This window comes from Calypte anna, chromosome 4A, assembly GCF_003957555.1.
Source record: "Calypte anna isolate BGI_N300 chromosome 4A, bCalAnn1_v1.p, whole genome shotgun sequence".
In the NCBI taxonomy this organism is placed as follows: Eukaryota; Metazoa; Chordata; class Aves; order Apodiformes; family Trochilidae; genus Calypte; species Calypte anna.
This window is the reverse complement of record NC_044248.1, coordinates 3,522,783-3,666,961: the sequence shown is the minus strand read 5'-3', so window position 1 is coordinate 3,666,961 and position 144,179 is coordinate 3,522,783. Positions and strand designations below refer to the sequence as shown.

General features: G+C 42.0%; 1 protein-coding gene across 1 annotated transcript; it reads right to left on the bottom strand.

Moving 5' to 3' along the window:
• Window positions 1–33,995: 33,995 nt before the first annotated feature.
• Window positions 33,996–120,059, bottom strand: JAKMIP1 (janus kinase and microtubule interacting protein 1). The gene is made up of 22 exons (XM_030449674.1): window positions 119,826–120,059; window positions 116,539–116,808; window positions 109,752–110,246; window positions 93,323–93,532; window positions 92,545–92,664; window positions 89,398–89,544; window positions 88,236–88,376; window positions 85,101–85,160; window positions 79,497–79,625; window positions 78,272–78,400; window positions 77,015–77,098; window positions 70,319–70,381; window positions 68,303–68,401; window positions 65,233–65,334; window positions 60,078–60,131; window positions 59,081–59,146; window positions 58,165–58,233; window positions 55,447–55,524; window positions 52,814–53,017; window positions 39,327–39,392; window positions 36,285–36,329; window positions 33,996–34,028 (listed from the first exon to the last, which is right to left on the bottom strand). Exons 2-22 carry the CDS (start codon window positions 116,665–116,667, stop codon window positions 33,996–33,998), a joined length of 2,523 nt encoding a protein of 840 aa, XP_030305534.1. The 5' UTR covers window positions 116,668–116,808; window positions 119,826–120,059.
• Window positions 120,060–144,179: the final 24,120 nt, after the last annotated feature.

The window sequence follows — 144,179 nt, the reverse complement described above, 5'->3', positions numbered from 1 at the left end:
CCCCAAACCATTCTCAAAGAATGGGGAAAAAACACTGCAATTAAGATTGTTGCTTTTCCCTAAAAGAAAACCAATGATGAAACCAGTATTTATTACTCTTTTTAAAACTAACACTCAACTGTGCATCTCTGGAACAAACATTTAAATATCTGTATGATCTATAAAATGACCACAAAGAATAATAGATTTCACTAAGCTAAAAATGAGGAGAAATCTACTGACCTGGTAATTTTTCCCATGGTTTTGTCTTAGTTCTTGATGCAAGGGGAGGATCCTCTCTGGACTTGTTAATTTGTTTGGAGTGATGCAAGAACTGCAGGTGCCATCCACTTCTTGCAGAGAGTTTGCTGGTATGAACCCAGTCATCCCATGCCCTCTGACATCTCTGTCCTGATCCCCTGGCTGGCCACTGGCCTCTGAAATCTCTGGGGAAGGAGACACCACCTGAAAGAGAAAATATCATTTTTAGGACATGGAAACTGTTTATTTTGCATTAATGGAAGCCACCTCGATGAATTCGTTACAATAAATACTGAAAGAAATGAGATGTAAACGAAGCACACTCTGCAAAATAAGAAAAACAAAAAGATAATGTAGCAATAATTTTAAATATGAAGCGTTCCTGTATCTGTCTAAAAAGGAATCTTGCATTCATCAAGTCTTCTTTAAACAAAATAAAAATTCTAAGTCTTAATTACAGCCAAAATGCTAAGGAAACTTGGAAAAAAAAATAGAAAAAAATGCTAATCTTCAAAATGGCATAATGTTAGGTCTCCTATTGAAGAGCCACAATATTTCTAGCATGATTCCTTCACACACATATTCTCTCACTCCAAAATACATAATAAATTAAGCTGAATTTACTTCCACAGTGTAACAGTTCAACTGCATGGACTTGAAAGCAGACCCTCCTACCCTGAATAAAAACCACATTAACTCAGCTGGCCTTATTTCACCTGCAAATCAACTTTAAGCCCACAACAAACATCATCCTTCTTGAACAGAAGTAAAATTGAGAGAGAAATGGCAGTTGCTTAATTATTCACCTTTTCATAAGCTACAAGCACGTCCCTGAATATAAATGACTACCCCAGGCCAGCAGCATTTTATCATCCAAATACAAGTTTATAAAAGTAATGTTATGGATTTTTATTGCAATTGCATAGAAAAACAAGTTCAAGATCATTTATGACACTTTCACCCTTTGGGTTTTTAAAAATTGTTAGTTATTTGTTTCCAAAATCAATATATCTGATTGCAAGTTACCACTTCATTGTCATTAATCCTTTTGCAAAAGCTCCAGGAATGAAAATAATAGAAACATGGAGCTCAGGAATCACTGATTTATTAAATACAGTTAACAAAACACAATTTGGTTAAAATAATATATTGGTTTTTCTCTGCACATCTTAAATGAGCACTAGCTACATCTCTTGTGCCCATTAAAAAACAGCAAAACCAAAGGACCCTGAAATGTCAGAGTGGTGTAGGATTGCTCTGATGACCCCCAAAAAAGGACATTTCTGGGCAATTCTATGGTGGGATGAAGAAGAACACACAGTGCCAAGAACAGAAGTCTTTGCATGATGGGGCTTGGAGCAACCTGGGCTGGTGGGAGGTGTCCCTGCCCATGCAGGGGGTAGGGACTGGATGAGCTTTGAGGTCCCTTCCAACCCAAACCATTCCTTGATAGAATCCAACCCAAGGCTGGGTTGGAAGGGACCTCAGAGATCATCAAGTCCAACCCTTGATCCACTCCCGCTGCAGTTCCCAGCCCATGGCACTCAGTGCCACATCCAGGCTCTTTGGAAATATCTCCAGACATGGAGAATCCACTACTTCCCTGGGCAGCCCATTCCAATGCCTGATCACCCTCTCCAGAAAGAAATTCTTTCTCATCTCCAACCTAAACCTCCCCTGGCACAACTTGAGACCCTGCCCTCTTGTCTTGCTGAGAGTTGCCTGGGAAAAGAGCCCAACCCCCCCCTGGCTCCAACCTCCTTTCAGGGAGTTGGAGAGAGTGATGAGGTCTCCCCTGAGCCTCCTCTTCTCCAGCCTCAACACCCCCAGCTCCCTCAGCCCTTCCTCACAGGAATTCTGCTGGATCCCTTCACAGCCTCCTTGCTCTTCTCTGGACCTGCTCCAGCACCTCAGTCTCCTTCCTGAGCTTCCTGAGGGGCCCAGAACTGGACACAGGACTCAAGCTGTGGCCTCCCCAGGGCTGAGCACAGGGGCAGAATCCCTTCCCTGGACCTGCTGGCCACGCTCTTCCTGAAGCCAGCCAGGATGCCATTGGCCTTCTTGGCCACCTGGGCACACTGCTGGCTCCTCTTCAGCTTCCTGGCAATCCAGACTCCCAGGTCCCTTTCAGCCACTCTGTGCCCAGCCTGGAGCTCCCCATGGGGTTGTTGTGGCCAAAGTGCAGGACCCGGCACTTGGCTGTGTTGAACCTCATCCCGTTGGGATCAGCCCAACTCTCCAGTCTGAGGATCACCAGGTCCCATAGCCCTGGAGGTGACACTGAATCCCAGCTGCTGATGTGCCCAAACCTGAAGAAGGTGACCACTCTCTCATCTGCTTGCAAAGTGAGCCTCCAAACTCCTGGGCCCCCTCAAGTATGTGTCTTAGAATTTTAAAGTCAACCAACACACCAATATTCAGCTTGTTGGGTGAAGAGGGTGGGGGGATTCCTGTCTGGCTTCAGGGTGCTGCAGGACAGATCTTTCCTCAAGACATGAGAGGATGGGAGCAGTGAACACAAGCAATCATTACCACCTTTCAAGCCATTTCACCTCCTATTCCACCATGAGAAGAGGGAACCAGTGATGCTGACTTCTGGACACTGGTCCCATTAAAAATAGGAAATGGAAGCTGGTTTGGCAGCTCAGCCACCCTCCAGGAGCAGCTCTGGTCGTTTACTTCAGTCTGAACAACAGAGCAGGGAAGAAGATGGTGACATCCAGGAGGTGAAGAACCCCTCATAATTGATTTGGGGCACATAATTAAGATTGTTGCTCTTCCCTAAAAGAATTATTTCCTCTGCACTGAGTAGAGGGAATTCCTGACACCAACATACACCATCTGCTTGGGTGGAGTGGCTCTGATACCTAATAATATCCTAGCATCCCAGGCATGGGATGTGGGAAAGTGAAATGGGATGTCCCAAGTGAAAGTGAAAATGGGATGTCCCAGGCATGGGATGTTGTGTAGTGTGAAAGCTCAAGTTCCCTTGCCAAAGAGGAGAAGTCAAAAAAAGCTCCAGAAGTCCTTGGGTTTCTCAGCAAGGTTGTGGGTGAAGTATCTCCTCTGAACTCACCAAAAGTGCTGCCTGACTGGAGAGCCCTGGAGGGGGTCAGAAAGGGCAGCCCTGAAATGTTCTGAGCGCATGAAGAGATTGGATCTAAAATTATTTTATGAGAATTTCCTCACTGCAGGAAGCACAGTTAGAGCCAAGCCTGGTGATAGATGAGAGTTAGCAGGAGAAGAATCAGCTCTGAAGCTCAGTGACCCATCCAAAGGCAAATAAACCACTGTCCTCCTAGGCAGGAGAGCTGTAAAGCTACCAGCAAAGAAAAAACCCCAAAACCAAAACCAAACCACAAAATCAAAACCAAATCACTCTGTCAAAGACTAAGATCACGTTTTCTATAGCAGAGAAAAATCCTGTTTTTTGTCTCAAAGCAAGACATGGATTTCTTCCATCAGTTAATTATTCCCCTTTATTTATTTTTTATTCACAACCATAGTTCTGTTTTGCTTTGATATTTTTTGCTTTCCCCCAAAGTTTTCACATATTATCCCTAGGAGGGAAGAAATTGTGATATTCCACCAAACCTGAAGAAGGGGAAACTTGCATACTGCCAGGATCCAAAAAGCACTAAAAAAACCCTCTAAGCTTCATCAGAAAAAAGAATAAAACGTTTTAACTCATCTGGATACTTTTCACTGCAGGTTTTGTTTTCATCTAAATTCTAAAATACATGAAAAAATAAATGAAAATGAGGTTTTAAAGTTTTTGTTTTCATCATGGCTGTTACTCCATCTGTACTGACTGTTCTAGACAAACCCACAGTGTTGTTCATGAATTAGAGCAAAAACCACTGATAAAATATCATTACTATGTATGCAGTCAGGCAACAGATCTACATCTTCATCAATCAAACTCTATTTTACATGAAAATGACACCAATCTCCTCAGGCACCACTAATTCTTGAGCCAGCCCTTTCCATAATTACTGAGCAGCTTTAGCAGGGATTTCACTGGAAAAGCCAGGATGCCCTGAACTCTTTTTGGGTTTTTTTTATACCCTTCAGTATTTTTAATCTTTCTGAAGGTGAAAAATAACCTTTTTTTCAGCAATGACTTCTATCCTTTAAAAAAAAACCACAACTAAACTAAATAACAACTACCAACTCCTCTCTTCTGTTCTCTTGGAATCCCAATGGTTCTCCTGATCCCCTTCAAAACCAGTAGATCCCAGTTTCTCCAGATACCTGACATGGGCAGGATACCTCCTTCTACGTGTCTTTGTCTCTCCAATAATTGCTAAAAGAAAGGCCATGGATGTGCTCAGCTGGAATACAGACATTAAGTGGGAAATATCTCTCAGTGTCAGAAAAGCTGCTGATCTCACCAGCTGCACACAGATCACTCTAAGGAGAGCATCACAGAATGTTAGTGCAGGCCTGTTTCCTTCAGACAGGAGTCACAGGGAAATAGTAGTGATTTTTTTTAAAAAGAAGTTAATAGAAATAGGGAAAAGGAAAAAAGGAAAAGAAAGAAAAGAAAAAGAAAAAGAGAAAGAGAAAGAGAGAAGAGAAAGAGAAGAGAAAGAGAAAGAGAAAGAAGAAGAGAAAGAGAAAGAGAAAGAGAAAGAGAAAGAGAAAGAGAAAGAGAAAGAGAAAGAGAAAGAGAAAGGAGGAAAAGGAGGAAAAGAAAAAAGGAACAGGAAAAGAAAAAGGAAAAGGAAAAAGGAAAAGGAAAGAAGTTAAAAGAAAAAGGAAAAGGAGAAAAGGAAAAGGAAAAGGAAAAGGAAAGGAAAGGAAAAGGAAAGGAAAGGAGAAAAGGAAAGAAAAGGAAAAGGAAAAGGAAAAGGAAAAGGAAAAGGAAAAGGAAAAGGAAAAGGAAAAGGAAAAGGAAAAGGAAAAGGAAAGGAAAAGGAAAAGGAAAAGGAAAAGGAAGAAAAGGAAAAGGAAAAGGAAAAGGAAAAGGAAAGGAAAAGGAAAGGAAAGGAAAGGAGAAGGAAAGAAAGGAGAAGGAAAAGGAGAAGGAAAAGGAGAAGGAAAAGGAGAAGGAAAAGGAGAAGGAAAAGGAGAAGGAAAAGGAGAAGGAAAAGGAGAAGGAAAAGGAGAAGGAAAGGAGAAGGAAAAGGAGAAGGAAAAGGAGAAGGAAAAGGAAGAAGGAAAAGGAGAAGGAAAAGGAGAAGGAAAAGGAGAAGGAAAAGGAGAAGGAGAGGAAAAGGAAAAGGAGAAGGAAAAGGAGAAGGAGAAGGAGAAGGAGAAGGAGAAGGAGAAGGAAAAGAAAAAGAAAAGAAAAAGAAAAAGAAAAAGAAAAAGAAAAAGAAAAAGAAAAGAAAAGAAAAAGAAAAAGAAAAAGAAAAAGAAAAAGAAAAAAGAAAAAGAAAAAGAAAAAGAAAAAGAAAAAGAAAAAGAAAAGAAAAAGAAAAAGAGAAAGAAAAAGAAAAGGAAAAGAAAAAGAAAAAGGAAAAGGAAAAGGAAAAGGGAAAAGAAAAGAAAAAGAAAAGACCAAACCTAAACAACAAAAGGCTTCTTGTACCAAAAAGTATCTTAGGAAAAAACCCTCGACATCAAAGGATTAAGGTATCATTTTTTGCACATTTATTCCATAGTCTGTAAAACAACTAATTCACCACACCAGACACATTCTTTGCCTGGGGCTTAACCATCCATGAGTTTTAAGATGACTCAATAAAAAGCAGAACCATTTACCCCTACACTTCTTGCACAAAAACCCACTCAGCCTGAGAAAAGGGGGCAAATGGCCACGGTGCTTTCAGACCCTCTGTGGAAAGGTTTTATAAAATGTAGCATCAAGTCAAAGCCTTCCAGCAAGGAGAAATTAAAGCAAAGGAATAAAGCAGCATTATCCATTTCAGACAGAGGCTGTTGACACAAAACCAGGTCAGGATGTCACAGGTTTTTGAGGGAAAGGATTGGACATACTCCTGGTTTCCCCACACACAACCCAAAAGGGAAGAAAAGGCCCCAAAATACTGCAGAGCTGGGATGAGCTGATGTGCAGGGTAATCAAAGCTCTCTTGCTCCTCTGTGTGGTTCTCTAATGGAACCAAAGCAGCATGGACACAGCCTCATGTTCCAGCACATCAAAATCTGTTCCTCCAACTGCAAGGAGACACCAAAATTAAAAAAAAAAAAAAATAGCAGAACCTCCTCTTTCAGATCTATTATTAGTTATCTGAAACACCTTCTCTTGCTTCCCACTGTTATCTACCCAAGTAAAGCAAACCCCAGGCTCAGTTCCTTGTTAGCTGGTTAGTAAAGACTGGTTAGCCAGGTCCTTGTTGCCAGGAGGACCAGTGGAATCCTGGGCTGTATAAAGCAGAATGTGGCCAGTAGGTTGAGAGAGGTCATCTCCTCCTTTACTCTGCCCTGATGGGGCCACAGCTGGAATACTGTACCCAGTTCTGGGCTCCCCAGTTCAAGAGAGACAGGGAGCTACTGGAGAGAGTCCAAGAGAGGGCAACAAAGATGACTGGGGAGTTGGAGCATCTCTCTGGTGAGGAAAGGCTGAGGGAGCTGGAGAAGAGAGGGCTGAGGGGAGACCTTGTTCATGTCTACAAGGATCTAAAGGGTGGGTGCAAGAAGATGGAGCCAAACTCTTCTCAGTAATTCCCAGGGGCAGCAGGCACATAGGAAGCTCCATCTTAACATAAGAAAAGACTTTTTTATTCTGAGGGTGCACAGACTGCCCAGGGAGGCTGTGGGATCCCCTTCTCTGGAGGTATTCAAACCCCACCTGGATGAAGTCCTGTGTGATGTGTTCTAGGGGATCCTCCTTTAGTGGGAGAAACAACTGGAGAGTCCAAGAGAGGGTAACAAAGATGACTGGGGAACTGGAGCATCTCTTTGGTGAGGAAAGGCTGAGGCTGAGGGAGCTGGGACTCTTTAGGATGGAGAAGAGAGGGCTGAGGGGAGACCTTGTTCATGTCTACAAGGATCTAAAGGGTGGGTGCAAGAAGATGGAGCCAAACTCTTCTCAGTAGTTCCCAGGGACAGGACAAGGGGCAGCAGGCACATGGGAATCTCCATCTTAACATAAGAAAAAACTTTTTTACTTTCCTGCTTTAGTGGGAGTGTTGGACTTGGATGATGTCTAGTGGTCCTTTTCCACTGGGATGATTCTGTGATCACAGGTGTCTGCCACCAGCTGAGGAATGCCATCCTCTCTACCTTCCCACTGGGAAAGGCAGAGAAAAAAACACTGTTCATAACCTCCATGATTAATTTTGGGTGATGCTCTCAGGCACAGGGTGTGATTCTGGGGGTGCCCTGTACAGGGACAGGAGTTGGACTTGATGATCCCAATGAGTCCCTTCCAACTCAGCATGTTCTCTAATTACATGATTTTTATGATTCTAATTCAGTACAGGAAGTTTAAAACCAAAGGGATGCATCACATGAATATGAAATGGTCTCTCTCCTTTGTGACTGGAAGTATTAAATTAGGAGTTTAATTAGGAGTTTCACTTAATTAGGAGAAAACACTGGGATGTTTTCTCACTGAAATATTTTCCATTGGATAATTGATCCATAGTAACTTAAACTCTTCATGGCAACATCCAGACTTTCCTTGGCAAGAAAGTTTTCCCCTGTCTCCCATGGAATTACTTATCAGAGACCAGAATGATCCAAAGCTCAGTGGTTCTGTTCTCTGCAGGATCCAAACCAACCAGGCTGGAATCCCAGGGTGCCTGAGCTGGACCTCTGGCCACTCCAGTGTTGCTTATTATGGGAAAGGGTTTGTGCTCCACTTAGCATGAATAGTCAAACATCTATTGAAGCAGGGACCTGAATGTGGGGCTCCTACACTGCAAATGTACTCTCTGGCCACCAGAATATAGATTCAGCCTCATTCTCTCCTCTTGGAGCTGCTCAGTTTTGCTGTAATTGGAGATTCAGGGAGACAAGGTGAACGTGCACAGTATTTTGATATATTGGGAAGCTTTGCCCTAATAATGCTCATTTATCACAGCCATTTCTAAGAAAATCTGTGAAGGCACTGAAGGATTATCTCCCCTCTGACAGATGAGGGACTGAAGACTGTCACAGAGAAGATTGATCCTCAGGAAGATCCAGACTTGCCATATTCCAAGGAGATGCCAGATTCCTGAACCATCCTCCAACCACATCACCTCCTACACTGCAGAGCTGCTCACTTCAGGATGCTGGCAGGTGAAGAGATGAAGGCAGGTAAAACCCATAGGAAAACTCAAAGCTTATAAAACCTTGACTAATCAAGCATAGGCAGTAGGGGAAAAATTAAAAAATTATATTTATGAAACAGCAAACTCTCTTGTTTATTTTCCTAATTACTACAGTGCTGTTTTCACTGAAGATTCAATCTGTATTTTCATTAATACTGAACTAAATTATGTCTTACCACTGAGTGGCATCTTGCACCACCTAATAACACCAGAAGAAAACAGCTTCTTCAGAGTGACACAGGTTGATACCCTGTGTGTAAAAATGTACAAAAACCAGACAAGTAATCCTATAGATTTACTACTGTATGCCCACTGTAAGCAGCTCTATTTCTCCTGATGAAAAAGAATTGTCAATGTCATAAAAAATAAATTATTTTTATTATTTTTATTATTATTTTAAATTATTTTTATTATTATTTTTATAAATTATTTTTATGAACTTTTTATTTTTTTTACTTCAGCAACACAATGTACTTTAAACCATGCTCCATGTCCTGCTGGGCCAGGCTGCCACTTGCCCAAGGTTTTACAAATGTCAAAGGAAACACATTTTTTTTTTATCCCTTTCCAACCAGCAAGACCCTGCTTGATTATACTGGCTGCAAATATTACCAAATATTGTTTGGTTGTTTTCACAGTCTTGTCTTAAAATAGTGAGAGAGGAAATGAAAGGGGAAAAAAAATATCTTGCTTCAAGATCATTGGAGGGAATTCCTGTTTTTTCAGGTTGTCAGACTCAGATTATGCCCTTAATTATGTCCTAAAGAATGTTTTCAGCTAGGTGCTACCCCAAAACTACCAAGTTTACTGCCAGCATCCAAGCTGGTGATGATAATGCTGAACTGCACCAGGTGTAAGGCAAAGGGGATCCCAGTTGAACCAGTTTCCTCTTGCCAGTGAAACACAACTAACTCCCTGGTGGGTGTGAGTGTCCACTGAGCTGACTTAAATCTTCAGAGATTCATTCTATTGAATCATTCATTCATTCTTTTTTTTTATTATTATTTTTTTTCCTGACTGTAATAAAGCATTTTGCTTGAAGTAAATTCAGAAGAGACTTAGCTAAAAGCAAAAGTACAAGACAGAAAATCACCTTTATCCTGACCCAAACCAGGACAATTTCAAGCCAAATGGCATCATGTGCTGCATTATCCACCTGGTTAGATGTTTCTGTCAAAGTACCAGGTAAGAGCTTCTTGCTTTGAGTGCTGACATAGTTGATGATAAGCTGCAGAAGAGTTAGTTGCATTTTGACCCAACCAGCAGTAAAGTCCACTGACTGCACAGAATCATAGGGTTTTTAGGGATTGGAAGGGACCAACCCCCCTGCCAAAGCAAGATCACTTGGGGCAGCCACAAAAGAACCCATCCTGGTGGGTTTTGAAGAAGACACCTCTGCTAAAGTCTGTGCCCTTTTCCTCGGTTGTAATATTTATCTTAATTTGATAAATATCAATATTTATATCACCTGAAGCAATATGTATATGAAGTGCTGAGGTACATAACTATCCAGTGAGTCTCATTAAGCACTTTAAAAATATATAACCCCTGACAATACAAGAGTGGAAATGGGAGAATAGGAGGAAGTCCAACCACTTACCTCTCGACCACACACTGATGTAAAAGCAGCTGTGTACTCTGCCAGGGTCATGTCATTCACCAACTTTTTCACCTCTTCATCCAATGCAGGATGAATAAATCCATGGTTGTGGAATTCAGCCTGCATCCTGGTAATGAAGCTGTTCCTTTCCTGACACTTTTGGGTGAGGCAAGCCAGCTTAGCCTATGAGACATGAACACAGACACTCATTTCACTCCCCCTTGAGACCACAATGTTATATTTTGTGTCTGATGTGTAATTTCACATATTTTGACCTAAAGCTACAGATTGCACCCCCACGTTTCTAGGCCATAGGTGCCTAGAAAGCATGACTTTAGGTCCTGCATCAGCTGGCAGGCAAACACAGTACCTTCAGAGGAGCTAGCATCAACTTCTCTTCACACTGCCTCTTCTGAAGTTCTTTTTCCTGAAAGGTTGAAAACCACTCTGCATTAATTATTCTAAAAGTCATTTCAATAAAAGGTTCAAGAGAAGGTTTTTTGCTGTTTGCTTTAGACCTGACTTCCAAAGACAGGTGCTTTAGGATGCCCAAAGGTGACCTTATAGAACCCTTCCACTATCTGAAGGGGCTACAGGAAAACTGGGGGAGGGCTTTTTGCATGAGTGTGTAGAGAGAGGACAAGGGGAAATGGTCTCAGACTTGAAGAGTTTAAAATTATTATGCATAGGTGGGGGCTCTCAGCAGAAGAACTATGCTAACTGGTGACAATAAACCCCACACAATATAAAGAGATTGTGATAAAGACACTCTTAATGGGTAACTCCAGCAGCTGGGTCAAAAAACTTTAAAAACCCCAAACTCTATCAAAATTCTGTTTTGCTCTTTGTGTTTTCTAATCTGATAAAGTGCAACAAGAGAGTGGGGAATGTTAAAAAAAAAAGCCAAGGAAGATGCTTTGTAAAGAAATTCAGCACCATTTTGCTTGCATTAAACTATGGGGATTATAGACTGCAATGAAAGCTGCCACCATTCTCTGCTCTCATCTTTCCACCTCCCTGACCATCTAAGGCAGTTGACATCTTTTATTATGTTTTTTATTTATTATGTTTATTATCAGACATTAATCTGAAATCAGAAGAAACATATTCTTCTATGTCTGCCAACCACTTCATTTATCCTCAGCCTCATTCCCAGGAATTGGGGATAGAAGATTATTTGGGTTCCCTCCTTTGAGAAGAAAGAAGTGGAATCTAAAGTCTAAGCTCACTTTTGGCCATCTACTTAGGCACAGAAAAAACCACCTTGCATGTACCTTTACAGCTAGCTGAGCCTGAAGGAGTTCCACTTCATTCTGCAAGTCATGAAAGTGATTTTGGAAGGCAGCTTGGTCCCTGAGCTGGGCTTTCAAGGTCAGCACTTGCTGCTGTAATCTCTTCTTGGCTATTTTAATCTCTTGCATTTCCTGGCCATCTTGCACTGGGAACACAGGCTGGGGAAGAAACACAAAGATTTTCACATTAGATGTATTAAAAAGTTAAGGTGTTCTTGACTGAGCAAGATCAGGAGACAGACCTATCCTGTGCACCAGATTAAAAGCTGGGTATAAAACACAGGACTTCAACGCTTCATAACCATATTAGCACTAATATGTTCCACTAATCTTAAAATAAAATCATAGAATCCTAGAATTGGCTGGGTTGGAAGGGACCTCAGAGATCATCAAGTCCAACCCTTGATCCACTCCCGCTGCAGTTCCCAGCCCATGGCACTCAGTGCCACATCCAGGCTCTTTGGAAAGATCTCCAGACACGGAGAATCCACTACTTCCCTGGGCAGCCCATTCCAATGCCTGATCACCCTCTCCAGAAAGAAATTCTTTCTCATCTCCAACCTAAACCTCCCCTGGCACAACTTGAGACCCTGCCCTCTTGTCTTGCTGAGAGTTGCCTGGGAAAAGAGCCCAACCCCCCCCTGGCTCCAACCTCCTTTCAGGGAGTTGCAGAGAGTGATGAGGTCTCCCCTGAGCCTCCTCTTCTCCAGCCTCAACACCCCCAGCTCCCTCAGCCCTTCCTCACAGCAATTCTGCTGGATCCCTTCACAGCCTCCTTGCTCTTCTCTGGACCTGCTCCAGCACCTCAAGCTCCTGCCTGAGCTGAGGGGCCCAGAACTGGACACAGGACTCAAGCTGTGGCCTCACCAGCGCTGAGCACAGGGGCAGAATCCCTTCCCTGGACCTGCTGGCCACGCTGTTCCTGAGCCAGCCCAGGATGCCATTGGCCTTCTTGGCCACCTGGGCACACTGCTGGCTCCTCTTCAGCTTCCTGGCAATCCAGACTCCCAGGTCCCTTTCTGCCACTCTGTGCCCAGCCTGGAGCTCCCCATGGGGTTGTTGTGGCCAAAGTGCAGGACCCGGCACTTGGCCGTGTTGAATATTTAGGAACAAATTGTAAATCCCCTGTGAAAGCAGCTGCAGGATTGGAATTCATCAACTTCTGGGTAAATATTGTATTAGAATTATTCTGTATCTGAGAAATCCAGGGCACAGACAGGTTAAGTGACCAACCTGTGGTCACCCCATGAGTAAGGACAGAGTTCCAAAGTCCCCATCTCTTACTCCAGCTGCTATGTACTACTCCCCTTGATTTTCCATCTTTTTTTAATCTAGAGTGAAAATTCCACTCTCCCATTTTTGTTTTGGAAGATTAATAACAAAAAATAATCAGATTTTAATTGAAAAATAAAAAGGTATTTTAAAAGAAAACACTTATGACATTAAAATACAGTAATAGTGGTACTGAACCAGTGAAAAACAGAGCTTCAAAATGTAACATTTCCTCCCCCACAGTCCAATTTATTTATTTTTTTTCCATTTCATGCACTCAGATGGAAAGGATTAGTGAAAGCTTTAGATTGATGGTCAGCATCATAAGGTCAGCTCCTGGACGTGGTATTATCAGATTAAACATGCAGCCCAAGAGTAAGGAAAATCTGAGGCTGAGCAAAGCCTTGTGAAAAACATTTGTGCCCTTGTGAATTTATCTGAAAAAATATCAAGTGGATCCACACACCTGCTCAAGATAATATGGTATATAAGCAAGTCTGAAAAGATTAAACATTCCAGTGATGAAGCTAAAAATTCCAGTCAGACACAGGATGTGCTGCAGCAAGACCATCTAACCTCCCAAAAACCAAACCATGCAGGAAGATGGTTTAATTTTCATGGTTATTAACTTTGATAGAAGCAAAAAAAAAGAGTTTATATTCAGCAACACAGATAAAACCAGAAATATGACATTTTCATACTACTTCTCCCCTTGCTGCACAGCATCCAAGCCAATCAGGCTCTGTACCCAATTTTTTGGCTCCCTCTTGTGTTAAAAGAACAATAACAACTGTTAGACACACAAAGATTGCTCAGATCAGGGTTGAAATGATAAAAGCCTGAGGATGAGTCGGAAACATGGTGTTTACCTCATTTCAGTTTCTTCTTTCCCCCACAAAACTATGTTGGATACACTCCCTATCTGAGGATGCTTCATGGAAAAAAGAGGTGGGAAAATAATAATGATTTAAAAAAACATGCTTAAAGGTTAAAGATGGAGAAAATTTCTGTTCCCTTGTGGCTGTTGCTGACCTGATAAAAGTTTTCTGTAATTTCAAAGCACAAGTGAGGCTCCCAAGGTTCATTTGGGAGCTGTGTCAGGTGCCCCAGACAACAGTATCCATGGGTTGTGTAGTCAAGCTGCAGAAGGGTCAAGGATCCAGCAGCTGGGAGAGGGGAATATCCAAAGAACAGCTAAACCCAAAACTTAGCATTTAACACACTGAATTCTTTGGAAAACCTGGCAAGATCTCTGATGTTTGAAGTTGTGCCTAAATATTAAAAAAATATATATATATAAAAAATGTTGTTCCTTTTCTTTTGGGCTCGTCTGAAAACTCAATGAAAAAATGAGAGGGAAATGGGGCTTTTTGGCTACAGGATCTGACAGGATCCAGCACTTCAGTTTGGAAGCCTGGCACTTTATTTACTCTCTGCATTTCAGCCAAAATTCTGGTATTCATTTTCAAAGCTGTGAATAGCACCCTGCTCCCTCCCCTCCTCACCCACATCTACTACAGCCCCACAGTTCAGAAAGGCACAGAAAATGTCCTTAAATATTCTGATGTTAAATGGTCTTTTCTCTGCTAGCATAGAAACACCACTGAAACCAAGAGTCCTCCACCCTATCTTTATATTTTCCAAAGCCATATTTATCTATCTATCCATCAATCCATCTCTCTATCTCATCATTCAAACTAAATTTGCCAATACTCCTACAAATGTGTTTTCCCAGCTGATAAAAGCTGCATATTTCTTCTCCACATTTTACCTGCCAAGGAGGACAGAAAAAACTTCAAGTCTAGCTGAAAAGTTGCTTTACAAAAGCTGCTTCCAGGAGATTATTCAATAATTAAAATTCTATCCATTAAAACTCTTGATTTTTGGGGGGGAAAGCATAAAAACTTTCTCTAGCACAGAGCCACCTGAAATTTCAAATCTATTTCCAGCAAGTCTAAGAGATGTTTCTGCAGACAAAACAATCCCTCCAAAGGTTGCTTTGCTCAATACCATTAATTTGCAGGGTTGTTTTCCAGGCATTTTGTCCCCAGCTTCTTGTTTTAGATGGTTGAATTCTGTCAGAACCTGTGTCAAACGAGTTTGGGTTTCTTCATATCTTGTTTCAGCAAAGCCAAGTTCTGTGTACCATTTCTGAGCCTAAGAGGGAGAATAAAAAACCAAAATCAGTGAATCCAAACAGTCCAGCACTGGTTCCATTTCTCAATACCACTTCAAAATATAAAAATAACACTTCACACAGCACCTGCAGGACGGACAGGGGATCAGACCCAGCCAGCATGGGTTTAGGAAGGGCAGGTCCTGCCTGACCAACCTGATCTCCTTTTATGATCAGGTGACCCGACTGGTGGATGAGGGGAAGGCTGTGGATGTGGTCTACCTAGACTTCAGCAAGGCCTTCGACACCGTCTCCCACAGCATCCTCCTGAAGAAGCTGTCAGCCCACAGCTTGGACAGGAGCACCCTGTGCTGGGTTAGGAACTGGCTGGAGGGCCGGGCCCAGAGAGTGGTGCTGAACAGGGCTGCATCAAAATGGCGGCCGGTCACTAGTGGTGTCCCCCAGGGATCAGTGTTGGGCCCAGTTCTGTTCAATATCTTCATTGATGATTTAGATGAGGGGATTGAGTCCATCATCAGCAAGTTTGCTGATGACACCAAGCTGGGGAGAAGTGTTGATCAGCTGGAAGGCAGGAGGGCTCTGCAGAGGGACCTGGACAGACTGGAGAGTTGGGCTGATCCCAACGGGATGAGGTTCAACACGGCCAAGTGCTGGGTCCTGCACTTTGGCCACAACAACCCCATGGGGAGCTCCAGGCTGGGCACAGAGTGGTTGCAGAAAGGGAGCTGGGAGTCTGGATTGCCAGGAAGCTGAACAGGAGCCAGCAGTGTGCCCAGGTGGCCAAGAAGGCCAATGGCATCCTGGGCTGGCTCAGGAACAGCGTGGCCAGCAGGTCCAGGGAAGGGATTCTGCCCCTGTGCTCAGCCCTGGGGAGGCCACAGCTTGAGTCCTGTGTCCAGTTCTGGGCCCCTCAGGAAGTTCAGGAAGGAGCTTGAGGTGCTGGAGCAGGTCCAGAGAAGAGCAAGGAGGCTGTGAAGGGATCCAGCAGAATTCCTGTGAGGAGAGGCTGAGGGAGCTGGGGGTGTTGAGGCTGGAGAAGAGGAGGCTCAGGGGAGACCTCATCACTCTCTGCAAATCCCTGAAAGGAGGTTGGAGCCAGGGGGGGGTTGGGCTCTTTTCCCAGGCAACTCTCAGCAAGACAAGAGGGCGGGGTCTCAAGTTGTGCCAGGGGAAGTTCAGATTGGATATTAGAAAGAATTTTTTCACGGAAAGGGTGATCAGACATTGGAAGGGGCTGCCTGGGGAGATGGTGGAGTCTTCATCCCTGGAGACATTTAAAAAGCAACTCGATATGGCACTCAGTGCCATAGTCTAGTGACTGTGGCGGTAGTTGATCAAGGGTTGGACTTGATGATCTCTGAGGTCCCTTCCAACCCAGCCAATTCTATGATTCTATGAAAATCATAGACTTGAGTCTGAGCTCCACATCACAGGTTTTAAGTTGTAAATTGATTAAAATAAATGGGATTACAGAATGAACTATAATGTTATTATCAGACTCTTAAAATTAAGTCCTGTAGAAACTTATCTCACTGGAGTTATGCAGAAAAAATAGATTCATTTTTAAATTGATTTCTAAAATGGAAGATACTTTGAGTATTCTCAATACAGCTAAAATAATAATAATGATGATGATAATTTTAAAAATCAAATTGAAAGTAAGATTTTATTACATAGGGGAGATAAAACAATCCTCCTGAGAAGAAGGAAAAACCCCTCACCTCTGTATTTCTTCCAGGATGCATTTTCTCAGCTTTTACACAACAACTGTAGTCTTGAAAACAAAAGAAAAAACAAGTACCAAACAAAAAAAACCCAAAACCCCACTCAGTAATCAGCTGCTTGCCTGACAAGCAACCTCCTTCCCTCAGACACAAGATCATTGCTTATTTCTTCTGAAAGCAAAGTCTTCACATTCTTTTAAGGCAACTGAGGGAGGTATAACACACAACTTCCTTGTGACACACCAAAGATAAGAAGGATGCAAGTTAATAAGTTAAAATTTCCAAGTTAAAGGATCCAAGTTAAAAATTCAGTAAAAATCAAATTCTCTCTTCATGTTCACATTACAAGGCCAGGAATGTTACCTCACCATCCATCACTTCCATTAAGAACAATTTATTCACTGACAGGGTTGTCAGGCACTGGAACAGGGCAGTGATGGAGTCACCATCCCTGAAGGGATTTAAGAGTTGTCCAGACCCAGTACTTGGGGATATGGCTCAGCTAAAGCCTTGTCACTGTTGGAAGATTTCTGGCTGGAGAGCAGCCAGGCAAAAAGGGAGCTGGGAGTCTGGATTGCCAGGAAGCTGAACAGGAGCCAGCAGTGTGCCCAGGTGGCCAAGAAGGCCAATGGCATCCTGGGCTGGCTCAGGAACAGCGTGGCCAGCAGGTCCAGGGAAGGGATTCTGCCCCTGTGCTCAGCCCTGGGGAGGCCACAGCTTGAGTCCTGTGTCCAGTTCTGGGCCCCTCAGCTCAGGAAGGAGATTGAGGTGCTGGAGCAGGTGCAGAGAAGAGCAAGGAGGCTGTGAAGGGATCCAGCACAAGTCCTGTGAGGAAGGGCTGAGGGAGCTGGGGGTGTTGAGGCTGGAGAAGAGGAGGCTCAGGGGAGACCTCATCACTCTCTCCAACTCCCTGAAAGGAGGTTGGAGCCGGGGGGGGTTGGGCTCTTTTCCCAGGCAACTCTCAGCAAGACAAGAGGGCAGGGTCTCAAGTTGTGCCAGGGGAGGTTTAGGTTGGAGATGAGAAAGAATTTCATTCTGGAGAGGGTGATCAGGCATTGGAATGGGCTGCCCAGGGAAGTAGTGGATTCTCCGTGTCTGGAGATCTTTCCAAAGAGCCTGGATGTGGCACTGAGTGCCATGGGCTGGGAACTGCAGCGGGAGTGGATCAAGGGTTGGACTTGATGATCTCTGAGGTCCCTTCCAACCCAGCCAATTCTAGGATTCTATGATTATGGTTGGACTCAATGATCTTGAAGGTTTTTTCCAACCATTGTGATTCTGTGATCACTCATCCAAATCCACCCCTTCCTTCTAAGACCTGAAATCAGGTCTCAGAAAGTTGCTGTTGAAGGAAAACCTTTTCTACACCCCCTGTGGATCCTCCTACTGCTCTTTGATGTGCTCAGCACACTTCTTACTGCTGGTGGCAGGGCCCTGAGTGATGCCTGCATTGCAGGAAACAGCCCCATAAATCCCCCCTTGCCACAGAAGTTCTGCTTGGAGGAGCACTGAGAGGAGATGGATCAATTTAAAAAAAAACAAATCCAGGAATGGGAAAGCTGCATTTTGGAAAGGCACAGCACTGCGAGCGTCCTCAGTTCATATGGAACTGCAGATTTACTTTGCAGAGGCAAAAAGAGCTCTTCTCACAGGTGCTGGTGGATTTCATGTTGATTACAGAGGTGCCAAGCTCTGCACCATCATGGGAGAGTAGAAAATCACCTCAAGGGGGGCAGATGTCACATTATTTTGCCTCTCATTCCAAAACTACTTTGTATTCAGGTTTCCTTTCATCATTAAGTGCTTCCACTGCTTTTACTCCTTCTTCCTAGTGAGGGGGAAGAAGCAGAGAGGCCAAAGTTGGTGACAAACCACAAGTTTATTCTTTGTGCCTTTACTGAACACTCATCAGAGAGTGCTGGAGGGATGCACCTTCATTTAAGTCCTTGGCAACCCCAAGTGACTGTGCAAGAAGTCAGCACTTCACTGAAAGATCAGAGAGGTGCATTTTGTTCTGCAGGGTTTTTTTTAGATAGTTTTTTTGAGATTACTAGATTTTTTTTTTTTTTTGGTGTGTGTTCTTAGATCCAGGTTTTATGTTCTGCAGATCAGAGATCTGTCAAAGTTTTGTCAAATCCTGGCAGAAAATTGAACAGCCACATAAGGAAACCAGAAAGAAAACAAATCATTTGCTCCTCAGAATGACATCCAAGAAGGAGGTTACCTCTTTTTTGGATTTCTCCAATTCCTTTTGCTGTTTTTCCAGTTCCTCTTTTGCCTTTTCAAGCTGCTCTTTCATCATGCTATAGCTTTCAAATGTCTTGCCCTAAATAAAGAACAGGAAGATGTGACTCCTCTTACCAACACAAAATGGCACTCATGTTTTTAAAGACCAATATATGGTTTCTTTCTGTCTGTAATACTAAGAACTTTTCCATAAAATCAAGAAGCCAGAGATAAATCATTTCCTGTCAAAGCAATATTCTGCTTTTACAACAACATAGTTATCTCCATGGAAATTCCCTGTGCTACAGGATGAGTGGCTACCAAGGGAAAACATGGACAAGAAGTCCACTAACAGTGAAGATCCTGTCTTTGGGCATGTTTCATAAAAATCAAAACAGTAGACAAAAAGCTCCCTAGCAGTTAATAAGTGAAAATGTGCCTATTTTTCACTACAACATCACTGTTTCACAACCCTGAATATTTCACCATTGTAACAGAAGGTTTTGGAAATTAATTTGCTCTACCAGAAGCTTTTCTCTTGCAAGAAGAAAAATAATTTAAAAAAAAAGCTTGAACAAGCTTTAAAATCTTATTTTTGACTTTGTAGCTTGCTGTATCATGTTAAATATGATACAACAGCCAATACAATAATCAGAAAAAACCCCTAATGTTTTGCCTTCTATTTCAAATTTAACTTTAGCACCTCAGACATCCAGCACGTGGGATATCCAGAACATTTTATATATTAAAAAATGTATTTAGCTGTGTTCTCCAAATGGCATTTATAGCTCCCCCTTTCTTTAGAAGATCCTACTTGATAATATCCCTCATGAGTGTGATTTACCTCTTTTCCAGGGAAATAGTTTGAGGTGTCTATAAGCAGGGCTCCTTCTTCAGTCTGAGCTGCTCTAGACACTGCTTCAACTTTCTTTGGCTTAAGAGCACATTGTTGACTTTCTTCTTTTTGTTTTCCTGTCTTTTCTTTCGTTCCCAAACCTTTATTTTTTCTCAGCTCTTCATAGGTGAAACCCAAAGAAGTCACAAACTCCTTCAGTTTGCTGTTTTCTAAAATAAAGTTGATATTTGCTTTCTGAAGCTCATCAAGCTGCTCTGAAGTCTCTCTCTTGATTTTGTCCATTTCTCTTTTCAGTACATCTCTTTCCTCCTGTAAATCAGAGATAGTTTGGTAACAGCTGGTTTTGCACTCTTGAAGTTCTGCAATTAAAGTCCTGTGTTTGTCTTTTTCACAGGTTACCTCTGCCAAACATCCCAACAAAGTTTCTTTTTCCCCTTCCAGAAGAGCTATTCTCTGTAAATTTTCCTCTCTCTCTTGTATTAATTCATGATATTTTGCTACAGAGTTCTCCTTGTCTTGTAATAATTTAGCAATTTCTGTGGAGCATCTGCTTCTTTCTTCTTTCAGGTCAGAAAGCAGCTGGAGACACCTCATTTTCCTTCCATCCAGAGATGAAACACTCCTGGGAAGTTTTTTTGATGCAATTGTCACGGAGCCTTTTTCAGAATTTCTATTTTTCTCTTCAACACACGAGAGCTTCTCAGAGAAGGTTTCAACAAAACATGTCCCTGGCTTCACTGGCTTTTCTTCTGCTAAGTTAGTGTAACAGCCACCAGCAATTTCTTTCTCATTAACTAAGTTTTGGAAGGAAGCTTCATCGACCTCTAAAATATACTGAAAATAAGCACCCATCTCCTCTTCCAGGGCACACATCACCTCAGTGCATCTCTCATTCTCCCGTTGTAATACACAGATTTTTTCAGAGTAATTTTCATTCTCTTGCATCAGCAGAGCTATCCTCTCAGAGCACACAGCCACCACTTTTTCCAGTGCTTTTATTGTCCCATTCCATTCCTTACCAGCTGCCAGGGCTGACAGATGACAGAAACACTCATAAAAACTGCTCCCTGGCAAGATTTTGCTTAAAAACACAGCTCCCTCCTGCCTAGGAGACAGTAAACTTACTGGACACCTCTCTCCCTTTGAGTACAAAAAATTCTGGGAGTGTGAACATTGCATGTTTTTAGCAGCTCTTTTTTGACATGATAAAGTCTTCTCTTTTGGTTCATATAGTTTCAAGGTTTGGTCTTTCTCCCTTTTCAGGCTCATAGTGCTGGAAGGGTCGGTTTGCTGAGTGGGTTTCTGATGTGGCTCTCCTTCCCCCTCCGCTTTGATTATGATTTCTCCAGTTTTTACCCCATTCCCATGAGAGATGCAGATTTCTGAGAGGTTCCCTTGTTCCTCCATTAGTCCAGGGCTCCCTTCAAAATGCTTCTTTAAGATTTTAAAACCAACAGATAACTTTCTGTCATCCTGTGAGCCACCTGGGTTGTCTCTGGCTTCAATTCCTTGCTTCCCAGGATGGCTCAATTCAGTTTTAAATAAAACTTCACAACTTCCCTCAGCAGCACAGCTCACCTCTTGTGGTTGGGCTTTCTCATCCTCTATTTCTTCTATTTTAGCCCTTCTCATTAAGTTTTTTTGGGGATACTTCCCATTATCCATTACTTTATCCAGACATTTATTTTCACTGGTGCTTTTGGCCCGAATTTGCTTCTTCTCACAATGTTTTTCCACGTTGTGTTTTTCTAGGGATGATGTGAAAATTCCATTCAGAGTGCAAGGAGTATTTCTATGAAGATGTGGAGAAGCTCTGTCAACAAATCCTCCCTCTGCACCAAGACAGAAGCCACCAGAGCAAAGATCAAGATTTCCCTCACAGAAATCCAAGCTCCTCACTCCCCCCATGGTGGGGACAGATGATGGGTGGTAGTTTGCAGGTTCTACCAAGGTCAGGTGGAGCTTCTTCCTCATCAAAGCTTCAACCACAGAAAGAGGGAACCTCTTTGCTGGTAATTCTAGAGCTTTTTCCTTCAAGAGACAGAAGTTTTCTTCACCTTTGGTTTCCTTTTCATTAGTTAACTTCTCAGAGCAAGGGGGAAGAGGTCTGGCTGCACCATAACTTGGGGTACACCTGAACAAAGAGGAATTATCCTCTGGAATACCTGTTCTCTTTGTTCCAAGGGTGACCTAAGTAAGAGCAAAAAAGAAATGTTTCACACTGAAAACCATAAGGTAAGATACATCATTTTGTGTTGTTAATATAATTTATTTTTCACTTCAGCCATAAAATACTTGAAATCATGGGAAACATTTCCATATCCAGAGTTTTCAAATTATGTAAAAATTCCTAATGAGAGTAATGATTTGAATAAGGTAAAAATAAGTTAGTAATTCTCCCAGAACACATCTATTTTCATCTTGAATAACATCCTTATTAACTGCAGTTCAACTTTTACATCAGTCTTTAAATACACCAACTCTTCATTTTATCTCAAAAATCACAGATTTTTGCACAGAAACGTAGTAAGAAAAATGATAACTTGTCTTCTCACCTCCTCAACCTCAGCTAGACCAGTAACTCCTGCAAAGGAACTGGAATTGTGCTCCAAACCCAGTAGAGCTTCTTCTGGTAGCTCCTCCATCTGCTTTTGCTCTTCACAGCTCCAGCCTGGTGGTTCTGTTATGGTAAAGCACTTTGAACATAAACCCCAAAACTCCCTTCTACATCTCACTACTGATGCAGAATCTTCACAAGAAAACATAAATATTAAGCTCTAAAACTTTGGGGTCTCCCTCCAAGTTCTCAAAGCATTAAAAAAATTGGAAGATAGATCTCAGCCCAGCATGGAGATGAAAGTCCATGGGTTAATCATTCAGGTTAAAACCCTTCAGTTGAGGTCTGCAGCTGAATAAGCTGAAATTTGCTTTTCTGCTGCATTCCTCCTCTCTGCAGCTTCTTGAAAGTTCTAGGATTTCCTGAGAAAGCTCCTATCCAAATGCTAGAACCATGCTGGCAAATAGTTATTGCTTCAAACTTCCTAAAATACACTTTCCAGAATAGATTTTTTTAGATGGTTTTATCCCTCCCGAGTCATGCACACCATGGGAATGAATTAATTTTCCCTTTTACTGTAAAGTAAAAAAATTGCAGCTTGTTTACATACCAGGCTCCTGAGCAGGCAGCAGCACAAGAGGTGTTTGGGTAGCTCTGCTTCTGAGGGAACCCAAGGCTGCTCCCCATTTCAGATCATCCTGGGTTAAATCTTCATTCTTAATGGGAAAAGGATGAGAAAAGGAAAAAAAAAAAATTAAAATATCCAGGGTTTGTGATATTTAAAGAAGGCACATAAAGGTTCTCTGCAATTTTACATTCAAAAGCCCCACTATTTCATTATAATTGCTGTTATTTCACATAATTTTCTCAGTCCCACGTTTTGTAGGCCATGTTGTGGTTTTAAACTTCTCCCTAAACTTCTCCCTAAACTTCTCCTTCATATTTGACAAAGCATTAAGAAGAAAATCTGAGTAATAAGCACATAATATGGCAGACCACAGATGGAACACAATCAGAAACTAAATTATACACTCATGAACAAAGAGAAAAGAAAATCCAATCAAGTAGAGACTGAGACTAATAGTTCACTGCTCATCTACTAAGACAGCTTTTCCTGGGTTGGAAGAACTCAAAGTGGAATAATAATTCCAAATAAAGGGTTTTTTTCCATTGATAATGTAAGTTTTGTATTCTGTTCTTCACTTGTATCTTAATCCCCCGATTAAATATGGAAATTGTGACAAGTTCTGGTGCAGAGCAAATCCACAGCAGCTGAAATCTGACAGGCACCGTGGTCCTTTTTAGTTAGCAGAAGACTCAGGTTTGATTTTCCCAACAAAACACATAATTGAGGTGGTAGCCAAAACAGCTACAGTGTGGAAATCACACCAACAATATTCCTTTTATCTTCTTGCACTACTCTGCATCAAATATTTCCATGGAAAACCAATTTGGCTTTTTGGGGCTGAGCTACAGCACTGAAATGACCTGAGGATGGGAAAGACAAGGACTGCAAAGTCTTCAGTCTTGCAGAGAGGCAGAAAAACCACTTGATTTTCCACAGGGTCACAAGTGAGAATAATTTTGATTTCAGCCCAAGTCAGGTACCCCATTAATGTGTTCTACTGAGAGATCTCAGCTGAGGGGCATGACTGAAGGGGAAACCACACCACTTCCAAGGATTCTTCCTTCATTTTCTCACTCATGGGGAATTCCTTGAAACACACTCATCCCTTCCCCTATAGATCTCCCTTTATTTCTTCCCATTTTTATTGATATATGGGTTCTGCCACAAGAAAGGTACACAGACTTCTGTAAAAGGTACAATTCTTGGATAGCAGGAACATTACACTGAGAAATCAAGAGCTCAGCTGGGCTGTCAAAGCTGTAGGAAGGTGCCTGGGTTGGTGTTTCATACTTTTCCTTCACCAACACCAGAGATTTATGTGGCTACAACCTCTCTGGGAGAGGCAATTCACCTCTGCAGTACCAGAACAAACCATCTAATGGGATCTTGTATTATTGCATTAAGATGCAATAAAGATTGAGGCTAGTTCTGAAGAGTAACTGATGTGCTTGGTGTTTGCTAAGGAACATCTCCTGGATTCCATAGGATTCTGCCTTCACAATCTCCTTTTTTCCTGGCTGTGAAATAGGCACATGATCCCATTCACTCTCTCACAGAATAATGACACACAAGCAGCTTTCCCAAAAAGGAACAGCATGAAAATCTTTTCTGCTGTAGTGCACAACCATTTCTCATTTGCAAAGCTGTTGGTGGAGTGGGATGAGCTCAAATAGGATTTTTCTTGTAAGTATTTTAGGTTGATGTGATGGTTTGGTTGGGATATAGCTAATTTTCTGCATAGTAACTATGGGGCTAGTTTGGATTTGTGCTGGAAAGAGTGTTGATCACCCAGGGATGGTTTTCTTGCAGCTGAGCAGGGCTCACACAGCCTCAAGACCTTCCCTGCTCTTCCTCACCCCACCAGTGACCAGGCTGGGGGTGCACAAGGAGTTGGGAGGGGACACAGCTGACTCCAGCTGACCAAGGGGATATTCCACACCTGAGGATGTGCTCAGCATTATGGATCTGGGGGAAGAAGGAAGGGAAGGACATTAAGAGTGATGGAACCTTGCTGTCCTGGAGATGGATGGACATCTGGAAAGCAGTGCATGAATTCCTTGTTTTGCTTTGCTTGTGTGCACGGCTTTGCTTCACCTATTTACCTGTGCCTTTTTTTTTTTCAATCCATGAGTTCTGATACAATCATAGCATGTTTTGGGTTGGAAGGGACCTTAAAACTTATCCAGTTTCAACCCTTCACGTGGGCAGGGACACCTCCCACCAGCCCAGGTTGCTCCAAGCCCCATCCAACCTGGACTTGGACACTGCCAGGGATGGGGCAGCCACAGCTTCCTTGGGCAACCTGGGCCAGGGGCTCAGCACCCTCATAGGAAAGAATTTTTTCCTCATGTCTGACCTAAATCTCCCCTCTTCCAGCTTAAAACCATTTTCCCTTGTCCTCTCACTCCACACCCATGTCAAAAAGCCCTCCCCCAGCTTTCCTGTAGCCCCTTCAGATATTGGAAGGTTGCTCTAAGGTCACCTCAGAGCCTCTTCTCCAGGTTGAACATCCCCAAATTCCTCAGCCTGGCTTCTAATTCTCTCCCCCATCCCACCAGGGGGGGACTGAGCTTTGTGGGGCTTCACTGGCAGCTGGGGTTAAACCATGACTCCTGAACACTACAAGATCAAGGTAATGAGATTAGGAAATTCTATTTTAACACAGGCTGGTAAATCACAGGAGGAAGGGAAAAAGCTCTCTTCAGTTTCACAGTACAACACCAGATGTCTCCCTCCTCCATTGACATTTCTTCCCTGCTACCTCAAGCAACTTTCCCCTAGAAAAATCCAAGTGAATCAGCAGCAGAAAAAAAAAGGAGAAGGAAAAGACAACCAGGGGGAGCAGGAGGCAGAAGATTTGATGCTGCTGATGCTGTATACAGAGTGCAAGGAGGGCAACTTTCTGAAATCAGCTTAACACAAATTATGACCTGTGTAATGATACCAAAGAGTGGGTCACTGAGCCTCAGTAACCTCCTAGGACAACACAGCTGTAAACTAAAACCTGAAATGGTTAGAAAACTCTGTGAAGAGGAAAAAATTACCTTTTATTAGAATGCAGCATAGCATTCAAGAAATTCAGCCCTGTTTCTTGAAGACTTTTTGAGATTAGTCTCAGACAACTGGTGAGTTGATCCATCTTGCTTTCATCCCTTCAAACAACTCAACATATCCTTTCTCCTTTTCTCAATTTTTCTCACACCAACAATAAATCCTCCACTACTTCTTCCCTGGCTCTGAAAGCCCTCACTCCTCCCAACTTCAGCTGTGCAGTACCCTCAGAGTGCACTTGGTTGTATTGTCCACAACCCTGTGCAAGTCTCTTGAGAAATCACCTAAAATCTTTTCAAACCTTATCCTTATAGCTTTTATAGATAAAAGACTCTCTCTACTTTCTCCCAGTTCTAGAAGTACTCACAGGCTGATTGTCCTCCTATACTAAGGGGGTTTTGTTCATGCCCATGACCTCTCAATTAACTGCAGTTAAAATCAGGGGAGTTCTTGGGACACCAGGTCACCATCTGAATGGAATAGCTGAGTGTTGAGGCTTAGCTGATTCCACTTTATTTTTTTTTAACAAATCCTCAAAACAAAACTACCCTCCAGATCAGTGCCTAAAGAATAAAGTTTCTTTGAGCCACCCCGGAGAAAAGAATTGTTCTTTGTCAGCAAAATGAACTGGCAGAAGCTGAATGCCATCTTGCAGCATATGCAGAGTGAAGAGCTTGAAGCAAACAAGTCCTGTTTATTCCCTGGATTCAGGGCATATCACAATGCCATGGAGCTGTATGGCACTAGCTCAGCTCCCAACCAGCCATGAACACTGGATCCATCATCCCCTGTATCCCATTATCCTGAAAATCTCCCAGACAGGATTTTTCTTCTTCAGCATTTGGGCAGAAATCATGTGTGAAAACTCACCCAGCTGTATGTGTATTCCTACACTCCATGAGATAAGAGTCCTCAGAAGTTCTTCTGGGCTCTACTTCTAGTGCCAGCTGAGACCTTTGGCCTTGGGCACATCACTTAAAAACTGAAGGAAACAAGATTTGCAAAATGCCTTCACCATGCACCAGCTGAAAGCTCCAATGCAATGGAGCTCCAAGTGCTGATCCCAGAGAACTGGACCCTGGGAAGCATCAATGCATCAAGAGAAAGAAAGGGAGCCAACACAAGAAGGAAAACCTCTCATATTTACATGTAAATTACACATCTAATGACAAATGTAACCCAGGGTGCTGCCAAGATAACAGCTATTGATAAAAAGCCTTATTTTTATTTACCAGGTCAACACTGTTGCTTCCATTCTCCAGTCTTGTCAGCTGGGAGTCCTTTGCTTTCTTCTTTTTCAGCCTCACCCTACTTTGATCTTTTAAACTTCTGTTCTCATCCAAAAGCTCTTCCACTTTTTCCTGTAGTCTGAGTTCAGATAATTGCAGATTATAAACACGATGGCAAGATTTTTCCAGTTTTTTCCTGAGAAAGTCTTCAGTGTCCTGGGAGCACTGGAGTTCAGCCAGCAGGCCTGCCTGTTCTCTTCTGGTGTCCTCCTCTTTTTCCCTGAAGGATTTCAGGTTTTGCTGAAACATCTCAAGGTGGCTTTTCAGATCAAGCTCCACATTTTCAAGGCAAGTTTGCAATTCCATTGCTTCCATGCCAGATTGTTGATAGCTCTGAGTCCCTCTGAATGATGATTTCAGCTTCTCTTGGAGATCCTGCACCATCCCCTCTCCTAGCTCAGAGGTCAGAAGAGCAATATGGGCATTAAGATCTAGGACTTGCTTTTCCAGCCTTGATATCTCACTCTGAAGGTAACATTCCCTTCCTCTCAGCACTGCTGTCTGCTGCCTCTGCCTTTGCTTGTAGTGCTCAAAATACTCTGTCTGCCTTTTTATTTCATCTTCTTTCACTTTCAGCTGCTTCTGAAGCCACTGTAGTTTTTCCTTTTGCTTCTTCTCTGACTTTTCCTGGGTCTCAACCTGTAATTTCAACGAGTGTTACTGTTAACATCTTGATACTAAATCTCTCCTTACAATTAAATCTCCTTATTTATTTTTTTTTCCTGAAATCTTCACTGATTATGTCTTTGTTTTCTGAAAACTCAGGAATGGCTTCAGTAGAAACTTTTCAAAGCCAGTAAAATCCTCCACTCTTTCTGTTTTCATGGATCCAGCCAAGGAGCTGTGCAAACTAGGGAAAAACACCCATTGTGGGTGTTACTAGCCAAAAACTGGACTTCTGATGCAAAACACTTACAAGGAGCCTCAGGACTCAAGAGAGAGAGAGAGACTGAAGGAGAACTGAAGACTTTCCCCCAGGGGACTAAAAAGTGGGGCAAAAAAGACCCAAAAAGTCCTGATCCCATTGGTTATAGAATAAAAGAAAGGCCCAGATGATTTAATGCTTACAGAGGACACTGGAGAGGACCTGGCTGATAAATTATTGCTACAAAGAGAAGCTAAAGTAGGTCAGCTGAAACAATATCCCCCTCACCAAGCTCATCAGCTCCTCCTGGATGTCTCTCAGCTTCCCCTTCACACGCACATTTGCATTTTCAACCTGCTGCAACTTCACATCCAGCTGAGCAATTGTCACCTGAAGGCTTTCATCTGACAGCTCCAGCTCCTTCATCCTGGGACAGGGAGATCTTTCCTTAGTAAATTCAGCACACTTCCAGCTGGATCAGTCAGCAGCAAAGTAGCAATTTATCTTTGTTTTTTTCTCCCAGTAATCCAATAGCAACAAATTGTTGATCACTAATATTAATGTTTCTTGGAGACTCTTTGAACTGTTCAAGGCAATGTCTGAGTTCATTCTCTCTCTGCTGGCTTAAAATAAAAGCCATGAGCAAACACATTTACAAGATCAATACTCACTGAAGCTTGGTACAGGACCTGAAGTGACAGCTTCCATAAAGACAACCACATTTTGATCATCACTATCTCTATCTGATCATAGGATTTGGTTAGGTTCACAGTTAAAAAAATTAAATTTTATGATGCTGGAAACTTGCTTCCCATCCAAATTGACAGGTTGAGGCTGTCATTTTAATGCCATAATCTGCCTGGATAAAAGAAGGCTGTTGGGATCTCAAATACAATTCTCAACTATTTTCCCTCCCTGAAATCTTTGTTAAAATAGACCTATTCCTATCCTAGAATCCTAGAATTGGCTGGGTTGGAAGGGACCTCAGAGATCATCAAGTCCAACCCTTGATCCACTCCTGCTGCAGTTCCCAGCCCATGGCACTCAGTGCCACATCCAGGCTCTTTGGAAAGATCTCCAGACACGGAGAATCCACTACTTCCCTGGGCAGCCCATTCCAATGCCTGATCACCCTCTCCAGAAAGAAGTGCTTTCTCATCTCCAACCTAAACCTCCCCTGGCACAACTTGAGACCCTGCCCTCTTGTCTTGCTGAGAGAAAGCTATGAAAGCTTCCTTTTCAAAAAAGACTCATTATTAATATGATTTTGACAAAAATCCTGTTATTAAAAGATCCCTGGCCAAATCCCTTGATGAATCCAAGCAATGAAGAAATGATACAAGTAGTTATTATGAATGCCATTTATATTCTCTATCCTTTTACCTGTTTGGCTATCAAAACCTTGATATTACTGTTCCAGTCAGCTACATAATTACTGCTTAAAGCTACTATAATGACTGGCACTAACATACTAAACCAGATGAAGCTTTCTGAAACAAGGAAATGTTTTTTATTATTATTTTTGCAACACAAAAAAATTCCAAATTAAAGCTTAACTTGAAAAGGATACACTTTACAAGCTGAATATACAGCTTTTAAATATTTAAGAAAGAAACATCCTGAGAAAGCTGCCTGCTTATTTGCAACAAGATTTTAGACCACGCTGATTTAAATAAATCTATATCTGACATATTTAATAAATTTAAATCTGATTTAAATAATAAAACCAAAAACAGAGAATGCTGCATTCTTGTTCTGACAGCTACACAAAACACTTATCAGGCAGCAAAAAACCCCATGAAATCTTTCTTTTTTCTCATCTTGCATGGAGCATTTGACAGCAAGTACATGGAGCAAAGGGAAGAGCACGTGCAATAAATCACATTAATTTTGACCCTTTTATTTCCCTATAAGACCCTTTTATTTACCTGTTTCTCAGGACAGAATCTGACTCCATGTAGTCCTCTACAAGACCTTTCACTTTTTCCTTTGACTTTTCCAGCTCTTTTATTCTGAGGCTCAAATTCTCTTCTCCTCCACTGTTAACTTGTCCATCAGGTGTGCTGGCATCTTCTAATCCCTGGAAAACCCAGAAAGTATCAATTTTAACATTGAAATTCAGGATATTGACTCCTTCATTATCAAGCACTTTAACAGAGTAATGAAATCCTTGTTCCCTCCCAGATGAAGGATTCATGATGGGGAAAATCCCAGGACGTTCTCAAGGTACCAACAGCCCAAGGCTGCAGTAAGAGAGTTGAAGCCTCTGATGATCAGATGAACTCTGCTTCTCCATTCTCAACACATTTATTATTTAGGAGAGTCTCATTTCACTAGCTGCAAAGTAATTCAGCATCTGTTTCAGGTCACAACATGAGATCCCTTTGGTTTAGTAGTTAGATCACGGTGTTGCTCAAAGGTTGGACTGGATGATCATGGAGGTCTCTTCTAACCTAAATATTCTGTGATGCCCAGAAAAGAGTCAGATGGACTAATTAAAGGAATTAGGCATCAAAGATGTGAAAAGAGGATAATTTTCTACAAAACAGAGGAGTTTGTGAAATAGATTTATCACCTAAAAAGTTACACTCGTTATGGATAAATATATAAAATTTTTATTGGTCCACAAAAGATTTTAAAAATATATTTTCCTATTCTAAAGGCAATCTGTGACCATTTCAGAGTAATATTCAGTATATTTAACTGGTATTCTGGAATTCTGCATTCAGTATTTTATTTTAAAAGTCTGCTTCACCTCTGGCAGGTTACAAATCCATGCCTAAAAGGAATTTTTAAGCTTGAGCTGGGGAAAGGAGGCTAAGTTTGGTTCTTTGCCTCTTTAACAATAAGTCTAAAATGTCCTGAGCCAGGACTTCACCTTCATTTACAGAAACTCTTCAGTAAGTATAGTCCTGTAACTGGCATATTGGAGACTCCTTTGCTTTTGCTACATTTGTACTGAACTGGAATTGGATCTGTCATTGGGATTCAACCACTGAGTTCAGATCTACTTTCCAGGAAATAATGCAATTTATTTTTTTTTTTTTTTTCAGTAAAGAAATGCTGAACTCACAGAGCAAAGAAGAAAAAAGTAAGATTGAATTTTGACACTGGAGAGCAGAAAAGAGCCCAAAATAGTGCAAAAAGAATAAACAAAACAGTTCAACACTTATCCTTCCATTTTTTGATGTGTGCTCCTCATGGATAATGGTGAATTACATAAAATTTTATCATTTTTTGTCCCTGTAACCCTCCTTGCCCTCACCTCAGCCACAGGAGGACACAGAGCTGCAAAGATTCATCCCCTTGATAAGCCATGATACTTAACAGCTCCAAGTGTGGAATAAAAACTAAAATACAAATCCACGTAGACAACAAAGTTCAAACCTCTCTGTGACCTCTTCTAGCCCTGGCAAGCCCAGTTTCTTCTTGGATTCCTGAGTCCCATAAACCTGATCACAGCTGCTATAACTGACAGCAAAAATGAAAAAGTTGTTGTTTCTTTCTTTGCTTTGGTGATTTCAAAGCTGTGTCACAGCAAGTGAAATTCAGGCCCAGCAGCTTGGATGGGCTGAACCCAGTCAGTCACCACATGGTGCCTGCTGCCAGCTCCAGAATAAATACCAATATACAACAGATTGTAGGACTGGAATGAGGTACTCCAATGTTTCCCAAAATGAGACATCCTGCTAGCTCAGCAGCAGGAATTTCATGGGAATTATGGAATGGCTTAGGTTGGAAAAGACCTCAGAGATCATCTCCAACCTCCCTGCCAGGACGCCTCTCATCTAGACAAGGCTGCTCAAAACCTCACCCAGCCTGGCCTTGAACACTTGAAATGTCCTTCAGATCAGACAGTTTCTTCAAGAAAATTGCCCTGTGTGAATTAGAATGTAAGAAACTACATAAAACAAGAAGAAAATGGCACTGCTCATACCTTTTCTGCCACCAGAGCACCTCCTGTCCCCGCGGCGCGCTCGCCGTTGCAGCCCCGGGCTCTGAACATCCCCTCTTTGTGCTTCAAGTTTCATTTCCAGAGCAGTGATGGCCAAAACTATGTCAGAATGTTTCTGTGCCAAGTGAATCATTCTTTAGGATTTCTGTTTCTTCATCAGCACCTGGTTGGGTTACCTCAAGCTGTCCATCTCCAGTCACAGCCCTTCTCTTCAGAGTAATTCCAAAACTCTTCCTTCTGCAGAGGAGTCCTCGTTTCTCCAAGTTCTCTCACCAGGCCACTAAAAAATTAAAATAAAACCTGAGGGAAAAAAATCTCTTATTTGAAAATATGTTCTCTAAATGCTTGTTCCTTTTGAGGCACACATTGTGAGCAACATGTTCTTTTGGGGATCAAGTGTCCAAACTTCCAGATGATCCTCATTCCCAATCCCAGCTGTGTTTTTCACCAGGAAATGGTTATTCAGACTCTCACACAAGCCACAATTTGCTGAATCTGGCTGAATTATTCCTCTGGAGTGCCTTGGTTCCCTCAGCAGATAAATGATCTCGTCTGGTGGTTCTCTGTGAAGAGCACATCTCTGATCTTAAAAAAACCTGACTTTTTTGAGGATGATTTCTGAATCTTCAGCAGTGAGATATTCAGTTGCTATGACAAATCTTTTCCTCAGCTTTTTTTGTGCTGCCTTGATTCTTCTTCTTCTTACATGATACTTCTTTTCAGTCATAATTTCCACCTTCTCTGGAATCACTGTCACCATCTTACTCCACTCCATGCTCACCTTAAAGTCCCAAGTGTCCCTGGGAGCAGCCTTGCCTCTCTGCAGCTTTCTGCTTGGCCTTTTCCACACAAAGATGATTTCCAAGAAAATGTGAGAGAGGAGCAAGTTTCCTTTTAATATTGTGCTCTTGATATTCTCAGCTTGCCTCAAGCTTTCATATCTAATTAAAACCATCTCTTTTTTCATATTGTCCTTCTAGCTAAGAAGCAACCATTCCTTTTCCCTCTTGGAAAGAAAAGCCTAAGGTTTTTGAATTTTCTAACCATTCTCCACCTTAAGTAACTCTTCTCAAAATGCCTTTTTTGCAGTTTGTGCTTTGCCCAGATTTTTTTCTTGCAGTTTAGGTGGCCTCAGCTGTGTTTTTCTCCTTCTGCTTCTTGAGGTTCTGCCATTTTTGCTCCCTGGTTATCAATGGTGAATAATACCAAGATCCTTCTATTTCACCTGGGAGAATACTGTGATTTCAAATAATTTATTTCCAGCTATTTTTCTGCTTATCAGATTCACCTACATGCCCATCTTTCTTCTTGAAGAGAGCACATCATGGATTATTCCCTTTTTTCCCACCTCTCAGGCCACCTCAGGATCTTCCATCCTCCCAGTGCTATCTTTACAAGTTGTTGCCTTCTCAAGAAATATTAAAAAAAAAAATAATTTCTCCCACACACTTCTTACCCACTTCAAAGTTAAAGTTCAATCCAACATCTTGCCTTGCTCCAAAACTTTCTCTTCTCCACCCATGGATTTCCAGTTTAGGAATTTAATATGAATTTTACCACGCTGAGGTTGTAAAATCTCTCTCTTTCCAACTTCAGGTTTGTTTTTTTTTATTCTTTTTTTTCCCCTGTCAGCTATTCAGTATAGAGAACTTATTGTCAAACACTTAGCTGTTTTTATATAGCTATTTAAAAAGAGATTCTGTTTCCTGGGTGAAATGCAAACCACGTTGGTTGAAAGCATGCAGGAGGGAGACAGAGATCTCAGTACTGTAAGAAAACCATTTGGCAGATCACAGTTCACAGAGCAGCCAGTAATTGCACTTGTATTTTTTCCAGTGTTTAATTGGTGTGACAGTGAAAATTCTGTTCAGGCTTTTTTCAGTGTTTCTGATGTGCTGGTCCTTATTGGATTATGAAATCGTTCCAGCTTGAAGCTCTACCTTTACAAAAAAAAATCTCTAATTTAAATTCAAATAGTTTGCAGCTTCAAGTGTTATGCAAAAAAAAAAAAAATATTAAATTAAATGCACCAATTTAAAGCTGCTCAATAAAGATTTTCTATATTTTTGCACGTGGACTCAGCTGTTCACTCCATAGGTTCTTTTAACAGCCTGCATACAAAACAAAAACAGAAACCAAAAAGAAGAAAATAAGAAAAAAGGCTGCTGAGCTTTAGGTAGACAACAAGAAGTTAGAAATAAGTGGTGGCATCCAGCCATAAATCCACAGGTGCTGCAATCTCTACATGTTTAAAGCTGGCTTCAACATCACAAGAACCAAGATGCCCATCAGTGAACCACCTGCGTTACCTTGATCTAATGACCAACATTCAGGACATTCCCAATTCTGTAGCTAAGTCTCTTAAAACAGGCTTTGATATTTTAAGAGCCAAATCTGCCTCTGATTATTAATCAGACATTAATTCCCCTCTGGCAAGATGAGTTCAAGGGACTTGCCCTCCATACAAACCCTGCAACATCACGTGCACTCCTTGAAATAGCAGCCATATGGCTACTCAGACATTGTCCCCATCTTGTCCCCTCAAAATACTTGTCACCAACCTGGAATTGCTGGTAACAGCAGGGTGTAGCAGCACTACTTATTTTCTGGAGACTAATTATACATTTAATTTTTTAATTTTCATTTTAAATGGCACCCATGATGCTGTGAGTTACACTGGAAACTTGCAGAGCATGTCTAAGCCTTGAACTTAAAAGGTATAATAAAAGATAATTTAACTAACAGTAGCTTAAAATACTTGAAATTGTGTTTTTAAAAGGCTGGTGCTCTCACTAACAAAATGCTTATAAATTGTCCCCCAAAGTTGGCCAGCACATATTCCACAATATTCAAAACCAAACACGTTAATCCAGATTTTAGCACCTCTAACAAGGACTGGAGTGAATAAAATGAATGAGACTCCAAGGGCAATCAGTTGGGTGACTTCCTTCTATGTTACTCTTTTAAATTGACATTAAACAAAATAGCACCTGTCCTCTCAGAGAACAGGAAATTCCAGAGAAGAGAAAACTCAACTCAACCACAGCAAGGTGAATAGTGTACCACAAGACCTCCCCTTCCTTCAAAGACATCACTGAAAGCTTAATTTTGGACAAAATAACGGGCATTCCTGAAGGTCCTAACAGTCCTCAAAATGCTGTAGAAATATTGCTTAATTTCAAGGATTTTTTAAACTCCAAAGGAAGCCTCTCCACTTGTAACAACCCAATAACACCCTGGGATTACATTCCACTCATGTGCATCCACCAGTATTTTATTGCAAAATATACAACACATGCAGTGATGCTCCTAAAGAAAGACCAAAGTTCCCAAGAGTATCAACAGCAAGGTGATAGCTGACTCTACTGAAAAAAAAAATAATAATAATAATAAAAAAAACCCATGGTAATATAGATCTGATTTTTCAAAAGTACTTGTGATCTGTGCAGAAGTATTTAACTTAATTAAATAACTCAAGCTTAATGGAAGGCAATCAGAATAAATTTGGTGAGTACCATCACTGTGCTTCTCCATCATGCTCTACTTGATGGCAGATTGAAAGGGGTTGATTAAGCTCTGCTACTAAAAGGAGATTCCTTGAGCATTATTCACAACAGATTGCAAGGACAAACAAAACAGAACAGCTATAAAAGTAAAAACATTTTAGAGTTGCTGTTAAAAAAAAAAGCAAAAACCAAAAAGCCACACACACAAAAAATCATAAAATAAATATATAATAATATATATTTAAAATAAAAAACAAAACATAAACCAAAACCAAACCAACAGCAGCAAAAAAGGCTGGGTAAATATTCAGTAATTTAAAAACACAGCTTAGTCCTCTAACAAACAGACTGTGGAGTTCCCATCCTTACTAAAGGCAGGGTGACCTTTCCATTGGTCCAGGGAAGAGGGCTAGGACTGATTATCTAAAATATTCTATCTCCTCCTTGTGTGAAAAAGGAGCTCCTGTGGCTTCAAGAAGCTTGAGAAAGTAAAATTAATTTTTTTTTTTTTTTTTTTTGCATGGGTGGTGGTGCTTATGGGGCTTTTTAGAAGGATCCTCCAGTAATACCTGACCTCTAATTCAAAATGCACCTGCTCTGCAGAACTGAAAAGCACCCACTGCAGCCTGTGTCTTAGAATGCAAAATAATTTCTTGTTGAAAACCCACTGATCTTCTGCAGATGTCCAGGAAGATAACTGAAGGCATCCAAGCTGGTTTCTATTCAGGACTCTTCCTCTCTACACAAGCAGAATCTCTATAACCTTCCCCAGGGTGTCAGGGTTGTACAAAGACAGTTCTCACAACACAGTAAAATCTAAAGGTTAGAAGTGGACTAAAAAGAAAGAGAAAGAATACCAACCACACATCTTGGCTCAGGTGTCTCATCAAGGCCACAGAATGAATGCTAGTGAAAAAAACAAAAAAAGGAACAAAAACTATAACATAAGATCAAAAGAAAATGAGGAGAAAAGAAAAGAAAAAAGATATAAGATATGGAATATGAGATCCAGTGACATTATATTACAGCAGTTAGGGTTACAGCAGAATTAACTGACAGACACAGTATGCCCATCTTATTCTAGACAGGGGTAACAGGGTTCAAAATCAAGTATTTGAGAGCAGCTTTACAAGAGGTGACACTGGTGGAGTCTGGGACTTCAGAAACACCAGGCTTGGCTTTGGAAAAGAACTAAGCAAGTACTTACACCCAAAAGCTTTCCTGAACCAAGGTTTCTCAAGCCAAGGGCACAAACTGAATGCAGCTTCAGTGGGAGTGGGATGTGAGGAATGATGTGTTTAAACAGCACTTGTTCCTCATGGATCAAAAGTGGGATTTTACATTATTCTTCTGTATGGTCTTCAGAAGCAGGATGGTTGGCTGAAGAATTCATAGGGCAAAAATACTGCCAGCCTTCTGATTTGACAGAGTTTTACTTAAAAATTCAACACTGAATCCATTCCTAAAGGGAACTATAAAGCCAGACTCATCCCATAGTAACTATAAATGGTGTGATGAGGCTCAACCAGAAACTCTGCTCTTCCTTCAGAAACCTACACCTTCTCTCTCCACGAGCAATTATTGTGTGGAAGTGTCAGTCTGCATTCACTGCCACATTAAACCTCCAGAAGAACACTGAAATTCAAGCACAGGTTTTCCAGGGAGGTTGTGGCTGCCCCATCCCTGGCAGTGTCCAAGTCCAGGTTGGATGGGGCTTGGAGCAACCTGGGCTGGTGGGAGGTGTCCCTGCCCATGCAGGGGGTTGGGACTGGATGAGTTTTGAGGTCTCTTCCAACCCAAATCATTCCGTGATTCTCTGACCACACCTTTGTCCCTGAGGCAGCCAAATTCAGAATGGGAATTAACCCCAAGGGGGAAAAAAAAAAAAAGGAATTCAAACGTAATAGAGTTAGCAGGAAACCTTCCCCCCATCCGGGACTGGAAGGATAACAGAAAACAGCAAAGCTTTTTTTGAGGTCTGCTGCTAATGTAAGATTAGGGCAAAGAGAACCTTAATCATTTTAACTCATTACAGGCTTTCTGCTAAGCTTCTGATTAAGCTTTTTCCCATCCATTGCACTGATGAAGCAGCCCAGATAATACCAACTTCTGTCTGCAGAATTAGCAGCCTGTCTAATCCAATACCTAAGAGCAGAGCAGGAGAGGCAGCAGCAGCACCTGGAGATGTTGATGCTTTAGAACAAACATCAAAATTAGGGGATGTAGAGATACCACCCTTTTCCTCAAGATTTCTCTTCCTTGAGGACTCAACTCTAGCACCTTAGACACCCCTGGCTGTCAGGCAGGGAGAGCTTCAGGTAGAGAACTTTGCTTTCTTCTTTGCAGAACAGGGCAAAGGCAGCAATCTACCATCTTGCCTTGCTCCAAAACTTTCTCTTCTCCACCCATGGGTTTCCAGGTTAGGAATTTAATATGAATTTTACCATGCTGAGGTTGTAAAATCTCTATCTTTCCAACTTCAGGGGGGTTTTATTTTTTTTTTCCCCTGTCAGCTATCCAGTAAGTGTCAAACACTTAGCTTTTTTTTATATAGATATTAAAAAAGAGATTCTGTTTCCTGGGTGAAATGCAGGAGCCATTTAAGGGGTGGACACTGCCCATCTCTCTCTCCTAGTGGCAAAAGGGACCACTGCCTCCCCAAAGGATGCTGTCAGCTCAGCCCCAGACAGAGAGCAATGGGGGCTGATGGAAAAAGTGGCAATTAGCCACAGCAGCAAAGAGCCCAGCTCCTCACAGCTCTTCCCCTGGCTCTTCTACAAGCCCAGCTAGACATCCTGGCTCAAAAAGTGCAGGAAAAGTACTGCAGAGGGGAGACAACTTTTGTGGGAGGTTGTTAGGGAATTGGAATAGCTGCTAGAAGGGCACTATTTGCAGAGGATGACCCAGGGAGGGCTGTCACAGCCTGGGAAGAGATGAAGGGACACTGAGATGAGTGAATGAGGAGGAAGAAACCTTGCCACATCCAGTGTGCTGCTCCCCAAGGACTCTTTTAGTTCTGCAAACCCCACTGACCTCTTCCAGCTCCCATTCAGAGTCCTCCCAAAGCTTTCCTTTGGCTCTTTTACCCAATTCTGATCCCAAAAGAAAGAACCCCAGAGATGGAAAACCCCACTGCCATCTCCATCCAGTGCAGCAGCAGGTTTCTGGAGGATCAGACAGCAAATCAACTTGAGAAGATGTGGCTCATCTTGGGACCCAGGCAGTGGTTTAGCAAAACAGAACTAAAAGAACTTGGGGAAAGCCCAGTTGTCAGCACATGCCCCAAATCCACAAAATCTGGGAACTACTTAAACTCACATTTAAGTAGTCAAGGGACTTTGATTTCTAAGGTCATGGCACCTTCTGTCACCTCCTGCCTGGGATCACAGGGACACCAAAACATTCCCTGCCTTAAGCCTCAAACTAAGCTGCTTCAAACCAGGAGAAAATTTGGGTCCAGGATATTGTTTCAGAACCTCTTTGTATCTCAAAGCAAGAAAATTTTTTTTTCTCTCTCTTTTTTTTTTAGTTTCAGGTGCTCCTAATTAATTCTTTTTAATTTCCAGCATTTCCAAGTTTTCCAAAGCTGAGTCTGTCAGAGATAAATCTTAATTTTGCTTCTTAATTTAACCCCAGTAACCACTCCCCCTCCTAGTCCAGTGTCTTTCCAGACCTCTTGTTTCCTTTCCATACCTTATGGGAAAACCAGGTAATTTTCAGCAGGCTCAGGTTGGAACTTGATTTCATGCATTAAGGACTTGAACTCAAATTATAAGTTTTTTGTATTAAAATAGATTTTATATTAGGTCAAGTGCTATTAACATCAATGTAACAAGGAAAAATAAATCATTCTGGGGGAAAAAAAAAAAAAAATCCATTGGGATCACCCAGGCACTTATTTACCTTTTCCTCAATTTCTTTGAGTTGCCTCTTTTGAAGTTCTATTTTATCTTCTAGCTCTCGAATACGCTGCAACAAACAAACAACAAGTAAAATATAAATTATAATCTCTGACTTGAAAAGCACAGCAACCAGAGACTTGAGAAATGTATTTAAAATGAAGAGGAAAAAATATCCATTATTAATGCAACACTTCCTTTAGGGTTATATTAGGCATGTTCATGGCAGGATTGCTCCACATTTCCATGAAAACGTGGTGTTTTAAACAAGCTGCACACTCAGAACCTCATGTTTATTACCAGGAAGTCTGATCACAATCCTCAGTAATCAGAATTTTAACCCATACACACAGACAACTCCAATGAGCACCACAACTCTTAGAAGTCCAACTGAATTATTTTCTCTGCAGCTGCCAGGAGCTTTTCTGCTCACCTAGAGAGTCAGCAGGCAATACTAATACATTGAATTAAACTCTGCTTTCCTTTTCTATAAAACAGAACTAATGTTTTGAGGATATTCACACCATACCAGAACAGCAGAGCACACAAACTGTCAGTTCAGTTTCAGTTTTCTGTTCCATCTTTTACTTTCTATAAATTATGCTACCTTTGGATTTTTGGAGGGTTTGTTTTGCTTTAGTTTTTTCATTTTCTACCTTAAGCAGATGCATTTTATTGCACTTTTAGTGAACTGTACCTGTTACAAAGTTCATTATAATTTAATTTATTTTTTTTTGTTACCTACTCACAGCCACTGGGCATCAAGGAGCAGCTTTACACCATCAGCTTTTGCCAGGATTAACTACCTGACCTCTGCCTGGACTACAATAGCCAAGGTTAATAAGAGTTAACATTAAAAGAGAAATTATAGTCTATTTATGATGTAGTATTTATAGTCTATTTATGATGTAAATAGGCAAATAAAACAAGTGTAGCTGCTCCCAAATTCTTTTATTTCTCCCAAACTGCTTTGAAAATTAACACCAAGACTGCAGACAGGTCAGAAGCACCAACTTGTTTTAAAAGACAAGATTTTGCTTTAGTGATGGTTTTAAATACCATGCAGCCAGAATCAGTCAATCCAACCCCTCAGTGATTTCCTCTGATAATATAAAAGCAGAAACCAGATTATCCCTCGTGTGACACCAGTGCAAGGAAGCTTTGCTGACAGTAACAAATGCCCCAAGCACTTTGCCTCTATTTCCTTTCAACTGATTTATCCTTCATCTCCTCCCTGCTCCAGGCAAGTCCATCTCCCATCCAATCATCTCCATCTCCTGCAGGTACCAGGAATATTGCAATCCCTAGGAAAAAGCCAGGAGATGAGAAGCAGGGAGATGTCATCACCTCCAAGACCTCTGGTCCATACCTGGGAGTCCTGGTTTGCTCTGTGATAAAATTAGGTGAGATAAGTGGAGAGAAGTAATATTTTTCAATACCATTTTCAGGATAAATCATGGGAGATATTTTTTTTTTCAGTACCCACTGAGAACTTGTCTCCAGAAAAAAAAAAAAAAAAGATGAAAGATTAAAGAGATTAAAAGCCCCCAAACATCTGGTGGTTTTCTCACCTCAGGGTTTACAGCAAGTGTACTCTTATAGAAGAACATGTTAATTGGGAGAAGATGTTGTTTTTAGATTTGGGAATTCTGTTAATTAAGTAAAAATTGAGATGTTATTATCCCCTTATGGATTTTTCATCCTTTCCAAGGATTACAGCAATTCAGCTCTTCTCTCCAGCTACTCAGAATTGTTCTCAGTAAAAAAAAAAAAAAAAAGCTGAGGTTTCTGATTTCCAATTCTCATCTTTAAGGGTTAAACTTTGTGAGAGAAAAGAGAATAGTAGAGATGAAGAAATATACCCTCTCCTAAAAAGCAGTTTAAATACAAGACAACCTAACAAATGCAAGGGAATACACATGCAATTGGATCTAAAAAAAAAAATAATCTTCAGAACAACTGTATTTCTGTCAATAAGACAAAAAGGGGGGGGACAGAGTCCATAGGGCAGATATTTACATGTCTACAACAGATGTATAGGCAAACCTGAGGATAACAACTTGAAAATAAGGGACTAATGTTTAAATAACTCATTTTCCCCTTCAAGTGAGGGAATGGCAGCAGATTTATGCTGCAAATGAGATTTTGTGAGTGAGCTTTTGCAAACCAACTTCTTCCCTACAGAACTTCAGAGGTCAGACCTTGACAGATGAGAATTTGTTCTACAACACACCCAGGGGTTGCAGTTTTCCACCAGGTATCAAAGGTTGTTGGTGTTTACTTCTAGCTTGTATTGTAGGGAGGATTATCCAGGGGGATGAAGTGGGTGTAGCTATTCCCATCAATATCCTCACAAGGTGAACACTGGAAAGCTAACCAGCCTAGCTCAGCTATTTATATATCCTGAAAAACCTGATGGAACTCATTTCTTACCATTTAACTGCAGAGATGGCCTTAAAAAGATATATAAAAATACATAAATATATAAAAATTATGTAAAACATATATAAACTTATGTAAAATATATAGATATTTATGCAGAAGAGGGTTAGGTACAGTAGTTAACACATAAAAATATTTTTTCTCATGGTGCCCATCTGCACTTACAGCATTATCTTGATCACACAAAAATAACAGTTTCCAATATTCAACTTAAAGAAAAAAACCAAAATAGAGAAGCTACATGGAAGAATTCTAGCTTTAAGACAAGCAAATATCTTCTAGAGGCAGCAAGAGATGTTCCTCGGCCAAAGGTTTTATTAAACTACCAAGAAGGCAATCACACCTAAATTACACACACTAATTAAGACTGAAGGCAGGACTGCTTGAGATTCAGTAGAAGTATTTACACCTTCATCTACTGTTCCTTTTACTTGCAAGAATTAGCAATCAAGAAGGTGGGGCCTCACTCTGAGGTTTTTCAACCCTTGATTAGATGCTCTTAATTAATTTGTTTGTGTTGGTGCAAAAGCATAACTGGGACAACAAATCCAGCAAATCTGGTTTATTGTTACCAAGAAATTCTGCCTACTTTCATGCCTTGGGGCATAAATTGATGATCAGTAAGGCTAAAAGGTTCATCTAAAGATAATTTCAACCAGCAGAATGCTTATGATCCCTTTTAAACCCCTGGCTTTGGTCATAGGGGGGTTAGGGACACAGCACATGGGTGCCCCTTTTGGGGAGGGACAGGATTCACAAGAATTCTGTCGAATTCTGGGGCCAAAAAAGGAGCAAAACCAGCACAGTGGGACTGCCAGAAAGGGAAGAGTGCACACATCAGGGATGGGGGGTCTGAACATCATCCAACTCAATCACATCCCAGACCAACCTGCTGAAAAAATGAGCACTGATTTGTCACTGGTTTGATGATGAGAGCCAATAAAACCTCACAGAACTTTTGGATGATGATCTGTGAGTATTCCCTGTTAGTACCTTCACCCACCCGTGGAGATCCCCTGGAAGGGGAGTTTTGGAAGGAGGATTGGCCAACTTTTGGTATGGCAGGCATCTAGTTGATGAATCTAGTTGGGCAACTAAGCTGGTGAAGGGACTTAAGCACAGATCCTATGAGGAGAGGCTGAGGGAGCTGGGGGTGTTGAGGCTGGAGAAGAGGAGGCTCAGGGGAGACCTCATCACTCTCTGCAACTCCCTGAAAGGAGGTTGGAGCCAGGGGGGGGTTGGGCTCTTTTCCCAGGCAACTCTCAGCAAGACAAGAGGGCAGGGTCTCAAGTTGTGCCAGGGGAGGTTTAGGTTGGACATTAGAAAGAATTTCTTTCTGGAGAGGGTGATCAGGCATTGGAATGGGCTGCCCAGGGAAGTAGTGGATTCTCCGTGTCTGGAGATATTTCAAAAGAGCCTGGATGTGGCACTGAGTGCCATGGGCTGGGAACTGCAGCGGGAGTGGATCAAGGGTTGGACTTGATGATCTCTGAGGTCCCTTCCAACCCAGCCAGTTCTAGGATTCTATGAAATCATCCTCCCATGACCAGGCATGAAGTTTGCTGCCACTTCTGAGCAGCTGCTTGCAAGCAGGCAGAAAGCAGCAGGGGCTGAGCAGCAGATGGCTCTGCTGGCCAAGGGATGCCTGGAACAGCAACTTCAGCTCCTTCAGGAATGAGGCTGAGCTCTGAAATCCATCTGCATTTCCAGGCAGCTACAAAGATGCAGAAGATGTCCAACATATGCCTCACTTATGACTTAACTGCAATTTGAACAGAGTTTTCAGATCCATTAACAATTTTTTCCTTGAGTTATTTATACATTCCATGTCCAAAAGCAAATGGCACAGCCAGAACCCTGATGGACAGCCTGAAAATGTGGGCAATTTGGTTGAGAGCATTCAGAAGGTTCAGGCAGCTAAAGAATTCCCAAGAACAAGGCTGAAGGTCTGTGAAAGCCCCAAGCATGCACTGAGCAGAGCTGGAAAAGGGAAGGTCACCACCAGCTGTTGCCAATTCTATGGATGCTGTTTCACTTCCAGCAGGGATCATTACCTGCCCCTCCTCTTCAAACCAATGCTCCCAAACACTGAGGGCTGTCAAATTGCCCCAAAGTGAGAAAAGAACTATTTTTCTCACCAGAAGCAACTTGCTTATTTGCAGAAGATTCCTCCTGACTGCTCAAAACTCTCATTTCCTTTAACCTCACACTGGGAAGGTTGTCTTTCTGGGGAAGACTTTTACCTGAAGTGCAATTACCCACATCCATAATTATTTTCACTTAGATAAACTCAGATGGCAAGTGCCTTTAGTGTGTACCTTCCAGGGAAACTAAGGCAGTCAGTTCTTCCTTTCAGAGGTAAGAGGGCTGAAACACCAAGATGGGACTATCCAATGTTAGCACTTCCAGAGGTTCTGACCTTCCTCCAGAAGGGAAGTCTCCAAATTTGCAGGAAGGTTGCTCTATAGGTGGTACCTGAGCTGGCCTAGGCAGGACCAATTCCAGTGTCTCTTCACCTCCAGCACAGCTTTCCTGATAGCTGGGTAATTTCCCTGGAGATCATGGTTGTTTTCCAAAGCTCAGTAAAAGATGCACATTCATAGAATCAAAGAATGGTTTGGGTTGGAAGGGACCTTAAAGCTCATCCAGTTCCAACCCCCCTGCCATGAGCAGGGACACCTCCCACCAGGTCAGGTTGCCCCAACCAACATCTTGGATGGCTTCAGATCCTCAAGGAGGTTTGCTGAATGGGCAAGATGCTACCAGGAAGGGAATTTTTGTGGCAAATATCTGCCAGAAAATGTTGACCTCATCATCCTTCACCTAGGTGTCCAGGTGCAGAACTGATGTTCATGTTTTCTGGAGAAATGCCCTAGGAAAGAGCCCATCTGAACAAACTGTGGTACTGACCTGCATCATCAAGATGAGTTCAGATGGCTGCCAAATACTCTCCTTACCATGCTACTACAGTCATAAAAACACATGAAATTACTAATCAAGGTGTTTAGGAATCATCTTAAATAGTGCCTGTGCCACACTCTTATTGGATTTACATTCCCCAGCAAATCCAAGAAAACAATTTGATAATTTTAGCACACAGAAGACAAAGAAGGATTTGCTAAGCTGCTTAGAGCCTCCGCTCTGAAATGTTGGGAAGGCTCAGGTTGATGTATATTTAGAGGTCAGGCACCAGGGATGGACCATTTCAGATGTGAAGCCTGTTTTGAACCTTTGAAGCCAGCCTATGGTCGAGAACACATCTCCTTCTGCAGCCAAATTTAGCAAGGGAAATACTTTATCAGCCTTAAAAGGGGAAGAATCAATCTTGTTTCTTCATGATATTACTGTAAGCAGCTTCTCGACACTATTAAACCCCAGGTATGTAAGAGCTTTCCTAATGTGAAGAGCAGACCTAAGTTACACTCAGGAATCTAAAGATGAATCCGACCTGACTTGCCTTCAGCTATTCCTCAAATCACTCAGCTGATGGATAAAGTTCTTAATGAAAATACATTCTTAATTTGAATGCATTTTAAGAGCTGTTGAAACGACTCTTGTGTGGCTGCAACACAAATGATGCCTCTTTTTCCCATATTCCTAGAATGGGATTTTGCACAATGGTCCTAAGGCAAGAGGCAAGCACAGTGTAACAGAATGAGCTTAGGCTATTTCTGTTGCCACCTTCTTTTGCTTTATGAATGAAAATTTAATATAAATTTCAGCCAGTTGAAGCTGAGAGATCATTTTGGGTACTCTTGTACCTCTTCTGAGTCTCACCAAGGTCTTTCAGCAGGTAAAAATTTCATTCCTTTCTCTGTGTTGCAGCCTCAACCACAATAATCCAATTAATAGTTACTGAAGTAGGAGAATTGTTAGAATTGTTCTTCTTAATCTTTATTCTGCATTTGTGGTTTCTTTGTCTTAAGGAGAATGAACCTTTCAGCAGCTGCACTGATGCACGATTTAGGATGAAAACAAATTTATTCAATCACATTGGTGGTTTGGGCAGTTTTATAAATTCATTTTTTTAATAAATTCAATTTATATAAATTCAATTTTATAAATTCATTTTGCTTAAAACAATTGTTAGCTGTTAAAAACTGATAATGAATGGCTGTGGTCAGAAGGTATGGCTTAATATTTACTTAATATTTATAATGAATACAAATATTATAATTTGTAATTAATATTTATATTAATATATACTTATTTTTTAAAAAATTTAGGGCATTTGAATTTATGCTATAATAAAAGTGCATCACACAATGATATCTAGCAAGAACATCAACAGCTCTCTTTTCATTAGGGAAAAACAGCATAATCAGCATCTTAAAACTGATTCCTGGTTCTTTGACAGCTTAGACTCAGTAGCTGGGGGGGGTGGGGAATAAAAACAAAACTGCAAAAGACACAAAAAAGATGAGATTTGGGTTATTTTACATTCAGATATCTAAATACTCAATTTCCATGGAAGTGAGGATTATGATCTACCTATGAACTGTGCAGAAGAAAACACATTAAACCAAAATTATATCTTATCTGCCATCCATGTCATTTGTGGGAAACTGTGATATTGTCATTCCAGAAGCACTGATGCCTTGAAATACTCAGAATTCACTCCTGCATGACAAATCAATACCAGAGGCCAACTCTGATTAACCCTGACATGATGTGCTTGATGAATATAAATTGCAGTTAAACAGCTATGATAGCAGATGCCTTTAAGTGCAATTAATTGATATAAAAAAATACATTTCCAACAGTAATCTGTTCTGAACAGCAAAGCACAGAAGATTTCTGATCTGCAAGCATTAATAATTGCAAAAAAAAAAAAAATAATCACTGTGTCAAGGAGGACAAATTTAAGACAAAACCTCCTCGTGCCTGTCAATGAGGACATTGGGCATGGCATCCTATCCCATGGCATCCTGCATCCCCAAGAACCTTCCCAGTCAAACATGAAACCTAAATAATTCTCTTTGAGTAAAAAATAGATGGTCTGTAACAGATTCCATGGCAAAGAGGAGCAGGATAGCTGCTGGATTTCTCCAGGTTTTACCTGAACATCTGTAGTACATCAAGTGGCAAGTTTCAGGTTCCTTCTTCGACTTGGCAATTCATGGATTAACAAATTGATTTTTTTTTTTTTTTTTAATTAAGGTTTTTGGAGGAAAAAGCAATTAAAATATATTTCAAATGGCTGAGCTAATAGGATCTTACAGAGACATTCTGCAAACCAAGTGCTCTGCAGTGTGAAGAGTTCTACCTACAAGAGAGCAGGGAGAACTCTTGGAGGAATGGCATCCCCTGGGGCTTCCTCTGATCTATTAGAAGTAAGAAGAAATTAGTTTGGTGTTTCCTGATGTCAACCCATGTTTATTTTTTGACATTTCAGGATGGAAAAAAAGGACATCAGTGCCTCTGGCTTTGTCCATGAAAAAAGTGCCTGAGAGAGCAGATTTGAAGTGAATCCTTCCCTGACACATAAAGGTCAGTTTTGAGTTATCCCTCTTCTGTCTTAAAGGTTCATCCTGTGCCTTCCTGTAAATGTGCAAATAAAGCAGGAATTTCTGCTTTTATCACCAATGAATAATCCAACCTGGTCATAGAAGTCAAAGCTATAGAAGAAAACATAGATAATATATTTCCAGCTGTATTCCAATTATTTAGGGCTGGAATTCAGATGCCTTCAGCATCCCAGAGTACTCAGATCTAGAATTGAATTGTTCTGTTTTATTACACAAAACTGAGCTCTACCTAAGAATATACTAACTCAAGTTGGAATAAACAATCCCCACCTTAGTAGCATACTAGAATGCAATCAAAGGGAAAAAAAGAAATAAAAAAGGTTTCACACTTTTGATGGCACAATGACCTCACATAACTTTTCTATTTCTTTTTTCTTACAATTTTATTTAAAGATAAGACTGCTCTGTGTGATTACTTGATTAAATTAATGAAATCTCTCACATCCTTTGTGATTCGCAGCCAAAAATGTTGAATGTGTGTCAATCTGCTCTTCTTTGAGGATCTTCTAGCTATTCTTTGAATTTAAGATAAATGAAATGAAATCAGAATAAATGCTATTTCCAGTATGAATCTTCTTCATGGTTCAACACTGCCAACAATGCAATTTGAATTAATTTATCCAAATTTCCAGCCTGGTTCTGATCACTTTCCACAGTTTCTTACTCCAGAAGCAGCTACAGTCAAAGCAAGATGAATATATTTCAAGTTAGATCTCCTGTGGTTTATACAAGGCATAATTTCACCTTAAGGTGTTTATTAATTTCAGCAGATACCACAAGGTATTTTTAAGGTGTTCTAACCCTGTGGAATTTTTGTGTTGGTTTTTGGGGGGTCAGTTTTGCTTGGGGGATATGAATTTGCTTTAAAAAAATAACTCCAGGGACACATTGTATTGCTCCTCATGGGATTATGGGATTTAACCCTTTCTCATGGGATTCCATACACGGGTTTTAACCCTTCCTCATGGGATTCCATCCTCCTGGCTTCCCTCTGCTCAGGAGTTTCCAAAGAGAGAATCCTTATCTTGGCTTCCCTCTGCTCAGAGGTTTCCAAAGAGAGAATCCTTATCTTGGCTTCCCTCTGCTCAGAGGTTTCCAAAGAGCTTGCTGGTTCCTCATGGGTTTCTGGTTCCTCATGGGATTACGGGATTTAACCCTTCCTCATGGGATTCCATACACGGGTTTTAACCCTTCCTCATGGGATTCCATCCTCCTGGCTTCCCTCTGCTCAGGGGTTTCCAAAGAGAGAAACCTTATCTTGGCTTCCCTCTGCTCAGGGGTTTCCAAAGAGAGAATCCTTATCTTGGCTTCCCTCTGCTCAGGGGTTTCCAATCCAAAGAGCTTGCTGGTCATACCTTTCAGGGAGAGTGTTAGCCCAGGCACTTTTTCAAATCAGGGAGAATGTTCCTGTTGCCAGCTCCTCACACTGCTGCTTCTTTAGACGTCTGTATGTTGCCCACATTCTCCACCCAATGTAGCAGGAAGAGCCTTTCTTGCTCCTGAGGCTCGATGAGCTGCTGGCCTCTGCATTGCCTCACACCAGAGTGAGCTTCTCTCTGTGGGTGTGTGTCCCACCTTTATTGGCCCCCTGGTAATAGGGGGCCTGCCCTAACCAGGCACAGGTGGACTCACACCCACTCTTTGGCAACTTGAGGCACCTGGTTGTCTTGTTTTTTCTGAGGGATGGTTTTTAGACCTACATCAACACCTTTCTTTTTTTTTTTTTTTAATTTTTTTCTTCTCTCTAGGAATAGCCTGGCACCTTTTACAGACATACACCAAAAATATTAAATTCCCCTCATTTAAGAGAACCTGCTGGTAGTGATCTGATTTTCCAAAATGCCCCAGACTCATGCCCCTGTGCTTGCTGGAGCACAAATGTTGCTTTTAAATGAATTCCTGCTCAGAATAAACCAGCCACTGATTTATGAAAGCTTTTAGAAATGATGTAGCACAGTGAGACATTTTTTGATGGCAACATAAGCAGGAACTGGAGTTGAACCACACGTAGCCCGTGGCAAGAAGCAAATATCACAAGCTGCTCACGACAGATTTTTAATTAACAGGGTTTGCCTCCTCCAGATAGAGAGGATGATGTAAATCCCAGCACCTTCTCTGACTTAAAGGGGAAAATTGTCCATGTGCTTCAGCTGAGGATGCATCCCCCAGACCTGCAGGTTCCTCTCTGGGTTTAATAAGAGCATTGAATGCTGGATGAGCAGCTCTAATCACACAGCCTGCCTCTAATTTGGCTCCAGAGAGGCTTCCTTACTGCACAATGGATATAGATGAATGCTTCCATTTATACACTAATGAACAATAATGATGTGGAGCTATACATGCCAAGAGGAACAGACCCACCAATGTAAAGCAGGGCCTGGCATCCTGAAATGTGTTTATTTCCCTGGAACCAAGTCAATACCCAGTGGCTAAGAACTAAAGCTTTATGTTGGACAAAGAAGTCCACATAAAGCAGCACAGGCTCACGTTTGGGAACCAGCTTATCCAGCCTCTTCTGCACGTCCCTGCTCTTTTCAGACAGCACAATCCCAAGGAAGAACTTGTAGTTGGCTCTGTAAAACCAACATATCCCACCAGCTAAATCATCAGTGCCCGTGTTGGAAGCAGTTTCCCTCTAATGAAATCCTGCAGACCCACCTGCAGCACATCTCACGTGGCTTTGCCACTTCTGCAGGGTGGTCAAGGAGCATTTAGATGGAAAAGGAAAGATCTCCTTCCCAATTATCACACCTTCCCTGGATGTCTGACACAGACAACTCAGAAGGTTGTAGCCAGCCTGCCAGAAGAAGCAGAGTTGTTCTTTTGAAGCCCTTATATCAGGCAGAGCAGGAGGTAATAGAAGCAAAGAAACAGGCCTTCTGGAAGTGCTCAAAATTCCAGATTTTCAGAGAATTGTGAGTCTTTAATACATGGTTTTTATTTCTGGGCAAGTTGGAGAGTGTTGGCAAGAACATTCTGTAGAAAGTTGCCCTCTCTGTAAGCTCCACTTCCCCATCTGCCCAGGTATGTCCAGATCAAGCCTGCAGTTTTGCCAGAACAAAGACTAATAGATGCTTGCTAATGACACAATGAGAGCAAGAGAAAAGATGAATTAAAAGAGCTTCTAGGGATGTACCATACACAGAGCTCCATCCATGCTCTTAGGATTCTGCCAACACAGCGATTCTTGTAGCATTTCAGCTCCTGTCATCTGCTAGTGTGCACGAATGGAATCCTAGCCCTGTGACACTAAAAATCCATGCTAGAGGTTTTTTTGTTTGTTTGCTTTTATGTTGTGGACATTTCCATACAACTACCAGGTTATCAGTGCTGACCCGTGGTCCCCTAAGGACCTGCAAAAACAACCTTTAAGAAGAAAGCAACTGGGAAGAAGAAACTGAGGGAAAGGACAGCAAATGCAACACTACAGGGGTTGAAAAATAGATGATTAAGATAAAATTCTTAGGCAGCAGAAATCAGTTTAAGGTTGTCCTGCAGAGCTGCCACATCAGCATGTCTAGTGAGATAAGCACAACATGAAACTCCAATGACACAGGACCTGGAGACAGATACCAAACATCCCTGGTTAAAGTAGCTCTGGTATTTTTGTTTGGAGCAGGAGTGAACTGCTACACTCATCATATTTAACTTTATTTCATGGAGCAAGCTGTCAATACTTGACCTGAACTCCAACAGAAGATGTGCTCCAGATGTGCACCTAAACCAAACAATCTGCGGGACCAAATGGAACACAGTCCAAAGCAACCCCTGACATGCACACAGTATGGATTTGGAGTCCTCAGGAAGAACTGTTTCACTCTACAGAGCTACTTCTATCTTTCCTTCTCATTTTCCAATATTATACAAGCCTAATTTAGAAGCTCTTCTCAAGTGTCCCCCCCAAAATACACTCTAAAAAGGGTCACAAAAAGGTCATAGCCAATAGTCCTTCAAACAGGTTCAAGCTACATGCATGGTGGAAGCAAAGGACCAAATTATATGGATATAAAAACCTGGTATTGGGTACTACTTAGGTGTAAAGGCACCAGTCAACTCCCAGTATCATTCATCTTTGTTAAATGTCATTGAGAAATAATATTTATCCAGCTGAAACTGCAGCAGTATTCTGAATAAAATGCCAAGAGGAATGCTAGGAAAATGCACTAAGAGACTGACAAAAAAAATCCCCAAAACAGTCTCACTAATTTTGAGCTGCACAAATAACATTAAGCTAATAAAGGTTCCACCTTTATTTACCAAACTGTGTATTTTTACTCTGCTCTCTCTTTCTGACACTTCCAGTGCCAGCTAATGCCTACCTTCTCCAGCTTTCTCTCCACCATCTGACACACACTAAAAAAAATAATCAAGAGTTGTTCCTTGATTTGCTTGATCTTGATGTTACCTGTTCCAAACCAAGGAAATGCAGAGAAGGAGGAAAAGAAAGGAAACTGAGGGGAAATCAAAGCTCAGCTCTAACACCGGCACCAGAAGCATTTCTCATGTCAGGAGATGAACATGACAGTGTGGGGTTACTACATTACTCTAGTTATCTTCATCTACAAAGCCAATCTGAACAGGGAGAGAGCCTTGAAGTGAACTAAAAGCAGTTCTTGCTCCACAACCAGCATCTGAGATAGCAGCAGCATCCTGAGGACATCTGCAAACAGATTTTGACAATATGGGATTCCAGGCTTGCACAGAAAATACTGAGAGCAAGTGGAGGGCAGTCCTCAAGTTCTAAGACACATGGCTGCATCTTCCTGAAGTTACTATGAAGAGGAATCAAAATCCTTAGGAGTAATTATTCCTGCTGGAATAATTAACACCCTGAGACATGTAGCTCTCTTCTTTCTCCTAACACTTTGCACAGAAAAACTTTGCAATCCCATCAAATAATTTTTCAGTAAATAATCACCACACTTGCCAGGAGCCTGCCTGAATTCAAGTTGGGAGTTATTTATCCTTCAGAAAGTGGCTCAGACCGACAAGGATTTCCTAAACTCATTCAAAACATGAAGGCTTGCAAACGGCCTCTTAGAAGACTTCTTATTAAATAAACCTAAGAAGCAAATTTTAATAGGTTTCTGAAGTGGTGAAAAGAAATAAAAGGGATGCAAAATTAAAAAAACCTTATTGCTCTAACTAGTGCTTTTGCTGTTCCTCTTCTACACGAGCATGACACTCATAGACCCTTCCATTCCGGCTTGTTCTAAGGAAAACCTTAAACTTGCCACAAGCTCCCTATGGAGTCAGCAGGTGGAAGGCTGTGTGGCTGGACACACACGAAGCAGATGGGTGAAGCAGGACCTCGTGACCCACTTTGGAGGAGACAGTGACCCATTTTGGACGTGTCCCATGCCCAGCACCCCCAGGTCCCACCACCTCTCATCTCCTCCAGACGGGAGCAAACACACAGAACCGACACCCAGGGTGAACTCCACGAGGTGAAGGTGGCAACCACGGGGGGGTGAAGCCGACGAGGTAGATGGGGAGGAGGAGAAAGGGACCCGAGGTTTACCTGCTGGGCTTGCTGCAGCAGCTCCATGCGTTCGTGCAAGATCTGGCTGTCAAACTCCCTGCTCTGCCTCAGGATCTGCCTCCGCACCTTCTCCACCGCCGCTCTCAAATCCTCCCGCTGGGCCTCGGTCAGCGACTCGCTCGCCCTCCTCCCCGGGTCCTGCTGCAAGGCGTTGTAGAGAGTGGCTTCCAGCTCCTGGATTTTCTAAGGTGACCCAAATGACACGGACAGACAGACAGACAGACACGCAGACAAGGCTGCTGTTTGAATCCGGCAAGCGACCGACCCCACCGGCAGCGAGCGGGGCCTTGGGTGGGAGGGAAGGACAGACACAGACAGACAGAAAGCGGCAGCCGTGAGCAGTGAGGGAGCCATTCCACACAGAGTGCCCGGCACTGACTGACCTCGACCTTCCCTTCCTGCTTACACAGTCACGGAATCCTTTGGGTTGGAAAGGACCTCTGGGACCACCAAGTCCAACCCTTGATCCACTGTCCCCGTGGTTACCAGCCCATGGCACTGTGTGCCACATTCAGTCTCTTCTTAAAACCCTCCAGGGATGGAGAATCCATCCCCTCCCTGGGCAGCCCATTCCAATGCCTCATCACCCTCTCTGTAAGGAATTTCTTCCTAATATCCAACCTAAACCTCCCCTGGCAGAGCTGAAGTCCATGGCCCCAACCTCCTTTCAGGGAGTTGGAGAGAGTGATGAGGTCTCCCCTGAGCCTCCTCTTCTCCAGCCTCAACACCCCCAGCTCCCTCAGCCCTTCCTCACAGGACTTGTGCTGGATCCCTTCACAGCCTCCTTGCTCTTCTCTGGACCTGTTCCACCACCTCAATCTCCTTCCTGAACTCAGGGAAATACTTATACACACTGTCAAAAAAGAAGTGACAAAAGTGCCTCTGATGCTTCTGACTTTGAAGATTATCACTCAAAGTTCTCTCTGGCCTCTGTACCCCCAGCAATGCAACGTGTGCCAGCTCCTCCCCTTGCGTTATCACCAGCCCAGGGCATTAACAGCTCTGCTGGAGTTTACAGGTGGTTTTCATTTTTATTTCCTTGATTCTTCCTTGTCTACAGAAGCTTAGGAATCCAACATTTAAAAACTTCTCTCCCCACCAAGAAACCTTTGATTCCAAGCCTTTTACACACATCCCGCCTCCCTTCTCACATCCAACTCGCTCGCGGTTGGCCCCTCCTGAACTGAGGGGCCCAGAACTGGACGCAGCACTCAAGATGTGGCCTCACCAGAGCTGAGTACAGGGGAAGAATCACTGAGTAAATTCTTTAGTAAATTATTTGTTTCTTCTTTCCAAGGAAGATTCGGGCGCTGGGCCTGTGCTCAATGTGAAACCAAAGCCCCGAAACTCCGACGCCGAACATTGCGGGATGGACGCCAAGAGATTCCCTGCAGCTGAACTGTGAAGCTGTCCTAGCAGATGAAAATCCCCTATGGAGAGCTGTGAACACCAGGAATCCCACACTGCCTCCATCTCTCTGGCCCTCATGTCCCTCAAACCCGTTGCTCAAGCCCAACGCCGCCGCTTTAGCCCCAAAGCCACATGGAAAGGAACACTCGCACGTTTGCAGTCACTAAACCTTTGCCAACCTTGTGCTGTCTGCCAGATTCCCAACCAGATCCTCACCCACTGACCCAAAACTGCAGTACCAGAACCAGAACTTTGCACTCCTACTGAGAGCTGTGCTCCCCAGCGTAAGGAAAGAAAGGAATCATGGCTGCGTTTCCCCAGAGAGGGGTTAATATGGTCCTGTCCAAAACCAGCATCCAAATGGACCATATTTGGGTCAAGAGCATCCAACAACAGCCCTTTAGCCTTTCTAACACCTTTAGGGGATAGGTAATTCCATCCATATTTGATGCACAGCTGTGAAAAGAGAGGTTTGCTGAAGGTCACAGTGTCAGAAACACAACCCGCTCACTTTCACCTCTGCTACCTGCTCTGAGTTCTACACCTTGGCTTCTTTGCCAAAACCATTTTCCCCTTAAAATATATTTACAATATAAAAATAATTCTTTGGATTTGTTTTTCATGGTATTTTGATGCCCTGAAGTCACAGTATTCACAAAGTTGAGTGTGAAGTATTACCAATTCCTAAAAATCTCCTAATTACTGCTGAGCGATTCCTGATTTTCTGCTTAGCCTGAGAGGAGGCAAGGTTGCAGCTTCCCTTTTGAAAGAAGTGATGTTGGATAGGACAGCAAGGGAAATAATTGTATAGGAAGAACAGGGATTTCTAGCTTGGGTTGGGATGGCAGCAGTAATATTTACAAACACCTTGGAGACAGCAAAATTGGAAAGTTTCTAAAGCCATTTCTGAGATAGTTTAACAGTGATAGTTTTGTGCACACACAGACCAGCTCTTCTCATTCCAGATGTACTAATGTGTACACATTTTGGAATAAAAAATAGAATGCAAAAACATTACAATTCTAAATACTTTAATCCATTTCCTAAGTCTCCATTGAAGTAGTTTCTTATTTCCTAGTCTGGCAGAAACCCAAATCAATTACCAGAGAATTCTACTTAGAAAGAAAATAAAATTAAAAACCAACCCTGCATTTTATCAAATTTGTTCAAACATGAAAATTTAATGACTGATTTGTTCCTACCATGTATGCCTGGTCCAGAGCTTGCTTCCTGTAGTCCAATTCTTCTTCTAAATAACCCTTCTGTTTACTGAACAGGTCCTGAGCAATAACAAAAACAAGAGAGTGTTTGTTCTTTACCCTGATAAATGAAGAATCATAAATGTCATCATTTTTATGTGAGCTTTCCACTTGAAAGCAAATAAAATCTACAGCCAGGGACCGCATTCATCCTGAGGATATTTGGAATATCAAACTTACAGTATCAGCTCTTAAAATATGTCTCATATCTACAAGTTGTACCTATGAACTACACACACCCTTGTAAAATGTCCCTCCACAGCTTTCTTGTGGGCTCCTTCAGGAAAGCAGGAGAGGTGAAGTGACTTTAGCTGAAGAAGTTTTCATTTTCAACAGACCTAGGATTTACAGGAACTTTTTGCTTTGAGTTTTATTATGCAACTCACTGACTTTCACAGTTCCATAGAGCTATTCCTAAAAAATAATACCAGGCTGGGATTTTAGTGGCACTCAGTATGATGTGGCAAGAAAGCTGGGGACCTCTGAATGGTTTTCTGAGCAGGCAAGCAAGATTGGTGACAGTGCTCTTGCAAAACATGCCCTTAGACTGTTTTAGGATGATAGGAGGTAGAACATGAAATAGTTAGAAAGAGGAGAAGTTCTTTAATTTATTATGTTGATAGAGAAATAAGAATTATGGAAAAAAAATTATTTCACTCAAAATAGAATAGAAGATGCAATACTACTGTGTAACACATATTAAAGGACAGTCCTGGTCCTAAAGTACCTACAAATGACTTGTCACCAGACTGTAGGGAGAGTCAGAGCTGCTAAAAGGTCCTAGAATCACAATGTCCCTTTTGCTTCTGTAAAAGTTGGCCAAAATAAAATAAAATAAAATAAAATAAAATAGCAAGAGGGAAAGAAACAAGAATAGGATCTCAAATTCGTACTGTGGGTTCCCAGAACAACTGACCCAGTGCTCAGCCCTTCCAGAAGTGTCACACTAGAATATTATTCCTACAGTTATTTCAGAATTAAGTCAGTTGTTGGCAGTGCAGGCTCTCAATATGCTAAACAATAGGTACAGGGTTAGCCAGAGTAAGATTTAAAACATCAGAGAAAAAAAAAAATAAAAGGGAATAAACCAAGTTAGAAAGCAACTATTGTTGCCCAGTTCTTTTTAGAAAAGAATCCAGACTTTCCGGGTGCTTCCACTCTCCCAAAGCTTTGCATTTTCCCTAAGAATGAAAAATCAAGATATACCCAAAGTGGAAAAGATCACATTTATGTTAAAGTACAACCAGGCTGCACTCAACAGACAACACAATCTGAACACTTCTTTTTTTCTTGTGCCTCAAGTATGCACTTTTTCAGTGGCTCTGGGCCAACAGCTTAATCTCCCTGTCTCAGTTTTCCATTCTTTAAGGTGAATTTAATGCTGATTATTTATCTACCTGTAAAACACGTGGCCAGGATTAACCAGTGTTTGTAAAGCCATGTGGACAAACACACAGCATGTAAAAATAAAACCAAACAACTCCTACTGTCCAACATCACCAAAATATGAGGACAGAAAAGCACTGAGATTGCTGTACAAGGCAGAACTTCTTTTGAGAAAACTTTGTCTTAAAGCATGGAGACCTTGGGGCAAGAAAAGTCCTCTGGAGTAAGAGGTTTTTACAACTTCTCCAGCAGCTGAATACCAGAGAGCAAAGGAATATCCTTGACAATTCTAACATGACCCCAAGATTATAAAGTCCAGACTAACTAATACACAGAGCAAGCAGAAAGACAATTTGGTTGGTTGATCCAATCTATAAAGTTATCCCTTCATATCCCTTCAATTTCTCCATATTTTTCTATTTTTTTGTCTCTACAGCTTTGATAGTTTCCACCCCAAAAAATGCAAGCAATGAACTGTTCTAGAAACCTCTTGCCTATTTCACCATAGAATCATAGAATCATAGAATAGGCTGGGTTGGAAGGGACCTCAGAGATCATCAAGTCCAACTCTTGATCAACTACCGCCACAGTCACTAGACCATGGCACTGAGTGCCATATCGAGTCGCTTTTTAAATGTCTCCAGGGACAAAGAGTCCACCACCTCCCCAGGCAGCCCGTTCCAATGTCTGATCACCCTTTCTGTGAAAAAATTCTTTCTAATATCCAATCTGAACTTCCCCTGGCACAACTTGAGACCCTGCCCTCTTGTCTTGGGTCTGGGAAAAGAGCCCAACCCCCCCCTGGCTCCAACCTCCTTTCAGGGAGTTGGAGAGAGTGATGAGGTCTCCCCTGAGCCTCCTCTTCTCCAGCCTCAACACCCCCAGCTCCCTCAGCCTCTCCTCATAGGATCTGTGCTCGAGTCCCTTCACCAGCCTGGTTGCCCTCCTTTGGACCTGTTCGAGGACCTCAATCTCCTTCTTGAACTGAGGGGCCCAGAACTGAACACAGTACTCAAGGTGTGGCCTTACCAGTGCTGAGTACAGGGGCAGAATCACCTCCTTGGACCTGCTGGCCATGCTGTTCCTGATCCAGGCCAGGATGCCATTGGCCTTCTTGGCCACCTGGGCACACTGCTGGCTCCTGTTCAGCTTCCTAATGAAGCCCTCTCTGCTAAGCAGAGACAGAGAGCAAACCAGCCTGTGCCAAACTTCAGACACCTTCCCCTGGGCTGAGTTTTAGCTCAATTAATTGTATTTTTAGTTATTGCTCCTTACCTTTTCATTCTCAAGGTCTAACATCTTCTGTGTCAGTGCAGCTTCTGTCCCCTCTATCTGCTTTAACCACTGCATGAACACAGCAGTGGGAAGAGGAAAAAAATATAAAATTAAAATTAAAAAAAAACCCAAACAAACCAGCAGAGCTTTTGCAAAATTTTCACCCAATATTTTGCGAGTTTGTTGCAAACACTCCCAGGCTTCTGCCTTCCACCTTTTAATTCTGAAGTTACAGATGAATGGGGCAAAATAGGGGACTGCAAGATCCTCCTAAAAACTAACAAGTTGAGGCTGTTTTCCTTCAAAAAATTCAAAGGCTTTGCCCCCTTTATGGTTCAAGATCCAAAATAAATGAGTGAAGAATGCAAAATGAACCTGATTTATCCCACTTTATCAACCCAATGCTTCTTGGCCTCATCTGCAAACCCACCACATGACTTCAGGACATCAGTCCTGCTTTTTTCCAGATGGCAATTTAAACCTAAGACAAGGTGGCAAACTCAGTCTTTTATTTTTCCCAGTTTCCTGCACCTCCAAAAATCTATGGAGGAGCAGAGAACACTCAGAGCTTTTTCAGTCATACAAAATTGGGCCCAAGTTGGACCCTGGTGCTCTGATTCCCAGAGGACACTGTTCCCAGGGCACTTCTGATCATGAAGATGCTTTTGTTCAGTGGCTGTTTAGTTGTTCAATATTTTGTATTTCCCAACCCTCTTTTTTTTATTTTTAAATTGAGTTTATTTTCTAAATTGCACCTCAAGACACCACAATCCCACCCAAGTCAGGTAAGGAGGAACACATGGCTCCAATCCAGACAATTTTAACCTAAAACCAATGCTTCCCTGGCAAAGCCAGGTGGTGCCTTAACAGGTTATAGTCGGATTTTAGGCAGACAAACATCTGAGCTGAATTCTACCTTTTCACAGAGGGAAAGCACAGTCACAGCTTGGATTATTGCAACCTGTTCTTCATTTCTCAGATTCTAAAATACAGAAAAAAAAAAAATGCATTTTTAAATTGGGTTGGAAATCCATCCTACAAACAAGCTGCAAGCTTTAACTCACTTTAAAGAATAATCCAGCTATAAAATTTTGCATTTTATAAACATGCCCAGAAAGAAGCCCATGATGGGAAGTGCTGAGAGCCCAGCAAAGGGTACTCCACTATCTCAGTACCTCATTTCCACAACACTTCTGCAGCAGTTCATTATTCAGTGGTTTCTGGTAAGGAATTTTGGAATTTTTTCTAGCCAGGAAAGTGTTGGTTCACTGGACTCTAAAGTTCAGTGAATCTCCTCCTCCAGCACTTCAGAGCAAGATTTCCCACTAAGGAAAACAATGCAATGATCAAATACCAGAGAAACCTCCACAGAACTTTCCAATACACCAATTAAATCTGGAGCTTAAAACCCAGTGTTATAAACAACCCAAACTATTAAAGCTACCTTTAAAGTGGAGCCAGCTCCATGGAGTTTTGTGCTCCAGCTGCAAGACCAAGATTTTATCTATATTTGACAAGGGAAGAAAGGGACCCACTTATCCTTGCCCTTCTCCCAGCAAACCCACTCCTGGCAGAGCCATCCTTCCCACTTGCAGGTGCTACCAGTGCTATCCAAGAGACAGAGTAATAACTTGGTCTGGCTTTGCTTTTCTGATTTTCCTCCCTTAGTTTATTTTTTATCTTTTTCCTCTGCCTTCCTTCCCTGTCATTCTCCCCAGATCAATTCCCATCTTGAGAAAGAGCATTTTTCACTAGCATTAGTTGAAAGATCTGCTTTTGAGTTTCTATAAAAACATAAGCATATAAAAATCACTCTCTGCATTTTCTTGAAATTTTATTTTCTTCAGTGGGGGCAAAAAGCACCTTTAAAATAACAATAAAACTAAAGGTATATTTGAAATTAAAAATGTTACCCCGTTATCTCCAAGAATATCTAGCTTCTTCATGAGTTCAGATATATTCACATCCTGAAAGAGATGTAATTTTTTTATATGAGCATGTGAAGGAAGTTTTGATATGCCACATTTTATGTCCCCTTTAATCACCTCTGCATGCAGAAAGACTTGAAATACAAATAAGGGAGATGTAAAGTTTTGCATCACAATCACAGAACTGCCACTTGCAAAGACAAAACCAAATGTCACTCCTGGTAACACTCAGCAACCTGGATGTCCCTGTTTGAGGGCAGAATATTCCTGTATGATTCCCATTTCCCACCCTGCTGATGCACGAAGGCTAAAGATCAAAACTGATGAACAGGCTTAAATTAAAGGTTCTTTTTTAATTTATTTTTATTCCTGTTTACTGGAGTGGAGCATCAGCCCCATCAAGCTACAGAGGTGACAGAGAGAATGCACAAAGTGCAAAGATTTGTTGGGGGGTTTAATTTTTTTGTTGAACAAGAGTGGAGGTCCAAGCCAGGCTGAGAGGGGAATGAGAGAATACACCCAATGGGCTCACCAAGCTCCTCCAAACACAATTCATAGAATCATAGAATCATAGAATCCTTGGGGTTGGAAGGGACCTCGAAAGATCATCTAGTCCAACCCCCCCTGCCAGAGCAGGGCCACCTAGAGCACTTCGCATAGGAACGTGTCCAGGCGGGTTTTGAATGTCTCCAGTGAAGGAGACTCCACGACCCCCCTGGGCAGCCTGTTCCAGGGCTCTGTCACCCTTACAGGAAAAAAATTCCCTCGAATATTCAACTTGAACCTCCTGTGCTCCAATTTACACCCATTACCCCTTGTCCTATCACTGGTCACCACTGAGAAAAGCCTAACTCCATCTCCCTGACACTCACCCCTTACATATTTGACAACATTGATGAGGTCACCCCTCAGTCTCCTTTTCTCCAAACTAAAGAGACCCAGCTCCCTCAGCCTTTCCTCATAAGGGAGATGTTCCACTCCCTTCATCATCTTAGTAGCTCTGCGCTGGACTCTTTCAAGCACTTCCCTGTCCTTCTTGAACTGAGGGGCCCAGAACTGGACACAATACTCCAGGTGCGGCCTCACCAATGCAGAATAGAGGGGGAGGAGAACCTCTCTTGACCTACTAACCACACCCTTTCTAATGCACCCCAGGATGCCATTGGCCTTCTTGGCCACAAGGGCACATTGCTGGCTCATGGTCATCCTCTTGTCTACCAGGACCCCCAGGTCTCTTTCACCTACACTGCTCTCCAGCAGGTCAGCCCCCAACCTATACTGGGACATCGTGCTGTTCTTCCCCAAATGCAAAACTCTACACTTCCCCTTGTTGAATTTCATCATGTTTCTCCCTGCCCAACTCTCCAGCCTGTCTAAGTCTCTCTGAATGGCAGCACAGCCTTCTGGTGTGTCAGCCACTCCTCCCAGCTTAGTGTCATCAGCAAACTTGCTGAGGGTACATTCTATACCCTCATCCAAGTCGTTGATGAAGATATTGAACAACACCGGTCCCAGTACCGACCCCTGAGGGACTCCACTAGTCACACACCTCCAACCAGATTCTGCCCCATTGACTACAACTCTCTGACTCCTTCCTTTCAACCAGTTCCTGATCCACCTCACTACCTGATCACCAAACCCATACTTGATCAACGTATCTACAAGGATGCTGTGAGAGACGGTGTCAAATGCTTTACTGAAATCAAGATAAACCCACAAAGTCTGTGTTTTTCCAAGTGCCAGGGACCATTCCCAGGCACCAGAATTCTTTGCTGCTTTCCAAAGTTTTTGGACATGCTCACAGAAGTGTTTCACCTCTGCTCATCACAGTCTCCTGAACTATCCTAAGGATGGTCCCTGGGATCATCCCCATCCATTGTGTGCATCCAGCTGTACTTTTTGAAGGTGTAAGAACATGGGGAAAAAGTTGGGGTTAGTCCATAATGCTGGATGCACCTGCAGAAAGCAAGACAGCCTTGTGAAATACTGGGCCCCCCAAATTCTCCTCCTATTCAGCACCTGTTAGAAGAGGCCAACATTTCACAGGGCTGTGTCCTGGCTCCTTGCAGTGGTTTCCTTACAGTAAATAGCACCAGGGTTTGTGTCTTGTGAAACTGTTTATCAACCTTTATATTTTTTTTAATCTATGCCTGCAGGTGACATAACTACACCAGGGTATTTTTGCTTGTGATTCTATACCAACCAGCTCCCAGTGAGGAAGGCTTAATAAGAAATTAAAGAGTTCCTAAAGACCTTCCTCTGAACTCAAAGATTTCCTTTGAACTTGTCCTGGTTTGGGCCAGGATAAAGGTGATTTTCTGTCTTGTACTTTTGCTTTTAGCTAAGTCTCTTGTAAGTAGCTGCACTTGCTGAAATGAACAGCAAGTTTCTCAGACAGTGTGTGCTTCTAGGACTGATAACACTTGATGTTTAGAGTTACTGCTAGAGACTGGTGTGCAGAGCCAAGGACACTGCTCAGATCTGAGGAAAACTTTTACCCTCCAGAAGGATAAAGAGGTCCCACCTGCAGCCTCCTTTGGGGAGGAACAGACAAGACAGATGCCAGAACTGACCAAACAGAGGATTCCATCCCATACACCTCATACTCAGGATAAATTTGAGGCATCACAAGGGCCAAGCCAGATTTCCTGCTTCCAGTTTCCAGCTGCCTGCCCTTCCTGCCTTTCCTGCTTCCCTTCCTTCACCCAGCATCCTGGATGGATTCCATCCCTTCCTCTGCCTGTGCTCCTGATCCATCCCAGCCCATATCTGTGTGTTCCTGCCTCCAGCTCCCGACTGCTGCCGACTCCAGGATTCCAGCCTGGACTTTCCCAGGGCTGCCCTGCAGCCTCGGTGGTGACATGAGAGTTATTGGGGGACAGGGGGGAGGAATGTGGTTTCCATTTTCCTGTAGATTTGTATATATTTAGTAATTTTACCTATTTATCATTCCTGTTTCATTAAAGTTGTGGTTTAGTTTCCAACCCATCAGTCTCTCTCCCTTATTCTCTCTCCTTTCTCTATCAAGGAGGGGAGAGAGATTAATAGAGAGCCTCTGGTACTCAGTTTAATTGCCAGGCCAGTGTTAAACCTTGACAGACCTGAAGTCAGATATGAGAGAAAATCTACAAAGTTAGATACTGGTTCTAAAAAACTAACTTGTTGTGTTCAACTTGGTCAGTCCTGATTAAGTCCTTTCCTTCTTCCATGATGAAGCATATAAGAAGATTTATAAATCAGATTTTGCATCATTCTGGAATCTAATTTGCTACTGATAGCCAACGATTTTGAAAGACACTGAAAACATACAAAAAGTCAACACTTTTCAGGATGCCCCTAGCAGGTGACTGCCCCTGCTTCCAGGTAACTGAACTGAAAAGGAGGTTGAAAAAAACCCAAACCCTCTGTTTAGGAATGCAATGAAGAGAGTGGAAAAATACACATTCTAGATCCTGGGAAACTGGACCTGCTACAGCCAAGGTGGAAATTGGAATAACTGAGAAGATGAAAAGCAGGTCTGGCATTCCTGTGCCTGGTGTGCTTTGGGAAATGACTCCCCAACCAAGTAATAATCAGGTTTTAGGTATCTTTTTCTTTTAGACTATCTTCAGCTGCAATAAGCAGCAACAATTACACTTTATTTACACTTTATTTACACTTTATTAAGGCTCTGAGTGGAAAATTCTTTTGTAAGAGGACTTGTAAACACAATTACAAACCAAGTGTAAATTGCTAGCAGGTGCCATGGAGTTTAACACAGAAATATTCCACTCTATTGACGTGCAGAAAAGTTGTGCAACTTTACTAAATTGGGTGTAAAATAAGAAGGAAAAGTCTTATTTCTGACCTCAGCTGAAAACATTTAATATTCAGAACAAAGTACTGCAGAAAGCCTGCCAACAAATCACATCAGCATCCACATTCTTCTCAGCAATGCTTTTACAGCAGTACCTTAGACTAAATGTAAATTATTTTGATTGACCAGCCTTCATTTTCACTGAGGAGCTTCTGACAGACTAGCAGATCATATTCTTAGATGGTTTTTCCATCTTTTCTTATTTTTTTTTTCAGATTTCCTTCCCTACAGCAAGATGGCAAACCATTTGTTTGGGAAAAAAAACCATTTGTTTGCAAAAAAAGTTCCTGGCCATCCAACTTCATAGAATCATAGAATCATAGAATCCTTGGGGTTGGAAGGGACCTCGAAAGATCATCTAGTCCAACCCCCCCTGCCAGAGCAGGGCCACCTAGAGTACATCACATAGGAACGTGTCCAGACGGGTTTTGAATGTCTCCAGTGAAGGAGACTCCACGACCCCCCTGGGCAGCCTGTTCCAGGGCTCTGTCACCCTTACAGGAAAAAAATTCCCTCGAATATTCAACTTGAACCTCCTGTGCTCCAATTTACACCCATTACCCCTTGTCCTATCACTGGTCACCACTGAGAAGAGCCTAACTCCATCTCCCTGACACTCACCCCTTACATATTTGACAACATTGATGAGGTCACCCCTCAGTCTCCTTTTCTCCAAACTAAAGAGACCCAGCTCCCTCAGCCTTTCCTCATAAGGGAGATGTTCCACTCCCTTAATCATCTTAGTAGCTCTGCGCTGGACTCTTTCAAGCACTTCCCTGTCCTTCTTGAACTGAGGGGCCCAGAACTGGACACAATACTCCAGGTGCGGCCTCACCAATGCAGAATAGAGGGGGAGGAGAACCTCTCTTGACCTACTAACCACACCCTTTCTAATGCACCCCAGGATGCCATTGGCCTTCTTGGCCACAAGGGCACATTGCTGGCTCATGGTCATCCTCTTGTCTACCAGGACCCCCAGGTCTCTTTCACCTACACTGCTCTCCAGCAGGTCAGCCCCCAACCTATACTGGGACATTGTGTTGTTCTTCCCCAAATGCAAAACTCTACACTTCCCCTTGTTGAATTTCATCATGTTTCTCCCTGCCCAACTCTCCAGCCTGTCTAAGTCTCTCTGAATGGCAGCACAGCCCTCTGGTGTGTCAGCCACTCCTCCCAGCTTAGTGTCATCAGCAAACTTGCTGAGGGTACATTCTATACCCTCATCCAAGTCGTTGATGAAGATATTGAACAACACCGGAACTTTTACTAATGCTCTACATATACCTTGATTCCTTCCTGCTGGCAGAAGAGTTGAAGGGCACTTCCAGTGTTTTCAGGGAAGGTGGTTATGTGAAGATTAAATGCTGGTGACCTTCGTTCTCTCTCCTGAGGAAAGATTTTATTTAAAAACAACACATGTGATTACATTTAAACATTTACTTCCCACCCTTATCCAACAGACTCGTATATTAAAAGGCAGATTCCTATTCACATTCCAAATACTTGGCATTTCCTCATACTTTGACCACTCTTGAAGGATCTGGGCTTTAGCTAAGCACAAAAATGGCATTAATTTGTCCCTGGTGGCACACACAGAGCTTCTGAAAAGTTTGCCAGCAGGAATCCCTGCCCACAGACCAAATCACTAACTAGAACTTGGACAAACAACCATTTTTTTTGTGTTGGTTCTCACCTTATTTAACTATTGCTTTCCTTCATGGAACAGAGAAAAAAATAGGAAGAAGAAACTGGAGGAAAAATAAATTAAAACTCCAACATGAAATAGTGTAATTGGATTTTCTTAATAAAATTAAAGCTTTGTACCTGCTCCCTGGTTATTCTACACTTCCTGCTGGAGCACATAAAATCCCCTGGCCTGCTCCCTGCACAAGCCAGGATGTCAGGATGTGTTGGAAGGCCACACTCCTCCTTGCTTGTGATGTTCTTCATGCCAAAACTAGAAATTGGAACCTCCCATTTAGTTAAACTGGAGTTTTTCTAACACCTAACCAGCCCAGCCACTTGACTCACCCTCATTTCTACAAAATACCAACCTACTTTATCTTCAGGAGGCTGAAATACAGTATAATATAAATACTTTTTAACAATAAAGAGGTGATTTTACTGAAATTAAATACTGATATCCTTGTGAAAAGTGTGAAAGGCTCTGGGCAACCAAAGCACTGCATCCTACTCTGCAATTATCCTGATTATATGGCCATGAGAAAAAGAGAGAAAAATCAGATTTCCTCTCCATATTACAAGAAGAGGCACAGGCAAGAGGAGCTTTGGTTTCTGACAGGTAATGAAAGATAAAACAGAGCTACTGCTAATATTTTTGTTCCTGTGACCATCCATATATTGCCCAGTTTCCTAAATCACCAGAGGAGCTTTAGGTGATCCAGCAATGAGTCTGAATCTGGGCACTTCCCCAAGTTACCAAGCATGGCAACTCTTGCTCACTGCCTAGTGTAAAAATTATTTGAAACTAAAATCTCTGTACTCTACACATTTCCTCCTCTCATAGGCTCTATTTTAAATAAATTTTGCCTTCACTGTCTGATTATGAAATGCCCTTAAATGACCTAACTGTTGTAATCCAAACCCAGAAGTTTAATACTTGTATAAATTCAGTTACACCTTAGATTTTTTTCAAAAATATATTGCTGCATTAAACTCACCTGAATTTGCTTGCACTGAATGATAGACAAATTTCTGTTTTCTCCTAGAGCCTAATTATCATCTGAAACAACCCAACTGCTCTCAAAAGAAGACTGTCATCCTACCAGAAGTACTTATGGTTTCACTACACCATTCATCCTGGCAGAGGTGTTTGTGACTACACTTGCCTACTAAGAAATCCTTTCAAAAATATTGCCATTCTTACTCTCCAAAACTAATTCTTAAAGATTTGGCACATGACAAAACTTCACACATCACACAACTATTTTTCATTTGATTCTTCCATGAGAAAAAGATGTTTGTGAAGGATATATTGATTTTTTTCTTCACTTTATAAAACTTGATTGCTTTACTTCTAAGAACACTTAGACTTAGGAAGCAGTTTCTTGTGTAACCTGCCAATTCTAATACTCAATTGTCCAGTATTTCATTTTACAGTTGCTTAATAAAATACAAAGATATATATTAGAAAGCATTTTCCTCTCCATGCACATCTACTGAAATTTCTAATAACCTAAAGTCCTGGGCTACGACATCAAAACAAGTGGTTGATAAAGTAAAGGATTAATTAAAAAAAAAACAAAACATCAAGGAAATGATCAAGACAAAAAAGCAGAAGATCCAGAGAAGAGGAAGCCATGACATTGTCATCTTTCTCAGAGAAGTTACACATGCCAAGATTTTGGTGAAACGTGCTTGGTGATTAATGTGATGGAGGACTGACAATGCCACCTGGAGAGTTTGTTCCAGAGGGTGTTAAGAACACTGATGATCTTGGAGATTGGATCAGGAAACACAACTGTGTGCTAAAACACACACACCAGCAGTTCAGTGGTACCAAAAGACTCAGCCCCATCTGCAAGGTGGTGAGAACCATTGCTGTCTGCTGTCATCACAGGTGAGGTCTTCAAACTCTTATTTATTCTTATAAATTAATTCTTATAATTTTACTGGTGTTGAGCTCATTTATGCAAAGCAGAGAATGTGTTTGCCAACAGCCACATAATGCTTTCAGGTAGAGAAGTTGTATTTTAACTTGGACATTCTCAGAGTTTTGGGTTTTTTTCCATTGACTGATGCCAATTATTTCCAGTCCAGGAGCATTTTTTACCATGAGAAAACAGATTTCAGGTAAGAGAAATTTGTTCAAAGCTGCTTGTAAAATGTGTTATTTGAAGATGAATGCTGTCAATCTCAAATCAATGTGATTAAAAGCAATTAGAGATGTGGATGTGATGGAGGTGTCAGATCTTTAGTCAGATCACTGCATGCAAGATGTGAGAAGCTGTGTTAATTTAATGCCAACCAAGGCTGTAGTATGCAATCCCAAGTGAATTTACATGCAGGAAAGGAGCAGTTATGGAAATGAAAACAAATAAAAAAAAGGCAAAATATTGCAAAACAAAATATTTTATTAGATGAAAACCAAACTATATGCAATATATATTAGTTATATTACATCTTTATAAACATTAGTGAGCACTCTCTCCCAGACACATTAAGGCAGTGGCATCAATTTCATTATCCCAAGATACAACATTTAAAAAATAGATACCTAAGTGATTTCCCTTAAACATGCACCAGACATCAGTAATCTTTACAGGAATTTCAGCTTGGGTTCAAACATTATTTCTGCTCCATTTGAGAGTTTGCAACAGAGAGAATCTCTTACTTCAAGCTCTAGCACTCTGAATTCTAACAGCTCATTCTGGTCTTTTGCATCTTGCACCTCATTCTTCAACTGATGCTCCTCTTGTTCCATCCTGTAAATCTAGGAGAAAAACACAAACACCATAACACCTTGTAAGCAATGCAGAAGAAACTCTGGAGAGTTATGAGCCAAAGGTTTAGAAAAAACTAATTATTTCAGTGTCTTGAAGATCAGGAAGGAACAGGGCAGCAGAAAGTGCTTGTGAGAACTGCCAGCAAAAAACAGTCCCAGAAAATGGTCCTGGAAGTAGTAAGGAAATTATCTTATATCTTAATGAGTTAAGAAATACAAGCTTACTGCTAAAATCAAGTGGATTATAGTAGATGACATGAAGAGTTGGGCAGACCGTTCCATTGCCTTTGCAGATCAAGACTCTTTACAGCGTTTGAAAGAATCGTGGAGAAGTTGTGATGCTTTCCTTTTAATTTTCCAGATTTGGGCCTTGGGGAGCTAACACTGACCAAACAGAAACTAAAATCTGACTATTCATTATGCCAAGAGCTTTGCTCTGCCATTGGGCTCAGCTGCATGATCTTTTTATTTGTATGGCATTAAACAGAAGTGTAACATCTGGCATAATGTCCTGCGATGCTTTGAGTACCCATTTGGCTCTGACTAAATTAAATCCAGCTGTAGCTACTTCTAGTCATGAATTATTCCTTGGTTATCTTATTTCTATTATATTAATGTTGAGCTAGTTATTAAAAATAACCTTTTTTTTTTACTTTCTCAGTACTGGCTAACTTTCCCACTAGGATCAGTGAAGCAGAAGGATGCTCAGCTCTGAGTACCAATATTTGGTACTTTCTGAGTTACAACATTTATAAGTTCATCAGTATTACCTGATGTGTAGAAAACTGGGAAAAAAATGGAAGGCTGAAAGGACCAGGCAGTTTTAGTAGTGATCAGGATAACAACAGTCTGTGGGTAGCTGACAAAATTCAAGATTTTCCATCAGACTCAGTATTTTAGGTTGTATTTTGTTGGACATGAGAACCATGAGAAGCTTGGCTTCTGCTCTAGGCTACAAAGCTTTTAATCCCTTTCCTTATAATAAGCAAAGAGCTGCTTCCATTCCCCAAAAGTACATATTGGGGCTTTAATCAAGAGACTTTTGCCCAAGTTTCTGTATCTGAAGAGAAATAAAGTAAGCCAGTTTCTCTGAGTACTCTCTGAGTTACAACATTTATAAGTCCATCAGTATTACCTAATGTGTGGAAAACTGGGAAAAAATGGAAGGCTGAAAGGATGAGGCAGTTTTAGTAGTGATCAGGATAACAACAGTCTGTGGGTAGCTGACAAAATTCAAGATTTTCCATCAGACTCAGTATTTTAGGTTGTATTTTGTTGGACATGAGAACCATCAGCCAGCTTGGCTTCTGCTCTAGGCTACAAAGCTTTTAATCCCTTTCCTTATAATAAGCAAAGAGCTGCTTCCATTCCCCAAAAGTACATATTGGGGCTTTAAGCAAGAGACTTTTGTCCAAGTTTCTGTATCTGAAGAGAAATAAAGTAAGCCAGTTTCTCTGAGTACTCTCTGAGTTACAACATTTATAAGTCCATCAGTATTACCTAATGTGTGGAAAACTGGGAAAAAAATGGAAGGCTGAAAGGACCAGGCAGTTTTAGTAGTGATCAGGATAACAACAGTCTGTGGGTAGCTGACAAAATTCAAGATTTTCCATCAGACTCAGTATTTTAGGTTGTATTTTGTTGGACATGAGAACCATGAGAAGCTTGGCTTCTGCTCTAGGCTACAAAGCTTTTAATCCCTTTCCTTATAATAAGCAAAGAGCTGCTTCCATACCCAAAAGTACATATTGGGACTTTAATCAGGAGACTTTTGCCCAAGTTTCTGTTTCTGAAGAGAAATAAAGTAAGCCAGTTTCATGCTGATGGTTCAGTGCTTCATCCATTCATTTCCTTGCATCATTCCTTTCATGGTAAAACACAACAACTGTGAAAATATTCACCCACCTTCTCTAGCAACTCCTGATTTGTTCTGATTAACAGCTGCTTTTCTTCTACCCATTTTGAATCCTATGAGGAAGAAGAAGATTAAATTATTAAAATTATATATATATTTTTTAAAGACAAATGGATAACAATAATTCAAAGATTTCACACATCACTGGACATGCAAGCATAAAAATGGTGACACACCAGAAAATAAAGCTTTCATAAGTACTTGAAGGATAAATAGCATTTTAAGCTACAGAGAAAACTGAAGATCCTTTTTTCCTGAAGCTGAATTTCCTGTTTCCTACTGCATTTCAGCTACACACCCACTCTAAAATCTATTCCATATGCAGTTTGTGGTGAACACAGTTATATATTTTATTATTTTAAAACCATTTACTCACTCAGCTTAACCCAAAACTGTTTCTATTGCAAAGATTTGGGAACTTTCTTGCAAAATCATCCCATTTGCAGTATTATAATGTCAATCTCAGTGGGGGAAAGGGAAGAAAAAGACTAAAAATGTAAGAATCAGGCTAGTGCTGCCTTTGGTAAGGGACTCCAGGCTGTGACAGGGAGGTGACAGAACCCACTCTGTGCTGCTTTTGAGAACCCAACTTCCATTTGATCACCTGTTCCAAGGCTGAACTTTGATTTTAGCTTTTTCCCTGGTTCAAAAGGCTTCACCAAAACTCCTTTTCCAGACCCAAAAACCTCACTGCCAGCCATAGCTGGACATTCAGATTTAATAGATCAGAACAGCTGAATTTGCTCTGTTCTCCCTTTCTAGATGGAAAATCCCTCTCCTATTACTCTACAAAGTTTAATAAACCAATATCTAGTATTTAATATGCCTGTTTAACTCCAGATCCACTTGGTTTCTAGCTAAAAAGGACAAGTTACTTAAAATCTAAATGTCTTTACTAAGTTATTAAGGCTCCATCTTTCTTTGCCAGGTATTTGCACACTGCAGCACCATGATACTTCCATGGAACCTGGATGTCACAGCCCATGAAAGAGTTCAAAACATCACCAAAAACTACTGAAAACAAGATTTAAAATATATATATTATATTCAGGTTACTTATTTTGCCTACTGTACACTACACTTACACATTTTACTGTTCTTCTTTTCCCTCTCCTGTCTCAAATTGGGCATTTTCACTTCCATGCTTTTCAGGGTTATGATGTTAGAAATATCATTCAAAAATAACAACAAAAAAAAATAAGGCATGACACCTGTCAATATCTTCTGAAACAAACAGAAGAAATGCTGAAGATAAAAATCCAATGTCCAGTTTAATGTTAAACCAGCATTTTACCAAGGAATGAACAAGGAGCTGCTCTCCTGGACTTGGGGCAGAAATCCCAACACATGTTCTACAGCTACATCAGACCTGGAAGTTCACATATTCCAGTTCACAAAAGGATTAATTAGCCCTATTAATAATTAACTTGTGTCTTCCTTGATGAAATTAATTCACCTTGACTCTCTGAAGAAATCTGAACTTCAGTGGGATTCAGTGGGACAAGAGAGAGATGAAATTCAAATAAATCCATCTGACACATCACACATTTCAGTATTTTGAGGTTTATTATACAGCACTAAAAGAATTTCTTCCCTGAATATAAAGTTTCTTATGCATGCACCTCAATGTACCCTGTAGAAATGTATTATTAATTTTTTTTTTCCCCCATCTAGAGCAATTCTGACAGATTGAGCTCATGGGATTAACCATAATTTAAAATCACATATGAATTGTTACAAGCCAAGCTTCAAATCACTTTTTATCAATAAGGTTTTCATCTCCTACTCTGGATTTGACTTCTGGAAAATTGTGAAGGTTTTTGCTGATTCTGTTTCCTAAAACTGCAAGGGCTAAAAAATCCCTGGGATAACACACAGCTCTTTTCATTGATTGTGTCCCTTTCAAAATCACTTTAGGCACCAAAAAGAAAAATAAAATTCACATGTATTATTAAATCATCACGACTACCATCACCAAATAGCAAATAAAAGAAATTCAAAAATCAGATAGTGCACCAAGAAGTCAGTTTAGCATCACAAGCATTTATTTTGTTGATTGGAAACACTCCTGGGACACGAGAACTGAGTAGGTGCTGCCACTTCCAGGAAAGTTAAGCCTCAGTGTACCACCAACCCACTAGAGAAAATCCTAGAATCATAGAATTGGCTGGGTTGGAAGGGACCTCAGAGATCATCAAGTCCAACCCTTGATCCACTCCCGCTGCAGTTCCCAGCCCATGGCACTCAGTGCCACATCCAGGCTCTTTGGAAATATCTCCAGACACGGAGAATCCACTACTTCCCTGGGCAGCCCATTCCAATGCCTGATCACCCTCTCCAGAAAGAAATTCTTTCTCATCTCCAACCTAAACCTCCCCTGGCACAACTTGAGACCCTGCCCTCTTGTCTTGCTGAGAGTTGCCTGGGAAAAGAGCCCAACCCCCCCCTGGCTCCAACCTCCTTTCAGGGAGTTGGAGAGAGTGATGAGGTCTCCCCTGAGCCTCCTCTTCTCCAGCCTCAACACCCCCAGCTCCCTCAGCCCTTCCTCACAGCAATTCTGCTGGATCCCTTCACAGCCTCCTTGCTCTTCTCTGGACCTGCTCCAGCACCTCAAGCTCCTTCCTGAGCTGAGGGGCCCAGAACTGGACACAGGACTCAAGCTGTGGCCTCCCCAGGGCTGAGCACAGGGGCAGAATCCCTTCCCTGGACCTGCTGGCCACGCTCTTCCTGAGCCAGCCCAGGATGCCATTGGCCTTCTTGGCCACCTGGGCACACTGCTGGCTCCTGTTCAGCTTCCTGGCAATCCAGACTCCCAGCTCCCTTTCTGCCACTCTGTGCCCAGCCTGGAGCTCCCCATGGGGTTGTTGTGGCCAAAGTGCAGGACCCGGCACTTGGCCGTGTTGAACCTCATCCCGTTGGGATCAGCCCAACTCTCCAGTCTGTCCAGGTCCCTCTGCAGAGCCCTCCTGCCTTCCAGCTGATATCACACTGCTCCCTCTCACAACCCTGTTGGCAATCTCAGGATTTTACTAAGGGAGATAAAGGTTGACAATTTGGTGATGAATCCCAAAAACTAGCAACCAATCCAATTCTAGTAACTCGTTTTAGCAAATTAATTTTAGTAACTAATCAAATTTCCAGGCAAATGTTTCTGACACACCAATTCAGGAAGCAAAACCACGGAAGAAATTTCTTACATGGGTACCCAGGTACATTTATCCTCTTTGCAAACACAGGACTTGCATTTTACACTCTAATTAATTCTAAATCTAATTAATATTTTCAACTACACAGCAATTTACTCACACCACCTTTATTAGTGACACATTAAAATGTCAGCAGTAGATCCTCAAGAGTTCTCAAGTTTCATCTTATTCTTCCAAAAGCTCAATTAGTCAATTTTTTTTGATAAATAACATATTCTCTTGTTTTAGTAAGATTTTACTTACTAATAATTTACTAAGGAAATTTGCTAGAAACAATTTTTATCCCCAATTTTGAACATGGTCCCAAAACCTCTGTATTCATACAGAAAACTTACAGAATTTTTTTCCTAGAGAGGTTAAACCATAAATAAAACAGTAGCATTAACTTGGCCTCATTCCTAGGTTCTTTTTATTCAATGCTAGCAGACCAGCAGTCTCTGAAATGTATACCTAGAGATGGTTGTACCTTATTTTAATACCCTACACTACCTGCAGTTTTTTAATTATTCTTGGAAAAAATAAAGTGTAAAATAACATCCTTTCCCCCCCCCCAGTTTTCTCAGTGTGTTCTAACAGTTAAGTGACTGGACAGATTTTAAATGCACTTCTGTAACTCCTGACTTCATTCCTCTACCTGAACAATGTGTGAAAGTCTTTTTTTTTTATTTTATTTTTCCATGCTACACAACAAAAATATTCCCTGGTGCATACATAGAACATTTTTTCTTTAATTAGAATTAGTAAATATATTAGAATTAGTAAATATAAACCAAATGGGAAACAGGAGAAAGGCCTTCAAATGCCAATGGGAAGAGAATTGACAAAGCATGACCATGCAGTTATTTCTCTATTTTGCTTTAGTGCATCATGTGTTGGGAAATCAATCTTTCATGGCTTTTTGTTTAGCCTATATTATTTATTTTTTTTAAAGTAACCAATTGAGCTGCATCAGGCACACCAGCAAGCAATGAAGATGGCAATGGCCCCACTGTGGAACTGGGGTACCATGTGTGAGAGTGACTTTTTTTTTTCATCTTTCCATGCTACACAACAAAAATATTCCCTGTTGGATACATAGAACATTTTTTCTTTAATTAGAATTAGTAAATATATTAGAATTAGTAAATATAAACCAAATGGGAAACAGGAGAAAGGCCTTCAAATGCCAATGGGAAGAGAATTGACAAAGCATGACCATGCAGTTATTTCTCTATTTTGCTTTAGTGCTGGGAAATCAATCTTTCTTGGCATTTTTTTTAGCCTATATTATATATTTTTTTTAAGTAACCAATTGAGCTGCATCAGGCACACCAGCAAGCAATGAAGATGGCAATGGCCCCACTGTGGAACTGGGGTACCATGTGTGAGAGTGACTTTTTTTTTTCATTTTTCTATGCTACACAACAAATATGTTCCCTGGTGCATATATAGAACCTTTTTTCTTTAATTAGAATTTATAGTAAATATAACTCAAATGGGAAACAGGAGAAAGGCCTTCAAATGCCAATGGGAAGAGAGTTTACAATGCATGACCATGCAGTTATTTCTCTATTTTGCTTTAGTGCATCATGTGTTGGGAAATCAATCTTATGTGGCTTTTTTTTTAGCCTATATTATATATTTTTTTTAAGTAACCAATTGAGCTGCATCAGGCACACCAGCAAGCAATGAAGATGGCAATGGCCCCACTGTGGAACTGGGGTACCATGTGTGAGAGTGACTTTTTTTTTTCATTTTTCTATGCTACACAACAAATATGTTCCCTGGTGCATATATAGAACCTTTTTTCTTTAATTAGAATTTATAGTAAATATAACTCAAATGGGAAACAGGAGAAAGGCCTTCAAATGCCAATGGGAAGAGAGTTTACAATGCATGACCATGCAGTTATTTCTCTATTTTGCTTTAGTGCATCATGTGTTGGGAAATCAATCTTATGTGGCTTTTTTTTAGCCTATATTATATATTTTTTTTAAGTAACCAATTGAGCTGCATCAGGCACACCAGCAAGCAATGAAGATGGCAATGGCCCCACTGTGGAACTGGGGTACCATGTGTGAGAGTGACTTTTCTTTCTCTAATTTTTCCATGCTACACAACAAATATGTTCCCTGGTGCATACATAGAACATTTTTTCTTTAATTAGAATTAGTAAATATATTAGAATTAGTAAATATAAACCAAATGGGAAACAGGAGAAAGGCCTTCAAATGACAATGGGAAGAGAATTGACAAAGCATGACCATGCAGTTATTTCTCTGTTTTGCTTTAGTGTTGGGAAATCAATCTTTCTTGGCATTTTTTTTAGCCTATATTATATATTTTTTTTAATTAACCAATTAAGCTGCATCAGGCACACCAGCAAGCAATGAAGATGGCAATGGCCCCACTGTGGAACTGGGGTACCATGTGTGAGAGTGACTTTTTTTTTTCATTTTTCTATGCTACACAACAAAAATATTCCCTGGTGCATATATAGAACCTTTTTTCTTTAATTAGAATTTATAGTAAATATAACTCAAATGGGAAACAGGAAAAAGGCCTTCAAATGCCAATGGGAAGAGAGCTTACAAAGCATGACCATGCAGTTATTTCTCTATTTTGCTTTAGTGCATCATGTGTTGGGAAATCAATCTTATGTGGCTTTTTTTTTAGCCTATATTATATATTTTTTTTAAGTAACCAATTGAGCTGCATCAGGCACACCAGGAAGCAATGAAGATGGCAATGGCCCCACTGTGGAACTGGGGTACCATGTGTGAGAGTGACTTTTCTTTTTCTAATTTTTCCATGCTACACAACAAATATGTTCCCTGGTGCATACATAGAACATTTTTTCTTTAATTAGAATTAGTAAATATATTAGAATTAGTAAATATAACCCAAATGGGAAACAGGAGAAAGGCCTTCAAATGACAATGGGAAGAGAATTTAAAGTGCATGACCATGCAGTTATTTCTCTGTTTTGCTTTAGTGTTGGGAAATCAATCTTATGTGGCATTTTTTTAGCCTATATTATATATTTTTTTTAAGTAACCAATTGAGCTGCATCAGGCACACCAGCAAGCAATGAAGATGGCAATGGCCCCACTGTGGAACTGGGGTACCATGTGTGGAAGTGACTTTTTTTTCATTTTTCTATGCTACACAACAAAAAGATTCCCTGGTGCATACATAGAACATTTTATCTTTAATTAGAATTTATAGTAAATATAACCCAAATGGGAAAGAGGAGAAAGGCCTTCAAATGCCAATGGGAAGAGAATTTAAAGTGCATGACCATGCAGTTATTTCTCTATTTTGCTCTAGTGTTGGGAAATCAATCTTTCATGGCTTTTTTTTTAGCCTATATTATATATATTTTTTTAAGTAACCAATTGAGCTGCATCAGGCACACCAGCAAGCAATGAAGATGGCAATGGCCCCACTGCATGCCAGGGAGAAAATGATGTGGCAGAGGACATTAAGAGAGCCTTTTACCTGTCCCTTCTCCATCAGAGCTTTCTCCAGGTCCTCAATTTTTGCCTGACACCTGAGAAGATCAGCTTGAAGTTGTTCTCGATTCTGGGGAAAGGGAAAAAAAAAACCAAAACTATCAGAAAAAGAGTCCTCAGGAACCTCTTGCAATGGTCATGACCCTTGAAGCTAATGCAGGGTGCACCCAGAAGGACATAAGAGGTCAACCCCCCCAGCAGTCACTTATCTACAGGTTTAAGATGTGTTTGAAACTGCAGAATAAAGGATATGAGGTGAAAATGGGGAAGCTTCCAGCACTATGGCTGGTGCCCATCTGGATGTTAAATTTTAGACATGCTCCTGGCTCCAAGGAGTTGGGAATAGAAGGAGTTTTGCCTCTAGTTTACTCAGCTTTATTTTTTTTTTTTGACACCACTGCTGCTCAGTGAATAGAGCTGGGGACTTAGAGCTCACCAGGTTCAGGATGAAGTGACATCTCTGCTGCCCCAGTTTGGAAAAGAAGCAAGCAAGATGTGGGCATGACTTCTGGTGACCTCATCTCTGCACTAAATGCTTCAGCACAGTGGAAAATAAATGAAAACAAAATACCTGCTTTCTAATACCTACATGGCAGGCATTGCTGGGATGATAAAAGCCAATTTCTTAAAAAGAGAGGAAACAATCACACATGCTGACCTACAGGAACAGTCAGCAATGTGCTTTTTAGTGGAAGAATACACTCAAACTGAGAGTTAAATTATTTAAAATAATATTATTTGATCTATTCCTACACTACGTTGACTTGAAAAACTTTCTTTGTCAAACCTGGGTCAGACTTTTAATAAATTTGCATGAAAAAAAAATACCTAAGTAGTTGTAACAACTTATTTTCCAATTCATTTGAAATCCATCATGTCCCTATCCAAAATGCAGGTTCAGTTTGGATAGAATTCTCCACAAAACTCTTTTACTCCCCAAATCTTTGGTATATAATTCATGCATAAAGCCTAATTTCTTGGTTCTGATTGCACCAGACAAATCTGTTATCACTTTACTAATCCTAGAATCATAGAATTGGCTGGGTTGGAAGGGACCTCAGAGATCATCGAGTCCAACCCTTTTACCACCATTGCGGTTGCTAGACCATGGCACTGAGTGCCTCCACTCCTCAAAACCCCCATGCTTTGCATTTCACTGCAAAGACATCTCCTGCTAGTCCATTTGTTTTCAGCTTTTTCAGTGATTTCAGAGTCAAAAGAAATTTGAGTTAAAAAAAATTACCCTTGCTTCTCTCTCTGCATCCAGGGTGCCACCAACTTGTTCCTGAAGCAGTGCATAAGCTCTTTGCAAAGCTTGGTACTCTCTTGTGAGCTGGCAGAACCTTAGTTCAGCTTCTTCTTTAGTTGTGCTCTTGATGAAAAGGAGGAAAAAAAAAGTGATTTTGTGTAAATAAAGATGATTATGGGTTTGTTTTTACAGACAGACTCACAAACACATCGACTCGTACCAAGCATCAAAGTTTAAAAGTTTAAAATACTAAAATCAGTGGAAATGGGAGGAAACTGGACATGGAAATGAGCAGAAATGGGGAGACACCAAAAAGGGGAAGAGTTCTGTGCACTGATTCCTTCTGCAACCCCAGAGCCACAGGGGCTTCAAAGGGGTTCATCCCATTTCTCATGCAAGTCCACTAACTAACTAACTATATAATTATATAACTAACTAGAGTTATACTTCAAAAGCCAGAAGATGTTGGGGTTTTATTACATTTATTTTAACCTGAAGCCCTTTTAATGTCTTCATTTTCTTTGAATTCTGTGCAACTGACACCAAGGCCTTTCCTATACTGCTGAAGGCAAGAAATGTCCTTCCCTTTCATTACTTTTTTGCTCCAAGGAACTCAAGCTCCAAGGAGAAGAGATTACAGTATTACTAGATATTAAATGGAGAAAGAAAAAAAAAAAGAAGCTTCTTGTGACTCAGGCACAAGTTGGTGAAGAGGAAATAGATGAAAAAGAGCATCCTCTAATTCATCCTTTGTCCTCAGCCCTGCAATCTCATAAACTGCTGCACAGTTTATCATGGAGCTGAGATAAAACATGTCAGGGGTATTTACTACCTATGATCATTTAAGCCTCAAGGAGTAGACAAAGTACAGGAAAAAAAACCCTGGTTGGATGAAAGCAGTCAAATAAATAAGGTTGAAAGGCAAACTATTGTAACTCTTGACTTCTGGCAAAGCAACGTGCCTGTTCTTTGCTTTTGAGTAGTAAGAAATGGTTTGAGAAAAACAATTTTCTCAGCCCCCCATCTGCCAAGGGGCAAGCAGAATATTATCTTATTAATTCTACTGAAATGACAGTGTATGGGTTAATGGATTTGAAACACAACAAAGCAAATCTCTGCCAAACCTTTCATAGTTCCTGGGGCAGAAGAGCTGAAAAAAACCCATTTATTCTGTATGTTAATTTTTATACAACTCGAGAACAAATCAGCTCCTACTTACATCTTCCAAATCTTCTTCTGGTGTTGCTGGTGTCCTGTCTGTTTTATCTGTGTTATATGAAGTTACAGATGATGTTTCTGAATCAAGAGACTCTTCATCAAATCCAAAAAATGTCTCCACAACATGCCTCTGCAAAGTTAGGTTTCCTTAGTTACTAGCAAATCCTTTGGAAAATCCCAACGAGCCAGGAAGCAGCAGCCAAGGGCTTCCCTGACCATTAGTTCAGTGTTTAGGAAGAAGAAAGGTTCCTATAGAAAACCTTTTTCTTTGATTAAATGAACCACTTTTCCACCTTTTTATAAGACCCTCTAGGAACTGAACTGCACATTTCCAATATAAGAAATAAAAGTTTCAGAGCTAATTACTAAAATCATACAGATCTGGCAAGATTCACAGCAGATGAATGCAAGAGCTGTTCAGAAGAAAGGAACTCAGTGCAACACAGCATCTAAGATGTGTAAGCAAAAGAAATACATTCCCTGCAGAACATGGAAAAAATATCATCATTCCCACTATTAAAAAGATTAAAAAGAGGCCAAATTATCACCTCTATTTTGCAAAACATGACTTAAAAGTATAAAATGTTGCTGTCCTGGTTTGGGCCAGGATAAAGGTGATTTTCTGTCTTGTACTTTTGCTTTTAGCTAAGTTTCTCAGACAGTGTGTGCTTCTAGGACTGATAACACTTGATGTTTAGAGTTACTGCTAGAGCCTGGTGTGCAGAGCCAAGGACACTGCTCAGCTCTGAGGAAAACATTTTACCATCCAGGAGGACAAAGAGGTCCCACCTCAGCCCTCCTTTGGGGAGGAACAGACAAGATAGATGCCAGAATTGACCAGAGGATTCCATCCCATACACCTCATACTCAGGATAAATTTGAGGCATCACAAGGGCCGAGCCAGATCTTTTCCGGATCTTTTCCTGTTTTCCTGCTTCCCTTCCTTCACCCGGCATCCTGGAAGGATTCCATCCCTTCCTCTGCTTGTGCTCCTGATCCATCCCAGCCCATATCTGTGTGTTCCTGCCTCCAGCTCCCAACTGCTGCCGACTCCAGGATTCCAGCCTGGACTTTCCCAGGGCTGCCCTGCAGCCTCGGTGGTGACGTGAGAGTTATTGGGGAAAAGGGGGGAGGAATGTGGTTTCCATTTTCCTGTATATTTGCATATATTTAGTAATTTCTCCTATTTATCATTACTGTTTCATTAAAGTTGTGTAGTTTAGTTTCCAACCCATCAGTCTCTCTCCCTTATTCTCTCTCCTTTCTCTATCAAGGAGAGAGAGAGATTAATAGAGAGCGTCTGTTATTCGGTTTAATTGCCGGGCCAGTGTTAAACCCTGACAGTTGCTTTTCATTTATTTTTTTCAATACCAGCATTCTTAATTTTCTCAAGGTTTGCTCTAATACAATAACTTTTCCAAAAAAAAAACAAACCCAACCCTATGCTTAGGGACAACCATCCAGCACTTCAAGAAAAGCTGAAAGCCAAGAACTGTCAAATCCTATTCAGACTCCCTACAGTATTTGGATTTATGAACAAAAGGCATAATTATTTTTAATTTTTTAAAATTTTATTTTAAATCTCAATTTTTTATTTTTTTTATTTTATTTTAAATCCTAGAATCATAGAATGGTTTGGGTTGGAAGGGACCTTAAAGCTCATCCAGTCCCAACCCCCTGCATGGGCAGGGACACCTCCCACCAGCTCAGGTTGCTCCAAGCCCCATCCAACCTGGACTTGGACACTGCCAGAGGACTGAGCAGCCACAACTTCTCTGGGAAAAATGTTCCAGTGTCTCATCACCTTCCCAGGGAAGAATTTAGCCTTAATTTCTAACTTAAATCTCCCCTCTTCCTTAAATCTTCCCCTTTAAAGCTGTTTCCTCTCCTCACTCTAAGCCCTTGTAAAAAGTCTGTGATGTCCTCAGTCCTTCCTCAGATGCTTTTTGAAAGAATTCCTTACAATCCATGTTATTATGAATAAATACAAGGAAAATTAGATGGCTGAATTTTTTTTATACTTATTGAATAACTGAGAAGATACTGACCATCAGTTGCTTATTTCAGAAACACTGTGGTAAATTGTCCTGAAATTAATTACTCCTTTCTGTTCATTTATCATCTTGTGGAGGAGTTAATTTCCACAGAAAGAGAGATAAGCTCTTTGACCATAAAGTTATCCACAGCAAAGCCAGAACAAAACAGAAAAAGGGGAAAAAAAGGCCCTGGATTCATACAAAGTTTGTTGATCACTGTCATAAGTAATTAGGAATAAATAGAACACAAAGTCCCAGGGAGATTCCATGGGGTTTTGTAGCTATACATTATTTTCAGTCCAGCTTCAAACTTTTCTTAATAATGGGAACACTCTCAATTAACTTAAGGATGCATTTAGATTCATTTGTGTATTAACCACTAAATCTTAACTTTAAAACTGATTAAACAATCCTGTAAACTGATGAAAGAATCTGACTGAAATTCTGATTTCCACTGATCACTGCCATGCCTCTAGCAGGACTTACATCAATGTTTTCAAATAGTTTAAAAGTAAAATCATTCCTAATGCCTTCAGAACTCAAGTATTAACAATTCTACTCAAGCCTGGTGGTTAGTAAGCACCAAATTTAGAATATTATCAATCAATAGTGACACAGAGACCCTATTATATGCAAATTTCAGTATGCCCTCATGTTTTAATGGCTTGGATTAAATATATCAATGTATAAATAATCTGATTTTGCTGTTGCTAAAGCATTCTCCACATTTAGAGCTCTCATTTTCAAGCCCTTGATGATGAAAATGATTCCAGATGAATTTCCTGGCAATGCAATCAGCTGAGCTAATCAGTCACTTCTTACCTTCCTGCTTATATGTCACTTCTTGGCAGCCAGAAAAATACAGGCACACCAAAGCACAGAGGCAGATAAAGAAAGAAAAATATAAAACAAGGAAAATGAACATTGGAGCAGTGTGCAGGCTTTCTGCTCTCACAAAAGCAGCTTAGTTATTTCAAGAAACAAATCCACAGGGTCCTGCAGCTTCCCAACACACTGGGCAACTTCTTCTCAAATGCAGGATGCCATCAAGTAAAGAATGACTGTAACTCCACTCTGTGTGTCAAAAGAAAGAAAAAATACTCTTTGCTGGGTAATTTCACTGTGGAAACTGAAGGGGGAAAAAAAAATAAAAAGAAAAAAATACTTGAAAAAAGGATGCTGTGATCAGCAACAGATTCACCTCTGGTAAAGCTTCTTCCTAAGAAATCAACAGTTTAGGCACCTTCACTTCAGAGAAAATGAGCTGACAGAGCCTGAGGACAGAGCCTTTGCACTCCTGAAGATCTCACAGAGGTTGTAAAGCCCCAATGCACCTCCAGCTCCTTTCCCAGGGCACCCCAAACCCCACAGGAGTTCTCAGGACTCTGATGCCCTGGGTAATGAAAGGATGCTCAGAGCAAAGCTATGCTAGCAACAGTAACCCAGTAACTCCACTCTGTGTGTCAAAAGAAAAGAAAAAATACTCTTTGCTGGGTAATTTCACTGTGGAAACTGAAGGGGAAAAAATAAAAAAAAAAACAATACTTGAAAAAAGGATGCTGTGATCAGCAACAGATTCACCTCTGGTACAGCTTCTTCCTAAGAAATCAACAGCTCAGGCACCTTTACATCAGAGAAAATGAGCTGACAGAGCCTGAGGACAGAGCCTTTGCACTCCTGAAGATCCCACAGAGGTTGTAAAGCCCCAATGCACCTCCAGCTCCTTTCCCAGGGCACCCCAAACCCATTGCCAGCCCTGTTCTCAGGACTCCGATGCCCTGGGTAATTAAAATGATGCTCAGGGCAAAGCTATGCTAGCAACAGTAACCCAGTAACTCCACTCTGTGTGTCGAAAGAAAAGAAAAAATACTCTTTTTTGGGTAATTTCACAACTGAAGGGGGGAAAAAAAAGAAAAAATACTTGAAAAAAAGGATGCTGTGAACAGCAGAAGGTTCACCCCTGGTGTATCTTTTCCTAAGAAATCAAATGGCACACATCCATCAGCTCAGGCACCTTCACTTCAGAGAAAATGAGCTGACAGAGCCTGAGGACAGAGCCTTTGCACTACTGAAGATCTCACAGAGGTTGTAAAGCCCCACTGCACCTCCAGCTCCTTTCCCAGGGCACCCCAAACCCATTGCCAGCCTTGTTCTAAGGACTGCTATGCCCTGGGTAATGGAAAGGATGCTCAGGACAAAGCTATGCTAGCAACAGTAACCCAGGGCACCTACAGAGCTCCAGAAGTAACACAGAGATCTCAAGGCAAAAAAAAATAAATAAAATTCCCTTGGTATTTTCAACAGCTTCTCAGCTGAACTGATGCTCTTAGAGCCAAATCAGAGAGAGAAGAGGCTTCAAAAATTACATCATTAGGTACATAAATATATTTCACTTGATATCCTGTTTCTAAATTAGCTCTTAACACCCAAACTTTCAGCTATAGCAGAAGAAAGAACAGCTCAAGGTTACTGTGTATATATTTGGTACCTAACAGCCTCCCATTTGTATGCAGGATTTGTTGGTGCTTCTCAATTTTTCTTCCTTCTCCTATAGAAGACAAATCATTTGGAGCATAACAAAGAAATGAGCAAGGAGAGAGATTTCTGAGCAGGGGCATCACAGAACTCAGAGCAGTAACAAAGCACCACCTGGAGGTCACTGGGAATACACTCAGCAGAACACACGGCCTACAACAACCCATTTCTGCAAGAATGCTCCTCAAACTACCCAAGAGATTTTTTATGATCATTATAATCATCAATTTGAGATGATTACACCCAGCTTTCCAGTCTTCACTTCCATTTTTTCCCTACTTAGCCCACTTCCCTCCCCTTCAAACACTCCTGGGTGCTGCTGTTTGAAAAACATTATTCAACAAAAATTAATTACTCGTGTTACAATCAACACTAAAGGTCCACTCAGGTTTCTGCAATCTAAATTCTTCTCTTGGCATCCTAAAACAAAGCAGTTACTACAGAAAAATATTTATAATCTTATTATTTAAGAACTATCACTTCAATAGCATCCCTAGCATCAGTTGGAGTTTTCAGTTGGGATTAAGCAGTAACTTGGTGCAAGTGTTTTAGAGAGTGGATTTTCTTTAAAAGGACTGAGCATTGGTCCAGCTTTTTCCTAAGAAATCAAATGGCACACATCCATTACCTCAGGCACCTTCACTTCAGAGAAAATGAGCTGACAGAACCTGAGGACAGAGCCTTTGCACTCCTGAAGATCCCACAGAGGTTGTAAAGCCCCACTGCACCTCCAGCTCCTTTCCCAGGGGACAGGAATGGCAGTCAGTCCAAATTACATCATTTGGACCTCAAGCCACCTGAATAGGCTAAAAGTTTAATTATAGTGCTTATTTAAAACAGAACCCAAAGCCCCCACACTTGTGCAGAGTGTAAAACTTGCAGCTCTTGAATTATCCTAAGAAAACCTTAAGTACTCTGTAGGAAAACCAGGAGAACTCCATAAAATTTTACCAAGTGGAGCTGTAATTTCAGGCAATACTGGTGACACTGTTGACAACAACCAAAATGTATGGAAAAATCAAAAGTGTGCTCACCTTTGGAGGCTTCAGACTTTTCCTCCTCTGTTTTTTAGACCGTAATAACCGTTCCCTTTCCTGGAAGAAAAGAAGAATACTTTGGTATGGGTTTCTTTTATAGATATGTATCTGTATGCAACTAGCACAAAGAAATATCACTCAGCTTTTCTTAAAGCCTATATTAAAATTAACTCAAAGATAAGGCCTTTATATTTCTGAATAATGCCATCTTGGTCTAACATCCCTCTGCACTGCAGCTTTAGTCCTGTAGCCAACAAACTTTCAGCCATTCATTTTACACCCTTGATGAGAAGCTGGCAAGAAAAGGGTTTGTGAAACACTGGGCACAGATTTCTGACAGTTCTTTTGACCCTTTTAAAAGCTCACTATGGAAACAGAATTCCAAGTTCTCACACTCCAATGTTTAACCATCCTGAAGAAGCAGGTTGGTAGCCAAAAAAATGAGTCCAGGCTTAGTAGTTAGAAGTCATTTTATCAGGCATAAATTCTGATATTCTGCAGTGTTACACATGATGTGGCCCTGCAGGAAAAATTCTCAAATCCAAAAGCATTCCTTTCACTTTATCAGCTTTGTCACTGCCTTTTCTCTCCTGTGACCTTGGTCATAATTAAATATACCACAATATGAGAACTGGGAAAATGCATGATTTAGGAAAATTAAAGCCCAAAAATACTGCCTTGAATTCTAAAGGATAAGACAAGAAAGAGCAGGCATAATACAGGAGAGGACCAGCAAAAAAAAACAACACATAAAGCAGGTGATCTGCCTCCTCCTTGCCTGTTTTTTCTGATTCTTTCCTTCTCTCTGCATCACTGTTAGCAACACCTCTCTTTTAAAAGAATGAAAGCAGCTCCTGATGCTTCTTCATCAGTTATTGCTCACTGCATGGTATTATTTTCAGTTATTTGCTTCATATTCTGTTCTGAAACTGGACACAGAGGAAGCTCCCAATGGAAATGGCAATTAAAAAAAAAATCATCTTTGTCAGGACTTCATTCCAGGAACAGTTTTGGAAAATAAGAAATAATTCAGAAAATCACAATAAATGATATAGCACCTTTAACACATGGGGTATTTTTCCAGAATAAGGAAAAAATGATGATTGCTGAGGTACAAAGGAGCAGGGATTTCAACCTGCAGGATAATTCTCTAGGAAGCTCAAGCTGAAAACTCAAAGTTGAATTTTAGTGTTGAAGAATCATCCTCCCTCCTCAGGCACCCACTGAAGGAATGGTCCCTACTTAAACCTGGCTCTCCTGCATCTGAAGCAGGTACCCAAACATTTAGAGAACCTGGCCAGTCTTCTCACCCTTTTCTTTCCTCTTATTTCAGTGAAGAATGAAAAATCACTGAAAATCCCCTATTTCTTCCAATTTCTATTCTTCTTTGTAAGATAATTTACTGTCTTGATGATCCACCAACCTACCAGAGCCATAATCCCAATCACAAAACACCCTTTGCTGAACTACCAGCATCTGGACAGCTTTCCCTATAAAAACTGGCCAGAAAACCACTGCTGTAGAACTGAAATTTATATGGTTTTAACAGCATGAAAGACACCCTGAAAACAACACCTCTGATCTACTCAGACAACCCTATTGCCTGCCATCCTTTCTCTGTATCACACTGGGCTCAGCTGCAGGTAAGCTGATTTTTCCATTAATCAGGTATGTGACATGGGGTTTATTCTTGAGAATTATGAACCATTTTTATCCTGTAAAGGTGTGGTTTGAGCCAGAAAAGGGAGCTGTAAAACACAAGGGAAGTGCAGAGATCCACTGCATCCAAACAGGAGGTGAAGCATCACTTTGTTTGGACTGCCAACCAAAGCAGTACCCTGGTTCACAATTTCACTTATTTCTGACAGTGACAAAGTATCTGGAATTAGGAGACAGAGCAAAAATGAAGCCATATTTTTCAATATTTATTTTACTTTCACACTAAACACAAGTAAATATTAATTGACCAAAGTCTGGATACAATGAATTTCCTCCGATTACTCATTGAGACAGTAAAAAAAGAGAATCCTTTTACACCCACTTTATACTGAAAGAAGAGGTTTTATTAAATTCTGAGTATATGGCAGATATCACATCACAGTCTCTGCCTATTTGGAAGGTGAAGCATCACTGCTCTGTGAATCAGCCCCTACCTCCCAGTGTCTGAGTAACATCCTGCTGCTTGTGACACTGGAGAATGCATCCAGACCTCAATTTTTAGCACTGATTCCAAGGGAAAACCTAGGTCAAAATCTCAGAAGAACTGCCTAGAATACAGACAATGTTCCAGGCAGAGTGATAAAATGTTGTTTCATCTTTTGGGTTCTTTTTTTTATTTCAATGTTGATTCCAACTGTTTAATTTTTATTTGGACAGAATGAACTTAGATTTGTTTTATCACTTCACAGCAGTCAGCAGGGCCATTTGAGATGCTCTGGGACACTCTGCCTGAGTTCCACCTCCTGCTCCAGAAGGCCAGAGGACTCAGAGATAATAAAACATTTGACAGTACCAGAAGAGGGCATCACATGTTGCACTAAATAGCTCCAGGCAGCTCCAAGACAACTCAGAAACATCCTGATCAGTCGGTGCAAATATCTATGAGCATCAGAAGGGGTCTTCTATGCTGCTACCTTTGTTGGGATGATGCATGGATATTTCTCTCCATTTGTTCTAAAGACAGCCAGTGTGTTGCCAGCTGAGTTAGAGATGCTTAGTTAGGTGGAAGGAATGTCAGCCTCCACATTCCTTTTGCTTTAGAAGAACTTTAAGCTCAAGAGAGGGGTTTGATTTGCACCGGGGTCTCTATCCAACACCTTTCAGCCATTCAATTTTGAAAAAAAAAATGTCCTTTCCTCCAAGTTCCTCAGCTGCTGACAGCCAATTTTACAAGCACCAGGGATGCACCAATCCACTTTTTAAATCCATAAGAGGCAAATGTTTTAAAATCCAGAGATCCACACACATTCTGCAGCAATTTGTTGGCGACCCGAGAAATCCCAAGAACCCTTGGATGCCAAAGAACTATTCCTGTACCACTACAACAACTGGAGTTAAAACACTGCTCTGAAATGGCTACAATGCCTACAGACGTGTGTGCATGCAGGTGTTTACACCAGTCAGAAGCATTACCACTGTCAGATCATCAATAACATGCTGCTGCTCCTTGACTTGCAGTCGAAGGAATTCAATTTCTTGCTCCTCCCGTGTGCTGCTGAGATCATTCAAGGACGTGTGCCTCTTCAGGGCTGGTTGGGCAGATAACTTCTCTTTCTACAGAAAAATTAAAATAAAAAAAAAACCCAAAACTGTAAAACATAAAGAGCATTTTAAAGTGTCTTCCCAGAACGGAAGGAAAATTCTCATGAAGAAGTAGTAATCAAGAATTCACTGGACTCATCAGTCCAATATAAATAAGGTTTCTATGAAGTCATAATCAAGAATTCACTGGACTCATCACTCCAATATAAACAAGGCTTCTATGAAGTCATAATCAAGAACTCATTGAACTCATCAGTCCAATATAAATAAGGTATCTATGAAGTCATAATCAAGAATTCATTGGACTCATCAGTCCAATATAAATAAAGCTTCTATGAAGTCATAAACAAGAACTCATTGAACTCATCAGTCCAATATAAATAAGGTATCTATGAAGTCATAATCAAGAATTCATTGGACTCATCAGTCCTATATAACTAAGGCTTCTATGAAGTCATAATCAAGAATTCATTGGACTCATCAGTCCAATATAAACAAGGCTTCTATGAAGTCATAATCAAGAACTCATTGGACTCATCAGTCCAATATAAATAAGGCTTCTATGAAGTCATAAACAAGAACTCATTGAACTCATCAGTCCAATATAAATAAGGTTTCTATGAAGTCATAATCAAGAATTCATTGGACTCATCAGTCCAATATAAATAAGGCTTCTATGAAGTAGTAATCAAGAACTCACTGGACTCATCAGTCCAATACAAGGCTTCCTTCAACATGAAAAATATTACACATTGACATTCTGTATGCCTCAGGGTTAATATCCCATGGAAAATATCTTAGACCAAAAAAAAACCCAAAAAACAACCCCTAGTCTGGGACAAAAACCAGCATGAATTGACACACACAAAGCAGATGCCACTCTGAATTGAGAGTATGAACATTCACTTCTTGCACTGGCTGAATTAAAAGCTCCTGAAATGTCTGAATTGGAGTGAAAGCCTCATAAGCACTTCTACCTCACAAGCAATTGTGTGCAATGAGTTCTAACACGATGCCAGAGATGATTACTTACCAATTCTACATTTTCCCTTGATAGATTTTTTATTTTCTCTTCCATCCTCTGAATACTTTGTAACATGTCATCATTTTTTTTGCTCATCCTCCTGTTTTTTTCTACCAAAGGCTTCAGCTGACTTTCTGTCTCCCGAGAACGTTTCAGCTGCAAAGGTAAAGGAACAAAGTTACCTGGGCTTTACTTTATACCTGTAGGAGGAAGAAACCCTTGAGTTTTCCCTTGCATTTTTCCTTCATTCAGAAAATTTAATTCATCAGATACAGACTACTCCTGAACTAAGAACTACAGGAGTGTCCTGGTTTGGGCCAGGATAAAGGTGATTTTCTGTTTTGTACTTTTACTTTTAGCTAAGTCTCTTGTAAGTAGCTGCACTTGCTGAAATGAACAGCAAGTTTCTCAGACAGTGTGTGCTTCTAGGACTGATAACACTTGATGTTTAGAGTTACTGCTAGAGCCTGGTGTGCAGAGCCAAGGACACTGCTCAGCTCTGAGGAAAACTTTTACCCTCCAGAAGGATAAAGAGGTCCCACCTGCAGCCTCCTTTGGGGAGGAACAGACAAGAGAGATGCCAGAATTGACCAAACAGAGGATTCCATCCCATACACCTCATACTCAGGATAAATTTGAGGCATCACGAGGGCCGAGCCAGATCTCTTCCGGATTTCCAGATTTCCAGACTTCGGGATTTCCTGATTTCCTGCTTCCCTTCCTTCACCTGGCATCCTGGGAGGATTCCATCCCTTCCTCTGCTTGTGCTCCTGATCCATCCCAGCCCATATCTGTGTGTTCCTGCCTCCAGCTCCCAACTGCTGCCGACTCCAGGATTCCAGCCTGGACTTTCCCAGGGCTGCCCTGCAGCCTCGGTGGTGATGTGAGAGTTATTGGGGGAGAGGGGGGAGGAATGTGGTTTCCATTTTCCTGTATATTTGTATAGATTTAGTAATTTCTCCTATTTATCATTACTGTTTCATTAAAGTTGTGTAGTTTAGTTTCCAACCCATCAGTCTCTCTCCCTTATTCTCTCTCCTTTCATTATCAAGGAGGAGAGAGACATTAATAGAGAGCCTCTGGTACTCGGTTTAATTGCTGGGCCAGTGTTAAACCCTGACAAGGAGTCCAAAGAAACAGGAAATAGCATTTCTGCACACTCTAAATAAAGAAAAAAAAAATTGGCCACTGGGTTTTTTCTCTAGGGGATACACTTGTGATGAACTAAAATTCTTGATAAACCAACCTGGTTGTGTCTTGTGAGCATCTGGGTCTCAGTAGGAGTAAACTCCTTCTACTTTGAAACCCCTGTGCCCATTGTGTAATGAGAGCAAGGAGAAAGTCAGCCAGAGGGCACAGACTCAATCTCAGCATTCTGCTGACATTTTCAAGCTGCTCAGTTGTGTTCCTGTAGCTTTATGATGTTAGATGATTATGTGAAACAAATTACTGCCCTTCCTTGGATTGGGGATATTCAGTATTTCACTCTTTTAACTTCATTAATCCTTGATTTGTTTGTTAAAAAAAAAAAAAAAAAGGAAAACCATATTTTTTTCAACCCACTGAGTTTTAACAGGAAATGAGAAAAATATAATCTTCCTACTGCTGAGATAATTTCACTGATTATGTGGTTTGCTGTTGCATTCTCAAGAGCAAATTGTTTTTCAAAGTGCTTATTCATACAAGTTTACAGATAATATTACATAAACCCACTCAGTAATCTCATCATATAAACCAGTATCATCATCATCACATAAACCCAGTATCTCATCATATGCCAAAACTTTCCCCATATCTTTTCCAAGATTGATTTCTTATGCCTCTAGGTCAAGCATCAGGAAGAGCACTGGACTGAGTCATCCATGTCCTCCATCCAGAGGAACACTGAAGGACAGATGCTGCAGCACTTCAGCATCCTTCAAGGATGTTTTGAATGACTGATGTCCACAGAAAATATTAGTTCTGGATTATCTTGTCTTGATGTAATGTAATCTTGAAAAAAGGCAAGATGCTCTGAAGAGTAAATAGCAGAGAAAAACAACTGTAGCAGTAAAAGCAGGGGAAAAAAACAAGAAATCAGGCAAAATAGGAAAACCAGTGAACCCAAGAAACTTAAATTGCTAATGAGAAATCATTTTTTTTCTTATAAAAGGCCAGTTTAGACTATAGAGCTCTTTTTAAGAGGAAAAGTCTAAAGAAAAAGACATAATGAAGTCCTCAGCTCATCATTTAGTCCAGCATTGTTCAATTGACTTCACTAACCCAGATTCAGCCAAGATGTTGGGCAAGAAAATTTCAAACCATAGCTCTTCTGATAATGACTGAGATGCCACAACTAAATTAAGTCCTTTTATCATAAAACAAAGCCTTCATATTGCAACCTGAAGAGCATGAAGCATGCAACCTCAAGCCTGGAAAAGCAAGGAGGAAGATGCCAATGCTTCACCCACCTACAGGACCAGCAATACAACAGCAATAACATCCCCAGAAAAACTGTTTTACAGTTGTGAGGGAAAAAGGGCCATCTGATTAGAATGGAAAATCTTTTCCTCTGGCAGCAGAGGGCATTGTGAGAGGATGTGTGTAAGAAATTCCTGTTATTAAAATTGCAGTCAATGGGAGTTCTCCCCTTCATCTCCATGCAAGCAATGAAGCAGGAGAAAATTCATTCTTAAAATTCTGCTCCTATCTTTTCTTTTGTAAGTTACTTTCACTCTCCAAGGATAATTTCACCTACTTAAGAGATTTCCCTTGAGAAGTGGCAGCGTTTTCATTTCCAACAGGAGAAAGCTGCTTTAACTCCTAGCTAGCATAAGGATGCAACAAAACCAACATCGTGTTTCAAAAAGATTAATGCAGTAATTAAAAGTTCATAGATTATGTATATCTTACACTACAAATTACATAGTGCCACGGGTAAGAGACCAGCCAGCTTGATTAGAATAATGCCAAAATAAATTTACCAAGTTTTATAGTCTGTCTTTTATGGTCACAAATAAATTCCCACAGAAATCTCTGTTATATTCAGATACAATTGACCGAGGCCAACCAGGACTGGTTTGTAAATTATTTATAACGCTGACTCTGCATCAATAAATCTTTTACCAAAAGAGATGCCCTCCCAGTCACCATCTGTGTTACTACTAATTAATTTACCAGTTCATTTCTTTCATCTGCTAGGAGAGTGTTTCTGTCTTCCAGCTTCCTTATCACAGCATTCAGCTCACCGATTTTTAGCTGAAATCTCCGCACATCTCGTTCATCCAAATGCTGCTCCTTGACATCAAAAATACAGAGATATATAAAATTATCTTTTAAAAAATATAGTTTACTAGACATAAATTTAATACCTCAGTTTAGGAAGTGGGTTGTGGCAATTTAAAACAGACTCTGCACTGTCTGGGAAACTTATTTAACTGAAACACTGCAGATCCTTGGGAGATGCTACATTGCAAGAAAGGTGTCTACTTGGGAAAGGTCTGTAAAAGTTTGACACCTTTAAAAACAAAAAGCTAGATGAATAATAGTTCACCTACTAGTGGTTAATTCTCACCAAGTTTCTCCTCTAAAAGTGAAAAAAATGTGCATAGGACACAGTATACAATCACAGGGTACACTTTTTGAGAAGCGTGGTATCTCTTTGCAGCTGGGTGAAATAATTCCTGAAGTTATGAAATAAATAACTAAGAAAATAATGGGTTTTACAGCTGAAGTTCAACAATGGGAATCCAAAAAGTTCCATATCTACAGATTTGCCAACATTTTGAAACCCAAGAGTGTTGCTAAAGCACTAGTGGAACAGCACAGTCCCGTGCACGGCCATTTACTGGGAATTACTCCTTCCAGGAGTAGAAAATAACCCCAAAATCAATGTGAGCACCCAGGCAGCAATTAACCTGTGTTGCAAACCTGAAGAAAAGGTTAATTTTCTTACCGGGCTCCCCATGAGCTCAGAGATATCCCCCAAGCCTGCAGGAAGCTCCCTCTTGGGACTGCTGTGGTAGCGTTCTGCCTCCTTCACTTGGACAAGTTGTTCATCCAAAGCTTCTTTCTGAAGGAGCAGTTTCTGTGTGTGGCCTGCCTGGACACCAAGGTCTTTCTCCAGAGCTAGAATCACTCTGTCTTTGCCTTTTATCTCATCCATCTGGAAAGAAAGCAAGCAAGAAGGAAGTTTCTGTAGCATCTCCATGTGGTCCTTGCATCCATATCCACAAACTTCCCAAACCCCCAGATCTGTTTCTCTCAGGATCACACCAGCAGCTAAACTGTGGTTGCCAAAAAGAAGATAAATCTCCTCTGAAGCCTGTTCTGTTCCCCTTAAGAAAGTTTCAGCTTTCACTTGGACCATGGGTTTGCTCAATGCAGTCTCAACTCAAAAATAGATACAAACCCAGACTGAAAGGGAACACGTAGCCACTGACATCAGCCACTTCCATCTGAGGATCCACACCTCTGGAAGCCAAAAAAACCCTCCCTTCAGACAAGAAACACAGGGCAAGTACAAGAGAGGACAACACACCCTTTAAAACTCCCCCAAGTTTTGTTTCAAAGCTTGAGCCAACGTGTTGGCCCCATGTTCTCTCTTTATTAGTGGAAAAAAAACCCAAAACCAAACGTGGTGAATCTCTTCACAGACATTTAAGATTTAGCAGCATATAAATGTGCACACATTAAAACTTCAGGCCTCCAGCATACCTATAATTTTATGTGCCCTTGCTACAGGATTCAAAAGAAAAAGTGATCTTTGTGCAAAAGGAAAGCAAAGACACCCAGAGCATTTGGATGAAGGGCAGGGAGAAACAGTTCTTGAGCAGAATCTCTGGTTACTGAGCTCTGTTGTTCATTCATCTCCACACCAAATAAAGCAAACTGCTAGCAGGGATCTACTGCAGCTCTCAGAGGATTTATCCCTCACAGCATCAGTGTTAAATTCACTTCGGTACTATTTCCCAGTCCTAAAGGAAGTGACAAGCTGCATTAGTTGCTATAGAAACAGATTTCTTAAGAAGAATCTTAAAACCATTAAAAATATGTTTATTAGAACTACACTGTGTCTCCTTTAGTTTGCTCAATGGCTTTCTTGGCCAACAGAAACCCAGGGAATTTTAGAAATAAGAGTACTAGAGTCTTCTTTGAAAAAATAAAACCAAATAATGAGCTTGTGAAATTATAAATTTGTTGCTTATTATAGCCCTACATCCCTACAACTGCTTTGTGTTGTGACATCAAGAAAAATTAATAAAGAAAAAAAGTTATAAGCAATTTGTAGTTAAGTCTGAGTGCAGGATTAACACAATGCAGTTGGCTGGAGGAAAGGGATACTGTGTCCAGTTCTGGGCCCCTCAGTTTAGGAAGGATATCAAGGTCCTGGAGCAGGTCCAAAGGAGGGCAACCAGGCTGGTGAAGGGACACGAGCACAGACCCTTGAGGGAGCTGGGGGTGTTGAGGCTGGAGAAGAGGAGGCTCAGGGGAGACCTCATCACTCTCTCCAACTCCCTGAAAGGAGGTTGGAGCCAGGGGGGGGTTGGGCTCTTTTCCCAGGCAACTCTCAGCAAGACAAGAGGGCAGGGTCTCAAGTTGTGCCAGGGGAGGTTTAGGTTGGAGATGAGAAAGGATTTCTTTCTGGAGAGGGTGATCAGGCATTGGAATGGGCTGCCCAGGGAAGGAGTGGATTCTCCATGTCTGGAGATCTTTCAAAAGAGCCTGGATGTGGCACTGAGTGCCATGGGCTGGGAACTGCAGCGGGAGTGGATCAAGGGTTGGACTTGATGATCTCTGAGGTCCCTTCCAACCCAGCCAGTTCTAGGATTCTATGATTCAATCAGATTACCTGATCAGCTACAATTTACTTCTTCCAGGTTTCTGCCTTTCACAGCCTCCAAAGCCCATGAAATTAGTTGGTGTACAGGACCCTGAGTCAAGTCATGTCCTGCTTAAAGCCAAAAAGGTGAGATTTAAAGTGAATAAGCTGATCTGCTCCTAAATTCCAAGTGGAACTGATGGAGATTGGTTCTCCTGGAGATTTCTTTTCTGATTTGGAAAGCTCACTTGGTTTCAATTTCTCACCAAGAACATAGGTTCTTGATGCATAATAACTTGCAGTATTTTAATTCAGGTTTCTGAGGCTTTCAAGCATGCAAAAAGAACTTGCAGGGAAAGAATGCAGGTTTTATTAGTGGAAGAATTTGCAAGAGGCAGGAGTTCAGAGGGACTGTGCAGTGAGCAGCAATGATAAAAATTAAGCAGCTGCCTCATTCACTGAATGCTCTCTGGCAGGGAGACTGATCTGGCAGGGACCCCTTGGAAGGAAAAAATGTGGTGTAACTCAATCCTCTGGGCAAAGTGTCACTTTGAGTCACACAGGTGGTCACCCTGAGCATCCAGCTAACAGAGAGAAATTTGTCCATTTAACAAAGAAGCACCAAGGTTCCAGAGGCACTTGCAGGAGGTTTCATCCCCTTCATACTCCCACAATTTAAAGGGTGAAAGTTCCAACATAGATTGGAATTAAAAAAAAAAGGGTAATTTCCATAGGGATTACCACTTGCAGAACAGATTGTTTGAAACAGATGTGACCAGTGAAATCCTGCCCATGCCATCAGCCTTCACACCCCCTTCCATGGGGCAAAGCACACAAGGAGAAAGAAATGCCCTTAAAAAGCATGGATCTGGGACAAGGGCTTCTGAAAAACCTTCAGAAAAAAAGCAGGAAGAAACAGCATGCTTCAGTCAAATAGAAAAACCTGCAATAATCATTCCAAACAGTAAAACAGCAATGGCTGCACATGGTTTTTTTTTTATTTTGGGCTTATTTTGGTAAGTTACAGGTAGGCAGCAGAGAATCCCTTACCCATGTGCTCATCTGCACACACCCAAATACACAGATGACTGCAGTAGCTCTTTTTTTTTTTATAAGCAGAAGCTTGCTGAAATAATTTCTAAGCAACCAACATTATAAACTGATAAAGAAAACAGAACTGCAGCAGTCATGCTTCTACCTTAAGCTCTGTTTCAGTAGTTTGGGGTAAAACACAATTCTTTCCTCTTTTCCTTAATTTCTCCAATGTGACTGCACTGACCCAATGTCCCAGTGGTGTTCTATTTATCCCAATCCCTGACCCAAAGATTCCCCATCTTTCTTTGGACTTGTATCCTTAAAGAGCAAACTTCTCCATCTTCCCTGTCTGCTTTTTTAGCAGAGAGTAAAAATTACTCCAGGGAAGGGAAAAACACCCCAGAAAGTATTTTACAGGGCTGCCACATCCCTCACATGGGAGAGAAGGCAGGGAGGCAAAGAAAGAAAAGGTGCAAGTGTAGGGAAAGGAGCTGACAGCTCCCAAAAAACTTCATCTTATATATTGTCAAAGCTCACAGAAATGTCCATGCCAGTTCTGTACCCCTGGAGTTTCTTTTCTCAAACTTGGTTACACAAAAAAAAGAAAAAAAATTCAAAAAAAGGTTGGCAGTAGAAAGGAAACCAGCTTTATGTAACTAGAATTACACTCTGGTTCAGTGAGGAGCATCTTCCATTAGGGAAATGAAAATCAAACTGGATTAATCTGGTGTTTTCATACACTTACAGAATTGGTACAGTTGGAAAAGACCTTTAAGAGCATCAAGTCATCAACCCAGAAAAACCCCAGCATGCCCACTGAAGCCTGTCCTGAAGGGCCTCATTTACATGGGTTGGTGCCTCCACCACCTCCCTGTGCCTGGCTGCTTTCTCAAATAAAGAATTTCTTCCTAATATCTTCTGATCAGATACTTGTTGTGGAAGCAACACTGCCAGAGCCAAGTTTATTTAGGAACCCACACTGTCAAAAAGAAAAGTAACCTTTTAAATATTTTTTCCCCAACTATTTTATTTAATTTAATAAAAAAAAATCAAGCTTTCAGGTTCAGAAGCCCTTCAGCACTTAAAAACTTGTATGCTTAAAAGCTTAAGTCTTCCACCTATGTAAGTTTGCTCTTCCCATAAATAGTTTTTTCTCTTTATATATAAAATTATCTATAAAATGTGTGCATGTGTTTATACACAGTGTGCACACACATCTATAAACACATATATTCACACTACACACCCACATGCTGATATATTCTTCCAGTTGCCATTTATGACTACTGCAAACAAGCAGAACACCACTGGCTTTTATGATATTAAGTGAAATTACAATTAGTGATCCCCTCAAGTTTAAAGGTTTAATCCCATCTATTACTACAATATCCATTCAGACAGCACTCAGAATTTATTACTTTGAAATCCACAGCATTCCTGTCTTTTTTTCATGCTTTTTAATGCCTGTTTTACATCACTAAGGAGCCACCCCCAAACTCCTCATCACTTATATGAGCAGTTGCCATCATTAGTTCTGTTCTCTCCCTGGTGCAATTTGATTAAACCTAAAGACTCTTTTTTCTTATCAGCCTCAAGAACCACACACATGGGTAAACATCTACTTGAATTCTTGTATCATGCCTTACTCATTCTAACATTCTGACCTCAAATGCATTCCTGCTTGCTCATATCCAATGGGAATGCTGCTGTTTGGGGTTGTTTGGGGTTTTTTCCCCACAAAACTCTAATGTCTGGAGTCTCTAAACTGTTTTTCTTGTTACAATAAACACCACCACCAATTGGTGTTTTACAATAAACACCAATCACTCTCCCTGGTAAAGATGTTCCCTGGACACCACTCAGTTTGGAGCAACCTGGGCTGGTGGGAGGTGTCCCTGTCCATGCAGAGGGTTGGGACTGGATGAGCTTTAAGGTCCCTTCCAACCCAACCCATTCTGATTTTAAATCCCTCATCTCATGTTAGGGTGGTAAGTTCTGTCCCCTAATTTTCCTTTTTTTTTATCCTTTAATTTTCTGCCATGCATTTTCCTGTTTTCTCCCATGCCACATTCCCTACGTGGAGGGACACTCCACAAATACCCATTTAGTTCCCTGTCTGAGCCTGCTCAAAGCCTTCTTGTGTCTCTCCTCTTTCCACGACACCTCTAAAACCCAAAAAGAAATCACGAAAAACCTGCCAGTGCTTCAGAGAAATCCCAGTGCTCAGATCACAATCTGCTGTCTGATCAAATAGGATTCCTGAACAAAAAACCCTGAGAATTTAAGACATGGGAAGCACATCATAAAAGTGCAAGGTGGATCATCTCTCAGCTGATAATTCATGACTGGACTCTGAACAAATAAAATCTCTTCCCACTGTCCTCCTCAAGCCTCCAGGATCCAGGGAATAATGCTCCAGGATCTGCCATGCCAGATGCCTATAAGAGGTTTCATAGAATCATAGAATTAGTCAGGTTGGAAGGGACCTCAGAGATCATCTAGTCCAACCCTTGACCCACCGGAGCAGTTGCTAGACCATGGCACTGAGTGCCACATCCAGTCTTTTTTTAAATGTCTCCAGGGACGGAGAATCTACCACCTCACCGGGCAGTCCATTCCATAGCCTGATCACCCTCTCTGTGAAGAAATTCTTTCTAATATCTAACCTAAACCTCCCCTGGCACAACTTAAGACTGTGTCCTCTTGTCTTGTTGAAGGTCGTCTGTGAAAAGAGTCCAGTTCCCACCTCGCTACAGCCTCCTTTCAGGTAGTTGTAGACAGCAATGAGGTCTCCCCTGAGCCTCCTCTTCTTCAGGCTGAACACCCCCAGCTCTCTCAGCCTCTCCTCGTAGGGCCTGTGCTCGAGTCCCTTCACCAGCCTGGTTGCCTCCTTTGGACCTGTTCCAGGACCTCTACATCCTTCTTAAACTGAGGGGCCCAGAACTGGACACAGGACTCAAGCTGTGGCCTCCCCAGGGCTGAGCACAGGGGCAGAATCCCTTCCCTGGACCTGCTGGCCACGCTCTTCCTGAGCCAGCCCAGGATGCCATTGGCCTTCTTGGCCACCTGGGCACACTGCTGGCTCCTGTTCAGCTTCCTGGCAATCCAGACTCCCAGCTCCCTTTCTGCCACTCTGTGCCCAGCCTGGAGCTCCCCATGGGGTTGTTGTGGCCAAAGTGCAGGACCCGGCACTTGGCTGTGTTGAACCTCATCCCGTTGGGATCAGCCCAACTCTCCAGTCTGTCCAGGTCCCTCTGCAGAGCCCTCCTGCCTTCCAGCTGATCCACACTTCCTCCCAGCTTGGTGTCATCTGTGAATTTGCTGATGATGGACTCAATCCCTTCGTCTAAGTCGTCGATAAAGATATTAAACAGCACTGGGCCCAACACTGATCCCTGGGGGACACCACTAGTGACCGGCCGCCATTTTGATGCAGCCCCGTTCAGCACCACTCTCTGGGCCCGGCCCTCCAGCCAGTTCCTAACCCAGCACAGGGTCTACCAACAGTCCTGGCTCACTGGGGACATCCCAGATGATTGGAAGTTGGCGAATGTCACGCCAATCCACAAAAAGGGCCGGAAGGAGGACCCGGGAAACTACAGGCCCGTCAGCCTGACCTCAGTGCCTGGCAGGGTTATGGAGCAGATCATCCTCAGTGCAATCACACAGCACCTGCAGGATGGGCAAGGGATTAGACCCAGCCAGCACGGGGTTAGGAAGGGCAGGTCCTGTCTGACCAACCTGATCTCCTTTTATGATCAGGTGACCTGTGGGACAAGAACGGGTGGAAACTGAGCACTGACTGCAGTAATTACCACTAATTTTCTATATTCTTTATATTTCACTTCATTTGAGCCCCCTCACCACCACACAAAAGGGACAGACCAACTTTCTTCCAACAGATTTAACACCCTGAGAGCCCAATCCATGCTCTGGGTTCACAGCTATCATGATAAATCCAATATATTGTGGAAATCCCTCCCAAGTGGCTGCTCTGGTTTTGAATGTATCCTGTTTGAATCAGATTTGGGGACTTTTTGCAGCTATAGAATACAACAGGGTCAGAGGAACTATCTACATTTCACATGGATTTGGAAGCATTGTAGAACAGCCATGTTTTTCCCTATGGAATTAAGCACAAAAAGGGAGACAGTGGAGCCAATGTGACGTTAGGACACAGCTTCAATAACCTGCTTTAAGAAGAAAAATAGCAGAAATATCCTTTGAAAGAGGATTTTAAAGAAAATAAGCTGATCCACAAGCAGCCATGGCAGGCAATTATTGAGAAATCACCTTGGAGAACATAACTTTGGAGTTCTTGCTTAAAATGACAGCTTCCTAAAGTATCAGTTCTGAATTAATGGGGTTTGTGGTGTCAGATGTTAGGTGCTGAATACAGCAATTACTGACATTAGATGAATGAAGAGCTGATATTTAAAGCCTCTGTCAAAATGACACAGTTCCCTAAGCACAGGTATCTGCCTGCCTCCTAACAGCTAAGAAAAGGAGCAAAAATAAGTGTTTGAATAATATTTCTCAAGCATGAAAGAGAACCAAGCCAGCTACTGGAAAAAAAAAAACAAACCAAAAAAACCCTGCCAATTATCCCAGACTTCAATAGCTGCAGTGAAAGAAAAGTCAGAGACCTTTGGGGGAACTTTAGCCTCTTACAAAGCTGAAAGAGAAATCCCCAGGGAATTAAACACCAGCTCCAGCAAGGCACTGAGATTCTCAGTTTTCAAAGTGGAAAAAAGCAGCTGCTGCATTGCCAAGTGCAAGACCTTCCTCTTCACCCATCCTTCCCAAAGTTATCTCCTGGCCAACTGCAGAACAAAATTCTGTGGTGCTTTTCCCCCAGAAATAAATTAATTCATCTTTAAATCAAATGCTTGACCCTGGAAAGAGGAATATCTTCAGAGGATTGCTGGTTACAAAAAGGAGATGCTGCTCAAATAAACAGCTCAAGATAGAACTAAATGGAACTGACAGATCTTTACATCTATTATCAAGTGACACCAAGACCTAACAACAAAATCCCCAGCTGAGAGCCCACCTGGAGGGAGGAATTAAAATCTTCCTGAGCTGTACACAGCACTCTTTACACCAGACATGATGTCCCATTTATATAAATGTCTGCTGCTTATTTAGGAACCTTAGGGAAAGAGGAAGAAAACATTCCAGCCTTCCAGTCAAGGAGAAAGGGTCAGAAACACAGGTAGATAGGAGTTAATTTTAATTTCAGGCATCGTTTTCCTAAGCCAAGAGGCAGTATTTTCTTCCAATGGTTTTTCCCCACAGATTTTAAGTGTGCAAATCTCACAGATAAGGCATGTATTAAATTATAGAAGGATCACCATATGGGGAAGAAAATCTCACAAGTTACTGACTGGTTTCTGACATCTTTCTCAAAAGCACTTCACAGTACTACAGCTGAACTCTTATTCTTGGATCTCTGTTACCTATTACAAGTGTTCACAAGTGTTACAAGAGCTCTAGGAGTAGTCAAAAGGTCAAAATACAGAAGAAACTAAATAATCCAGACTTAGAGACTTTTGTCCAGGTGCCAAATCCCACAGAACTTCTGCAGGTTTTTAATAGCACTCTCTATTTTGTAAAGAGATGTGCAAATGGCCTGGCTACTATAACACTTGGGAAAAAAAAAAAAAGGAATAACCATAAAATGCTGAGCTGCAACCAACTTTTAACTAGATCTGCTTGATTCAGGCCCAAGCAAGCTGCCCTGGCATCTCCAGAGGATGGGAAATAAAATATTATTTGCAGTTGTAAAATGCTGGGAGGTGGTGGCAGGGTCTTTGCAGGAGATCCAAGCTCAGCCTTGGAATGCAGCTGAAACACTGCAAGTGACTCAGAACTTCTGCAGGTTTTTAATAGCACTCTACTTTGTAAAGAGATGTGCAAATGGCCTGGCTACTGTAAAACTTGAAAAAAAAAAAAAAAAAAAGGAATAACCCTAAAATGCTGAGCTTGCACTGCAACCAACTTTTAACTAGATCTGCTTGATTCAGGCATAGCAAGCTGCCCTGGCATCTCCAGAGGATGGGAAATAAAATATTCTTTGCAGTTGTAAAATACTGGGAGGTGGTGGCAGGGTCTTTGCAGGAGATCCAAGCTCAGCCTTGGAATGCAGCTGAAAGACTGCAAATCCCACAGAACTTCTGCAGGTTTTTAATAGCACTCTGCATTTTGTAAAGAGATGTGCAAATGGCCTGGATACTGTAAAACTTGAAAAAAAAAAAAAAAAAGGAATAACCCCAAAATGCTGAGCTTGCACTGCAACCAACTTTTAACTAGATCTGCTTGATTCAGGCCCAAGCAAGCTGCCCTGGCATCTCCAGAGGATGGAAAATAAAATATTCTTTGCAGTTGTAAAATGGTGGGAGGTGGTGGCAGGGTCTTTGCAGGAGATCAGCTCAGCCTTGGAATGCAGCTGAAACACTGCAAGTCACTCAGAACTGCTGCAGGTTTTTAATAGCACTCTACTTTGTAAAGAGATGTGCAAATGGCCTGGCTACTATAACACTTGAGAAAGAAAAAATAAGAATAACCCCAAAATGCTGAGCTTGCACTGCAACCAACTTTTGACAAGATCTGCTTGATTCAGGCCCAAGCAAGCTGCCCTGGCATCTCCAGAGGATGGAAAATAAAATATTATTTGCAGTTGTAAAATGCTGGGAGGTGGTGGCAGGGTCTTTGCAGGAGATCCAAGCTCAGCCTTGGAATGCAGCTGAAACACGTGTGTCAGACAGATGGCAAAATCCAGAGCAGCAGCTACAAACCTGATAGCAGCAGCTGCCTGGGAGATCCAGGCTAAGGAGCAGCCTACAGCAGGACTGACACACTTGGATGATTCCAAACTCAAGCTTTCCAGGCTCAAAATTGAAGGTTTTGCTCAGGATACAAAATGCCACTGCAAGGGGGAAGAGAACCATGGCCCATCCTTCTTTGCTTAGCTCAGAGGGACCTGGAGTGGCCTCACCAGCAGCCAAATGTCCTCTCTGCCACCAGGATTTTCAGAGGCAAAAAGATCCCTGCATCACCCCAACTGCTGAGTGGAACCTGAAATACAAATTTTCCTGCCTTAAAATGGCAAAATCAGCAGAGTTTTCACACAATGCCACTGTTCTGACTCAACTATTCTGAAAATATTACCTGGAAAAAACAAAAGAAAACCCTGTTATTCCTTTTTTTACATTATTATCCAAGTTGTTTCTTTACTTTCAAAACCCCCACCTTGTTACTAACTACTTTTATATCCAGTCTTAGCTGCCAGAACATTATATTGATGCATATATACAGCAAGAATAAATTCTCTTTAAAAGACAAGGGGGGAAAACCCTTTCCACAAGCATTCTTTAAATTAATAAAAACACCTATGACTGCTCCATCAAATCAATCACAGGAACTTGACAAATTCAGTGTAACTTGATGCCACCCAGAGAAATATATCCTGTAGTTTTTTGCCAAATAGCTCTTTTACTTCCCCTTTATTAGGCACTGGGATCACCCCCTGCAATCTTAGAATCATAGAATCATAGAATTAGCCGGGTTGGAAGGGACCTCAGAGATCATCGAGTCCAACCCTTGACCCACCGGAGCAGTTGCTAGACCATGGCACTGAGTGCCACATCCAGTCTTTTTTTAAATGTCTCCAGGGACGGAGAATCTACCACCTCACCGGGCAGTCCATTCCATAGCCTGATCACCCTCTCCGTGAAGAAATTCTTTCTAATATCTAACCTAAACCTCCCCTGGCACAACTTAAGACTGTGTCCTCTTGTCTTGTTGAAGGTCATCTGTGAAAAGAGTCCAGTTCCCACCTCGCTACAGCCTCCTTTCAGGGAGTTGTAGACAGCAATGAGGTCTCCCCTGAGCCTCCTCTTCTTCAGGCTGAACACCCCCAGCTCTCTCAGCCCTTCCTCACAGGAATTCTGCTGGATCCCTTCACCAGCCTGGTTGCCCTCCTTTGGACCTGTTCCAGGACCTCTACATCCTTCTTAAACTGAGGGGCCCAGAACTGGACACAGGACTCAAGCTGTGGCCTCCCCAGGGCTGAGCACAGGGGCAGAATCCCTTCCCTGGACCTGCTGGCCACGCTCTTCCTGAGCCAGGCCAGGATGCCATTGGCCTTCTTGGCCACCTGGGCACACTGCTGGCTCCTGTTCAGCTTCCTGGCAATCCAGACTCCCAGGTCCCTTTCTGCCACTCTGTGCCCAGCCTGGAGCTCCCCATGGGGTTGTTGTGGCCAAAGTGCAGGACCCGGCACTTGGCCGTGTTGAACCTCATCCCGTTGGGATCAGCCCAACTCTCCAGTCTGTCCAGGTCCCTCTGCAGAGCCCTCCTGCCTTCCAGCTGATCCACACTCCCCCCCAGCTTGGTGTCATCTGAGAATTGAAACCTCTTTTTGCATTGAGGTTTTTTTTGTCAATTTAAAACTGTGAAGACAATTTCAAAATTGAGTAATGATATTTTTGAAAGACTGAGGTTAGTACAATACAAGCCTGGCACACAGTGTCAGTGTCTCCACATATTCACAGCAAAAGGATTTGGCTTTACTCCTTTCTCACTATTTTAGTTCTTTTCCAGGAAGCCAAAATACAGAATTTTTACACACATTAGGCATGAGTATTATAAGCAGCTGTAGAAATACTGATTGTTTGGGTGGTGTAGCTGCAAGATCTACATAAAAATACACCTGCAAAACTAACCTGTGATCTAAAACAAATAATCCATCAGCCAAGTCTGACAAGGCAATCAGACACTGAAGCCTGAATAACTCCCTCTGAATTTAAATGACAGGATGACCAGCCCATGCAGGCTGTTAATACCAAAGATGCTGATCTCTTAATACTGCCATTAAATGCATCACACATTAAAAAAAAAAAAAAAAAAAATCACATTAACTGGTGCCAAGTTACAGAACAGAGCTAATATTAACAACACTGCCTGCCACATCCTTGCCATCTCATCCCACCAGGATAAGAACTAAACCAACAGAGCATCCCAAATCTGCAGCTGATATGGTTAATCTGAAACTGAAGCTTCTCTTGCACTAATTAAAAAGAGGGGGGAGGGAAATATCCTGATGATCTGATTCCATAATCCCCCTTCCTCTCCTCAGAGGAAGGGAGCAGCATCCAGAAGCTCTGCAGCATTTTTTTTAACCTCGACCCAGATTTAAAGAGTGCAAGAAAACCTTCTGAAATTGTTCTGAATGCCTAGAAGAAACACTTCTCTTTCAGGAAAACAAACCATGCAATTTAAGGGAAAAAAGCTGAAATCCACTCTATGAGCTGAGGCACTACAAGGCAACATCAAGCTCCTGGTATTTTTTTCTTTGGAGCTCCCCTGAGGGGGAAGATGTGAAATGCTCCCAAAAGCCCAGAAGATTGGCACCAGGCTTCCTCAGGGGCTGGGAACAGATAAAAGGAATTATCTCCCAACCCAAGTTCCCCTTTTTAGATGTACAGAGTAAGGGATGCCCAGGAAGGCTCCAATTATAATTCTGAGTGAATTGTTCAGACTGCAGGAGGCTGAAAGCAGCCACTCTTGAAAGAGTAAAAGGGTTCCTTTACAATACCCCCTCCCTCCCAAAAAAAGCCATGGCATAGGTGTGTTTGCTGGGATAATTTGGGATAGAAGAATCTGAGCTGCCTCACCTTGTTATTTTTTGGTTTTGAGGATAAAAATAGGATTTTTGAGGATCAAATTTTCCTCTGGGAAAGGAGCACAACACACAGCACACAGCAACCTTCTCTTTCAGACTTTTTAAAATGTAATTTCTGGTCAGGGCTTTCAAATTCTACAGCCACAATATGGAAGAAAATCTGTCAGACTCTGCTTACAAACCCTCATGCTCTCAGTCTCTGCAGTGGCCTTTAATTAATCACGGAAATGATGCCCTGGAGACTTGATCAGCCTCCAATTTATTTGAATATTAACTCCATTAAAAGCCTTCCTTGTCTCAGACAGAAAATTAACACCATTAGACAGATATTACACATTTGTAACTTGCCCTCACCATGCTGTTTCCTAGGGAATACAAGAAATAAGAAGGCATACCTCTGTAAACACAAAGTGAGAAATATTTTTCTTAAGACAAGTGATGTTTCCTTCCCTTTGATGTCTGAACTTCTTTAAATATGATAAATACTATGTTTACTGAAGTTATAGATTTGCACAGTTATTGTTCTGCTAGTTTAGACCATCAAATATACATATGTAAATGGGAAATATCCTGGTGCCAGACAGAAGTGGTGTTTCATAGAATCGTAGAATTGGCTGGGTTGGAAGGGACCTCAGAGATCATCAAGTCCAACCCTTGATCCACTCCTGCTGCAGTTCCCAGCCCATGGCACTCAGTGCCACATCCAGGCTCTTTGGAAAGATCTCCAGACACGGAGAATCCACTACTTCCCTGGGCAGCCCATTCCAATGCCTGATCACCCTCTCCAGAAAGAAATTCTTTCGAATCTCCAACCTAAACCTCCCCTGGCACAACTTGAGACCCTGCCCTCTTGTCTTGCTGAGAGTTGCCTGGGAAAAGAGCCCAACCCCCCCTGGCTCCAACCTCCTTTCAGGGAGTTGGAGAGAGTGATGAGGTCTCCCCTGAGCCTCCTCTTCTCCAGCCTCAACACCCTCAGCTCCCTCAGCCCTTCCTCACAGCAATTCTGCTGGATCCCTTCACAGCCTCCTTGCTCTTCTCTGCACCTGCTCCAGCACCTCAAGCTCCTTCCTGAACTTCCTGAGGGGCCCAGAACTGGACACAGGACTCAAGCTGTGGCCTCCCCAGGGCTGAGCACAGGGGCAGAATCCCTTCCCTGGACCTGCTGGCCACGCTCTTCCTGAGCCAGCCCAGGATGCCATTGGCCTTCTTGGCCACCTGGGCACACTGCTGGCTCCTCTTCAGCTTCCTGGCAATCCAGACTCCCAGGTCCCTTTCTGCCACTCTGTGCCCAGCCTGGAGCTCCCCATGGGGTTGTTGTGGCCAAAGTGCAGGACCCGGCACTTGGCCGTGTTGAACCTCATCCCGTTGGGATCAGCCCAACTCTCCAGTCTGTCCAGGTCCCTCTGCAGAGCCCTCCTGCCTTCCAGCTGATCCACACTCCCCCCCAGCTTAGTGTCGTCTGCCTTTGTTGATGAACTGCTGTGAGCAGCCCATAGATTCTTTACCTTTTACAAAGCTGCAGAATATGGAATATTTGGGGCACCCACTGTTGGGAAATAGTGTTGTTTTTGGGTTTTTTTTTGCATTTTATACAAACAGCATAATTTGCCATCTGTGCTGAAGATCTAGGGTTCATGAAGAAAACCTTCTGTCCTAGGCCTTAACTTTGCTGCTGCAACAGCAGAACACCCCACAAACTTTAAAACATTAAAAAGGACAACAAGGACAACCAAAGCAAGGACATTCAGAAGGACAATCAAGTGACCAGGATAATGATGGCAGAAGAATCAAAAGCATCTTAGTGGAGCACACTTGATTGGTCCAATATAAATTAAAAAAGTCTCTTAAAAGTTCATTTTGCAATCTCACCAAGGTGTTCTTGCATTGCCTGTTTTGATCAATGGGACCTTGTAAGGAAATGTAAAGTGGGAAAGGGAAAGTCTATTTCTTTGATCTGTTGAGATTACCAGGGGGGAATGGTTTCAAACTAGAGTAAGGTAGATTTAGACTAGATATTAGGAAGAAGTTCTTCACCATGAGGGTGGTGAAATATTGTCCCAGGTTTCCCAGGGAGGTGATGGAAGCCCCATCCCTGGCAGTGTCCGAGTCCAGGTTGGATGGGGCTGAGATTTTACATTATTCTTCTGTATGGTCTTCAGAAGCAGGATGGTTGGCTGAAGAATTCATAGGGCAAAAATACTGCCAGCCTTCTGATTTGACAGAATTTTACTTAAAAATTCAACACTGAATCCTTTCCAGAGGGAACTATAAAGCCAGACTCATCCCATAGTAACTATAAATGGTGTGATGAGGCTCAACTAGAAACACTGCTCTTCCTTCAGAAACCTAAACCTTCTCTCTCCACAAGCAATTATTGTGTGCAGGTGTCAGTCTGCATTCACTGCCACATTAAACCTCCAGAATAACTCTGAAGTTCAAGCACAGGTTTTCCAGGGAAGCTGTGGCTGCTCCATCCCTGGCAGTGTCCAAGTCCAGGTTGGATGGGGCTTGGAGCAACCTGGGCTGGTGGGAGGTGTCCCTGCCCATGCAGGGGGGTTGGGATGAGCTTTAAGGTCCTATCCAAGCCTGAAAATTCTATGATTCTGTGATACTTGTCTTGGTTCACTCATAATCTATCTGGTGGGACATAAAGCTTTGGATGGAGCTGGACTGGCGATGGAGACCAGGTTCACCTTTGCTGTAAGGCAAGTGGAGTCCCTCAGGGGTCGGTACTGGGACCGGTGTTGTTCAATATCTTCATCAATGACTTGGATGAGGGTATAGAGTGTACCCTCAGCAAGTTTGCTGATGACACTAAGCTGGGAGGAGTGGCTGACACACCAGAAGGCTGTGCTGCCATTCAGAGAGACTTAGACAGGCTGGAGAGTTGGGCAGGGAGAAACATGATGAAGTTCAACAAGGGGAAGTGTACAGTTTTGCATTTGGGGAAGAACAACACGGTGTCCCAGTATAGGTTGGGGGCTGACCTGCTGGAGAGCAGTGTAGGTGAAAGAGACCTGGGGGTCCTGGTAGACAAGAGGATGACCATGAGCCAGCAATGTGCCCTTGTGGCCAAGAAGGCCAATGGCATCCTGGGGTGCATTAGAAAGGTGTGGTTAGTAGGTCAAGAGAGGTTCTCCTCCCCCTCTATTCTGCATTGGTGAGGCCGCACCTGGAGTATTGTGTCCAGTTCTGGGCCCCTCAGTTCAAGAAGGACAGGGAAGTGCTTGAAAGAGTCCAGCGCAGAGCTACTAAGATGATTAAGGGAGTGGAACATCTCCCTTATGAGGAAAGGCTGAGGGAGCTGGGTCTCTTTAGTTTGGAGAAAAGGAGGCTGAGGGGTGACCTCATCAATGTTTTCAAATATGTAAGGGGTGAGTGTCAAGGAGATGGAGTTAGGCTCTTCTCAGTGGTGACCAGTGATAGGACAAGGGGTAATGGGTGTAAATTGGAGCACAGGAGGTTCAAGTTGAATATTCGAGGGAATTTTTTTCCTGTAAGGGTGACAGAGCCCTGGAACAGGCTGCCCAGGGGGGTCGTGGAGTCTCCTTCACTGGAGACATTCAAAACCCGCCTGGACACGTTCCTATGCGAAGTGCTCTAGGTGGCCCTGCTCTGGCAGGGGGGGTTGGACTAGATGATCTTTCGAGGTCCCTTCCAACCCCAAGGATTCTATGATTCTATGATTCTAAGGAAGAGAAAGCAGCAGAAGCAGTGACCTTCTGTAACAACCCCTGATGAAAGCCAGCACTGCAAAAGAGTGGCTTGCTGGTTGGGGACACACACAACAACACAGTCTAATAAACACACTCTAATAAAGATTTCTTCCCTTGATGGACTCACCAGCCTGCGGATCTCTCTCTCGCATTCCCGCTTTATTCTGTGGATCTCCTCCTGGTGGGCCTGATAGGCCGTGCGCAGGTCGGCCGCCTTCATCTTATCCGCCTGCATGACGTTGTTCAGAGCCTCTTCCAGCTGTTTTTTCCCAGATTTCAGCTCCAACACCTCCTGCTGCAGCTTCAGCCTCTCAGCATCAAAAGCCTTGCGGGCCTCCTCCTTGGCCTCGCTCAGCAGAGCCGTCTTCACTTTGTCCGCCGCCCCGTCCCGCAGGACGTTGACTGTGGATTGCAAACGTTGGATTTCCCCATCTTTAATTTTCACCATCCTGGCCACCTCCTGCTCGTGCTGCCGGATCAGGAGCTCCCTGAGGCTCTGGAGTTCCTTGGTTTTTTCCTCGTGGAGTTTGGCTTTCAGTTCGGAAACGTAGGCGGTGTGCTTGTGCTGCTCCTGCTCCCTTTCCTGCTTCACCTCCTGGATTTTCTCCCTCAGTTTGCCCACCTGGAATATCATAAAAAAACAAACAAATACAAAAAAAACCTAATTAAGGACTGCTAACACCCTTTTTAAAGTATTCAAGGAGGAATATTTTCTAAAACTTATTTAAAACATCACAAAGATGACATCCCTGACGCATCTCTCTCCAGTACGTGACTGGAGAACCAGAAGAAGGCCATGAGTGTCTGGCAGGAATCTGCTGAGGAAAATGGGCTTTTGATGACAAGTTCTGACAGTTTTGGGTAATAAAATAATAATAAAATAAAAAATTTTAAAATACATAGATTAATGAAAAAAAAAAATTGAGCAGTACCCCTTCTACTTCGCTCCTTAACTCCTCCACCACTTCTCTCTTACCTCAGCCACCCCAAACTATTCTCATCCTCAAACCCCCCCCCCCAAAAAAAAACCCCACAAATCAGATGATACATAGAAAATAATTTTTAGTTATGTTGGGAAGGAAATGGTAGAAAACTTCCTCATTTTCCTTCCTAGAAGGAAAGGGGGAAAAAAGAAAGGAAAGGGAATAAGGGGGGAGAGGGAATGAGGGGGGAGAGGGAATGAGGGGGGAGAGGGAATGAGGGGGGAGAGGGAGTGAGGGGGAAGAGGGGAAAAGAAAGGAAAAGAAAGGAAAAGAAAGGAAAAGAAAGGAAAAGAAAGGAAAAGAAAGGAAAAGAAAGGAAAAGAAAGGAAAAGAAAGGAAAAGAAAGGAAAAGAAAGGAAAAGAAAGGAAAAGAAAGGAGAAGAAAGGAGAAGAAAGGAGAAGAAAGGAGAAGAAAGGAGAAGAAAAGAGAAGAAAGGAAAAGAAAGGAAAAGAAAGGAAAGGAAAAGAAAGGAAAAAGAAAGGAAAAAGAAAGGAAAAGAAAGGAAAAAGAAAGGAAAAAGAAAGGAAAAAGAAAGAGGCTTTCTTCTCTATTCCAGTGCACCAGAAAGGCTACAAGGTGTTTCACCATGCATAATGACATCTTTCTGCTGTCCCTTTTCCCAGTGACTGCCACAACAGGGACTCTACACGTGTACTGCTCATCTAAAGACAAGTCAGAGGCAGAGAGTTCAAAGATTTGTGTTTTAGCCTTGAGTGGCAACACAAACATCCACACCAAAGAGTCTTTCATGGTACAAAGCAGCTGCTCTGCAGTGGGATGTCAGACCCTGCCACAATATTCCCAGCTTGCAGCATCCCTGCTGTACAAAGCTGGGGGCTGTAGCCACAAAATGCACTTAATTTATCCTAAAATAAGCTAGAATTGTGATTTGTCCCAAATTACTGCAGAGAGCTCTATAATAATTCAGATTATCATTTAATGTGAAGGTATAACTAGAGACTTTTCTGCTTGCTTTTAGATTTTATAGTCAAAACAAAAATAAATTAAAAGAAGGAATACCAGAAAAGGCCCAGAAATCTTCATTATTTTGTTTACTGAAAGGAGGTTGGATCTACCAGGCACTTTTGTATGTTGACTTCAGGAAAAATGGGACCTCTTGGCTCAAAGGCCTCAGACAGAACATGCATGGAATCCAAGTTTCCTCCTGAAGTGTGACCATTAAAATGAGAGATTTATTCTCATCACACCCACAGCACTGGCTGTAGGATTCCCAGAGTCTCAACTTTGCCTTCAGAAGATGCTCTGATCCTCTTATTTTCAAAAAAAAAAAAGACCTCTGAGAATCAACCAACTCAAACTTAACCTGGAGTTAGGAAAAAGAAAAAAAAATAAAAAGGGAAAGAAAGATATCAACATTTTTCTGTCCTTTCTACACTCCCTCTCTCCTTTTCTCCTGCATCCTAAGCAGATCTCGAAGTGTTTGGCTTCCAGAGCAACTGACTGCACAAAAATAGCAGTGTGGCATTTCCCCATATGCCTAAGGTTCAAAATAAATTTAAACTTTAAAGCAATTTGTCTTTTTTTTTTTAATTTAGAGCCTTTTTTTTTTTTTTAATAGAAAGCTCTTCTGTTCATAAGAACATGAAGCAGAGCAAAAAATGAAACCAATAGGAAAATAAAGACAAGGAGCCTATTGGGGCACAAATAAACCTGGTGTTTTCTGCCTTGCTAAATTAAATCTTGAATAATCACTGCACACTGATACCAGATTGTTGACAAAGCAGAAGATGACTTCTTGAAAAAGCAAAGCCAAACATCACTGCTGCTTCCCTTTTTAAAGTGTCTGAACAAAAGAGGCAACAGCCCCAAGTTGTTCCTGGGGAGATTCTGATTGAACACAAGAGGGAATTTTTTCCCCATGAGGACAGTCAGACCTTGGAATGGTCTCCCAGGGGAAAGGGAGGATTCTCCCACTTTGGAAAGTTTGAGTCTCACAAAAATAATACGAAGGGTTGGAGGAGATGATCCTTGAGGTCACTTCCAACCTGACATTCAGCTGCTCACACACCTGAAGCCCAAAGCAGCCCCACAGTGATGCATATCCCAAAAAACTGCAAACTTCAGAGGAGGCTTCACATAAGCCTGGAGCTAAAACTGTTTAGCATGTTTATCAGTGTTGGGCCCAGTTCTGTTCAATATCTTGCAGGTAAGCAGGAAAAAGCTAAAAATCAAAACTAAACCCAAAACTAAATAACAGCTGTCCTGGTCTTGTAGCTGTATTCTTAATTGAATCCAAGTGAAACCTGACCCTGTGACAGGCAAAGCATTAAACCTGGAAGCATGTCAGGCCAAAACTCTCCTTGGGATCTGTCCTGGTTTGGGCCAGGATAAAGGTGATTTTATGTTTTGTACTTTTACTTTTAGCTAAGTCTCTTGTAAGTAGTTGCACTTGCTGAAATGAACAGCAAGTTTCTCAGACAGTGTGTGCTTCTAGGACTGATAACACTTGATGTTTAGAGTTACTGCTAGAGCCTGGTGTGCAGAGCCAAGGACACTGCTCAGCTCTGAGGAAAACTTTTACCCTCCAGAAGGATAAAGAGGTCCCACCTGCAGCCTCCTTTGGGGAGGAACAGACAAGATAGATGCCAGAATTGACCAAACAGAGGATTCCATCCCATATACCTCATACTCAGGATAAATTTGAGGCATCATGAGGGCCAAGCCAGACTTCTGGATTTCCTGATTTCCTGCTTCCCTTCCTTCACCCGGCATCCTGGAAGGATTCCATCCCTTCCTCTGCCTGTGCTCCTGATCCATCCCAGCCCATATCTGTGTGTTCCTGCCTCCAGCTCCCAACTGCTGCTGACTCCAGGATTCCAGCCTGGACTTTCCCAGGGCTGCCCTGCAGCCTCGGTGGTGATGTGAGAGTTACTGGGGAAAAGGGGGGAGGAATGTGGGATCCATTTTCCTGTATATTTGTATATATTTAGTAATTTTTCCTATTTATCATTCCTGTTTCATTAAAGTTGTGTAGTTTAGTTTCCAACCCATCAGTCTCTCTCCCTTATTCTCTCTCCTTTCTCTATCAAGGAGAGAGAGATTAATAGAGAGCGTCTGTTACTCGGTTTAATCGCCGGGCCAGTGTTAAACCCTGACAGGATCCATGGAATCATTTTGGAGATTTTTTTTTAGAATCTGGTAACTTAAACACACTCAAAATGAATTCATGTTTCTGTCTAAGATAGCACTATAATTAGGTGCTCTTTTAAATGCAATTAGAAGATGATAAAATTCACATCTGTATGTCTGCATAAAGTGATACAGAACAAAATAGGAAATAAGACCAAAAAAAAAATATTCCAGAAATCTAGGGGTTGGAAAGGACCTCAAAACATCATCTAGTTCAGAGCGGGGTCACTTACACCCAAAATAACCCACAAGAAATGTTTACTAGTGTAAATGTAATGTTGCATCAGTTCACAAGTGTCTTCCAAAACAGAAGCACAAAGACACTAAAAATTACAGTGAAAAAATACAATTTATCAGCACCTTAATTCTATTTTAGATGCTATCACCCAGTAGCACATTCCATGGGGTGTGCTTTTAAGCAGCAGATGTAGTTTGTGCCTCTCATTTTATGATTTGTTCTCATTACATAAAAAAAAAAAAAGTGGGAGAAGTTGAGAAATAAAAGAATAAAGAATAGAAATAGAATAAAGAATAGGAAAAAAAAAAACCTCCTCACTTTTCTGTTTGCTTCTCAGTACTTCTGACCCATAATAAATAGGATTTTTTGCTTTAGTCTGTGAAGATGAGAAATTTCCAAGGCAACACAAATGTGGTTGCCTGGTATACACTGAACCTATTGTATCAGTCAAGCAAGAATGAAAGCTTTATAGCTTCCTTCTCCTCTGTAAGAAATCAATTATGAAGATTATATGTAGGGTTTTTCTTTCCTTTTGTAAAAGTTTATGAAAAATGAGACCATTCTTGTGCAGAGTCAAATGAACTCATTGAGATTAATAGAGTAATGGAACAGAAATAACCTTATTGGCTTGCCCATATTTTAAGCTGCTGTAGAGATATATAAAAGCTCATCTTTACAAACCTCTGTGCACTTCAGAAATGAGCAATTTCTCATAGGTTTTCTCTCAATTATTCAAACATGTGCCAGACAGATAAACATTGATGGATCAGCTGCATCACTGAAAACCTCAGAGCTCCAGCCCATGGAACCTCAGCAACTCAAATCAGGATTCCTACAATCATTTCCAGTTAATTCACATTCTCCATGGGCATTTCAAGTGAAATTCTCCAAATGTGGTGCTGATGTTTGACTTGGAAGATGGGGTTTTTTGCAATATCCAGTACTAAGATCAGCCACCAAACTCTTCACATGCCTTGAGTTCACCCCAAGCTGCTGCCATTTATTGCTGTGATTTCAAGTGTCAATGACTGGATGATGTTTGGGGACATTTCCTTCCTTTTGCACATTATCATCTTCAGTGCAATCACACAGCACCTGCAGGATGGGCAAGGGATTAGACCCAACCAGCACAGGTTCAGGAAGGGCAGGTCCTGTCTGACCAACCTGATCCCCCTTTATAATCAGGTGACCCGACTGGTGGATGAGGGGAAGGCTGTGGATGTGGTCTATCTGGACTTCAGCAAAGCGTTTGACACCGTCTCCCACAGCATCCTCCTGAAAAAGCTGTCAGCCCACAGCTTGGACAGGAGCACCCTGTGCTGGGTTAGGAACTGGCTGGAGGGCCGGGCCCAGAGAGTGGTGCTGAATGGGGCTGCATCAAAATGGCGGCCGGTCACTAGTGGTGTCCCCCAGGGATCAGTGTTGGGCCCAGTTCTGTTCAATATCTTCATTGATGATTTAGATGAGGGGATTGAGTCCAAATTCTCAGATGACACTAAGCTGGGGGGGAGTGTGGATCAGCTGGAAGGCAGGAGGGCTCTGCAGAGGGACCTGGACAGACTGGAGAGTTGGGCTGATCCCAACGGGATGAGGTTCAACACGGCCAAGTGCCGGGTCCTGCACTTTGGCCACAACAACCCCATGGGGAGCTCCAGGCTGGGCACAGAGTGGCAGAAAGGGACCTGGGAGTCTGGATTGCCAGGAAGCTGAACAGGAGCCAGCAGTGTGCCCAGGTGGCCAAGAAGGCCAATGGCATCCTGGGCTGGATCAGGAACAGCGTGGCCAGCAGGTCCAGGGAAGGGATTCTGCCCCTGTGCTCAGCCCTGGGGAGGCCACAGCTTGAGTCCTGTGTCCAGTTCTGGGCCCCTCAGGAAGTTCAGGAAGGAGCTTGAGGTGCTGGAGCAGGTCCAAAGGAGGGCAACCAGGCTGGTGAAGGGACTTAAGCAAATATCCTATGAAGAGAGGCTGAGGGAGCTGGGGGTGTTGAGGCTGGAGAAGAGGAGGCTCAGGGGAGACCTCATCACTCTCTCCAACTCCCTGAAAGGAGGTTGGAGCCAGGGGGGGGTTGGGCTCTTTTCCCAGGCAACTCTCAGCAAGACAAGAGGGCAGGGTCTCAAGTTGTGCCAGGGGAGGTTTAGGTTGGAGATGAGAAAGAATTTCTTTCTGGAGAGGGTGATCAGGCATTGGAATGGGCTGCCCAGGGAAGTAGTGGATTCTCCGTGTCTGGAGATCTTTCCAAAGAGCCTGGATGTGGCACTGAGTGCCATGGGCTGGGAACTGCAGCGGGAGTGGATCAAGGGTTGGACTTGATGATCTCTGAGGTCCCTTCCAACCCAGCCAATTCTAGGATTCTAGGATTCTATGATCTATAGTAGTTGGTACCAATTTCAGTTTATCAGTGGCTCCGATTTCACCACTTTGTCACGTTTTGCTTTTAAGGCCAACGCATTTTAATAAAAAAAAATCACTTGGAGAGTCAAACTTTGCTGCTTTCAAACAATGCTACTGCTAAGAAGAATGATCCCAAAATACAGACAAATACCTTGCTTTTTTCCTGCTGAAATTCTATCTGGATGTTGGTTAGTTTGGCTCGTAGCTCCTCATTAGCAGCTTGCAGAGTTTCAAGCTCCATGTCAGCCTTCTCCCCCTTGGCACGACTTTTCTTGGACATAATGATCCTGGAAGTTTAAAGGTTTTGCTCCACGCTGAGCTGCCAGATAGTGCCTGCTGCTTTTAGCATTTAAGAGTCACAAAGTGCTCAAGAAAACCTTCCCCACCAATCTCTGCCATCCTGGGAGAATTCTCTTGTGGCCTGGAAGAAACAAAGCAGTGGGAAGAGCATTAGGGCTGCAGCATGAAGCAGGAGCAGCCTGGCATTCAGCATAAAGCACATGGGATTTCTGGTGCATTATGCAATGCAGTTTATACTCCCCAGACTTTGAAAGGAATAGGTCATAAAGATAGAATTTACACAATATTACATTGTTTTATTCAAAGACCTTATCCACTGAAATCTAATTCTCACAGAAATCAAAAACTCTAAATTAGAGTTATGATGAATAGAATTAATATCTTATTCAAGACATGACTTGGTACATGCTCAGGATTCCCAAGAAGCACAGGGACAGTGATAAATTCCCTGTGACTCCTGATGGTACAAATGGGAATAGTTTATTTCCTGCAATAAGGAGAAAACACTTCCCAGCTCACTCTATCAATAGGATGATAAAATAACTCTTGTATTATGCATAGGAAAATACCAAATATTACAATATTAATCATATTATTCATAATTAGAGTCTCACAGCATCAGAATATGTGGGAAAAGCATCACAAAATTGGAAGGCATTTTAAATGGGTGTCTTTAAAATATCCCATATAGAGACTGCATCCATTCAGGGTGGATACTGTTTGAAATGCTCTCCTCAAAACATGAAGGTATTTAACTTCATTTTCATTCCCCAGCATTCCTCTAAGCTTAAAATTATCCAATTATTTACATCAGCTTTATGTAAAATTCAAGGAGAGTATCAATATCAGACAAAGAATCCTAATTCCAATAACTATGAAATCCCATACTCAGGGAGTAGTTACAGAAGCTTCCTCTGTGGGGTTTTTTTTTTTCCTAGAACAAACTCAGCAACAACTGAGCAATGCTGAATGATTTTCCAAACCCACATCCCCTGCTCGTTTGAACCCTCCACATAATTTCCAGTGTTAAATTACCAACAAAGCAGAGAGGTTCCTACTTCAATACATTCCTGGAGTATTATATTTTCAAGAAAATTGCTACCAAATGGCCTGCAGACAGTATATTCTCCTTTCCAACCTACTTCTGCCTGGGAATTATTGGAGAAATTGTTATTAGGATGAAAATCAGATGCACTGGGCAGCACACACCTCCTGAGTGGTTACCACCTAAAACCCCAGGTGGGTGCAAACACCATTTAAGTTCAGCTAAACACAGGAATTTTATTTTCTTCTTTAAAGAATGATAACCAGAAGCCAAAGGATTATACACCTTGCTCAAAATGAGAATTCAAAGCAGATAAAAATGCATCAAATGCTTTCTAGCACCAAATGCTTTTCCTCCCAAACTTAACACTCTATCAATTTAAGCTGAAATAGCATGGTAACAAGAAAAAAATTATAGAAAGGTGTCATCCAAAATTCAGCATTGCAGGCTTGATTCAGAGTTGAATGACTCAGCTTCAAGAGGATTTTTGGAAAGGGAAGGTCTCAATGAGCCCTCTCAGCTGAAATACCAAAACAGGTACAGGGAAAAAAAAAAAATGAAGTTTTTTTATCTGGACACTTTTGCCTCCAAATAAATTTGGTGGGGTTTTTTTTTTCCATTTTACTTTAACATTTCTCTTACAATACAGGGGAGCCTATCACAGGCTACTGAGAACCCTGATTATGCTCATGACATCAGTAAATTCTTATCACAGCACAAGTTGGAATATTTAGGAAGCTTAAAATAAATTATTCTGTTTCTTTACCCCCTGGCAAGAGTAAATGTGAACTTCAGAAGTCAGTTCACCCATCTGATAGTTTCAAACCCAGGCATAACCAAGCAGGAAAGAAAATGTTCCCAGCTCCCAATGCCCAGGGCACTTTTCTCACAAGGTTCAGATGACCTACATTCCCTGCTCCAGCTCTCAGCTCTGTGTAATAAAACACAACTGAATGGATAAAAGCATCTCCACAGGATGTAAAAGAATACTTTTCTCCGACAGAAAAAAAAAATTAAATATATAAATACAATTATAAGAACCATTTTCTAAAGATACTGCAGAGCAGTCACGTTTCTGATAGCCACTAATTAGCTACTTAGAGAGGTAAAGCTATTTCTGTAACAGTGGAGCTTTTGAGAGCTATTTTAAATCCTTTTGTGCTTAGGGAAATGCAGGCTCCTTACAGGGGAACAGTTCTGCAAGTGCCACTTGGTTTTTTGGGGTTTTTTTGGGTGGATAAAAACATCTGTAGTGTTAACTAACAGCTCCACATTCATGGCTGCAGGTTCCCAGCCTACAGGCCTGGGTTTCTATAGTGATATATTATTATATTATATATCTATATCTATTATATATAGAGAGAGATAGATATAGATATATTATATATTCTATAGTGATATATTATTTCTATAATGATGTATTATAGATAATAATGTATCTGGAGGTCCAAACTATATGGAAAGCCCAGGAATCTCCAAGTATTTTTAACTATTGTTTGGGTAAAAGAGCTCAGAGTAACATCATCCTTTTAAACACCATTAAGCAGAGGTTACTTCTCTGCTTTGTAGATCCCAGCATCACATGGGTTAAGCACAGAAGGTTCCAGAGCAGGTGATGCAAATTAATTTATCCCCAGGGTAAGTCAATCAGTGTTCCTGTCAAAGATACTAATTGATTCTGATTTTTTTATTTTTTTTTTTTTCCCAATGGCACCTCAGGAAATGTGATCTGCTGAGATTCTCTACTTCCACAGTCTTGCAGAATATTCCCTTTGCCCCCAGGACTCAGCACCCATGTTTTACCATTTGTGTCTGGGGTGCCTTCAGAAAGGAGGAGCTGCAGGTGGGGAGGTGATGATTGCCTTTCAAAACCTCTGGAAATCCACATTTCTACATAGTTATGCATAAAGGATGCCATTTTTCTCCTCACATATATTGCCACAATCAAATCAGATTATCAAAGCCATTTAATACCCAGGACACATCACTCAGGGCTATTGGAAGCTACAAAATAATTCGATGGAAGAGCAGAGGAAAACAAAGAAAAAGCCAGAAAGACAACTGGAAGAAGGAAAGAGCCAATTTAACAGCACCAAAGCCAACTTCATGGTCTCTCACTGCTACCTATTGGATGCCCACCATGGAGACTCCAGGTTTCTCAAGGTTCATCCCTTCCATTTCCCATCCAGACTCATTCCTGAATGGGCCAGGAGCTTCAGAACAGCAAAGGAGCTGTGACACTCAATTATCAAACAACTTGATGTAAGGAAGAGTTTTTCCAAGGTCTCACAAAAGTTTTAGTTTCCTTTTTAACCCCTCTTGCAAGCATTCAAGTCGTAGCAGAGGACTTTTGGAGGATGAAGTGAAACACCTCCCACCTTATCTCCATGTGCCCAGGACCAACCACACACTTATCTAACAGGAAAACGTGTGTGGGAATGCTGCCAGCACCTCTCCAGATATCCCTTACCCCAAGGTATGAGAAACTATTCAGCCACCAGCACACTACAGCACTTCATTTCTGTGCTGGAAGAGTAATAAAGCTGGAAATCAGATGGCAGGGATATAAGTAATATTTGTACAAAGGATTAGTCAGCACAGATGGGGTGTTCAAAGGTTATGAAGAAGGAAAAAAAAAATAAGGAAACAGGTGAGTGAAAGCAAAGTTTATCTAAATGTAATTCACATCAGTTTAGAGAGAGGGAAAAATATCAATTTTGGCAGGTTTCATGACAAGTCAGCAAAACAGAGAAAGAGCCATTGAGCCCCTATTCCAAGAAAGACATGGATGTGGTGGAAGTTGTCCAGGGAAGGGCCAGGAGGATGCTCAGAGGGCTATGGAGCAGCTCTGCTGTGAGGACACACTGAGGGAGTTGGGGCTGTTCAGTCTGAAGAGGAGAAAGCTCCAAGGAGCCTTATGAAAAATTATGAAGAAATGGTTTAGAATATTTTAATGTCCATGTCAGTGGCTGCAGAGAACCTGGGAATCTCTCTGTGGATGATGAACAAGCACTGAGTTAAAAACCTGTTACCAGAAGTTGGGGTTATTCACTCTGGAGAGGAGAAGGCTCCAAGGAGACCTCATTGTGGCCTTCCAGGATCTGAAGGGGCTACAGGAAAGGTGGGGAGGGACTTTTTAGGATGTCAGGGAGTGATAGGAGCTGAGGGAATGGATTCAAACTAGAGGAGGGGAGATTGACATTGGAAGCTAGGAAGAAATGCTTCACCATGAGGGTGGTGAGAGGCTGGCACAGGTTGCCCAGAGAGGTGGTGGTAGCCCCATCCCTGGAAGTTTTTAAAGTTGGATGGGGCTTGGAGCAACCTGGGCTGGTGGGAGGTGTCCCTGCCCATGCAAAGGGTTGGATAGATGATCTAAAAGGTCCCTTCCAACCCTGAAAATTCTGTGATTCTGTGAAGAAAAAATAAATAAATGTGCCTGGCCCCTTGCCCAACACTGCAGGAATCCTGGGTGGGCACAGCAGCATCCTTCTTGCATGGATGGTTCTGTCTACACTGCCATGCTGAGGGGATAAAATCAGCTTTTCCTATTCCCAATAGGAAGTCTCCTTATGAATAACTTGCCCAGGATAAAGTCAGTTCCCAAAGCACCCTGGATGCTGAGACTCCTGATTTGGGGAGTTTGTTTCCAGGGGAAATGTTCATTCTGAATCCATTTGGTGATCTGTGATTAACTGTTCGCTTTCTGAGGGACAGGACAGACAAAAGGCCAAAGGAATCTGATCTCATTCCTTTGGTATTTCAAGATCAAAACAGATTCACCTGAGCAGAAAGCCAGGTTACAAAATTCAACAGCTGGGTTTAGACTTCAGCAGCTTAATTCTTTCCAAAATTAGCATCACCTACTTAATACTATTATCTAAAAATAATTTTTATCTTATATCTGAGACTGAAGCTCCTCCTGTATTTACCATAAAGAGTTAAAACCAGCCAGAACTAAACACTGAAATGCCTTCCCTATTACAGAAGAATTTAGTCACAGTACTTTATCTGTTGCCCCAAAACCAAATTTACTCACCATATTTTTTTTAAGCTAATTCCAATAAATACCAAGTTATTTTAGACTTTTTTCACTCTTTTTAGCTTGCTTTATAATGACTGCACTGCAATGAAATTCACTGAAGCCTTAAAATCAAAGCTATATTGAACTATCAGCTGTACTTGAGTAATAAAGCCAAGCAAATACTACCCAGAGGGGCCCCAGGGCATTCTCTGTACCCTACAATTTTCACTTTACTGAAAAATTCACAAAGAATGAAAGAATAATGATCATTCACTCTACAGCTGTCATTCCCCATAGGGTCACACTTCACCCTTCCATCCTAAAATGAAAATTAAGTGTTCACTGAGCACTGTATCCAAGATAAAGGATCATGAGCAGCAAAGAGACAACAATTTCCAGCTGGGACCTGCAAAACATCCACCAGGAAAGATTTCTTGGGATACTGCTGTTTCCCTTCTCTTTCTGCATTGGAGTGTTCTGACCAACTCCAGTTATATTTCCAACACCTTTCCAGGAAAAAAATATCATTTCTAGGGGCAAGTGGCATCTTGTCAGTAAGGACAGTGAAACAAAAGGCAGGTTGCCCAATCCTCCTAAGATTTCTGATCCCAATAACTGCATCATCCCTGCAGTTCCATTGCAGGACTACGAGATGAAAAAGCCAGGAATCAGGCTCTGTGTTCACCCTTCCCATCTCTCTCCAACAGGAGGAAAATGCCACTTTTTTTCCCCACACTGTAGATGGTGCTTGAAGCACCCCAAATATTTCTGTGGGGTTTTTTTTTTCTGCAATTTGGAGCTGCCCTCTGGATGCCCAGACCTGGGCAATACCAGAAACACAGGAACACCAACAGAAGGTTGGAAAAGGCTGTCAAATCAGCTTAGCATCCAACCAAGACCAAAGAATTAAAGCCTTTTCTTTTTTTATTCCTGGTGACAGGGAGAGCAGAAGTAAGGCAGTGGTCAGCTTAAAAAGCATATGGCAAATATAAGCCACTGAGTGGGGCATGGGCAAAATTAATTACTAAATTCATAAAGAAAAAAAATAATCAAGAAGTTGATCCACTGAAAACAGGTAGTCTCTGTGTAAGAAAATCATATTCCAGCAAGAAAACTTAGCAGAGATTTGGGTTGTTTTAATGCCTGTAGAATCTGGTTGGGTTTACAAGATATATCTCAGTATAAATAAATCTGCAAACTTGAAGCTTCAACTAATAAAGTGCTAACATTGTCTCCATCTTTAAGATTTAGTCTCTCCCTACCCAGCCAACACACTGGAACACACAATACCTTTTTCTTGGCCTCAGGATGCTTAGGAAGTTGTGTTTAGTTTGAACTTGAAGATGTGAAACAGCAGCGAAGTCTCCAGGAAAGTTTGTGTTGGGACTCTCCACACCCAGCTCCTAATCCTCTTGGCACCTTCTCTTTTCCATCAGCAAGAAGGGAATTCTGAGCAGTTTGAGTGACATTATCTGTTAAATAAGAGACATTTAATCCAAATCATCTCTGATTATAATATATATAAATATATATATAAATATTGTAATATATATAAATATATATATAATATATATATAAACTAGAATCTTTGATGAGCAGCTCTGCTGGCAGAATGCAATGAAAAAAATGGTATTTACACAGGGCAACAAATGCAGCAGAATCAGGTATCCTGCAAAATAACAGGTGTGGCATCTTCTTTCTCTCCATCACAGAATTATTGAGGCTGGAAAGGACTTCTGAGAGCATCAGCTCCACCCTCTGACCCAACACCACCACCTCAGCCTTTCTATAAACACCTCCAGGGATGGTGACTCCATCACTTCCCAGTGCTTGAGCACCCTGTCCCAGATTAATTCAGACCCTATTAGCACAGCTAAGACTAAATTTGTATTCCATTTCAACTCATTTTACCCAGTTTAGGGCTAAAGATTTAAATAGCCATGGTGGCCACCTATAAATTGTCACATACAGACTACTGGCCATTGCCATGGGTCATCATAAATGCAGAAAATATACCAAAAAAACAGGAATTTCAGAAAACCTGAGTTCCATTCTATTGCCTGTGTACAACTCTCCTGCAGAGCAAAGCCAATAGGAACAATTTCTTCTCTAGAGCCCTCTAGGATCTGTCTGATCACCCTCTCCAGAAAGAAATTCTTTCGAATCTCCAACCTAAACCTCCCCTGGCACAACTTGAGACCCTGCCCTCTTGTCTTGCTGAGAGTTGCCTGGGAAAAGAGCCCAACCCCCCCCTGGCTCCAACCTCCTTTCAGGGAGTTGCAGAGAGTGATGAGGTCTCCCCTGAGCCTCCTCTTCTCCAGCCTCAACACCCCCAGCTCCCTCAGCCCTTCCTCACAGCAATTCTGCTGGATCCCTTCACAGCCTCCTTGCTCTTCTCTGGACCTGCTCCAGCACCTCAAGCTCCTTCCTGAACTTCCTGAGGGGCCCAGAACTGGACACAGGACTCAAGCTGTGGCCTCCCCAGGGCTGAGCACAGGGGCAGAATCCCTTCCCTGGACCTGCTGGCCACGCTGTTCCTGAGCCAGCCCAGGATGCCATTGGCCTTCTTGGCCACCTGGGCACACTGCTGGCTCCTGTTCAGCTTCCTGGCAATCCAGACTCCCAGGTCCCTTTCTGCCACTCTGTGCCCAGCCTGGAGCTCCCCATGGGGTTGTTGTGGCCAAAGTGCAGGACCCGGCACTTGGCCGTGTTGAATCTCATCCCGTTCACAGAGGCACAAGGGGCACTTGGCTAATACTAAGCACTCCATATTGGTGCTCTCCAGCTGAGGGCAGCCACTGCTGCCACAGGAAATGCAAATGGGATGCAACTTTCTTCTACACAAAGCAAGGGGCTTCATTCAGGCCTCCATGGTCTGGTTCCAGAAACTCCTCTTCTCCAGGCTGAACAGCCCCAGCTCTCTCAGCCTCTCCTCATAGGGTCAGTGCTCGAGTCCCTTCACCAGCCTGGTTGCCCTCCTTTGGACCTGCTCCAGGACCTCGATATCCTTCCTAAACTAAAGGGGCCCAGACTTTGGTTTGTTTGGTTTTTTTTTTGTGCCTTGGACTAATCCAGCAATTGAAGCTAATTTGTCTTGCTCTTTTACAGCTTAATCAAGAGGCAGCAGAGTAGTCTGGAGCAATGAGGGTTTAATAAGATTATTTTTCCTCCCTCCTCCCACACACACACACCATTCAAGCTCTGCATTATCCAAGGGACCAAGATTGCTGCTCTAAGATCACCAATCGTTCCCTGATTCCAAGGGAATGGAAGCTTAATCAGAGGGTACCTCTCTTCCTCACTATATCAGATATTAAGAGGTTTTTTTCAGTTTTAAAGCCTGAGCAAAGATCCTTCATCCAACCCTGCCAGTTTCCTCCTCTGCCCATCAATATGTTCATCCCCATCTTCCTCTTTAGTACCAAGTGGCAGGGTTTGAGCCCATAACCAAGTGACAGATGCTCTGTGTTATCCCCCCATTGCCCTCCCAGCAGAAAATAAAAAGGGGAGACTTCAAAGTTGGGGGGGGGGGGAATCAAACTAAAATAGGTTTGATGAAGTAGGAATAAGAATGATAGTGGGGAATTACAAATATATATATAAAAAAAATGTATGGAAATGTGGAATCCACTCTATTTAGTTGGTAATTACTTCCCAACCAGAAAAGCCCCAAACTGGACACAGCAGCAGATAAGGTCCCAGTGACAGTCCCCCAAAACCTTGGAGTGGCAACTCCTCCTTCTTGGGGAGGCAGGGGAAGGGGACCTCTCCTGGTGAAGGATGCTCTCTCTCCAGAGAGGAAAAAAGCTCCAGGAAGACCAGCAGCAGGAGATGACAAACCAGACAAACCCAACCCAGCCATAAAGGGCAGGGCAGGATGCTCTGAGGAACCACTTTATCCTCAGCTCCATGGGCAGGAGTGCTGGGAGAGTCCACTTGGGTCACCCCACAGGCCCAGCTGCTCCCCCATCACAGAGTTGTCATGGCTGGAAAAAACCTCAAAGACCACCACACCACGCCCTCAACACCCCCCTCTCCACAGTAAAATAAATAAAATTCATTTATCCATCTCACCATCCCCAGAGCATGGCCTGAAGTGCCTCACCCACATGGTTTTTAAACACCCCCCAAGCAATGGGGACTCCACCAATTCCTTGGGCAGCCCCTCCAGCACCTGACTACTCCCTCAATAAATAAATTATTCCTAATTTCTAGTCTAAACCTCCCCTGGTGCCACTTCAGGTCATTTCCTCAGGTCTTATTGTTATTTACTGGAGAGAAGAGCCCAGCACCCACCTCCCTACAACCTCTCTTCAGGCAGTAGTAGAAAGCACCCAGGTCTTCCTCAGCTTCTCCTCCCAGGACTTGTTCTCCAGACCCTTCACCACCTTGGTTGTCCTCTAGACTCACTCCAGCAGCTCCATATTTTTATTTATTTTATTTTGTAGGGAGGGACTCCCCTGAACTGAACCCAGTAGCCCAGAACTGAACCCAGTAGCCACACTACTCCTGCTACAAGCCCAGGATGCTGGTGGCCTGGTCTTGGGTGACTGTTAACCACCAGTAACCAGTAGTTAACTGGTAACTGCCAGAACCCCCTGAGGGCCCAGGAGGTCTCAGGTTACTGGGTTTTTAAGATCCTTTTATCCTGGTTCTCTCAGAGCTGGAGACCAACACACAGCACCTAGGACAAAGCTATGGAAACATCAACCAAACCATTTCCACCAAGCCTGGAATTCCTCCTCCTCCTCTTTTGTGGACTGGGAAGAGGTCTCCACAAGGTCCCCCAGTGAGCCAGAGAAAAACTGTGAAAAGCACAACCCTGTCTTGGGGTAAAAACCTGTGTTTTCTGTACCTCCCAGCATCCCCCAGCTCTGCTAAAGACACAAACCCAGCAACCCCATTGATGGGAGAGCCAAAGGATTTACTAATAACCTAGTTATTAGTAACCTAGTAATTATTAACCACATTTCCCATATCCAGAGAAGCTTTGAAGCTTCTGCAGGTCCTGAGGGCTCAATGAAGGCTTCCTAAAAACCAAAACATTGACACATCTGCAAATTCTGTGCCCTCCCCCAGATTTCAAAGACTCAACATTTAATAGATACCAGACTCCAGCTAGCATATTATGCTGCCTGCTTATAAAAGGGAGATTTTTATTTTTTTTTCTGCTCAGAGGCAGCCTATTCCAGTGATTTGCAGGAGATGACAGAAGTTTCCACCTCCCCAAAAACCTCAGCAAGTCCAATTACACAAAGACAAGTGTAACAGTGTGGAACAGGCACTGCCTGGCACAAAGACATCAGTATTTTGCAGCAAAGGGCTTCAAGCCAGCTTTAAATGAACAAAGAGCTCCTTCCAATTAAAAGTAATGGGGGATGGGAGAAAAAAAAAATTAAATATCAATCCAAAGGTAAAAAAAAAAAAGCTCTTCAGGTGCTTGCCTTTACAGAAGAATCACCCAGCCCTGGAGGGAGATCCCTACCCAGCCATTTCATGGGATGCTGGCTGCTAAAATCTGGTTTTCTGGTCATTATAGTTCAGTTTTTTACCCAACTGCATTCTTCAGGTCCTCTTCATCATGAGCATTTCAGGTCTGATTGGCACAAATCACAAGAGGTCATGTAGAATTGCCTAACTATTACCAAAAATCCATCTACCAGTCAATAGGTACTTAGTTATCTAATGATATCTTAATTATATAATATAATATAACTATATATAATGAATATTACATTATTATATTTATATTTATTGTATATAATATATATAATTATATTATTTTTATTTGCACACAAAGGTGCAACTCACCCAATGTAGATTTTTCAGTGCCCAAGACTGAACAGTATTAAACCTGTTCCAGTTACTGCTAAGCATAGAAAGAACAAAACCTTTGACATTTTTGGTTCTTCTTTAGCCCAGAAACAGCAACAAAAGCACCTGGAGAAAAAGTCCAAGAACTGGACACCAGAACTACACACTCAATACTAGTTGGTTTACATATATATATACGCACACACACATACTGGACTAAATGTAAATGTCCCTCTGCCCTGCTAAATTAAAATAAATTAAATTAAATTGTGATCTTGCTTTAAATTTCTTTGCTCTGTTACATATTCATTTTGAAATGAGTATTTTTCCTACCTTGAAGTCAGATGACACCACCTCAAACTCATTGCACTATTCAACAGATTGCACCAAATATCTTTTATTCACATCTTTAATTAACTGGAGGGAAATTATCAGCAATATTAACTATGAACTGCTCTGTTTTCCTCACAGAGTTAAAAGCATTGAGTTGGTTTTAACTTTCTTTTTAACACCACCTTTAATACAAAGCATAAAACAACAAGCTCTGAAAAATATCTATTTGTGCATTACTGGCTTTAAATGTACTGAGAAATCCCCCCTCTGGTTTCAGGTTTGTCTGGTGGCTTTTTTCCCCTCAGTTTTCCCATGTTTGAGAAATCATTTGGCTTTTACCCATTTTTTTTTTTTAATATATATATTTTGTGTATAAACACCTCACAGTAAATCAAAGTTTCAGATGAATCAGACTGCTGAGTCAGCAAAGATCTAGTGAATAAAAGGGAGGCAGCTTATGTATGCTACTGCATCAAAGTATCCATATTTATTAGGGACAATGGAACAATAAAGTCAAGGAAAATGCAGCCATCAGCAGAAGTCCACATTGCTGAGAAAATATATTGAAAAAAAAACACATAAAAGGGGTAACAGACCTTAGATACATCTCAGTTGGCTTCTACTTGCAGCGCTACAGGCTGGGGACAGAGTGGTTGGAGAGCAGCCAGGCAGAAAGGGACCTGGGAGTCTGGATTGCCAGGAAGCTGAAGAGGAGCCAGCAGTGTGCCCAGGTGGCCAAGAAGGCCAATGGCATCCTGGCCTGGATCAGAAACAGCGTGGCCAGCAGGTCCAGGGAAGAGATTCTGCCCCTGTGCTCAGCCCTGGGGAGGCCACAGCTTGAGTCCTGTGTCCAGTTCTGGGCCCCTCAGTTCGAGAAGGATATCGAGGTCCTCGAACAGGTCCAAAGGAGGGCAACCAAGCTGGTGAAGGGACTCGAACACAGATCCTATGAGGAGAGGCTGAGGGAGCTGGGGGTGTTCAGCCTGAAGAAGAGGAGGCTCAGGGGAGACCTCATCACTCTCTCCAACTCCCTGAAAGGAGGTTGGAGCCAGGGGGGGGTTGGGCTCTTTTCCCAGGCAACTCTCAGTAAGACAAGAGGGCAGGGTCTCAAGTTGTGCCAGGGGAAGTTCAGATTGGATATTAGAAAGAATTTTTTCACGGAAAGGGTGATCAGACATTGGAAGGGGCTGCCTGGGGAGGTGGTGGACTCTTCGTCCCTGGAGACATTTAAAAAGCAACTCGATATGGCACTCAGTGCCATGGTCTAGTGACTGTGGCGGTAGTTGATCAAGGGTTGGACTCGATGATCTCTGAGGTCCCTTCCAACCCAGCCTATTCTATGATTCTATGATACTTACTCCTCTTCTATACATCTTTAGTCTATATATTTATTTTAGAAAGGTTTAAATAGATATAAACCATACACAGAGGCATTCAAGAGGAAAAAAATTGACCCACAGGGCAGTTCTTATGCATCAGCTCTCTAAACTTGGAAAACAACTCTTGGAATATTATTTAGAAGTTCTTAAAGGGGTTTAAATCAATAGAAGTTCACTTGGAACACAGATTTCCTTTGTTAAAGGTAAACCTATAGGGACTGATGCTGTGGACATCACCAAGGAGGTGGTGGGGAGGGAATCAGTGCTGGCTGCCACCCTCTGTGCCCCAAATAATATCTAAAATAAAATTACAGGGATGGATGAATCCATTAGAATCAAATCTTGCAGGCATCACAGTCCTGAATTTCCACATTGATCACCCCAGAACTACAAACATCTTTTCTGCCATCACCAAGCCCATGTTCACCTACAACATCCTAAAATCCTTGTGATATCTTCCCAATGTTCTTTAATTAAGGCAATTTATTTAATGATGGCAATTTCTTTGCAGGAAGCAGAACAGCTGCTGCAAAACATAATTCAACTTAATTCCTCTGGAATGCTGCTAAGTATGAAACCCTCTTGTATTTCAAATTTGGGGGGTTCAAAGTCAGTTAATTTCAGACCACTGAGGATTTAACACAGAGAAACTGTTCTTACCATTTTTTTAAAATAATTCAGGCTGACTGCACCCAATATGACTTAGCCACCTAATTACCCATTTCTAATTACCTGCCCAAGCAGTAACAAGTGGAGGGAATAAAATTTACCTGTAAGATACCTGATATTTCTTGGTATTATTTCCCCCAGAAGGCAAGAGACAAAGTCATCATTTTACCCCATGAGATCCTCTGCCTGCTGCACTGCCATAGGATCAATTTTCCCTTCCTGTTCTTACAATTTTTTAAAAATAATTCAGGCTGACTGCACCCAATATGACTTAGCCACCTAATTACCCATTTCTAATTACCTGCCCAAGCAGTAACAAGTGGAGGGAATAAAATTTATCTGTTAAATTTAAAATTTATCTGATAAATTTAAAATTTCTCTGATATTTCTTGGTATTATTTCCTCCAGAAGGCAAGAGACAAACTCATCATTTTACCCCACGAGATCCTCTGCCTGCTGTACTGCCATAGGATCAATTTTCCCTTCCCTTTTGGTGTTGGATGTTTATAAAATATGATTTCTTTCTGCCACAACCAAGCCCCCAGCCTGTTTTGCAGAGGGAGGAGAACATGACTGACACCCAGGTACTCAGATTCTCCTCTGCACATACTACTTGTTTACTCACAGCTTGGAAATTTTAGGGCCATCTCCTCTAATTCCAAAGGCTGGAGGTGTGGGATGAAAGGGAAAACCCCTTACAGAGCTCTGAGCCAGAACCAGACACTTAAGAGATCAATAACATGAATGAGCTGATCAATAGGAACCCAGACAGAGCTGTTCCATAATCACCTATTTTTATACTGCACTGGAAATATACAATTATCTAACATTATATTGCTACTATTTTTTATTTTTTTCCAATAATTGGGGGTCTCCAAACGAGGCCAGGATCTTAACAACCTGAAAGGTAATTTTGGGGTTGACAAAACCCATAAACAGATCCATGCAATTTTATTTTATCTTGTCTTGACTACAAAAGGCAGGTTAAGAAAGGTCCCCTGACCTAACTCCTGCTAATTCATATTGCTAGATTTACTGGATTTTAACCAAATTAAGACATTTAATTAACATCCAATCTACATAATCTAAGTTACAAGTGATAGAATGAGAGAAAATGGCTTCAAGTTTTGCTTAGTTAGGGTGCTTAGGGCCATGGTTTAGTGAGGGACTTGGCATGGGTAGGTTCATAGTTGTGACTTGATCTTAAAGGTCTTTTCCTACCCAAAAGATTCTATGATTGTGTCTATATAAAATGATCTATTTCACTCCAATAGATGGGGTACTGTATGTATAAACCCACTTTTTATCTGTAAAACTTTACATTAAAAAAGGATGAGCTTGAAAACACCTAAGCCTAGACTTCTATCTTGGAAAGTTTACTACATGAGCTCCAAGAAGAGCTTCTTATAGTTGACAAATGTCTTATAATAAAAAAAAAAAGACATATAAATAAGAAAATTTGATTTGGATAAGAGCAAGAATAAATAAAGTCTGGTTAAGGGGTTGAAGTGAGAACCTATCTAGAAGGTCAGAAGTAGCACAGAGCCAGAAAAGCCTTTAGGAACTGAACAACATTCTGTGCATCTGTCTCTAAAAGCAGAAAAATGGAGTGTTTAAAGCTCTAATATCTGCAAACAGGCAAAATACAGCTGGTTTGTTCCAGAATAAACCTCCCAGGTGAGAGGATTCTCTTCATTACCTTCAGCCAAGAGCTCTGCATCCAATTTTATGGAGAAATAGGCCAGTGAGGCAGCCACAGGGAAGCCACAAGAAGCAGCCTAAAAGGCTGGAAATAAATGAGATTGTTAACCTTGAGTGAAAGAAGAAGAGGCAAGAGTCTTCAGAGCTGTGCAAGATTGCAGCCAAAGGGAAGGGGAATAAAATCCTCACTGGGTTAACTGGGAAGAAGATGATAACAGAGTAAAAATTAAGGTAAAGATAAAGTGAGGGAGGGGTGGATGTAGTAAGACTGGCTAACCAAGGGAGACAGATAACCCAAAAAGAGAAAACCTGCAAACATTTAGTAAATCCTTCTGGGAAGTCATCTACATCAGGCAGGCAATTAAGAACGAGTTGAATAAAAATAAAATATCTGTCAGCAGTACTTTTATCTTTCCATCCTATTCCTAAGAACAATGGACCAAGCCATCTCCAGTTAAAAAAAAATAAATTTATTTATTTAACTTTTTTTTTTTGGGGGTGGTGTATGGATAGATAAATTTATCTCTGCACTGCATTTCAGGTCTGTAGGAGGATTCCTCAGCTGCCTCTCCACTAATTTCAGGGTCAGTTAAATGCCAGGCTAAGATAATTTGTTTAGAGGAATCTCAAGGCATTTTGCAAGGGCAGTGATCTCATGTTCTCTGCACTGGCCTTATAAATCACCCCAGCTGCAGTAGTTTTGTGTGCCCATGCATTTCCCCCAGCACTGCAGAGCAGGGCTTCTCTCTTTTGAAGGGCAAGACATCAGCCAGGGTACCAAATCCCAAACTAAACCATACACTGGCTCCTCAAAGGCTTTACCAGAGGAGTTCTGACTGAATGGCTTCAATCACCCCTTTTCACCCAAGCAGAGCATCGCTTGGGCTAGGACATCCACCCAAGAAATCAAATCCTCCTTCTAGAAAAGACCAAGTGCAGAAAACACTCATGGAATTCAGAAAACACACATGGAATTCAGAAAACACTCATGGAATTCAGAGGACTAAAAATCTCTCAAAAAGCAAACACCCCACCCAACAACAAATCCTTATTTTTCCATGGGCTGCTTTAAAAAATCCTGATTAAAGCTTCATATCTGCCAAGAACTATGAAGAAATGAAAGTCATTGTGTATCTTAGATCTACAGAACTATATTTAAATCAGAATTTAAACTTGAAGTGACAGTCAAAGGAGGAGGAATCACAGAATCATAGAATCCTTGGGGTTGGAAGGGACCTCGAAAGATCATCTAGTCCAACCCCCCCTGCCAGAGCAGGGCCACCTAGAGCACTTCGCATAGGAACGTGTCCAGGCGGGTTTTGAATGTCTCCAGTGAAGGAGACTCCACGACCCCCCTGGGCAGCCTGTTCCAGGGCTCTGTCACCCTTACAGGAAAAAAATTCCCTCGAATATTCAACTTGAACCTCCTGTGCTCCAATTTACACCCATTACCCCTTGTCCTATCACTGGTCACCACTGAGAAGAGCCTAACTCCATCTCCCTGACACTCACCCCTTACATATTTGACAACATTGATGAGGTCACCCCTCAGTCTCCTTTTCTCCAAACTAAAGAGACCCAGCTCCCTCAGCCTTTCCTCAGAAGGGAGATGTTCCACTCCCTTAATCATCTTAGTAGCTCTGCGCTGGACTCTTTCAAGCACTTCCCTGTCCTTCTTGAACTGAGGGGCCCAGAACTGGACACAATACTCCAGGTGCGGCCTCACCAATGCAGAATAGAGGGGGAGGAGAACCTCTCTTGACCTTCTAACCACACCCTTTCTAAATCCACTGTTTTCCTGTCCTTGTGTGTGCTTTTGTAAATTGTCTTACATAGCGGTGACAGAACTCCAGAACAACCACAAACTCCTGATTTACAGTTTGATGAGCTGTAAATCACCCAGGATTTTTTCCATTCAATGCTTTCTGCAAACAGCTTTACCTGACATCCCAAACCCAGGCAAATAAATTTGTTCACAGCTCTTGGCCCATTTTGAAGCAACCACAGAGAACTGGTTTGATGGGGAGGGGATGGGGGGTGATTTTTTTTTTTTCCTCCCTCTTCACCTTTTTTATTTCCAGTTTTTCCTGGATGTACACCTGGCTCTAACAGAAGACCCCAAGAGATGCTACAGCTATTGGGTGCATTTTTCTTTGCCAGGAGGACTCTGGCAAGACTGAGCCTTCCTAAAGGGACAGGGAATCAAGGCCAAGGTAAGAGCTGGTGTCAAGCAGGGGGATGTGGAGAATCTGCAGTGGAGAAGCTCCTAAATAAAACCAAAATGCTGTCACTCCTGGCTCTGTAAGAGATGCCCTTTTTCTTCTTGGGTCATGGCTCTTCAGAGAAATGTGTCCAAAAAACACAGTCAGTCCACCCATTTTAACCATGCAGTGCCCATTTTACCATGGAATGGTTTGAGTTTGAAGGGACCTTAGAGAACATCTCCTCCAACCCCCCTGCATGGGCAGGGACACCTCTCATCCAGCCAAGGATGCTCCAAGCCCCATCCAACCTGGACTTGAACACCTCCAGGGATGGAGCAGCCACAACTTCTCTGGGCAATCTGTTCCAGAGTCTCAGCACCCTCCTACTGAAGAATTTCATCCTCAAATCCAGTCTAAACTTCTTCTCCTGCAGTTTAAAACCATACCAACATAGTTAGCCTCTTTTTCAAGTATTCTGTTGTTGGGATACCACCAGTCCTGCTATGCCAAAAAGAGCTACAGTGGGCAGAACAAGAGCAAAACCCCTTGGGTAATTTCTCTAAATTCAGAACATGAACTCCTGCTTCCTACAAGAGCTGAGAATACTCAGAATTTCTCAAAACAAAATTCTTCAGCATCCACAGCTAGCTGAGATTCAGCTTATTTGTTTGACAGAGCTGCCTCCATAAATTGCTTTATGGAAGTGGGTGAAGGACTTGCAAGTTCTTGACACTTTTGCACAATCATAATAAAAATGCAACCAACCTAAAGATCCCATTTTAAGATCTGATTTTGCACCTCTATATCGATATCACTGCCACTAGAAGGAAATATTTAATTTCAAACCTTCCTTTGTACTTTTTATGCCAGCTTGAATGTGATGCAACAGTTCAATTCACATTGATGCATCAATCAATTCACATTGATTTCTTTATGATCTTTTATGTCTGTTGTGCTGTTTTACAGAAATATGTTATGGCCACACTTCACTCCTGCAGAGATGAATTTACCCTCAAGGAAGCCCATATTGTAAAATGTTAATCACAGAACACATTTCTCCACTAATATACACCAGGGAGAGGGGGAGATTTTTTTAAGCACACTTGGGAGTCAAATACCCAACTGAAAAGATCCAGGTAATTAATTCAGCCTTTAAAGCTTCCCATTTACAAGAAACATTAAACTATTTGCATTCTGGATCTTGTGTGCAAGAAGAATCTATCAATCACTTGCAATAGAGATTTACTTGTTCCTAATATTAATGTTTCCTTACTGCTCACACCTAAGATCTAAGATTTTGGTCAATGAAGTGTCTGTATTTGGATATTAAAATAATGTAGATATGGAGCAGTCTATGTTGGCAGCACTTTGGTGCTCATTAGAGCCTCTAAATTGCAGAGATTAAAAAAAAAAACTAAATAAATAAGCAACATAAGCAAGCTCTGATTCTTTCTTACCTGGGGACAATGGGAGAAACTTCTGTCACCCCTACAGAAACCACAGTCATCAAAACCATTTTGCAGGAACAGAAAAGGTTGACAGAATAGATACATTTAAAAAAAAAAACCTACAATAAGACCTATGCAAAATGTTCCCAAATACCTCCAGCGTAGCAGAACCCTGGTAATAAATGTGGTACCAGCATCCAGCATCCTGCCAACTCCTTTATTTTCTCTCTCTTGCCACTGTGTTTCTAACACAAGCCTTTTAAACTATTAACCTCAAATAAAAAAAATTAATAAAAGGCAAATCAGGCTCCTGAAACATGATGGCATGACTAGAAAAAGCCTCAAGAGATTTCTCCTCTGTATCCTAATGTTCAGTTGTCACTGTTTCATACAAGGAATGGTGGAGGAGAGCCACCAATACTTGGATTATATAGTAAAGTTTCTTTTAAATACATGGAGGATTTTAATCACCAGTGAAGAACACTGGGTTCTTACAACTTGAAGTGCACCTGAGAAAGCTTTTTTACTTCAAGCTGCACATGAAATCACAGTTTTCCATTTGGAAGAGAAATTAACTTGAAGAGAGAAATGATTGATAATGAGGACAAGCTAAAAATCAGGGGTGATCTGGTGAATTCTAAGGGCTTGGACTTAAGGAAATGATCTCACATCAATAGTGAGGTTAATAAGTGTAAAAAAAAGTGACACTAGAGGAACTTACCCACTAAAAAAAAAAAAAAAAAGAAAGCAAAGTACATAAAGCTGAAGTGATTCTCTCTTCTTCTGCCAGTTCTGGCCAATCAAAACATTACATCCTCACTATGAAGACAAAAAGTAAAAAGATATATAACAGGAATTAAAACAAACAATACAGAGGTGATCTTAAATACTTTTTTCAGAGATGAAGAGTTTGTAAATCTTCCCCATCTGTATATAACCTTCAAGAAGTCTCATTCCCTTACTTTTATTTGTACACAGAAAAGATGAAAAGAAATTACCAGGATTCTCTGAGGGCCATCACACAAGACCTCATAGGATGTCCCTGTGCTAACAGAAGAGTCAGATGAATTCAAGTTGGGATACAAGACCTAAAAAAAAAAATTAGGGAACCTGTGTAGTATCTGAGTAGCAGTCTGCTCAATAAACCTGTTGGCTCAAACATGAGCAGCTCAAAGAGGTGAAGAATTATTAAATATAAACCTTGGTAAACTTCCCTGGAGGTGGGAGAACCAAACTTCTGTATTTTCCTGATTGACACTGAGATTCCCCAACTGCATTCTTTACAAAATATGAAACCTCAGACAGCAGCAGGGGTGGGGGGAGAACTTCAGCCCAAGATCATCTAGTCCAGCATGTAATCCAAGAGCAGATGTCTTGGGATAAAGGTGAGAATAAAGCAAAGGAGGGGCAAAAAAGGCAAAAAGTAGGGAATAGCAAAGAAAATTGTGTGTAGAGCTCTTTGGTGAAGAAGAGAGGCAGTCTGGTGGAGGACGCTCAGGTGATGAAGATGATGGGTAGGAATAGAATCATAGAATAGAATCACAGAATTGGCTGGGTTGGAAGGGACCTCAGAGATCACCAAGTCCAACCCTTGATCCAATCCCGCTGCAGTTCCCAGCCCATGGCACTGAGTGCCACATCCAGGCTCTTTTGAAATAGCTCCAGACACGGAGAATCCACTACTTCCCTGTGCCGCAAGACAAACCTCTCTTAGGGAATGGGGTTTCAAAGTCCAACCAGGTGTTCCAGCAGAGACTCTCAACCAATGCTCTAAGCCTATGGTTCTCAGAGTTGACTAGCCCGGAACAGTGCTGTTGCTCCAAGAGTAACCAGCCTCTCTGCTGGCTAGCCCAGAACTGAGCTGAACCTGTGCTTTGAGACTCACCTTTTATTGGCCTCCGGTCCTGCTCATGCACAGTGGGGGCCCACCCTAATTAGGCACAGGTGGGCTTGACACAAGCTCATGCTCACTCTCTGGCAATTAGGGGCACCTGGTTGCCTCATTTCACTACTTCCCTGGGCAGCCCATTCCAATGCCTGATCACCCTCTCCAGAAAGAAATTCTTTCTCATCTCCAACCTAAACCTCCCCTGGCACAACTTGAGACCCTGCCCTCTTGTCTTGCTGAGAGTTGCCTGGGAAAAGAGCCCAACCCCCCCCTGGCTCCAACCTCCTTTCAGGGAGTTGCAGAGAGTGATGAGGTCTCCCCTGAGCCTCCTCTTTTCCAAGCTGAACAGCCCCTGCTCCCTCAGCCTCTCCTCACAGGAATTCTGCTGGATCCCTTCACAGCCTCCTTGCTCTTCTCTGGACCTGCTCCACCACCTCAAGCTCCTTCCTGAGCTTCCTGAGGGGCCCAGAACTGGACACAGGACTCAAGCTGTGGCCTCACCAGGGCTGAGCACAGGGGCAGAATCCCTTCCCTGGACCTGCTGGCCACGCTGTTCCTGAGCCAGCCCAGGATGCCATTGGCCTTCTTGGCCACCTGGGCACACTGCTGGCTCCTCTTCAGCTTCCTGGCAATCCAGACTCCCAGCTGCCTTTCTGCCACTCTGTGCCCAGCCTGGAGCTCCCCATGGGGTTGTTGTGGCCAAAGTGCAGGACCCGGCACTTGGCCGTGTTGAACCTCATCCCGTTGGGATCAGCCCAACTCTCCAGTCTGTCCAGGTCCCTCTGCAGAGCCCTCCTGCCTTCCAGCTGATCCACACTCCCCTCCAGCTTAGTGTCTTCTGTGAATTTGCTGATGATGGACTCAATCCCCTCATCTAAATCATCAATGAAGATATTGAACAGAACTGGGCCCAACACTGATTCCTGGGGGACACCACTAGTGACCGGCCGCCATTTTGATGCAGCCCCGTTCAGCACCACTCTCTGGGCCCGGCCCTCCAGCCAGTTCCTAACCCAGCACAGGGTGCTCCTGTCCAAGCTGTGGGCTGACAGCTTTTTCAGGAGGATGCTGTGGGAGACGGTGTCAAAGGCTTTGCTGAAGTCCAGGTAGACCACATCCACAGCCTTCCCCTCATCCACCAGTCGGGTCAACTGATCATAAAGGCGATCAAGTTCTTGGCTTCAAGTCCTTGTCTTGCATTTCCACCCTGTTTGCAATAAGGCTCCTTTTGAGGAAGAAAAGGGTTGGGTTTTTTTGAGGGGATGCTTTTTGTAGCCTTGGTCAGGGAGGAGCCAGCCAGCTGTGTGAACAGAAGGATTTTCTTAATTGGGCAGAGAGCGAGCTCAAAAGCAGTGAAACCACCCCAGCCAACTCTTGCCTCAATTATTGGCCTCCAAATTGCTCCAAAAGTGGCAGAACAGATGCTGATGGTTTTGAGAAGGAGAGAATTCCCATCCTGCTTTCTAAGGGCTGAGTGCCCCCTGACGGGGGGGGGGGGGCACCATTTTAATTACCTTGAGCTGATTATTCAGTTTATTACCACCACAAAGCACAACCCCCATCTTGAAGACCACCTCCTGGAGTATTTTGCTCTTCAGAAGCTCCTCTTTACCCCAGAAGCTAATTTTTCAATTAATTTTTTTTGCATGGCTGATTCTGCATTCTGCACTGTATTGATAGGAAAGTGGTTGCTCTTAAATATATGAAAATACTTGGTCTAATTATTACCTCCTTTTCATTAGCTGCCTAAATTTATTCCCACTTTTCACATAACCACCCAGAGTTGTTGTATTACAGCTGCTCTTAATGAGAACTAGTTTTAGGATTGTTTTCTGCATGTAAATCACCTCTGGTGGTGATGAATAATAAAACCTTATCTCCATTTCCAGTCACTTCTGACAACTTCATTTTCTTTGACTCAGTATAACATCTTCTTATTTTTCAACATCATAAAGATATTAGTTCTATTATATCAGGTCTTGCTGGGGAAACTACAGGATATTCATCTGAATGTGGGTTCAAAGACTACTCTAAAGCTTTCATAAAATATGTGAAAACATGGAAAAAAATTCTCAGCTCTGAAAAAGAATCCTAAAACACTTAAATTGGTTACCCAGAGGTTAAAATAACCAAAAGGAAAAATAAAAGCTTTCAAGGTGTGCAGAGCAGCAACAAAAAAATCGTTAACATCAGCAACAAAATCACTGTATTCTGAAGATGAAGTTTTACATTATTAATGATGAATTATGGCAGTGCTAATTATTTTCTGTAGCATTCCAGCTCTGCTCTTGCCAGGGTTTCTTTCCATTTGATTGCACAGCCAAACACTTTTTTGTCCAACAGGGAAACTGGGAAAGCTTTTGAAGGTTCCTCTAAGTCTGAACTAACCTGAGGGCATCCAGAGGAGCATCCTGGGTTAGCATCAGGCATCCTCTGCACTAAGAAATGGAGATGATTGCATGTGGTGCAGTCTGTTATTTCCAGATATCAAAATAAAAAGGTGATTTCACTGCCTTTAGCATTGCTAACACCAGGGCTATCCAGGCTTCTTATCAACTAGGGTGAAATATTATCAATATTATGAAAGTTTTACACCCAACAACCTTCCTCCCCCCCAAAAAGCCTCCATCAGTATTCCAATAATTCATCCTAATGCTCTTAGAGTCCAGGAGGGAGTGAAAAAGCAAGTGCTCCTGAGAAATATCCTGACTGTAAAACAAAATAAAACTCCTTAAGTGATAATAGGTTATAAAAGTAGAGTTGTAATTGACCCTTTCTGCAAAGTGATTTTTTTATCCACTGAATCCTGTAAGAAAAGAACAACTTTCCAACAAAAAAGAGTTTCAGACTGAAGTAAAAAAGAAGGCCTTTGCCACATAAAATCATACTGGTGATGACAAAAATTAACTTAATTCCTACAATAAATTGTATTCAAAAGCTTGATTCACAAGGCTTTTTATTTTTTAATTTAAAATTTTCCTACTGGTCCCTATAATCCAGGTAAAAGCCTATAGAAAATACCTTTTCCTCTACAGCTTATGCTGCTCCCTTTGGACAGGATATTTCTAGATCATGATTTGAATTACTGTCTTTATTTCCTAGCTCTAACTAGAGCATTAAAAATTTTCCTGTTGACTCCAACACTGACATTTTGCCCTGTAGGTAACAAAGGGTCAGAGCAGAACAGGAATAATTTGTAGATGGAATATTGAGCAGCTGGGTTTTGCTATTTTTAAACAGGGCTGGACTCCATCTGCAGCACTCTTAAAGCCACAGAGAGCACGATTTCTGGATTTCCAGAAGATTTCACCTTAAGTTTTGGCTGCAAGGTTGGCAAGCAGCTGAGAAAGGTGTCAGGAAACCCCTCTGATGATGGTCAGATGGGAATGTTTGGAATTTACCTGAACTATTAGAGTACTTCAGGAAAATTATATGTGGGGGAGAAAACAAAACAAAATTAAAAAAAACCCAAAAAACCCCACCAAACCACCAAAAAGAAAAGAAAAGGCAAGGAAAAGAAAGGCAAGGAATGATTACAGCAGGATAAAAGTGAAGTGAGTGAAAGGGCTTCAAAGCAGAATTAGGATACTGGAAACTGCTGCATTTACAGGCACAGAGAATCTATTTTAGTCTCATTTTTTTGGAGAGATGAAACAAATTACCATTAATGGGGTTTTTTTCTGCATCTCAGAAAGCTCAGTCAAATTAGTTCCTCAAATTACTTGTGGCAAGTAGCTTTTCAGGTGAAACTCGGAGATGTTCCCAAGTAGAGGGAAAAAGGCCCTCTGAAGCAATCATGGAATAGATCCATGAACTCAGAGGAAATATTTGATACTGGTGTACATAAATAATTTATACATTTAAAGTCAGGTATCAAAAAAAGCCATTAACTGCTTCTCTGGTCAGTGCTAAGCAGAAAACTTCACAATCCAGGGCAGCATCAAGACCTCTCTGGTCAGCATTCCACTGCTCCATCCCCCTGACCTCCTGGCACACAACTTCAGAGGATGCCACACTTCATCCTTTGAGATGGAAGGGACCCTAAAAGCTCATCCAGTCCCAACCCCCTGCATGGGCAGGGACACCTCCCACCAGCCCAGGTTGCTCCAAGCCCCATCCAACCTGGACTTGGACACTGCCAGGGATGGGGCAGCCACAGCTTCCTTGGGCAACCTGGGCCAGGGGCTCAGCACCCTTAAAGAATTTCTTCCTAGTGTCTGACCTAATAATGATAAATAAAAATAAATAATAAGTATAATCACAGAATTGGCTGGGTTGGAAGGGACCTCAGAGATCATCAAGTCCAACCCTTGATCCACTCCCGCTGCAGTTCCCAGCCCATGGCACTCAGTGCCACATCCAGGCTCTTTGGAAATATCTCCAGACACGGAGAATCCACTACTTCCCTGGGCAGCCCATTCCAATGCCTGATCACCCTCTCCAGAAAGAAATTCTTTCTCATCTCCAACCTAAACCTCCCCTGGCACAACTTGAGACCCTGCCCTCTTGTCTTGCTGAGAGTTGCCTGGGAAAAGAGCCCAACCCCCCCCTGGCTCCAACCTCCTTTCAGGGAGTTGGAGAGAGTGATGAGGTCTCCCCTGAGCCTCCTCTTCTCCAGCCTCAACACCCCCAGCTCCCTCAGCCCTTCCTCACAGCAATTCTGCTGGATCCCTTCACAGCCTCCTTGCTCTTCTCTGGACCTGCTCCAGCACCTCAATCTCCTTCCTGAGCTGAGGGGCCCAGAACTGGACACAGGACTCAAGCTGTGGCCTCACCAGGGCTGAGCACAGGGGCAGAATCACTTCCTTGGACCTGCTGGCCACGCTGTTAGTTTTAGAAATAATGGATATATTAATGAATAAAATGTTAAATAGAACCAAATAATAAAGAGATGGAATAATAGTAAATAAAGAGATAAACCAGTCACAGTGGGTTCACCACCATCTGGGTGACACATGCACCATCTGGGTTACACTGGGTCTCCTTCTCACTACGTAAAGATGCTCCAGTTCCTCTTCACATTTTCCTTCTCATGGAAGTGAAATATCCAACTCCTGCCCTTCCTCTGCCTCTGCAAGAAATGGGAAATCTCACTTTTCCCTCCCTCAGCATAAAACTGGCAATAAGCTGTATTTCTGACACTAAGATTCCCTAAGGAAGGCATCTCCACTTAATGCAGCTCTAACCCCCCTTTTGTCATTTACTTCCCCACCTCTTTTTTTTTCCAAAATGCTGCCGGTGTCAAGTTTATCTTTAGGATGCAACTGAAGAGTGGGTGGCACCAGCTCTCCCTGCAATGGTGATGATCACAATACCTGTCAGCAAACAAATGATTTATTATTCTCAACCAACCCTAAACATAAGTCTAGAGATCTAGGTCCTTCCCTAAGGATGAATAAATCTTTAATTATTTTATATAAAGTGACCTAGTTTCAATAGGGTACTGGCATCCTAGATTATTTTGTATTTTGCCTCTGGCTTGAACTAAAGACTTCAAGATGCAGAGTAAAGGACCCTGGCTCTCCTTCTAATTGTAGTTCTGAGCTAAAATTGCAGTAATTAAATTTTTGAAGGCACACACAATGTATGTGTGTCAGCACCTATTGCCTTGGGAGCACCCATGAGCTTAAGCAGTGGTGAACTGGCTTAGTAATGAAAAATCTGCATTACTTGGTAAAAATGCAGAAGCTGAGCTATGGACACTCATCTTTTACAAGTTTGCTTTTGAGAAATTCAGATGCAGAGTGGAAGTTAAAATGCAGACATTTGGAGAACTACAATTTTAGATTTGGGCAATTCTGTGAATTTTCCACAGCCCCCCCCCAAGAGTAGCACCAAGCCATGGTCACAGAACTTGCTGCTATTGTCACCTGCAGACGTTCAGCCCTCCCCAACAGCCTCCCAGGGATCAGAGCTTTCCATGCATGCAGAATTCCAGCATAGAAGAAGTGAAAATGATGAAAATTCAGGAAAAGCTGCTGGAGAGCATCAGTGCTCATGTCAAGAAGAAGAAAGAAGAAGGGAGAAGGGAGAAGAAGAAAGAGGAAAGAAGAAGAAAGAGAAAGAGAAGAGAGGAAAGAAGAAGAAAGAGGAAAGAAGAAAGAAAAAGAGGAAGAAGAAGAGGAAGAAGAAGAAGAAGAAGAAGAAGAAGAAGAAGAAGAAGAAGAAGAAGAAGAAGAAGAAGAAGAAGAAGAAGAAGAAGAAGAAGAAGAAGAAGAAGAAGAAGAAGAAGAAGAAGAAGAAGAAGAAGAAGAAGAAGAAGAAGAAGAGAAGAAGAAGAAGAAGAAGAAGAAGAAGAAGAAGAAGAAGAAGAAGAAGAAGAAGAAGAAGAAGAAGAAGAAGAGAAGAAGAAGAAGAAGAAGAAGAAGAGAAGAAGAAGAAGAAGAAGAAGAAGAAGAAGAAGAAGAAGAAGAGGAAGAGGAAGAGGAAGAGGAAGAGGAAGAAGAAGAAGAGGAAGAGGAGGAGGAGGAGGAGGAGGAGGAGGAGGAGGAGGAGGAGGAGGAGGAGGAGGAGGAGGAGAGGAGGAGGAGGAGGAGGAGGAGGAGGAGGAGGAAGAAGAGGAGGAAGAAGAGGAGGAAGAAGAGGAGGAAGAAGGAAGAGGGAAGAAGGAAGAGGGAAGAGGGAAGAAGGAAGAGGGAAGAGGGAAGAAGGAAGAGGGAAGAGGGAAGAAGGAAGAGGGAAGAGGGAAGAAGGAAGAAGGAAGAGGAAGGAAGAAGAAGGAGAAGGAAAAGAATGAGAAGAATAAAGAGGTTAGAAGAAAGAAGAAAGATGAAAGAAGAAGAAAGAAGAAGGAAGGAGAAGAAGAAAGATGAAAGAAGAAGAAAGAAGTTTCTTGTCAGGACCAGCAGAGGGAAGCCCTAGAAGGGAACACTGAGACACAGGAATGGATCATCCATTAAAGTGATGGAGTCACCTTCCCTGGAGGGGTTTAAGGAGAGAAAGGAGATGACATTTGGTGCCATGTGTTAGGTCACAGCCTGGACCTGATGA

Excerpts from the sequence above, each read along its gene's own strand:
- JAKMIP1 (XM_030449674.1), bottom strand. The coding sequence starts at position 116,667 with ATGTCCAAGAAAAGTCGTGCCAAGGGGGAGAAGGCTGACATGGAGCTT. Across the intron at positions 110,247-116,538 it reads TTCAGCAGGAAAAAAGCAAG|GTGGGCAAACTGAGGGAGAA; the intron begins GTATTTGTCTGT and ends ATGATATTCCAG. Across the intron at positions 78,401-79,496 it reads CAGAAGAAGATTTGGAAGAT|AGCACAACTAAAGAAGAAGC; the intron begins GTAAGTAGGAGC and ends CTTTTCATCAAG.